This window comes from Phaethon aethereus, assembly GCF_964289735.1.
Source record: "Phaethon aethereus genome assembly, chromosome: Z".
In the NCBI taxonomy this organism is placed as follows: domain Eukaryota; kingdom Metazoa; phylum Chordata; class Aves; order Phaethontiformes; family Phaethontidae; genus Phaethon; species Phaethon aethereus.
The window spans coordinates 57,892,615-58,017,181 of NC_138577.1; the positions used below are offsets into that span (position 1 = coordinate 57,892,615).

The 124,567-nt window shown below is 43.8% G+C and overlaps 5 protein-coding genes across 6 annotated transcripts; 2 read left to right on the forward strand and 3 right to left on the reverse strand.

Moving 5' to 3' along the window:
• Positions 1–1,381: 1,381 nt before the first annotated feature.
• On the forward strand, positions 1,382–13,160 carry CHRNB3 (cholinergic receptor nicotinic beta 3 subunit; the record flags this gene model as incomplete). 2 transcript variants are annotated; one of them, XM_082013013.1, is made up of 6 exons in its annotated part: positions 1,382–1,424; positions 4,301–4,452; positions 5,530–5,574; positions 10,482–10,591; positions 10,823–11,705; positions 13,026–13,160. In XM_082013013.1, 6 exons carry the CDS (start codon positions 1,382–1,384, stop codon positions 13,158–13,160), a joined length of 1,368 nt encoding a protein of 455 aa, XP_081869139.1. The 2 variants fall into 2 exon arrangements, with proteins under 2 accessions (XP_081869139.1, XP_081869140.1); XM_082013014.1 differs by lacking the exon at positions 1,382–1,424 and adding an exon at positions 2,305–2,338.
• Positions 13,161–18,812: 5,652 nt separating this feature from the next.
• Positions 18,813–28,543, reverse strand: CHRNA6 (cholinergic receptor nicotinic alpha 6 subunit; the record flags this gene model as incomplete). Its single annotated transcript, XM_082013098.1, has 6 exons — positions 18,813–18,935; positions 21,793–22,768; positions 22,887–22,996; positions 24,112–24,156; positions 25,988–26,127; positions 28,465–28,543. The coding sequence occupies 6 exons, from the start codon at positions 28,541–28,543 to the stop codon at positions 18,813–18,815; spliced, it is 1,473 nt and encodes a 490-aa protein (XP_081869224.1).
• A 23,115-nt stretch (positions 28,544–51,658) lies between these two features.
• IDUA (alpha-L-iduronidase) lies at positions 51,659–96,829 on the forward strand (the record flags this gene model as incomplete). Its single annotated transcript, XM_082013707.1, has 14 exons — positions 51,659–51,780; positions 54,945–55,085; positions 84,759–84,841; positions 85,793–85,900; positions 86,559–86,654; positions 87,224–87,426; positions 87,852–88,031; positions 89,793–90,009; positions 90,607–90,822; positions 91,440–91,561; positions 92,889–93,014; positions 93,615–93,691; positions 94,473–94,573; positions 96,729–96,829. The coding sequence occupies 14 exons, from the start codon at positions 51,659–51,661 to the stop codon at positions 96,827–96,829; spliced, it is 1,893 nt and encodes a 630-aa protein (XP_081869833.1).
• SLC26A1 (solute carrier family 26 member 1) lies at positions 61,656–71,748 on the reverse strand (the record flags this gene model as incomplete). Its single annotated transcript, XM_082013724.1, is given in 4 exon segments — positions 61,656–63,176; positions 64,514–65,164; positions 71,660–71,685; positions 71,688–71,748. Coding segments are annotated over 4 exon segments (2,259 nt in total).
• A 7,940-nt stretch (positions 96,830–104,769) lies between the features above and the next one.
• LOC309415711 (purpurin) lies at positions 104,770–109,588 on the reverse strand (the record flags this gene model as incomplete). The annotated part of the gene is made up of 4 exons (XM_082013314.1): positions 104,770–105,032; positions 106,115–106,227; positions 107,843–107,979; positions 109,472–109,588. 4 exons carry the CDS (start codon positions 109,586–109,588, stop codon positions 104,770–104,772), a joined length of 630 nt encoding a protein of 209 aa, XP_081869440.1.
• Between the last annotated feature and the right edge of the window lie 14,979 nt (positions 109,589–124,567).

Genomic DNA, 124,567 nt, shown 5'->3' on the forward strand with positions numbered 1-124,567 from the left:
CATCTTCTTCATCACAGGACGTGGAATAATCTGATAAGGTTACACCTGCCGGTTATCAGTCCTCTGTGAGGACCTTAGATAAGGTAAATCTGAACCACATCGCTTATGACTGTACCAAAATCTGGGCCACTGCAAGAAATGGGCCCAACTGTTGCTAAAAAAACAGGCTCCCCATATAAAAGTCAGAAAGCAATTAAATTCCTCACAAATGTGTATCAGTGGATGAAGAAAAACTCTGAGGATATGCAAATAGCCATGAACAGTTTTGTTTGCAGCAAATGTGTGGGATTATTCTGTCAGCACAGAGACAGAAAGAATAGCCAAAAATAATAAATCAAAGCAGGAACAGTTTTAGGTCTGGGTGCAAACTGAAAGAATTTTGCACCACTCTTCCTTGAACAGGAAAAGTTCAGGGGAAAAGCTGCGCTTTGGAGAGAGATGGCAAAGTGACTTTCATTTGGGAAGAAACCCGAGAAGATCCTGAGATCCCTTGGCAGAGGAGTGGCAGGGCGACAGGAAAAGAGGAACCTGCATCCCTTTTGATATCGGCAGTTTCTGGTGGCTTCTGAAAGGACCCCTGTCCAAGGGGTCACCGGGGAGGAGCAACAACTGCAGAGGAACTGGATAAATAATTAAAGGCCCCATCACTCTCGTTGCTAAACACAAGGCCCTGGGGCACCATGCCCCGTTAAGCTGTGCCAATAGACAGTACTGTGCAAGCATTTCTGTGCTATTGTCTGTGATGTTTTGTGTGTGAGTGACGAGATATAAATTTAGAAATCGGCCCCGTTTTCCCACCCATATCTTACCATTTTTTTCCTCCCAAAATCCATCTTACAGCTGTAAAACAGCAAGTGTAGTATGAAAAATGAATGAGCTAAGTAAGGTCTGTAGGGAGGCTGCCTCTTTTATTAGACCAACCGATACAGCTGCAGCAAACAGGCAATCTTTCAGGCGTGTAATCTATCTTTGGTCTGATCTGCCGCCTGTTTTTTGTTTTTTGGTTTTTTTTTCCCCCCAGCTCTAACTGGCAGCATAATAAAAGACATTTCTCCTCCTTAAAAACCTTGCCTCACTTCTACTCCTAGACCACAGTGGCTATAGCCACCCAAATACCGCCACAAACAAATCAGTCAGAGTTTAGGACCCAGAGCCCTGTTTTAGGCTTATGGGATGTGACAGCTGACTGAAAATCAATGAAGTGTGATTTACAGAGCATCATAATGAGGCAAGATAAGACTCGAAAGGTGCTGTCTTCCCTTGCAGACTCAATTGTCTGCCTTGATTTTTAACTAGATTGTTTTAGTCCTCCACTAGGATGAGACCAATTTGCTTATGAAAACAAACGATCAGATTTAAAGGAAGAGCCACCGTGGTGCCCATGCTTTGCCTAGTGCTCTTTGCGCTGTGTCTGAGCCACTCAGGTAAGTGCGATTTCTTCTTCTTCCAACCAGAGCTGCAGATGTCCAAGATTTTTTTTCTGCTGGACAGGTAGCTGCTGCTTGCTGGGACGAGGTAGATGCTGGCTTCTCTTGGTCCTCTTCTTAACACTGTCTGACCAGCCAAAAAGGGTTGCATCAGCTGCTGCCTTTGTATTGCAACCACAGCCAGTGTGGCTACAGGGTTTTCATAACTGGGGTGATCGCTGGGTAGAAGTTAACAGAAAAATCCTAAGCTCGACTCTCACTGCTGAAGGGAGTTATGGCAGAATCTCCATCTCCAGGAGGAAAACGAATGCCTCAGGCAAGCTGATGAAAGGCTAAGTGACCTGTCTGTATTTCTCGGGGTGTTTTGCACGTTTGTTTAGCAGACTCCCTGCCGCAGCACCGGTGGGGAACTGCTCCTGGCACAGACAGCAGAGAGAAACGGGAACCTGGGGGAGAGGGGAGATGGCAGACAGTGCTCACTTGCTTGTACCTGTGGTAACCCGCTGGGGAGCTCCCAAACTTTTGCCTTCTCTGTGCGCCGTGTGGTAAATTCAGGGATGCATCTGTCCTATGGCTGCTTCTCTGTTTTTTGAAAGGCTTTTTCAACTACTTTGTTCAGTGTCTTCTCCATGGCTTTATCTAACTTAAACATCAGATGGGGCTTGATCAAAGGAGCTGTTAGGCTGCTTTTTCTGCTTGGTATGTCTTCCTTCTCATTAAAAACTTCTGCTATTAAGCTGTCCCCCTGCAAGTGCTGAGGCTGTCTTATAAGGGCACCAATCTTACTCCTTCTGGCTTGCTTTGTGAGACTTCTCAAGTTTTCACTCTTTTTTGTGGCTTCCCCAGAATTGACACATACAGCCCCAAAATCAGCTTTACCACCTCTCTGCTATACCCTCTTGGAGCCACTGGGGCCCTTGGACTTCACATGGGATATGGGCTGTGAAATGGCACTGTTTTCCTGTGAGGGAGATCATACACAGCCACAGACACCGTGCCCGTGGGGTATGTGGTTGTGTATGTGTGTGCAGGGAGTCACACACGAGTAAAATCAGAGCAATGTATTCCAGCATTAAGACAAAGGTGGTTTTGATCCTGCATGTTTTGGGGTTGTGTATTTTTTCTATTCTATGTCTTTCCCATTGTCTTTCCTGTGTTTAGCAACCACAGACCTAAAGGGAAAGCAAAAGGGCTGGGAGCCGGGGTCTCTGCAGAGACTTGTATGTGTCGGGGACTGGGCTACTGAGGTTGTGGGTAGTGAGGGGGGAAGAAATACCTTCTTTCTCTTGCTTTGGTTGTGGATGCAATGCCTGTCTGGCATGTTTGGGCAGGCAATCCAGTTTCCTAGGATGGACCCCAGACTCTCTCCCCGATTTGGAGCTAGGGATAGCCCTGGCTATGAGAATAAACACTGGAGCAAGCAGAAGGGGCATTTGTGGTTTCCCAGTTGGTAACAGCAGACCTCAAAGGATTGTGACAAAATGGCAAGACACAAGGTGGCCACAGAGGCTGCTATGAACAGTATTGAGAGCTGCATGAGCCCATGCCTGGCTGTGGTGCAGAGCAGGTGGAAAGGCATGTGAAAGCTCCCTCTGACCAGCTGGCCTCCACCTCCCCAGCATTAGGTAACTCCACCACAGCTGCATGTCCAACAACGGAGGACAAGCACAGCCTGTGCCAGATGTTCTATCTCACAGTAAAGTAATTGTTACCCCATGAGTGGCAATCATTAGGCTTCAGAGTTTACAGCTTCTCAAAGAGGAATGGGCATTTTCTGTGGCTGGAAGTGAGGGATGACCTTGTGCCATCCTGAGAGAATCCAGGCTGCATTAGTCGTGTCAGGTCCTCAGCAACACAGAGAGTGGGGCTGGCGTTTGGGAGAGGATCGAGGGTCTAAACTGCCCTTTGCCTTTCATGGTAGCAGAGGGGAGAGGGGGAGCATGGTGGCAGGGACCAGGGCAGTCCCACCTCTTGCAGGTACGGACCATGATGGCTCCGTGCTTTGTTGCAGGCAGACCTGGCCCTGACTGCATCATCCAGCTCCTCCTGCTGCCAGATGAGGTCCTTTTGCTTTTTGCTCCACCGATGCTGTTGCCCACCTAACCCACTCCTTGACGGGGAGAATTCATGTTTCTCAATGATTTGCTGCTATGCCCTGGTTAACCCCAGGAGGAGGATTCATTTGCAAGTGCTGCATGCTCCCTCAGATCTGGCTTACAGCTCCCTCAGCTTCCAGTGAGGAAATCCCACCACCCCGATCCTTGTGCTGGGCAGCCTCCATCTCAGAGAGGCTGTAGAAACCAAGCAAGTGAAATCCCTGGGCCCTGAAACGCCCAGAGTGTATTGCTGCTCTTTCTAGCTGCAAGCCAGCCAGCCAGGGATTGCCCCACAGTGACCAGATTTCCCCCATGGCCCCAGCTCTCTGTGGTACACCACAGGTGTGTGAAAAAACAGAACTCTTTCTTGGGATGTCATTTATCAGGCTGGGTATTTACTACTCAAGAGTGAAAGACAGCACTTGATGGTCTGAGCCTGTGGGTCTTCTAAAGAATAATAAATAAGAAAGACTGGGTAAGTACGTTGACTCAAGACAAAAAGGCCACAGAAAACAAGAAACCTAGTACAAAGTCATCACTTCTCTAGTCTTATGATTTTTGTGTGTGTGTGAATTGGGCTTGGGCTCTCTTGCCTGCCCCTCCCCTCACCCTGGCTCTGCAGAGAGTCTGTGCATCTGAATTCCTACAGATTTTACTGACAGGAGCTGCCCAGAGGTGAATTTGTCTCACATCATCGCTCTGCCTCACTTCTTCAGGTTGTGCCATTCTCCACGTCTGCCTTCTGGCACGTCCCCACTCTCTGTTGCTCTCTTCCAGATGTGTCTGCCTTCAGTTCAATTGCTGAAAATGAGGATGCGCTCCTCAAGCACTTATTTCAAGGCTATCAGAAATGGGTCCGCCCCGTGGAAAACTCCAATGACACTATCAAAGTCCTTTTTGGATTAAAGATATCACAGCTTGTGGATGTGGTAAGTGTTGTGCTGGATTTGGTAAAACACCCCTTCTGTTATAGACCATCGTGCATCCACCTGGGAGGGCTGGTGATGCCGTTGGCTTTTGCCTCCTGACACGTGAAGTGCAAAGTGATGGCGTTTGGCCTGATTTTCATTCAGGCAATGAAACGTTGAGTGTGACGCGGTGCTGGTGATGTGACCTCTGGCCCCACGCACAGCACAGGCCGTAAGACTCGTTTGTCTTGTGGCAAACCTGAAGGTCCTTTTTCACCTGCTGTTCTCGGTGAATAAGGCCTCATCACATCAGGTACTGACCAAACAGTCCACGCCAGACAGCCCCTGGCACATATGTTTGCAATTTAATGACAAGGCAGCTACAGGATAGGGGTGAGGAAGGGTGGAGCTGGTTGGACATTGTTCACTCTAAGCAAAGCTTGTATTTGGGCCCAAGAGAACTCCTATCTTAACCCAGCTGGCCACTCAGATCAGACACTAGAGGCAAAACAGACAAGCCCGTGTTTTTGCCCATGTGGAAGGTTTCCCTTGCCGTTCCCCTCCATCACTGCAATGAACAGTGGAATTTGCACAGGGCCCAGAGGTATCCACACAACAGTGTGCTCCTCACATCCCCTGGCCCTTGGCAGCATCCCCTTGTGCTGTGGAAGCCAGACTCTAATTTTCTGCTCGGTTTACATATTGAGGACAATGTTTCAGCTTTTATCTTCCCAAGCTCACTCCAGGCTGAGCAGCGTGGGGAGATGAGCCACCCTGTGAGCCCACAACCACGTGAGTCCTGACCCCACTTGCTGGCTGAGACCTGCTGCCTTCCTGCGCATTGGCATCTGATTCCTTTGGGCTTCTGTGAAATGCCTGACCTCCGTTTTCCAGCCTCACGAGCTCCCAGCAAGAGCAAGGACAGCACCTAAGACGTCAGTTCACTTCCCCCAACAGTGGCTGAAGAGCCCAGGCCCATGGGGAAACAGGACCATAGGGATCTCCCCTGCTCAGCATAGGGTTGACTCAGCAGGCATAGGGTCTGTTTCTGCTGGCTTATTTTGATGTTGCAATCCTCTTTACCTTCTGTCACCCCAGGATGAGAAGAATCAGCTGATGACAACCAACGTGTGGCTGAAGCAGGTAAATTAGACCAAATAAGACCTCCCCTCTGAGTGTGGGCTGCTGACCTGAGCAGCCCTCCCAGCCGGCTGCCCACCACGCTGTCCACCCCCTTCCGCGGCACCGAGTGGCCAGACAAAAGCAGCACCGTGTCCCCTTGCCTGAAGTTTTTACTTTTCTCCTCTCACTTCAGCAAATGCAAAAAGGGGCAGAAAGGCAGGCAGGGGGGCCTTCAGGAAAAAGTTACCCTCTTCTCCTGGCCTGCACCCCAGACGTACGCTCAAGCCAGCTGTATTTCAGGGACGCAACGTCTCCTGACACGGCAGCGGCTATCCCTGCGATGCTGCGTGTGCCCTGAGGGACTATCCCATCTCAGACATAGAGGTCACGCAAGTACTGTCTTCCTTGCCTGAGATGAGTGGTGCCTCAGATAGGTTTCTTCTTCAGCATAAGTAAAGAGAAAGAAAAGGTCAGCATGTTACCCCCCAAAATTAAAATCCGTGGCAAATTAATCAGATCTCTCTTAACATATTTGCTTCTGAAAGTGGCAATAATTTATGCAAGTGGTGGTGATTTGCAAGTTGAACTGTTAGGTCTCCTTTCTTCTTCACTCCTGAAGAACACTGCATTTGGTTTAGATTACATTGCACCAGTTTATTGACCATGTGATGATTATTTTAAGTCTCTCGACCATGTGAGTATCTACAAACATGTCAGCGGATCCTAGGCAAAGGACGCAAAACCCAAGCTGTACTTGAAACGATGCCATGGGCAGTGGTTCCCAGGAGCCGCTGGGCTGGCAAAGAAGAATTGCGTCCTGTTCTTGTTCTCAATCTGGTACCTGTAGTGCTGCAGTGTGTGAGCTTCTGGGTGGAGCAGAACCCCTAAAGGCCACATGGACATTACATGCAAAGATGGTCTCTCCCTTGAAGAGGGAGATGCTTAGACTTCCCCTGCCTACAGGGAGGACAGGAATTTCCCCTTTTGCTGGGGAAATTTGCCGCTGATCCGCATCCAGCTGCTGAGAGCCTGCCCTGACAGGGCTGCGATGTTACATTTTCCCCTCCTTCAGCAGCAATGAATAAATTCTGCAACGCAGAGCCCCTCAGGTGCAGAGGGCCAGATCCTGGCTTCCTTGCTTTGTCTGGGCAGCCTCTTGGGTAGCCAGCAGAGCCATCCTACAAAAGTAGCCCCTCGCCTCCCACCTGCCCTCTCCCCATTCCCACCCTCTCTCCTTGCTGGCTGCGGCACCCACTTCCCCCTGCGGGTCCGAGCCCTGCAGTCTGCAGGTGTGAAATCAACCCACTTCACACTCCTCATTGTCTCTGCTCCTGCAAGTGTCCCCAGAAAGATTTTACAGCCTTTTTCAGCCTTTGACAGAATATTCCTGGGGCTGACGGTCTCCTTAGGGAAGGCTTGGCTGCTTGCTCCATCCAGGACAGCAGAGTCTCCTATGCCCTTGGGGCAGCCTTCATCCCTCTGGCTGGATGACATCTTCACCCAGGTTACAGTGACTGCAGAAGAGAGGGACCTGAAGTTTTGGCTCACATTAGCGGGCCAAATACAAGTCGAGGCTGCCCTGGGGCATCAGGCCTGAGATGCTAATGCAGACAGACACCAACTGATCCTCTCTCCATTGCTGCGTGAACCTCTGTGGGGACATTTCAGGTTAGCCCACCCACGCTGAGCACCTGGTTTGTATCGCAGCATGGACCTCCCCAGAGTCATAGCCTGGAGCCTATATTTGCCACTCCTGCTGTGGCAGATCAGGTTCTGCTGCAAGTTACTCCAAACATGCTGCAGGAGGTAGGGACATGCCACCATCCACACATTGCCTCTTGGGTGTGGGGGAGGATGAGGATGAGGGGGAAACCACTTTATCTGATCCTTCTGCCTCATGTTGTGGCTGAAAGAAGGAGGCTGGACTGTAGACATGCTGATTTCTCTGGAAGCCTTTGGAGACTGTGCTCAGATTTTAGCCAGGGCAGCTCCCTCGGGTAACTCAGCAATGTGATTTTCGGGATTACTGACCTGGGCTCTCACAAGCTGTTACCATTTCTAATACCGCTTCTTTGCCTGAGGGGCTGAGAACCTCAAGGCCAAAATGAAATGCAAAGAGAACAGAAAATAAGTGAGACACAGGCTCTAATTTTCACACATGCAGATGTCCCCAGGAGGTCAGGCAGAGCACTGAATACCTGTGGCCTCACCCAGGTGTCCTGCTTTGGGAGTCATGCGTTCCCACAGGCTTGGTGTGAACTGGTCCCACGTGCAGTCCAGCGCTTGGGGGATTATTAGAGTGCATAAGCACAACAGCTGGGAAAAGGTCCTTAAAACTTAAGCAGAATTAAAATCAGGTTTTCCTTCGGGTAGGAAAAAGTGAAAAACAAACAGGCTGAGGGGCTGCTCCAGTTCAACTCTGGAGGGATGATTATGTCTCCAGGTGGCTCGCAGGGTATTTGCTTCTGCTGTGTTAGTGCAGGCTATGAGCTGCACAAACAAACAGAACTCTCTAATGACACAGACCCTGTCCTTCTACAGGAGCTGGGGAGGTCACGGGCGTCTAGTTTTCGCCCTTGGTCTGTGAGGTTTAGGGAAAATCACAGTCATAATTTCTCTGCAAAGAATCTGGCTTTTCTTAAGTAAGCAACGCTTAAATCCAAGGGTTTTCTTTTTTTTTTTTTTACCTCAAAAATCCAGTTCCTCAGGATGGTGGGACTTAATGTGCATGCAGGCAGACACAGAAGATGCAAAGATGCTTTTAGTGGTTGCTGAGAAAGTATTTGGGTTTGGGCAAACTATGGAGTCTACTAAGCAAGGGTCAAGAGCGTGGGTCCAGCGTTTCCTGGTCCACTTGCTGCGGGTTAAGCACCTGAGTGACAGCCCAGACACAGGTGTTTGGCAGAACTGGAGGAAGGGGAGAGCAACAGGAGGGTCTGGAGCAGCTTGGAAGAAAGGGAGAAGAGAGGAAAGGGCCCTTCGCATCTGCTGCTACAGTTGGTGTCAGCATAGCCCATAGCGAGATTCCTGTTTTAAACTGCTCATCCTCAAAGTCTGCACACAATCTATTTTCTGCTCTAGTAAGAAGACACGCAACCACTTGCCTCGCAGACATGAAAGAGCACTTTAGCTGGGAGAGAAATCCATGCAGGGCAGGGGGGAGGCAGGAGCATTGCAGATGCAGCAAATAACCCGGGCCGAGGGGCTGCTCCAGTTCAACTCCAGAGGGATGATTATGTCTCCAGGTGGCTCGCAGGGCATTTGCTTTTGCTGTGTTAGTGCAGGCTATGAGCTGGCTGTGTTGGCCACTGCCATCGGTCCAGACTATCCCCTGGGCTAACAGGTATGTTTCCAGCCTAAGCCCCCTCGCACCTATTACAGGAGGCGTCCAGAACACACGTGAGTCCGTGCTCATCTATCAGCCCAGGCTGCTGGAAACGACGGGTAGGTACCCATCCACAGAGAAAGGTTCACACTACAAGTAGTCTGCTCTGTCCCTCCTACTGAGGCTAAGAGCAGCAATGACCCCTCCTCTCTTTCCACACCTGAACAGTTCCCATCCCTCCTTCAGCAGCAGGAACGTGGAGAGTTGGGCCTGATAGCTGACATCAGCCATTTGGGCAGCTCAGAGAGTAGGTTCATATCTCTTCTGGTGCAGGTAGCGGGGCCATTAATCCTGCCATGGTAACACTGGCAACTGCCTCTGTCACTTGTGCCTTGGGCCAGATTTTAGGGGGGGTCTACCAGCCACCTGCCCATGACCTTGGGCCCCATCCCTTCCCTGCACCAGAGGAAGACACTTGTTCTCACTGTCTGTGTTTAGGTCTCCACTGAGGCTCTGGATTGCCGTCACACTATAAAGGACTGCAATAACAAGTGTCTGTATGTATAGCTGTGAAAACACGTGGAACCAAAGAAGTAAGAGGGTAACAATATGGTGGGAGAAGCAGAGAATATCGCTTTTCGGTTCATCCTTAAGTCACAGAGAAAAGTGCCCACATCCCTGGGGAACTCTTAGTGCTGGAGCTTAATGGAAAGTGGTTCATCTTCTGCTTCTTGGTATTGACCACAGTCTACAGCTCTTGCTTCCTCTTGCTGCTATTCCTGTGGGCAAGTGAAAACCCACATCAATAATGAATAGGGATCAGAGAGCTGCTTTTCCGTTCCATCTCTGTGAAAATCTCCAGGTTGCTAAAGCCACTTTGCTAGAATCTCCCCACCTGAAAAATACAAAGAGGAGAGAAAAATTATTCTGGAGTTCAGCATGATGAAAATGGAGAGGACTCCCCCTGCTTTTGCTTTTTATAGCGTTATCTCTTCAGGATTGTAACCAAATGCTTTACAATAGTGTCATATTACTTTTCCTGCAATAGTGCACAGGCCTTTCTGATGAAAGAAAAATTATTTGGTTTTCAAGAGCAGTGTATAGATACTAGGTGTTGTATTCTGTTCACTGAAAAAAGCCAGGTCTCCACCAAAAAATTGAAGGCCACCTCTCTGTCACTTGGGTAGTAGTAGCCATGCCATCTGGCTCTTCTGTGGGGTCAGTGCTAGCCAAAAACACTGTGGGCTCATTCTCAGAGGAAGAAGAGGTGCCATAACCAAGCGAAGTGGCTCCTTCCTTCTGGACTACCCTCAGGTGGGCTGGGTAGGGTGGTGAGTGTAGTGAGAGACGGTGCTCTTCGGGAGTGCCTGCCTTGAGGTTGCCTGCAAAGGGATGGGTTGATGGGGTTCACCTGTGGCCACAGGGGCAGTGCTTGTGGGAATTAACATCTCCCAGCCATACCTGCCTAGCACCCTCTCTGCAGCTGAGTAGTCTTACACCAAGCTCTGCCCATTGTGCTGTTCGATGCAGTTCCTCTGGGGCAGGTGGTGGGGATGAGGTTGTTGTGTATGAGTGGGCAGAGGACTCTGCTGGCTTGTTACAGGAATGGATCGACCACAAGCTCTCCTGGAATCCAGAAGAATATGGTGGGATCACTGCCATCCGTGTCCCATCAGAGACCCTGTGGCTTCCTGACATTGTTCTGTTTGAAAAGTGAGTAGCATAGCTCCTTGGTCTGGGCTTAGGCCAGAGCCTGGGCACAGCATGTCAGCCACCGTGAAGCTTGTGTGTGCTGTCAGAAGGCTGCTTCTTTAGGCAGTATGAATGTTGACTTCTCTTGTGCTCCAGGTGATGGGTAGAAAGCAGAGTTGTGAGGGTATTGTGGGAATTGTGGGGAAAATGGAGTCTTGAACTTGGTACTGTTTCTTTCTGTCCAACTCCCAGTGCTGACGGACGTTTTGAAGGATCCCTGATGACCAAAGTCATAGTGAAGTACAATGGAGTGGTGACCTGGACGCCACCGGCCAGTTATAAGAGCTCCTGCACGATGGATGTGACCTTCTTCCCCTTTGACAGGCAGAACTGCTCCATGAAGTTTGGGTCGTGGACGTATGATGGCAGTATGGTGGACTTGATTTTAGTGGATGAAAATGTAGACAGGAAAGACTTCTTTGATAATGGGGAGTGGGAGATCTTAAATGCCAAAGGTATGAAAGGCAACAGGAAGGATGGGCTGTACTCCTACCCGTTTGTCACTTACTCCTTTGTGTTGAGGCGCCTTCCGCTGTTTTATACTCTTTTCTTAATAATCCCTTGCCTGGAATTGTCATTTCTGACTGTCCTGGTGTTTTACCTCCCTTCAGATGAAGGAGAAAAGCTCTCATTGTCTACATCAGTTCTAGTCTCCCTCACTGTTTTCCTTTTAGTGATTGAGGAAATAATTCCTTCTTCTTCCAAAGTCATCCCTCTGATCGGTGAGTATCTGCTGTTCATCATGATTTTTGTGACCCTCTCTATCATCGTGACGGTGTTTGTTATCAACGTCCACCACCGCTCCTCAGCAACTTACCATCCCATGGCTCCCTGGGTTAAAAGGCTCTTCCTCCAGAAGTTGCCTCGGCTGCTCTGCATGAAGGGCCATGTAGACCGTTACTCCTTCTCAGACACTGAAGAAAAGGAAACTATCTTGAAATCAAAGTTCCTGGGGAAGCAGAAACATAAGCAAGCAAAAGACGGAGAGAAAATTGTCATTGCCTTTCTGGAAAAGGCAGCCGACTCCATTCGGTACATTTCCAGGCATGTTAAAAAGGAGCATTTCATCAGACAGGTAGGTGAAGGGAGGGCAAGGAGGGATCACAGTTTCCTTGACAGCAATGGCTTCCAAGCTCTTACCTTTTCTGCCTGCTTTTCCCTCTGCCTCTTCCTCCTGCTCTCATCTCAGACATGTCCTGGGAGTTTCCCTTGCTTGATAAAGAATATGGTTTCTGGGAAAACACATTGCTTCAAGGAGAACTGTACTGTGCTGTGAGAGTCCCCGCTCTGCACAGGTGCAAGAGGCCACAGCAGCCTCTCCTGGAGAAAGTCCTGTTTTGGGATTATTTGAGTAACTTTGTCCTGCTTCAGCTGGGGAGAGACATGAATCTGGAAAACCTCTGAATTGTCACATGCTCTGAAAGTGTATCTTTCACAACAGCTATAGGCAGGCTCTGCAGCAGTTGCTAGGTCTCAGTCCTGGCCTCCCAGCGGCTATACACAGTGTAGCTGCCCTGTTTTGAGTGGAGGTTTTCTAGATTTTCACCAATTTTCAGATTAGTCCCTAAATACCACCTTTCTCTTCCTCCCAACGATCCACCTGGCTGTTAGAGTGGCAAATTACTGTGTGCATAAACAATGCATCTCATGTGAGGGTCGGAGAGCAGGGCAATGCACCTAGCAACACAGGGAAAAGAGAAAAACTTCCACTAGCACCCTCCCAGCAAAGGCCAAGGCTTTGTTCGAACTGTGCGGAGGAATTCAGCAGAAAGATGAACAGTAAATCAAACATAAAGTATGTGAGCATACAGTGTCCATGACTGAAGCCTTCTGTTTGAAGGTGAAATAATAATAATAATAAAAAAGTCCCTTGAATTGCTTTTATAAATAGCTCTTTTGTGTGTGCAGGGTTGTGCTGGTACTCACAATGCAAAATCCCCCTCCTGAGTGCAGACAATCTGAGCCAGCAGAGCACTTAAGCAAACACAAGCAAATGGGACCACTCGTCCTGGAAGCAACATCTGCGTCAAAGTGCTTTGCTAGAGATAAGTCCTAGTACTTCAAGGGAAATGCAGTTCTGTGAAAAGAAACCCAGTTCATTATAAAGCCATCTTCAAGCTTGAGTCTGTAAACTTGCACATATGCACTTCGCTAAAAGCTTTTGCACGGGCTGAAAGAAGTCTGACTACCATGTGCGTAAAACTATGGAATCGTTCTGGTGTTTTCAGTGACCTGCAGCTATGGGAGCCGAAAAGGTGATCCACGTCAGTTTTAGGATACAGCACACCACAAAATTCTAATTTAAAAACCAGATTTTTGGAGCTGAAATATATATGCAGCTGTATCAATGAAGTACTGGGCTCATTACTGTTTGTTCTCCCTATCTCCTTCCCAGGTTGTCCAAGACTGGAAATTTGTAGCTCAAGTCCTGGATCGGATCTTCCTGTGGTTATTTCTGGTGGTATCAGTGACGGGTTCAGTTCTCATCTTTACCCCTGCGTTACGGATGTGGCTGAACAGCACTTTGTAGAAAATGCTCCCACAGTAGCATACAACAAGTACAAAGCCAAGGGATGGTGACGCCTTCAAGCTTGGTCTCTGTTGTACAGGATGGGAAGCAACAGCAAGAACAAGGGAAGGTGACGGGTAGCAGCAGGCATTGACTAGTGCTTTCTATTTTCATACAACTCTACCAGTTACAGATTTGGCTGAGATCAGAGAAGGGCTTGGTGTGCAGTTGAGTCCTAAAGTGAACTGGGGTTGCACAGCTGGGATATAAGTAATTGGGTATTTTACTATTAGCCTGGTTACATTACAATAAAAGCCGAGAGTACTAATTAAAATTGGAAAAAGTACTCCTGGAACAGTGATTATACTTAAAAGGCAGACTGGTCAATTAATGTGCTGCTTGATAAAAGAAGTTATAGTAGGAACACAAATCAGTACTCAGTTACACTTCCAAGCAAAACCCACAAAGTCTGTACAGATCACTTTGCACGTGCCAGAACTGGCCACAGCACAGCATGTGCATCAGAAAAAGTACAAATACCTTTTAGATGGGGTGTTCGAAACATTGACACTATGGCCTCACCTTGCTCAGGATCAGCTCAACAGTGGCAGAACTTGCCCCTCTGCCCACCTGCTACCAGCCTTTATGGCATGCACACTTCGTCCCTCCTCTTGGCCCTCAGGAACCTGCAAGGTGTTACCAAATTTTCAGTATTATTTGAAATTTTGCTTGCTGCTCTGTAATATACCAAAAGGCCAAACAAGTACCGACTTTTTTCCCCCATGCTTTGCATTTAGAAACTATGATTCCTGCACCTGCTTGTTCACAACACTAGAAGTGGAAGATCACCTGAAGCATATCACATGGAGAAAGGTAGCTGTGCTACTCCATAAGGCAACTGATCTTTCTAAATAGTTCTGTTGGAGGGAAGCTGCAGACATTGTTTTTGGCAAATGAAACTTGTGGTTGGTGCAGAAGTGGAGTTTTTCCTGAGTTGTGGGGAGGGCTGTCTACCGGGAAGATACATCTTTGGGTGCTGGCTTGTTCATGTTTCCCAGGCAATTCAGAATTTCATTCCTTTGATTCATTTAAATGGGATCCTTCTGCATGACTAGAAATGGTTCTTAAAAGTGTAAATGAGACCTGATAGAAAACACACAGATGAAGCTCTCACCAATTTTGCTGGGGCAGTGTTTTGCCAACATGGAATCCTTTTAGAAAATCCCGTTCAGAACTTGCAGAGGTTTTCAAGGCTCACAAGGGATTTGGAGATGCAATTTTCGACAACCTAAATGTGAACCTGGTGTTAAAGCTTTAGCTATCCTTGAAGCTTTCTCCCTAGGGATGGAGGTTAGGAGGTCTTAAAAATACACAGGGGTATTCTTGCGCTTGGATTATGTGTACACACCAGACCTCTGTGAGTTAATATCATCCCATCTTGTTGTGTCATTGCAGAAAGTTCTGTTCACTTGTGCAATCATTATTAATAAAGAGGTATTTAGTAAGTGATTCCTGGCGTGAGAGTGCTCATATGCACCTTGTTGTTTTTTTTGTCAACAAAGTCTAAATTGTAGCCCATTTAAAAAGCCTTGTCTCCAATCTATTCAGAGAGGTTTTCACATTCTTGGAAAGTCCTCATAACTTTTTAGCTCTGTGTGTGAGTTTGAGGAGGAAGCATTCAGATCTGGTTATATTGCAGGAACCTAGAACAGACCCATTTAGTTCAGCATATACAGACAGATGTCTTAACATAAGACACTGGTATAAAAATCTTACACATTGACTACCAGCTGCTCCTCTCTTCTTGCATTGTTTAAGTCAAGAAGCTCTTCTTTTCAGCATTTACAGACTCTTGAAAACAATGAGTGATACGTTTTCCCTCTCAGCACTGCTGCCAGGGCTGCCTGTTAGCCATGACAGATGACGAAGTCCTCTCCTGGGCAAGTGCTTCAGGTGCTCAGCTGGCAGATAGTCCTGTCCTCACCTTGTGACATGTTGGTTGCCCACCTGCAGGCTACACATGTCTATGTCTCATGTGGCTGTGTCTGATGCCAAGCTGCTGCTTCTGGCTTATGCTGGTAACAGTCAGCAGGGCTCAGGTCTTGGAGTGGGAGATGTATGAACACTGCACAGGTATGGCTCTTGGCCTCTTGGTCTTCCTAGCGTTGCATCTGGGGTTGCTACCTCTGCAGCCTCCCTGCTCATTATTTCCTTGTGCTGACTGTTTCTAAGCTTCCCTGCCGCTGGCCCGCAAATGCATTCAACACGTCCCACAGCCTGGTGGGCCACTAAAAAACACAACTAGGGAGGACATTTGGGCAGACAGTCCTCTGATGGACTCCTCTGCTCCATGTGCTCTGCCTGTGGATGATAACATTTCAAAGTTCAAATCTTAAATAAAACCCAGAAACCTTCTGCCCTACTACTGCCTTAACATGTGCTGCCCTGATTTCTGGACACTGGTTTGCCGGGGATGCACACTTGGCACTGCTTGGCAGGATCATGTGTATCATTCATTCACTAAGAGACAAATATGACAAACTCCTCTGGGCCTTTTAGCAGGGGGAAAGTGGAAAGATGGTCTACCTTGGGAAGAGAACGTAATGAACTGGTTGAGCTGTCGAACTGTTTCTGTTCTTTTAAAATTAATTCATAGATGCCATTACTCTCAAGGAAAGGAGACCTCTGGCTGCCAGTGCTACATTTATCACTGGGACATATAATCAGGGGCATTGCTGATGTGGCTTTGGAGCCGATGGGATGAGAACAGACACACCACTCCGTGTGCCCTGCAACGAACATGGATACTTTTTCTGTGGCTGTGCGCAGTGTGTGACCCAACTCGGTGTCTGGGATGGGACCTCCTCTGGGTGAAATTTTTCTTGGTATTTCAGTTAGAACGTCCCACCAACAAGAGTTGGGACAAGCAAAAATGTCACTTTTGTTGGGGTTCTTCAACGCCTGCTCAGAGGTGGAACCCTATTGCGCTTTTTCCAAGGTGAGATGCTTATTGTGCCCATCAGCCCTGCTCTCCCAAATCAGCCAACCAGTTTCACAAAGCTGACAGGAGTATGTGAGGCGCTCAGTCTTAAATGTGCCTGAAAATGGGGAAAAAAAGAATTCAAAAGTTATTGGGTTGGGGGAAGGAATGGGAAAAGTACACTTGGAAGGAATCAAAACATGACTTTGTATCTTACTTCCTTAGGATACAAAGCTGATGAGCTGAACTGTCCAGGCCTTGTGTTTGAGGTCCAGAGGCAAGACAGAGAGATAAGTAGCAGTGTAAATGACAAAGACGGGGAGCTGGTGCTGGGGCACGGAGGCCTCCTAACTGGAGATGAGGAACTGTACAGTTGTGAAAACTTTGACAAAAAGCCAGGGATTTTGCTACAGTCAGCTTACTGGCTGTGGGGTAGTAGCTGACAGGCCTAAGACACCAATGCAGTACACCTTGAGCCACAGTATTTTCATTGTTTCTATGGCCATAGACTGCAACAGCGGACTTCCTTGTAGAAATGAAGCTTTCGGGCTCAGAATGCAGCTCTCGTCTTCAAATTCCCATTCTTTCCCCTCCCCTGCTTTCTGATTAAAGAGCCAGCATAGCAAATGTCATTTAGTAGCATCTCTAAACAGCAGGGAGTTTAAAAAAAACCCAACAAATTCTTCAAGAAAGATATCCCAGGAGTGATCTTTAATTGACAGGCTGACAAAATAAACCATGCTTGTTCACACATCTGTCTGTCAGTCACTACATAATTACGCAACATTCAGGAGGATTACAAAAAACATGGGTTTTTTTTAGAAAATCGTGACTTTACATATTTCAACTACTGGATTAAGTAAGTCAGTCAGTTATATTCTTGTCATTCCACTTTTATCTCTGACATTCAGTCCTATTCTTTTTATAATGGACCATCAGAGAAGAGTAAAAGGCCAGTCAGGGACTTCAGAAACAGGGAGTCATACTTTCCAAGGATTAGTGATGTTCAAAGCAGAGACTGACACACAGCAGACACTGAAAACACTGCACTGACACTCTACAGTTAAATTTAGAGCCTCCTGTAGGAGAGAAGGACTTTTTACTCTTGAAACCATTGGCTTTAATTGGAATGGTGCCTTTTAGAGAAGAATCCTTTAGCACAAAACCAGCAGGAATCTAAACAGACAAGGGACCTGAGGGTAAACTGTCCACAAAGTACAGAAACCACAGCAGGTGCACATCTGCAAAGTGTTTCGGGATTAAGCACACTAGGCTTGGGAACCTGGATACATAGCAGCAACGTCAGCCCCACGGGAAGTGTCTCTACAGTTACAGCTTTGCACACACAGTGCTGATCCATGAGGAGCCGGCAAATGGAAAATCGCTGCAGAGCTGTTTGGACCAAGGTGCCCAGCTTTGCATAGGATTCGTGAGAGCCAGCCTTTTCCTGCTGGGATGGGTGTAATCCAAGTCAGTCTTGGGTTTTTTAAAAACACAGGAAAACTCAGATCGATCCAATGCTGTCAAGCCAATTCTGTCTGTGATGAGTAGCTATGCAAGGAACAAACCTTTTCCTGTCGGGCTTATGCCCGAGCCTGAGCAAGCAAGAGTTTTCAGAGTGGACTGGGACCACTGTTAACCTGATGGAGAAATGTGGCTCGGAAATCCTGCTGGAGCTCACTGAGGTCTTGGTAATCAGTACCGCGAAGTAAAGGGGACTTTCATCACACTTAAAGTTAAGTGGCAGATGAACTAGTTTTTAAAGGTCTTAGAAGCATGTAGATTTCAAATGCCTTACGTGGTAACCACAGATAGTTCAGGTCTTTTCCGGTTTTCCATAGTGTATCCAGGTTATTCCTCTTCGGTGACTCTAGGATGCTTCAAATGATGTCAGCAAGGCCACATGCAGTGCAAAATATTAAGCAGGTTTGTCTTCAACTACAATTAAGTGCTTAAGACCTGTCTGACTTCAAGCATAACTGTAAACATGTGCTTTGTTGATCTGGGACCCTCATTTGTGTACATACATTGCAGAAGATGGAGACCCCTTATTTTAGATTGTATTGAAAATGTTACAGGGCCAAGGAATAGGTTTGATTGTACTTTTATTTCGATTATTGGCTGCCCTGACACAAGAACACGATGAAGAGCATTGGTCCAGTCAGTAGGACTGTGGTACCTCATCTAAGTGCCATACCAGTTGTTATACAAGGGGAGAAATAAAGAGGAAACAGAAATTAACTCAAAGCTGAGGAAAAGTTATGATGGGGAGAGAAAAACAAAGCCAGGAAGAGTCCTTTTTGGGCAATGCACTCAGAATTGCCTGAACTGTCCTAATAGCCCCCTGCACTGAAGCCAAGGGAAAAGCTCAATAATTACAATCTGCTCCTGTGCTCCTCAGCATGATTGTTACTGCAGATCTCACTGAAGGAAAGAAGACAAGCAGGCACTCTAAAAATCCCAGGTGTTCTGCCATAGAAAGACCATATGCTCACTCCCATTTTCAGTCCTCTCCTCATTCTGCTTTGGCTTGTTTGTTTTTCCAGAGAACCCTTCCCTCTCCTTCTCCTGTCCTCTGTGGCTGGGTGCTGAGGAGCTGATGAGCAGAGGGGTTATGTAAGGGAGAAATATAGGGGACACTTCCGAACCAAAAATGAAACAAGAACAAAAGTGCATAGAAACAGTGGACTGAGTTATGTATCTGCTATTAGTGGCTGGATAAAGAGCCCTGCAGTCCCAAACACACAAAGGATTATAAATACCCAGAGAAATACTCTGTCTATCACCATAGCTACATATTTCCAATCATCTTCCACCTGCAAGAGAAAAAAAAAAGGATAAACTACATGTAGTGTAACACGCTATTGCTAGTTGACATTACGTAGTAGAAATGTCCCTTGTGCTTTTGAATGTGAAGAACACATATGCAGTCAATAATGCTGTTTGTCGTGCTTGTAGTGGCTGCAGTTTTCAAGTGCCTTTAAAGGGGGCTGATTTTCTCATAGTATTTATCATTTTTGGCTGACAACATCCAACATTGTCCTAGACGGCTGAATTTTTCTGGATATTCCAGTCTGCTGTCAAGCTATGGCTGTGATGCTGACATTAACAAATAGGACCCGGTCACGTGGTGAGTTCAGAGTCGGGTAGTGTAACAGCAGGCAGAATCACCATCGCTGCACATCACTAGACCCTGTCAAAAGATTTATCCTGACAGCCCACAGAAGAGACAGTTTGCTATTCTGGCCTGGTTTGCCACACTGTCATTCCAATCAAGTGCCACTGATTTCAGCAAACTGAACAGCAGGACACATGGTCTATAGCAAAGCAAGGGCCCTGACTAAGCAAACCATGGTGTGATGTCCTAAGGAGACCAGAGTGGATTTCATATGTCTGAGTGATGTACCTTAGAACCACATGCAATGAAATTGCTGGCCTTTAAACTGTACCTACATACAAGGACCATTGCATGAGAAAAACATTCACTCCTATAAAACTAGTGACTGGTTACGAGCTGTCTGCTGAGGGATCTTGCACTTGTTTTCCCAATTTCTTGATGTTTTCCTCCAAGAGGCTGTTGCTGTACTTCTTGTGAAAGAAAATGCAGCAAGAACTCCAGCTGCTGTAAATGTTACCACAATTTTTAAAGGGCTTTTATTTATACAGGACTAGCGCATGATCATCACCCACATGGGTAAGTATGTCTGGCTGAAGCAGAAGCAGCCTGCAGAATCATTTCCTCAGTGCTTGCCTGACAACAAACCTCCTTTTTTCCACAACGAGAGGATTTTTCCCCCCAAAAAATCCTGTTTCCCATCCTTATTATGTTTTGAAAGGTAAAATACAGAGCTGCTGACGCACACACCAGACTAAGAATACTATTTCACGTGGCAGGAGAGATTTGCAAAATGCAAATCAGCAAACTGGCAATGGGAGACTTAAACATGAGCTATATAATCAAGGTGGCATGTTATTCGGGCGGCTTCATGCAAAGCCTCTTCTTTTTTGAAGTGCATTGGAGAAATCAGCTGAATATGGTAAATGGATATAGTTTACGCAGCTGGTGTGACAGTGAGACCAGGGCTAAAAAGTTGGCAAAACAAGGGCATAGGTACAAAGCAAGGCTCAGCTCAATGCCCACCCTCCTCTCTGCTGATGGATTTCTGTCTTTTGCTTTGAGCTGGCATGTATTACCCACTCATCCTATGACTTCAGTCACCAGGCCTTAACTGTAGCCCTTTATTCAGAAAGTTATGAACTTTGTTTTCAGGTGAAACTTCTTCTGTGGGACATAAAAAAGGAAAAAAAAAAAGTAATTTTGGGGTTGCACAGAAGTTGCATGAATTTGTGCTGATTTCAACAAAATATTTGGATGGAAAAAGAATACCTTTCAGTATTTCCCTCACAAAGTATTTGTGTTTTTCAAAACAAATACAGCAGTATTTAATTTTGAAATGGATTTTGCCATCATAGAGCATCTAAAAAGCTTCAAAACCAAAAGCAAACATTTCATGACAGAACAAAGATAAATGTTGCAATGGGTTCTAAACACTTTTAAAAAACATCTTGAAGTGTCAGAGAATTCCTATTCTTTGTGAGGCCTAGGTGTGTGGGGATGTCAGATAATCTTTCTGGCAGCTGCTTTTAATTCCTTGTGTTTACACCTAAGGATGTGGCCCCAGAATTCTCTAAATTTCAGTGTGCATAATTTTCTATGACAGTAATCTCAGTTAGGATGAAAGATGTATAACCTCATGCAAACAAATCCATTAGTTCAAATGCCAAGTCTTATTTTTTAAACCTCCCTCTCTCTCTTTTTTTAATCTGTGGTCTGTTTTTATTCAGCTGTCATCCACCAAAACTCAACTTTTATTTCAACATATGTTTGTCATGGCTGAAAATACTGTATTGCTGAAGCCACGATTAGTCAAATCACTGTAAAAAAATCAGAACACACCAGTCTGAAACAAAGTACAGACAAGAGCATTCTGAAAGGAATATCTTTGCCAGATTTATCACTGGCTGAGAATAGTTCTTCTCTAGATCAACTACTGAGCTGCTAGACAAGGCCTGTTCTTTAAAAAGCAGTTCCCAAATTTGTGTGTTCCATTACTAACACAGCAAAGCACCCTGCTTGGCAAATTGCACACTTAGCATTGAGATGTCACTGCTTACCAGGGCTGAGCAGTTGGTGAGCAGTGGAAGAGGGTTCCTTCTGAGGATCAGCAGAAGTAGGGTTGGAAGAGACCTTGAAAGGTCCCATCTAGTCTATCCCCTGCCTCATGGCAGGATCAACTCTGCCTGAACCACTGCTGATCAAAGTTCATTCCTCATGGTCGCAACAGGCTGATGCTCCTCTTCTTTTCCTTTCAAGGGTGAGCCTCATGTCTAAAACTGTCTAATCTAAAACTGTCTTGCTGCTTAAAATTATCCACTGGGTATAGATGAAGAACAGGTGAGATTACTTTCTTGTTCCATCCCCAATGGATAATCATAATTCATCCCTTTTTGTAGGAAATTTTGATGCATTCACAGATCTCAAAATTTTCTTCTCTAGACCCAACAACTCCAGTTCCTCTGGGCTGCCCTCCTAGATCATGTTTTCACTTGCTGTTTTCTTGTGGTGTGGTGGAAGTGTGGCCCCGTGCCCAGCTGGGTGGTTACCTCCCTTACCTCTTTAGTTTCATTTTGAGACCTCATGTTCTCTGCGATGAACTGAACGCTGCTAATGACATCCTTCACTTCTGGGGAGTACTCCATGTGCTCTGCCACCCATTTCAGTGACTGATGGCTCAGTCGTTGTCTTTTGATGGTAGTGAGTTCGGTTGCCTTATCACAGTGACTGCACCACTGCTCCTTGGGTAGTTTGGTATCCTTGTGTTTGCTGTGCTTTGACTTGCCTAATACTTTCTTGTTTTTTCTGGAGATGTTTTTCTTCTGCTGTTCTAATGGCCTCTGCATCAGCAGGACTTTGGGGAGCAGGCTAAGAAAGACGGTTTTTACCCATTTGGGCATTGTGTGTGTGGTTGGAGTCCTGTAATGTATATTCAGGACAAACACCGTGATGACAATTGACAGAGTCACAAATATCATTGTGAAGAGTAAATATTCACCTACGAGGGGAATTACTAAAGAGGTGGATGGGATTGTTTCTGTGATCACCAGTAAAAATACAGTCAAAGAAAGCAGCACAGAGATGCAAAGGGTCACTTTCTCACCACAGTCAGATGGCAAGTAAAAAACTAACACAGTCAGGAATGAGATAAAGAGACAGGGAATGATCAGATTTATGGTGTAAAACATTGGCAATCTTCGAATATAAAAAGAATATGTTATGTCTGTGTAGATCTCTTCACAGCAGTTATATTTGATGTCATGTTTGTAGCCAGAAGCATCAACTATTTCCCATTCACTATTTTCCCAAAAGTCATTCATATCTACTTTGGATCCAATGATCAGAAGATCAATTTTGGCTTTGTCATAGGTCCATGAGCCAAACTTCAGTGAACAATTCTGATGATCAAATGGGAAAAAGGTAATATCCATAGGACAGGAGCTTTTAAAAATAGCTGGTGGGGTCCAGGTGATCATTCCATCGTAGCGAAGCAGGGCTTTGGTCTTGCCTTCAACTTGAAAATCTCCCACAGCACTAGAAAGACAAATGAAGCAAAGAAAAGAAAATTACCATGAAAGTAAAATGTCTTTCACGGACGCTGCAAGAAGATACTTTTGATAGAAAGGGTAATATGGGAAATTGTTCATCATACTTATTATACAAGACAATATCTGGTTTCCAAATTTTATCTGCTGGTACCCGAACAAATTCAATGCCATCGTAGTCTCTGGGATCCCATCGTAATTTGTAGTCATTCCAAATCTGAAAGAAGAATGGACAAGGATTTTAAGACCTTGTATTATCAGCAAATATCTACTTCTCAGATCTTCCTGTAAAATGGCAGGCTATGATAAAGACTGAAAGTGCAGCACGTGTAGAAGGGGATAATGGTCCGAAAGACAACAAGGCCATGACCTGGAGAAACACTGGACATACATGAATACTGCTCATATTGATTTGCTAATCCCTCCTCTGTGAGTGGATGGGATGGCAATTGTTATCCATTGCTGACATGCTGAGATCTCTGCTCTGTCTTGCTGCATCAGTACGGACCCTTACCTGGGCAAGGTAACCTCCCCACTGCAGAGAGGAGCTACAGGTCTTGCTGCTGCTGTTGTGAGAGTGCACCCAGCAGGCTAAAGGAGGCCAGCCGAAAGGACCAGCATCCTCATGAGAGAGGGGGCACCTGTGCTCACTAACAGGCAGTTGCTGCCAGGGGACAGGTAGTGCCTGGTTCCACAGAAGCAGCGAAGTACCAAGTCAGGGGCAGCGAGGGATGCCCAGCAGCTCTCTTGCATTATTGTCTAGTGCCCTATCATGGGGCCATGCTCCATGCTCTCACAGCCTACCCTGAAAGTCCTGGTCATAAGTACAGTATCTTTTACAGAAAGCTTTGTGTGGACCAGAGTCAGTGCCTGAAGGAGGCTTGTTTTGGTGGAACTTGGCTTGTTTTTCTCAGCTGTTTAGGTCCTCTAAGGTCTTTGTCTATGTATAAATGCTAAAATCATGTACATTCCTTTTGCTGATAAATGTTTTGATTGGAATCTTCAATATGGAGATGACCTAGGACTGCACAGCTGCATATTTAATCACTTTTTAATGGGTACATTCAGCTAGATTTACCAGATAAACCAGTGATCATGAAGTTGGAGGAGAATATAGCACACAGGAAAGATGGGAGATGTACCTTCTTGGGAATAAGAATTAAAGAAATTACTTTTTCAAATGTGGCTTTGGTTAACATAGCTTCTCCTTATTCAAGTCTTTAAAATCCTTGTTACAAAACAAGCACTTATTCTATAGATGTAGCATACAAGGTAACACAGATTTCATCAGATCAACACAAAATGCACGAGAAATGCAACGCAGTCACTTACGTGTCTTAGCCACAAATTTGTTTCCATAATCTGATTGACTTCATCCTAGAAAGAAACACAGGCATGCACATCTTCACTCCATAAATCAGTTACAGTACCCTAAGATGGTCATGAACTTATTCTGATAAAAATGGAAACTAGAATTCCACATTGACTTATAATAGATTTTTTTTCTGGATATTTTCAGGAAGCTTACATATTGTGCACAGTCATGTGCAGCTCTACTGAAAAATTTTTAAAGCTCTGCTGAAAAAATATGCCCCACAAATATCAGACAGACAAAGAACTGCACTATTGTGCCTGGGGCCTGAGTACCTAGAGAACACAAAACTTAAAATTGCTCTGGCCAGTACCAGACGAATAAAATTCTGCTGGTGGCTATGTGTTTTGTTGGATTCAGTGTTTAAAAAGCTCTGTTTACATGGTACAGTACTGGTCAAGATTCAAGGAAATTGGTACTTGTACCACAGTGTTCTCACATTTCTGCGCAAACCTCTAGAGCAGCTGCACTAAACCAGCACTAAATTAGTTCACTGTAGTACTGAGACCTTCTTTTTACAGTCAATTATTGCTGTTGCCCATCAGCAATGAATCAGGAAAGTGCTGCAAGAGACACAAAACCAAAAGATTGGATAGTGTTCTGGTGAGACGTCAACCTAAAAGTATTTGGAAAGACATATATTTATGAATGCAGACTGACACTCACATTGAAAATATCTGCAAGAATATTGCTTTGAGTAGTTCTCAGTTTTTAGGCATGTGGACTCAAAAAATTTAAGATGTTTACAAGCCAAAGGTAGAAAATGTAGGCAAATTTTCAACATTGCGTACTGAAGATTAAGCACAACCATAATTTTGAAAGGCCTGCAGAGTGCCTGTCTATAGGTTAAACTATCTAACTTCTTGTAAAAATCATGGCTCTTTCTTGAGAAAATCCAACTGATTTACTTATGATGTTCCTTTTTTTCTCCAAAGACAGCACTTAGAACGAGGGGCTGCAATGTGAGACAGAACTGCTGAAACCTGCCAAGCTACCTGTAACATGGAAACAAAATACTTTGACAAAGGAACTCCAAAAGCTGACAACTGCTTTCACCATGGGGACTTACAATGCCTTCATTTATGCTCTCAGACAACTCAGCTCCCTGGCTGCTGTTGAATGTTTCTCCTCACTGTTTGCCTGTCACTTCATTATGGATTCAACTAGGTACCTCAGAATCAAAACTCAAACTCTGTTCTGCAGTTATTTGCTTCACAGAGCAGACTTCATCAAGGGTTAAGGTCAGGTTTTGCTTCTTCCAGGTCCCTCTGCCCTGCCCAGCTTGTCTGCCACCTCAGACACCCTCACCCCTGTGCACCTCATGGGGTGCATAGAGTGCACCCCAGAACATACAACATTCATCGCCAGCTCCATGCTTTAAAACACCACTCTGCAGGCTGCATGTCTCTCATGTTATTTTTAAACAGACAGACTGAAAAAGCATGCAAAAAAAAGAAAAAAAAAATTATCTCTCAGGACACACAGGCTACAGACTGTGGACACACAACCAGGTGTCTCTGGAGTGAGCTAGCCCTGTGGAGAGAAGACTTGAACATTTGGTACTGCTGCTCTGGGTGCCAGAGGCTGCTGCCCGGAGCAGAGGGATTTGATGCTGCAGAGTAAGCAAATGAATCTGTATAGTTCGAATGGCTCATTTGAGCAACTGGAGCAACTCGGCTGGCAGAAAGAACAGCAAAGGTCTCAGCATGGACACATACGCACAATGTCAGCTATGAATGCTGTAGGTGCAACCATCACAATTACATCTGCTGTTTTAGCAATTTGCGTGAGTTTGCAACCATCCCCAAACCCCAGCAGTAGTCTGTAGTGTCTTACCACATTTGTAAGCTGGGTAATGGCCACTTCAAAATAGACTGTGACAGGATCAGACACATTTTCCACTGGCCTGATGAACTGGTTGTACTGGGAGAAGAGTTTGTGAAATAACCGTTCCTCTGATTCACAGGCTTTGGCATCTGTGTTGGTAAAGATAAAGACCAGCTTTCTCAGAGGTAAGGAAGAGGGACAGATGTATGATGGCTAACATACTATGTCCATGCTATGTTTCTGGATCCTGTGCTTGCGACCATGTAGGAGGACATGGGAGCACAGAGAGAAGAGAGTCGCCAGTATCCTGTCAGTTGAAAGCATTCTCCTGCAGGACCTTGCCCACTACTCCCTGTCTCCTCAAAGGTAATGGCCTGAACGGAAATGTCTCCTAAGCTGGGCCTAGCCTATGGACCTTCATTTGGTCCACCCTGATACCAGTAGAATAAGGTGGTGTGAAGCAGAAAATGCATAAACGTGGTGGATTTCATCTTTGGGAGTTTTTGTGGTAAAACTGAGAGTTTCTGAAAAGCATAGCTACTTACTCAGAAATTAAAAGCTTGAGTCTGCAACTACGGGCTAAAACTCCATGTCAGGGACTCTGATCAGGTCATTATAATGATGCCTCTTAGTCTTAAAAACTATGACTACATGTTATCCTCATGTTTGCTACTTCAGCTCTCTGGATAGCAGAATTTTTGCTCTGAAGGAACCTCATTTATTAAATTCCATGAGAAAAAAAAAGTGGCAATATTAACATTTCTTATAGAAGAGCATGCATCTTTGTAATACAGAGCCATTCTCTGGGAACAAGCAGATCATAGCTGTAAACCCCAAGACAGTGCAGGACAGAGCAGATGACTTAGCAGGACTAAGGTATATGCCAGGCTCTGAGCTGCCTCACTGCAGAGTCAAAAATTAATTAATGTGTTACATACAGCCCAAACTTGAAATAGTTATTTTCACAGTGCTAAAGGCTACAGACTTTGATTTCAAAAGCAAAGATTAAATCATGTGGACTGTGGCGACATCAGCTCAGAAAAATACTTTTCTTGAATGACTTTGCTGTTTCAATGCACTACTATAATTCAGCACATAAATTCAAAATAATTTATATGGCAATGATTTAGAACTTACTCCTCATATTGAGCACAGCTGTGTTATCAAAGGTATATAATGATGCCAAAGCTATTACTGATATAACTGAACAAAAATCAGTTTTCCAGATACATGGTCATAGGTTTTTGTGTTAGCCCCAGACTGTACTAGAACACTTCAGGACAGCAATCATGACAAGCCTGTATGACTGCAAAAATTTTAAACATAGGAGGGGTTCGTGTCAGGCAGCGTGGTCTCTGGCACAGCACAGGACATAAGTTTGCAGTTTACAAGGGCCTGTGGTTGCACAAATGTCCTACAGGGAGATGCTTAGTCTCAGCATATAGCCCTGTTTTTACACTGAGGCCATCCTTCCCCTGTTTCTGCCTCTATTATGCTACAAAACATGCTCACATTCAGGGGATTATCACACTTAAAAGCTGAAATGTTGGTTACTGGTGACTTACATGTATGGAAAGAAAACTCTAGTAAAGCTTCCATGGCTTGATGTTTTGTTTCATCCTTTCGGCATCACTCAGAGAAGATACATGAATGTCTGCAAAGTTTGGGTGCTTGTATTGCACCATTCAAAAAGGAAACTGCAATTTACTTTTCAGATTTCCTCATCATCATCCATCCCACCGTCAGTAGAAGTACCCTACTGTGGGAGCATGAGTTTCTTACCAAAGTCTCCTGACTAAAGCTGGTAAGTCTAAAAACATGTTTCATTTGGAATTTTCATACTAGCTTCTTAACAGACACATGCTTTAAAATAAAGTAAGAGGAACAGACAAGTATTTAGGCAGGCCTTTCATTTTTATACTTCAGTTACAGATTCTGATCCCACTGGTGCTCCTTTAAGACTGCCTTATGCCTTGCTAACACAAGCACTGTAATTCATACTTGTCTTGGTCATCAGCAGAAGTGGGACTTTCAGAAAAGATGTAGGGACTTCAAAGCAGAAATCCTGCTGAACCTCAGTGAGACTTGTGCATAGAAATAATTCCAGCATACTTAGAGGTAGACCACAAACAACAGTGAACAAAAATGTATTGGGTTCACACTTTTGAAGGTGTGAGTACTGAACGTGCACATCTTTAGCTTGCATTATTTAAACAATTGCAAAATTCAAGTACCAAACGAAATTCGTAGAACTCCTATTTCATTTTCATTCTTTGCTAGAAAACAGTTCCTTGATTAGTTATGAAACCAAAATCACATTTGTGAAAACTAGTACTGCTTTAGCTCTCTTAAAATACTGTTGAAATGTTAGAGATTTCAGGTTAGAAATAGCTGGTAGAAGCTTTACATTGAATTAATTCCAGGAAAACAGAAGCAGAGACAGTGACTAGAAAATACTTTAGAGACTAGTATCAAAGAGAGCCTACCTTTAGTCAAGGATGTGAACACGAATGCCCACACACAGAAAGCAGGGCAACACCAACAGAGCCACCTGTCCGGATGCATTGCTAGCAGCAGAATAGAGCTTCCTTTTGAAAAGAGAGGTTTGGGGAAAGAAACGGAAGGCAAGAACACATACAAGCCCGCTGGACGGTAAGTTGGCGGTACAAAGATGGATTTCAGTTTTGCATTAGCAGCAAACTCTGCAGCCTGCTGAGCAGAGCAAAGCCTTGCAGAGTTGCTTCCACTGTCACCAGGCGAGGAGAGCTTTCGCTGTGCAGAGAGGAGGGAGTCGGGCAGCATCCTATCAGGTGACTTTCCACATTTCCAGTCACCCACACCCTTGCCGCTGGGGGAATGTGTAAGAGTGCAGGAGAGAGAGGGAAGGCAAGACACACGGCGGCCAGCGTGGAGCGGGGGGAGGAATTCACTCAGCCCTCCACCCACGGGTTAAAGAACACTCACCCGAGAGGAGCTGCTTTCGCTATTTCCTGGAGCTCACCTGAGCGAGTTCGTCAGAATACGCAGGGATGAAACAACTTCAGTTTCTTGGCTAAGGACTAATTCTGCAGCCGGAGAAATGGATGCCTCGTGGTCTTAACCCCTCTACCAGAAACCATCTGAACCTTGAAATAAGCACAGCATCATGTGATAGAATTGCTTGACAGTATTCTGGGTGAATAAATCTAAGGCAAGTAGATTTATTATTGCCATCTGACAGGAACAACTAAGTTCTTCCCTGACAGACAAGTCAGCTCACAACATCAACTTTTCTATCACCTTTTTTTTTGTGTGCAGTGATTCCTGTGCCAGTATCCTGCTAGTGTGGAAAAGGAGCAGTAGAATAAAAGAAAAAACATCAGGCACTGTGACAGAAGTACCTAACAGGCCAAGCTCGCTGGGACAGGGTATTACTCTTAATCACAGAAGTTAAAAAACTCATCCTGTAGAGGTACATGCATGTTCACTCCTCAGGCGTTCAGTACGCATGTCCTTGCAACAGGAACGCCTGAAAAGAGTCTGTAGGCAAAGGGTCTGAGAAACTGAGGGCCCTGCTTAACTGCAGATGAATGGAAGGAACCACGGGTTACTTGGTGCCATCCAGCCTCCCAGAAAGCAGCTCGGACGGGGAATCTGCTTTATGTGTGCTCAATCCAGCATGAACAAGTCTGAGTGACAGGATGAATGATTTGATCAAAACAGAAATGCTGCTGATTTCCAGGCAGTTACATTGTTGTGTAAGTGTGGGGACAAGACAAAAGCCATGAAGAGAAAAAGGATGCCCTTCATACTGGCAGAACACAGAGGCAATGCTGCAGCTCAGGATGAGAAAGCGATTTATCTTCCACAAAAGTTGTTAAAATACAGGTAGAAGGGAAGAAAGAGACTTAGGAATGAGTTCTCTGCATAGAGAAGACATTTGAAGTGGACAAAGTTCCTCATGGCAAGAGGGTTGGAAAGGCAGTCCTGGAAGATTACTAACAGTAACCTAACCCTAACTAACCCTAACCTTAACCTAGCAGAGGCCCTACTCCAGTGCTCACTGGAGTCAGGAAACCTTGAGCAGAGAGAGGAGAAAACAAAAAAATCAAACCACAAGAGTGTTTGGGGGACTGGGAGTCATCTTGCACTCTCAAAAACAGCAGCAGATTAAGTGTAAGTGAAGTAGAGGCCACAAGGCATGCTATGAGGCATTTCCAAGCTGAATTTAGATATAAATTCTCATTACAAATGATTTTAAGATGAACACGTGTGTTTCGGCATAATGACTTTTCTTGTAAATTTCCATTTTGCCAACATTTTCCAAAGGAAAAAAGTAAAAAAACATGAAAACCATTTTGCTTTGTGTCTGGTTTTCCCAAGTTGCAGTGTTTGTTAGAACGATATTAACAGTCCGGGTCCATAACCTTGCAGTTCCCTCACCTAATCCAATGAAGCTCACACTTCCTCCTTCAATTTGCACTGCCCGTGGTGCACTGTGGCTAATGGAATCATGCAGCCATGCGGCACCACAGTATGCCTGTGGCTGGCTGTAGTCATGGCATATGCGCTCCCCTTAAAGTCCAGTGCTTGTAGAAAGATGACATTTGGCGACAGAGTCAGATGCAATCTGAAAACAAACTGACCCCACATTAAAATGTTCTGACATTTCCAAACTTCATGTTCTTCCAAAAAACTGACAGTCTAGGGAATGGAGTGTGAGAAGTTAACATACCTGCAAACACATATCTGGGTTAAACTGAGAGATCTTCAGTTATAAGTAATAAGTGTGTCTGCCTTCCGGAGAGGAGGAGAACAATGGCAGGCCAGCTGGCAAGGGGGTCCCTACTGCCACACTGGAGGTAAAGAGCTGCTTTGTTGTGGGGAGGAGGGCACTGGGGCAGCAGGCTGAGTTAGGAGGCCATAACAATCGTCTTGTGAGCAGATGGCAGGAGGGACTGTGCCACAGCTGCCCCGCTGGCAGGGCCCTCGTCAGCTTCCAGCTGATGAGGAAGGCAGAGGTCAAACTGGGCCGTGACAAGTGGCTGAGGAGGCATCCAGGTGGAGAGGCCAGAGAGACCAGCTGAGGTATTGCCTCAGTGACAAGGAAGCCAGCTGGAAGTGGAGCAAAAAGCTTGTGAATTGCTGGTGCTAGGGAAGGTACTTAGTTGAACCTAATGTGAACTGGCCAAAGAAGGTGTCAACACACCTGAGGGACAGGGTGCCATCCACAGGGACCTCGACAAGCTCGAGGCATGGGTCCATGTGAACCTCATGAGGTTCAACAAGGCCAACTGCAGGGTCCTGCACCTGGGTTGGGGTGCAGTACAGGCTGGGGGATGAGAGCAGCCCCACCAAGAAGGACTTGGGGGTACTGGTGGATGAAAAGCTGGGCATGAGCCAGCAATGTGCACTCGCAGCCCAGAAGGCCAACCCTATCCTGGGCTGCATCAAAAGATGGCCGGCAGGTCGAGGGAGGTGATTCTGCCCCTCTGCTCTGCACTGGTGACACCTCACCTGCAGTACAGCATCCAGCTCTGGAGCCCTCAGCACAGGATAGACATAGATGTGCTGGAGTGGGTCCAGAGGAGGGCCACAAAAATGCTCAGAGGGATGGAGCACCTCTCCTCTGAGGACAGGCTGAGAGAGTTGGGGTTGTTCAGCCTGGAGAAGAGAAAGCTCTGGGGAGACCTTATTGCAGCCTTCCAGTGATTAAAGAGGGCTTATAAGAAAGATGGGGACAGACTTTTTAGCAGGCCCTGTAGCAATAGGACAAGGGATAATGGTTTTAAACTAAAAGGGTAGATTTTGCCTAGATCTAAGGAATAAATTTTTCCCAGTGTGGGTGGTGAAACACTGGCACAAGTTGCCCAGAGGGGTGGTAGATACCCCATCCCTGGAAACATTCCAGGTCAGGTTGGACGGGGCTCTGAGCAACCTGATCTAGTTGAAGATGTCCCTGCTTACTCCAGGGGGGTTGGACTACATGACCTTTAAAGGTCCCTTCCAGCCAAAACTATGCTATGCTATTTCAGCATAGATCAGCAGATCACTCCTATCTGGGTATTCACACACAGCACTTCCCTGGGCATGGGACACCTACTGCTAATAAAGATGATGCCAAAGGAAGGAAACTGTAATGGGATAATGAAAGTATCAGTCAAATCCCACCATCTTATTGACAGTTCTGTAGTCAACCTTGGATAGTTTGTGCATTAGCTAAGTTAAGGTAAAGAGGGAACTTGGGAAAGCTCACAGGCAGAGGGGAGATTTCTGAGAGTGGGAGATGCTTTAATTGAGCAGGCAAATGAAGGACAAGGTCTAAAGGCTGGGAAGTGAAGCTGCATTGCAGGCTATCAGTGACGAAGGAATAATTTAGCTTGCAGAGGTTGTTGGGACTAGTGCTTTTTCCATGTCTGTGTTGCATGGACAACTCAGCTGTTTGTGAACATGGACATTTTACCTTAAAATGCTCTGTTTGGATTCATGGCAGTTGGAGACTGTCACCTTCTAGGTCTTTTGAGCTAGGCTGCCATCCCTTGTACCGCATAACTCCAGTTGACAGTAGAAACAAAACAGGCTTTTTAACCATTCAAGGCGTTGGAGACCTGAGGCAAGGAGGCAGAGGCCGTCTCTGCGACAACTCTCTGAGAGAAGTGCTCTATCTCAGCAAGCACTGGGCTCAAAGTGCAAATCACCGAGACATTTTTCACACAAGTAGCTGGGCGAAATGGTCACACAGATTTATATTTTCTGGAGGCAAAACTTCAGAATCTATTAATTGCGTTGTCAGAGTTATCCTTCACTAACAGATGTTCATCTATTACTAAGGCAGAGCAAATCATTGCTCCCTACCTTCTCCCTTCTAACATCATGCAGGAGGTGTTTTGTGTCAGCTGTTTTTCTTGGTTACTCCTGCTGTTTGTTTCTGAACTGCATTTCCCCAGCCCTACTCTCTCTCCCCCAGTTCAGTAGCAAATGCTTGTCTGATGGGCTTTAGCTCTCATTTCCACCTCTCACCTTCCCCACCTTTAAGTCCATTTAGTGTTCTTCTCATTCTACGCTTCCATCACTTCACCATGGCACTGTTCTAATCTCCTGTGTCATCCCTCAGTGATCTAGCCTCTGCCTGCCCCCTTGCACCTACTTTCTTTTCTTCCCTCTCCCCTTCTCCATACATCTGCCCGTGTTGAAAACACTCCAGTGACCACAAATCCTTCCACTCTCAACCTGCTGGTCTCCTCCAAACCTGTTTCCTTTGGTCTTTTTTCTTTCCTCTTATTTTTTTCCCTCCTCTCTTCTCTATCTATCCACCTTCCTGCCTCTTTTCCTCTTGCTGACAAAGCACCAGGGGATCAAGAGGTCATGAGAAACACAGGGGAGGGACAGAAGAGTGGTAAGTTTTCTCCCCCTTCTCTTACTCGTTTTCATTCCTGTTACTAGCTCTTATTCTTTTTGCTCCCTTTATGCCTGCTATAACCTGTCTTTCTAGTCCTCTCTCTTTTTCCTCTTTACCTGAGTATCTGAGATTGCTTTGTCTCTGTCTCTCTGTGCTCCCCTTTCTCTTCCTCCACTAATGTTTTGTCCTCTGAACGCTGCCCTGCCTGCCATAGCGTAGTGTTGCCACCAAAATGCACAACACAAACACTCATCGGTGCCGAAGCAGCACCTCCCATGCTCACACTGAGACACGTGCACGAACATCCTCACTCTCAGACACCTCTGAATACGTTATGTTGTCCTCTCTCCTGTACATGCATAGAAGTGCAGAGGCACACACTTCCACTTGCGTGACATCTGGCATATCTCCTCCATAAATGCTCGACATGGAAACCCAGCGGGTGACACCAGCCTGCCAATCCCTAAATTCCTTAAGAGACCCAGTAAAATTTCCTACAGTTACATAGAGGCAATCCCAACAGCAGCACTTCTCCACTCCATTTTTTTTCTTCTTCTGTGGAATGACAGCCGTGTGGCAGTGGAGAAACACAGCTCTTCCCAGGGCACTGGAGAACAAAGCCTTGTATCGCTGTTTGCCCTGACCTTTCATGTGCTGTACCTGCCCTGTCTGTGCCGGCTACAGTCTCACCAGGGCAGAAGTTTTCTATTAACCTGTGTTAGTGCTGAGTGCAGTTAGGATCCCATGTTTTGTTTGACTCCTGGATATCACTACAACAAACCAGGCTAACAAAGACTTTACCAGAAGAATATTAGGAATCCAGCTTTCACTGCCTTGTTGGCAGACATTCAACTATCGCACGAGCACTTCCAGGTCATTACCCTTTGTTTAAGTGTTAGTACAGTCCAGCTTGTCAAGTCTCACACCCTGAGCAGTGCATTCACACAGCTGGTTCATCTCCTGCACTCCCTGCAGCAAAGCCTGGATCTCACCCCTGTGCAAGCCCTGGGCTTTGGCCTCTCTCCAGCTCTGGGATGTCATGGGCCAACAGCCTTTGCTCTCCGATCCACTAGGCACTGACCAGCGGCTTCTAGTGTGCAGGAGACATGAAGCATGAGTGAGGATGGAACTTGAAGAGCTAATATGTGAAAATGTGCACAGTAATGTGCTCATGCTTTAGGACCATTTATATGAAGCCATTTTTTGTTAGATTTTAAATGATGGCTGGGAAGAGGCCTTGCAGCGTGCATTGATTAGGGCATTTCCACATATTAAGCATACAGTTTCTTCAGTTCAGAAGCTTCCTCTGTGATACAGTCCTTTCTTCCTTTTTCTTTTGTTTTAAAGAGATTGAACCACAATAACTCTGTCAGACTCCCCCTGCTGCCCCAGCTGTAAAGTCTGATAAGTCAGGCAGTCATTACACAATGAGTAGCCAAGCAGATTAATGAGGATGCCTATTTCCGTGATGCTGCCTGCTAAGCAGCTGCAGTACCCATAGTACAGCACAAGGATCCATCTTTTACAAGCTAAAGCATCACTGATGGCAACATCCTCAAAGCGCCTTCCATTGTATGTATGGGGTCAAATAGCATCACCTTTTTAAGCTTCAGTGACCTCCAGCTTGGACCAACTTGATGGAGAATTACCTAAGTTGATAAAGTCTGATCTGTTTCAAGGAACTAAACCCCAAACCAATCATCTCTGTTTGGCTTTTCTAGCAGTCTTACTAAAGCAAAAAGTCCTGGGCATGTTTTCAACATGTAAAATACATGTTTCCACACTCCACTAATGTAAATACCTTGCTTTGGTGCAAATATACTTTTACGTTGTAGCGAGGGGTGGAATGGATGTTTCTATACCTTCTTTTGACCCCTTTGCCACAGATGCCATTTCTCCTTAAACCCAAAATGAAAATCCAGGCATATTTTGAAGCAACTCTGAAGGGATATAATGGAGATAGACCAGCAGATAATCTCTGTTTATGTACATATTTGTGATAACATAAATAACCTAAAGACCACACAAGCCTGAGTAGCATCTCTTGGAAGCCACCTAATTCTACACTGACATGTGCAGTGCCTCCAGGGACGCTAGTATAGCCAACATTTTACTTCTAAGAAATTTAGCATCTCATAACTTGGGAAAAAAACAAATCAAGCGGAAGTGTAAATGCAAATGCTTAAAGGGATGTTATGGCATAATATCCTGAAACAATGGATTGCTGCATTCAGTGAGTGTAGGGGGCTCTCCTAAACATCCTCTTCATGTATTGAGGACAATGGGTATAGTAGCAATGTGGTTAGGGAAAACGCAACAGCAATGCATATGATGACTGGAAAAGGTAGGCATCTTGGAACGAAGGGTACAGGGTCAGACTAAGCAAGAGAGTGATGGGAATATGACTACAGTAAAGAGCCCCAGGCTGAAGGTCTGAAACTTCTTAGCCTAAAAGGGATGAAGGAAAAGAAGAATATTAGAGGATTTAGCACAACAGGGAATGTTGCTTGGAACTAGGGAGGAGTATGATGGCCCAGAATTATTGGGGGACAATGTGGCTTTGTCTGTGTACAGGCATCAAGCCAGATTTCCTCTTCATCCACATCTCTTTCTTTGAAGAATGACCTGAAGTTTAGGCTGCTCAAAATGACAAATACCCAGTTTTAGCCCTTAAGAGTTCATTAAGTAATAGACCATTGCAAGGAGCAGGCAACTCAAGCACCTTGTGAACAGAGCCACACAGAGGACGCACACCAAACAGTGCTCTTGCTGATCTGACAATTCATTAATAAATTGGCTGAATAACTTCTCTGAGGCCGTATTCTAGTGGACTGAGATTTCAAACGTAAATGTTTTTGCAAATTCATGGGTGTATTCCAACAGAAATAATAAAATCCATGGGGAACTTCATGGCTGGAAACTGAAAAACAAAACAAAATAAAACAAAACCCTTAAACTAATTAGTGTGAAAAAATATTAATAATTTTAAAAAATTATCAGAGTTATGATGAGGGAAATGGGTTGGTCAGTGAGCTGGAGGACTAATGAAACCTTATTTCTTGTGCATGCATCTTTTGTCTGTAAACTTTCCATACTTCAACAGCTTTAAGCACTGCTCCTGCTCCCTTTTATACCCCTAAGGGGTACAAAACAGCATGTACAGAAGCTAAAGAGGAGTTATGTGTATGCTCAGTGGACTAATGTGTATGTGCTGGTTGGCCATGTGGCTACTTCCAAATGAGCTATATAGTCTGTCTCCTGCTCCTTCAGATGGGGTAAAGTGGAAATCTCATTTGGAACCTTCCCTTTGTGCAGTTTTTGATTCACACCAAGTTTACAGAAACTTTATTACCTTTAAATTTCATTATAAATTCGCCTTTGGAGGGGTCAGTGAGTAGACAGAAAAAAATGTGATGACATAAATATTGTTTGACTAGGTTTGAAATAAAGAACAGTTTTTCTATTCCTGCTTTAATCATTAACAACATATATAGAAAATAAAATCCTCAGACAGGAGGTAAATAAAATATAGTACCTCTCATGATTTTTATCCCAAAATCTGGAGTAGGAACAGATTTTGGGATAAAACTTGGACAAGCAGAAGAGAGGGATGCAGGATAAATCTTCTTAACATAGGTGTATTTCCCAGAAGCTTCCTGCCCACCACATGTCCAAGTGCAGCAGAGATAACAAACACTTCACTACACAGTGATAAACACTGTATATCCATTCATGTCTCATTACATGTCAGATTCCACCTGGGATAGAAACCTCAGAAATGCACCACATCTAGACCGGGCAGCTTGCCATTCTGCTGTCACTAATTTTCTGTCAGAGGACAGAAACTGAGGAGACGCTAAGTGAGGGAAAAGTTTTTGTCAGATTGGACACCTAAGTAAACCCTTGTACCTTGCTGATGTTAAAGGAAAGCCTTAACAATGCACTGGGTACTCTCAAAGCCTAGCCCAGAGCTGGCACCCCAGCCAATACCAAAAAAAAAGTCATTTGAGAGAACATGTAAATGCATGAGGTGAAAAATCCATGTCAGCAGGAATTCTGACATTCCCTTCTCAGATTTTCCCTGTAATAAAACTAAACCAATGCCCCTTTAAAAATACCTATGATGTCTCTGCCTGAAATCTGAAACACTTTCCCAAGTGATGAAAATGTTGAAGGACATAGCTTCTCCACTGATCATGAAGAGGCCATAAGCTTTGTTTGAAAGTTTGCAAGACTTCAGTCCTTACTCCTTATTCTGGAACACTGGAATGATTTACAAATGTTTCTCGTAAAAATTCTTCATGCCTAGCCCCCCAACATCTGCCAGGGCATCACAGTATTTTTACGGACACTGCAAGGGTGTTTGCACATGGTAAAGGAGACTTTTGAAGACAAAAAAGGATACCTTTCTGGAAGCAAGATAGGTGCTGCAGTATAAGTGCTCAATATATTTAAGACATACCTTTAAAAGTTTGTGTGGGAATTTCCATTCATTCGCAAATGAACGGAAAATAGCTGAGCAAAAATATAAAAAATTTATTAACTCCACTCTCCCATCTTTGTTAAAACAAGCCAGGGAGCTGGGAAGGTTAAGTAATCCTGTTTGTTTCAGAATCTCTGAGATGCTCTCATCCTCCATGTCCTGTGGCTTTTGAAGAAACTATCTATCTCATTTGTGATTATCTGTGCTCAGTTATGTGAGTAGTTTCGATCCCGTCTGATTAGTAAGTATTAATATTACTTTTTTAATCTGGCTTATTCCCCTTCATCCTCTCTCTGGAATAACAAAAGTAGTAATAAAAATGTTTGGGTCTGAGAGAACCCAGTATTTCTCTCCCCACCTATTTTCCCAATCCGTCACTAAAGGTTTCCAGAGTTTCTCAAAGCCAGTGGGCAGTGAAGATGCAGGCCTGTAATGCAGGGCAGCCAAATATTCCAGTGTCAAAAAGATGGGACTTTGCATGAGCTCTGCACAAACACACTGCGAGACAGCCCATCTTCAAAGGAGTCAATATCTAAATTGGCATAGGGGACAAGGCACAGAGGAAAAAAAAATCTTAGTGGTCACACAGAATCATAGAATCTTTAAGGTTGGAAAAGACCTTTAAGATCATCAAGTCCAACCATCAACCTGACATCATCAAGCCCAATAAACCATATCCTGAAGTGCCACGCATACATGTTTTTTTAACACCTCCAGTGTTGGTGACTCTACCACCTCCCTGGGCAGCCTGTTCCAATGCTTGACCACTCTTTCAGTAAAGAAATTTTTCCTAATATCCAACCTAAACCTCCCCTGGTGCAACGTGAGGCCATTTCCTCTCACCCTATCTCTAGTTACTTGGAAGAAGAGAGAAAGAAAAGAGACCAACATTTACCTCACTACAACCTCCTTTCAGGTAGTTGTAGAGAGCGGTAAGGTCTCCCCTCAGCCTCCTCTTCTCCAGACTGAACAACCCCAGTTCCCTCAGACGCTCCTCATAAGACTTCTTCTCCACATCCCTCACCAGCTTCGCTGCCCTTCTCTGGACACGCTCCAGCACCTCAACATCCTTCTTGTAGTGAGGGGCCCAAAACTGAACACAGGATTCAAGGTGCGGCCTCACCAGTGCCGAGTACAGGGGCACAATCACTTCCCTACTCCTGCTGGCCACACTATTTCTGATACAGGCCAGGACACTGTTGGCCTTCTTGGCCACCTGGGCACACTGACGGCTCATATTCAGCTGGCTGTCAATCAGCACCCCCAGGTCCTTTTCCGCCAGGCAGCTCTCCAGCCACTCCTCCCCAAGCCTGTAGCATTGCATGGGGTTGTTGTGACCCAAGTGCAGGACCTGGCACTTGGCCTTATTAAACCTCATACAGTTGGCCTCTGCCCATCGATCCAGCCTGTCCAGATCCCTCTGCAGAGCCCTCCTACCCTCCAGCAGACCAACACTCCCACACAACTTGGTGTCACCTGCAAACTTAGTGAGGGTCCACTCGATCCCCTCATCCAGATCATCAATAAAGATGTTAAACAAGACTGGCACTGAAACTGAGCCCTGGGGAACACTGCTTGTGACCGACCACCAACTGGATTTAACTCCATCCATCACAACTGTCTGGGTTTGGCCATCCAGCCAGTTTTTTACCCAGCAAAGAGTATGCCTGTCTAAGCCATGAGCCACCAGTTTCTCCAGGAGAATGCTGTGGGAGGCGATGTCAAAGGTTTTACTAAAGTCCAGGTAGGCAACATCCACAGCCTTTCCCTCATCCACTAGGCAGGTTACCTAGTCATAGAAGGAGATCAGGTTGGTCAAGAAGAACCTGCCTTTCATGAAACCATGCTGGCTGGGCCTGATCCTTTTGTTGTCCTGCATATGCCCTGTGAGCGTCCTCAAGATGAACCACTCCATAATCTTCCCCAGTACCGAGGTCAGACTGGCAGGCAACATGAACACCCAGAAGAGCCAAAGCACTGAGCAATTGCAGGAGTCAACAAAAATTGAACAGGAAAATGTAGACTTCAGGGCACTAACCACGAAGGGATACTTTCTGGACAATCAACCAGGCATATTCACAATCATAATTTCATTTGAAACTAAGCCCCTTTTTTATTTTTCATCAGATTTCACTGGAAATTGGTCATAGAAGCTCTCCTGGCAAAAACTAAAGACACAAGATCTTGAGAAATTTCGGAGTCAAATGCATGATAGAAACAGGCAGGAATTTAGTCAGTCAGACCTCAGTAGTCCTGTTAAAATTCCACACGGAACTGAGAAATTGTGTAAATGTTTTTCTTTTGACTCCACGAAAACCTATCAAAGTATGCAAGTTTAGAGCAGCACTGATGTCAGGCCATTGCCATGCAATAAAGCACATTAAGTGAGCTTGGATTTCCTACCAGCTGAGAACTTTGGCCAGAATTCTCAGGGGACATTTTTCTTCTCCAGAAGGAACTAGTGCAAGTCTCTGCTGAATTCCCTCCTCTTTGAAAGAGAAAATTGTTATCTGAGTGCTAAAACTGAGACTGCACTGTGCCACAGAACTTGTACTCAGATTGTGCGAACATGTCTTAGCAGTGTTGTTTTAAATAGCCTAGAGCTATTTTTTTGAGCCATTTTTACAGTTTGTCAGAAAATCATGCACATTTTCACAAGACATTTTAATTTCCTTTTACGTAAAAAATGAAAAATGACGAAAAGTATTTGGCCAAACCTAAACTCCCTGACAGAGCTCCTGGTGAGGAGAAAAGGAGTATGTATGTAGTGACATACAGAAGAGCAAGCAGCCAAGTGACATATCCCATGAAATCTCATGATGACATGCCTCCTATGTGAAGTATTTCCATTTTCTGTTCATTTATATGAAAGGCAGAACTCTTTTACCCTTAGAAAATGGTACCATCCTTCTGCAAACAGAACGTTTTAGACAAAAATTAGACTTCAGATAAAAATATTTTTAATCTAATCTACTTTATTCATTACTTAATTGCTTGCTCTCAAACACAATGTACTGAGAAAGACAGCTGTGGGACTGACAGAATTTAAATCAATGACCATCTGCAGAGGTGCGAAGAACAAAGACGCTGCAGCATAAGTGACCAAAGCTCCAATGGTCCTGAAACATGTTACTTTGGGATGCCTGTGTTATGATTTTTTTAAACTTTTGGGTCTGGTCTAAGTTTGCATCTGGAAGAACAGCACTTCAAGGCTGCCAAAGGAGACTAGCTGCCCATTAGCATTTAAATGGATGATGAATTAAAGATCCAAATCTTGTGGTAATTCAGAAATAAGTAAAAAAGAAAAATCTATCCTCTGCTATGTGAGAAGCAATCCTATTAAGAAAACAGTAACTCTGTAACTGAAAGCAGAAATGGGTGCATTCAGGTTAGCAGGAGCCAAGTGGCAGGATCTTGCTTTTGGTAGACTGGTGGACTTGTCCCTCTCTCCCATGGACACCTTTGTATCAGGGAGGGAGGCACGGAGGCCATCAGCAAAGTTGTTTGACTTTCTTCTTTATGTAGCAATGCTTTATTTTTGTTAAAAGACTGTCTGACGGCTACAAAGATCTGTACACTTCATTTAATGCACGGTTTTGTGAACCTTATGAGTTCAGACGTTTCTAGGACAGGCTGAGCCATCACTACTTCTTGTGCCTCTGGCCAAAAAGTGTAAGGAGAAAACCTGATGTCATTATGGTCAGAAACCATCTTTTTTGTTGTGCTCTGAAAGAGCACTTGGAACGAAGAAAGGAGAGTAACAGCAACCTCATAATGAGCATTGTGACTGAGAATGGGAGGAAATGGAAAAATTAATTAAAAACATCATCTGGTTTAGTTACGCAAGTATTTCCACTGACTATTAACTATGACCACGGCAATGTCTGAAGGGGACAAGCTTCAAGTTTTGTGCATCGGCTTGGGATTACACAGGAATGTTTGGTCATCAGTTGCCATGCCAGTCTTTGTGATGTGGTCTTAGGTTCAGGCAGAGCCAAGATGTTCCTATCTTTGCTTCAGGCAGAAGTAGATAAACTGCTTAATGGGGGATTAATTCCATCTAACTCTAGCTATCCATAAATGTGGTGTCCACCTCAAGGCTTTCTCTGTCATCAGTGGAAGATTTGCTGCTGCTGACTTAGAACAAGGACATCTCAGAGTCTGTTCTGCAGAGAGTAGGTAACGCTGCCTTCTGTGTGGCTTAGGCAAACCAGACAGATCCCACCCTTATTCCTCCCCTTGTTTCATCTGGAACAACAGGATAACAGTGCTTTGCCTCCTAGATTTTCTCTAGACCCTGAGAGTGGCATAGACTCTCCATTTGCTGTACGTACCACCTGACACCTCCTGAAATTTGCAAGGGGGGCAGTAACAAGGAAGGTGTTCAGATGGATAATAATTAGGGCAGACTTACATGAACGATGAGTAGAATTTTCTTCTCTTTAAGAAAACTGGGTGACAGAAGTGAGGAGAAACATGACAATACCTTCACAGGCCTCCAGAGGCTGTGCAGCAGGTCCTATTTTAGCTTTCTCGGCTATGTGCCTTAAGGCATTGTAACTATAATGTTATATATATATTGTATTTGAGCTCATGACTCATCTATATGAATATCTAATGAAGCAAAAATTGGTGCAAAACATATGATAGTAATCAGCAATACAGTTGGGCAGCAAAGTGTGGTAACTAACTATTGTGATTTTCTTTTTGGCAGAGCATCCAGTAGCACATTATTAAGAGCATCTTAAATCAGTCTGCATTACGTGCATAAGGGGGAATGTAACTATGCAGTCACAACCGAGGCTGAAGAATGTGTTGAACCGAAATGTGCAGAGCAGGCCAGACAGATTTCAACTGTCACTCATGCATACTACAAAAGATGCAGCCATTTTGAATCAAAAGTGGTGAAGAAGATAAATATAAATTGGCAGGACACCTCTTGGCTTCAGGGGTGCAAACTCAGCTGTAAAGTTCCAGGGCCACAAATGCAAACGTTCAAGGGAAAGCATGAGGAAGAGCAAGAAGTGACAGAAAGTGGCAACTGTGATCACAGCAAGTTGGTGCCATGTCAAACAGCAGCAGCCAGGCAGGCAAGAGCGTGTCAGTGCTTGTCTAACATATTTACATTGTCAATGAACTGCGGCTTGACAAGGAAGAGCAAAGGGTGAAATTCCCTGAGCAGGCCCACAAAGAGTGAGCAGCAATGACAGTTAGCATCTGCTGGAACTAAAACATTGCTGGCTCAGCCAACAGGACCCCATAGCTTGGAGGTGGCTAGAAGCCTTGCAATTCAGGCAATGCCAGAGTTTGAAAGAAGGCAAAAACGGAAAGGAGACACACATTTTTTGCAAAGACACCTCATTTTCCTCAGCTACTTCTATGGCCAGTAGAAAATTTTCAAGTATCCTAATTTGTGTTTTTCAAAGTGATTAACCTTGAAAAGAAAATGGTTAATTTTCTGAAGGGAAAAAAATTAAAATTTAAAGCCAGTATGACAAATATCCCCAGACTTTACTGCATTGGTAGCCTGTACCCACAGAATACTTTATTATTTGTCACATAAAAAGCTATCAAAGAGATTACTGAGTTCTATCTTGTTTCTGTCATTTCTATAGTTTGTTTCATCCTTCCCCCTTCAACGCAAAATTCCAATGACTGAGGAAATTCTTATCAGTGTGGCTGAAGTTTGCAAAATGCAAGCCAAAGAAGAGGATATGGTTTGGAAAGTATTGCTTCCAGTGCTGCTCCTTTGCATCCCCTTTCCCACAAAAAGTCATCCTTTCTCACCCATTTGGTCAGATAGAAACTGTGAGGAGTAACATGGAAATCTGGGAGCAGCAAACTATGCTCTATGAAGAAGAATGAAGCCACTGTGAAGCAAAATTATAATACATTTTGTCATCACTCCAAGAAGACCTGTTTGCAGGCAGCAACCTCTGATTGACAAGAAATTGAGACTTGACTCTCTTGAAAAGGGGAATATGTGTCTGTGCATTTGGGTGCATGCATATAAATTTTTATTTATTTTGTTGATATATTGGGAAGTCTCTAAGAGTGCCAGGTATACTTGAAACTGATGCAATGTGCTAATCTAAACCCTCTGTTGATCCTGTCCTATCCAGATAAGGCTGCATCACAGCATGTAACAGTACAGAAGCATATGCCCATAAAATCCCAAATGAGTGTGCAACACTCCATCACTGTGCAAATGGGAAAACCTTGCCTGAGAAGTTTTCCCACAAATTATCTACCCACAAGTATAACCTACACCTTCTCCTTGGACTGAAACCTGTGGGCAAGTACAGCAACAATCTTTCAAGCTAATTGATGGACTTCAACAAGTCCATGTTGCTTTAGCCTGGGTACCACTACGCACACATACTTTTCAGGACTTGTTCCTCTCATTCTTTATCAGGCTAAGCATGAATACAAGTCTGAGGTGCAAACCCCAAGCTTTTCTTTTCACATGAGTGCACTCTGTGTTTTAACAGCCTCCTCCTCCATTACAAAAAGCCTCTGGAGAGCACTGTATAAAATGGTGGAGCAGCTGGCAAGAGGCTGTTGGCCTGGGATTGACCATTGCTCTTTTAGAAGAAGGATGGGCTTCCTGGGGAAGCTGTATACAATGCTGGCATGAATATCCCACACTATAATTTGAAACGGCAATGAAATAGGACGGTTATCACAAACTGTCACCATTTATTTATGGCTTGTGTACAACTGTGACCACAGGTATATCTGGCAAGATACAAGGTCCGTTGTGAGTCTAAGCCAGGTAGTGCAGGGGAGAGGATATTCCTGATAATTGTATGTACGTACCTGAAGAGACCTTTGGGGAGCAGAGAGGAGAGGCACAGCCATTTCACAGACAGCTAGAGATTGTCCAACCCCGGAGGGGTATGGGCACAGACTTGTTCCTGTTTTGCAAGGCAATGCGCCTGCAGAGCTGCCCAGCAGCTGAAATGTTGACATCGCTTCCCTTCTCTCCTGCAGTTACCCTACCAGATGATGCCCACACACACCAGCCTGCCACAGTGCACTGTCAAGCCCCCACTAAGACAGCACAGGTGTTTGTCATCCTCTACCCACCTTCAGAGAAGTGACAGGGCCACTGCTTGATGGGGAAAACTGTGTAAACCCATGACACAAAAATGTTGCAAATCCTGCACTGCTGAAGAGATGTTTCTGAAGCACAGCTCCTCTTCTAATGCACTAGCATTAAGCCTTTGCAAAACAAAGTAAAACAAATTAATAAACCATTATTCCTCCAGTTTCCAACTATCACTTAGTGGCCTGTTATTCTGCTCTGTTCCACAGTTCATGACTAAAATAGAAAGGCTGCAAAGCTGCGGGGAAGATAATGATGGACAGCTCTGCAAATTGTTCCAACTGAACCATAAAACTGTCAAACAAATGATACATGTTAGTTGTGATGGCCCTATGCCTCCCAGAAATAAAATGAATCCCTAAAGGAAGACTTCAGTAAGGAATTAAACATTAATTAGGGGTTATACAAGATGGATGTAAAAGGGATTAGAAACAAACCATAGGTTTGCTGGAGCAATGGTAGCATGAAAGCCAGAGTATTTATTTCTGAACTTTGGTTTCTTAACTGATTATGAACAATACAGACCTACAGCTGAGATCATATGGCAGAGGAAAACATCTTTATGCCTTCTTTTGAAAGGGGTAGTGGCCCAATGCCCTTAGTTTTCTTTACCTACTTCACAAGCACAGCACTGGCAGAGTACTTATGTTCTCAATTATTGACACGGTTCCTAACTGGAAGAGCTTCTAATGGGTTGCCTCATGAGCTCATGTGATGGCCACGGGTGGTCTAATATGGAAATTAATGCTATATTTGGTGTCAAAGTTGCAAAAAGCTTTGTAACAGAAATATAATTTTAATTGAGTACACTTGGGTTGACTTGTTTAGATAAAACGAGCCAATGAAAGCTTTTCAAAGGACTCAAAGAGCAGCTGTTCTAATTTTTCTACAGGACTTTGTGATTTGTTATTATTTTTGCCTCTGCCTCTCCACAGCCCACACAAAACGTCAGTTATGATCCACGTTCTGTGGAACAAACAAGTGAGAATGTGTAAATCCTGTGCCTTTTCATTTTTGAGGCAGGCTTCCAAACTTGTATTAATAAATATGTTTACTAGCATCTAACCTGAACTTAAAGTTCAAACCATGAGCCATAATTGATATTAATGCAACCAGCATAATAGATTTCCAAAACTTGCTGTCAGACTGAATACAGACAATTTTAATTCTAATTCACGAAACAAATGTGTCTGTTGGATTCTCTTTACCAAGCATTATGACAAATGATAAGTTAACTGACCCATTAAGAACAGATATATAAATAATAAATATTCCCTCCTGGATCAGCTGCAAAACACGAGCTGACACAAATCTTGTAGCAACTGGGAGCCTCTGGAAACCATAGCCATAGCTCAAGAACTTGCTCTTGCCCAGCTACAGGTGACTCGACTCAACCTCCACTTGCACTACCATGAAGTGCAACTCAGTGCTGTGAAAGGTCCACTGGTTAACATTCTTTGAATGCTAGCACACGGTACTACTACTGTTGGACCATAGAATTCAAAAGTTTCCCTTCTGGTCTTTAGCTATTGCCACTCATACAGAAGAAAGCTGCTGAGAGAGGATAAAACAGATTCACTACCCTGTTCAGACCCAGTGCCCATAAGGAATCAGAGTGTTGCAGACAGTGTGGTTTCCTTCTACAAAGAGACCCAAAACTTCTGAGGCCATGCAGCTTCTGCTGCTGCTGCACTGCTACCAAAATTACCCTGTTCCCTAGCACAAGGTCTCCAATGAAAGCTAACTAAACAGGGTTCTGCCTGGTCCTTACAGAGGCATGAATCCCTTCTCTTCCATGCTGGTAGGCATGTTTTTCTCCCCATATTCAGAACTGAGCTCCTGACAGCTGTGCTCTTCTGAAGCCACATGGCCCTCTATCTGCTTTTGGACATTCACATTTTTGCCCATCCAAAGGCATTGGGTGATGGTGAGAAAGAGTTGTGGTTTTCCATTTCTAACTTCAAGGCTACTCTGCATGAACATTACAAAGGCTTTGTGCATAAGTCCAGAATAAGCTTTGCTGAGCAGAGAAGAAAAGTGAAGTAAAAAGAATAGGCCAGAGCCCTGTTTCAGCTGCCTCTTTGTGACACCCTGCAGAGGCAGTTTTGAAGAAGACCATGTTGGCCATAAGGCTTCCCAGAAAATTGTCATGTCTGACATGGGAGGGAACGATCTACACGTGTTCACAAGCTGCCTGAGGTGTGCTAGACAATCACAAATTTAAGGAACAGCCTTGTAGCAGCTCCCAGACAAGAAGAACGTGAGTAAGAAACAGGAGCTGAGACTGAATATGGTCTTCTAAGGAAGGCCTGGAGAAGAACCTTGAAGAAGTTCACTAAGCACTCTTACAATGTTTCAGCTCTTTTTGTATGCTCTTGGCAGAGAGTGCTGTGGAAATCAACTCCCCATCCCCTATCCACCCTGTGTGCTGATGCCAGTTCTAGGAGCAATGATAATACCGAAGACTGTCTGAGGTTTGAGGGATGAATCTGTTCTTTCCCCCACACTCAGCCTCCCTTCCTCAAAGCAAGAGGTGGAACATGCTCTTACCATAGGTAAATACATGTGTGGAATGAGGGTTTCATTGAGTTGAAAAGGAGTTGAAAGAGAACTGACTGATGTGGGGTGCCACACAAATAAGTAGTAAGTTTTGCCCTGAGCAGCCAAAGAGAAAACTGAGGAGATAAGGTGGCTTGTGAGAAGGATGCAAGTACATCATCCTCAGCTAGCCAACACAGTGCTGTCTCTCCTGTACACGACCACAGTTGTAATAAATGTATAGAAGATGACTTCTATGTAACAGTAATGACATCCTTTCTGGTACCTCAGTGTCCTCTGGCTGGGAATGTCAGCTCTGAGAAACCTCCACTGTAAAAAGCTCCACAGAAAACCTCCTGCTGGGGACTTCTCAGCCCTTGGATGAGCAAAAAGTCAACAGCAATACTGGAGCTTCCTCTTGCCCAAGGTCTTTATCAGGGTTCTGCCTGACAGTCTCTAAAACTATGCTCATAGCAAGCTAGATATAGGTGTTTATCTGTGAATTAAACTTTTACACCTGGGAAACTGCTTGCTGGAGGTCGTCTGTGGTAACCCTGGCATTTGCCCTGCCCCTGGGAGAAGAGAGTTGCAGAGCAGGCCACTGGGTTTCACTGGTGTAGCCTGGCATTTGGCATACAAATGGCTCCAGGAACATGCTGGTCCAGTTGGCTACCTTGGTTAGGAAAAAGCGAACCATTTGACTCCAGCTGCTTACCCTGCAGCATCCTTGCAGATGTTTTGGGAACAAAGGCATATCAGGCTCCTTCACAGGGAGCAAGTAACTCTTTCTGCTGCATTTTATTCCTCTGGCAGGAGGCACCAGAGCAGCTATGGTGAGCAGGAAAGATTTTCTGCTGGCAATTGCAGTTCAGAAGAAGAAGTAACTTGAAAAACCTTGTTAGCTACTTTCTCAGACACAGGAAGAGAAACCTGAGGGTGATGCAGAGATGCCTCCAGTTCTTGTCATTCCTCTGACCAGGGTTTTGTCTTATCATCTGTCTCCCAAATTCTGGTCTGATGTGGTTGATGTGCTAGATGTAGCACTTGCCCATGCCTTGGGGGCAGTTGTACAAAACAAGGGAGACAGTCTCTTTAGACACTACCCCAGTATCTGAGAAGGACCTTCTTGGAAATGCTCTGGAGATTATGGTCTTGTCAGATTCCCGCGGAAGTCTTTCCCTGAGCTCTGACAGACAATTTGGCCAACAGAGTGCCATCTGCATCCATGGCTCTGTTGTGTTTCAGGACTTTCTACAACAGGTCTGATATTGTGTCTGAAAAGGGTCAAGGTTCCTGGCCAAATGGACATAGTTTTGGTTTGACAACTTGTCTTCCAGATGTGACTCTGAAATCAGCCAAGCTGTAATGCAGCAGCTCTGTTTTGGCAGTCTCTGAGGGAAAGTCAGGGTGGTGTCCAGGGCTCAACCCTTCCTGATGTCAATAGGAACAATCTGTGGTACAAAACCATGGGGTTCATGGGGTTTCTCCCTTATACATATCTTTTTGCTGATATTTACTGGTAGGTCTTTGGTTGGGGGCTGAGCTTTTGACTTCTTTACAAGGGAGAGCTTCCACATCCATTGCAGCTGGGTGCTGGAGGTGCTAGTATCTGTGCCTGCCCCACAATAAACCCTCCACACTTAAAGGCAGTGAGTGCAGGGTTGCTGTTAATAAGCAACAAACCACAGTATGACATTTGGTAGTCAGGTTTGCACCTCCTCCAGCCTATCCCTCTGGAGGGGAAGTCAACAAGAGAGGCAACATCAGTGAGGTCCTTCCCCCCGTGCATCACCCTTTCCAGCTGGCAAAATGCCTGCAGCCCTCACTGAAGCCCAGGCAGCTGCACTCACCCCAAAGGCGGTTGTTGCCTCAGCTCAGAGTGCAGCTAGAAGCACAGGGCTGACTTGCCTGCTTTTTGGGCCCTGGGTTGTCAGATCCCACTTGAGTTTGCACTTCCACTGCCTCTTTAATACCTTCCTTAGGTCTTCTCGGAAAACAGAGTTTGGAGGAGACAAGTATCCCCCTACAGAAGCCCTAGCAGACAAACTGGCATTTCCTGTACGGATTATAGAATCATAGAATAGTTTGGGTTGGAAGGAACCTTTAAAGGTCATCTAGTCCAACCCCCCTGCAGTGAGCAGGGACATCTTCAACTAGATCAGGTTCCTCAGAGCCCTGTCCAACCTGAACTGGAATGTTTCCAGGGATGGGGCATTTACCACCTCTCTGGGCAACCTGTGCCAGTGTTTCACCACCCACACTGGGAAAAATTTCTTCTTTAGATCTAGTCAAAACCTACCCTCTTCCAGCTTAAAACCATTACCCCTTGTCCTATTGCTACAGGGCCTGCTAAAAAGTCTGTCCCCATCTTTCTTATAAGCCCTCTTTAATCACTGGAAGGCTGCAATAAGGTCTCCCCAGAGCTTTCTCTTCTCCAGGCTGAACAACCCCAACTCTCTCAGCCTGTCCTCAGAGGAGAGGTGCTCCATCCCTCTGAGCATTTTTGTGGCCGTCCTCTGGACCCACTCCAGCACGTCTATGTCTTTCCTGTGCTGAGGGGTCCGGAGCTGGACACAGTACTCCAGGTGGGGTGTCACCAGTGCAGAGCAGAGGGGCAGAATAACCTTCCTCAACCTGCCGGCCATGCTTCTTTTGATGCAGCCCAGGATAGGTTTGGCCTTCTGGCCTGCGAGTGCACATTGCTGGCTCATGCCCAGCTTTTCATCCACCAGCACCCCTGTAAAAGAAATCTCTTAAATATCGTGCATGGTAACCTCACTAGAGTTCAGCTTTGGGCCTTGCTGCTATTCCAAGGCACTGGAGCTGAGCCACAGTATGAGAAACACTGGGGAATTTAGGGAAGTGCCCCTTGCCAGAGTCAAGTCACAATGCCAGATCACCATTCCTGCCTGAGACTCCGGGATGTAATGCTGTTGCCTGAATTTTGGTTGTCAGCCTTGTAAACTCACAAGAAGTCCCACAGGGACTGAAGGCCTCAAGAGGTAGATGAAGCTGCAAACAGAGGAATAACATGTCAGTGATCAGAACCATGCCACTTTGCAGCTTTTTAGAGATGGGTCCCTGTTTGCCACTTCTTTGAGACAGGGAATGTCCTGGCTCAAGCAGGATTAAACATGGCATAAATTTACTTGTGCAGAGTCTTCTCCTGGTTGCAACATTCTCGAGCTGAGGAGTAAATGTCTGTCTGACTTCTCCTCTGCTACCTCTGGCACAACTGCTTGAGAAAGAGCTCTGGTGAAAGGGGCTGAAATACCAGAGCTTTTGGGGTGTTAGATTTTGGTTGCTCCAAACAGGAGCAACCTCCAATAGTAGGACCGATAGCCTTGATCTCCATGGACGCAATTGTCACTTTGTTCTCCTGTTGGAGATGCCCTGCAGCCGAGCTCTTTGCCTGGCAGCTCCCTGCAGTTTCCCTGGTGTGGGCACCGTTACAGGGGCCCATGATTTCCCCTGCTAAATCCAAAGCCTCCATGGGAAATCAGACTGGAGTACCCCAATTCATCAGAACTAACGAACACGGAATGAGATGCTAACACAGCGTTTGGGGGTGTGGAAGGGAGGCCCAATCCCCACATTTTTCTTCCAGTTGGCACGGCTTGATGAGATTCCCGAAAGCAGTACAATACATAAGAGAGAAGGATCCTAAGGAGGAGGGTCCCACCCCCATGGAAAACCCAGTCCTCAGATACACGTCATAAGAAAAGAGCATTTAGAAAGTCAACCTACAGCCTCTCTGTTATAAAGTGCATTTAAAGCTCTTTGCCGTATTGAGATTAAATATCTCTAGAGTGAAAAAACCGGGCATAGTGTCAATTCTGCTACTACGCTCTTTCGGGGAAGGCTGTTTTGATCACCTGCGCTACTACGCAATACTACTCTTTCCTACAGGTTTGTCAACACAGAGCACGAGGACGTAACAATAGCGTAAGAGTATACTTCCCTCACGTGGTACGTAAGAGAAATGCAACAACAAGCACCCCAAGCCGTGCAGCAGATTCGGGACGTTCAGGGGGCGGCACCCGGTAGCCCCGTCGCCCCGTGGGCGGGCGCCTGACGTCGCGTCCGTGGTGCGTCGGGAAGCGGGCGCCGGTGTCGCTCGGGCTGGGCTCGGCTCGGGCTGGGCTCGGCTCGGGCTCGGCTCCTCGTGCCGCCATGGGGCCGCTGCTGTGGCTGGTTGTGCAGCTGGGCGCGGGCTCCGCGGCGTACGTGGTGTACGTGGACGTCCGGCGAGCCGAGCGGCCCTTACAGCACTTTTGGAGGAGCACCGGTTTCTGGTAAGCGTGCAGAGCCCGGCGGCCGGCAGCAGGCCACGCACCGCTGGCGAGAAGCAGCCGGGGTGAGAGCCGGCTGCCTCAAGCCCTCCTCGGGCAAAGGATCCGCTGGGCGTGAGGACGCGGCATCCCTGGAGGAGCCCAGGCTTTTCCGGGCCTGCTGCCGTGGGGTCAGAGGACCCGGCACCTGGCTGCCTTTTGCTGCTTAAGCCTGTTGCGTGTTACCTGCGTGGAGCTGATCGTGGAATGTGGCCAACTAATGTAAACAAAGCGGATCACAAGATAGGGCCAAGTCGACACCCCATGCCTCCAGGGCCTTCAAACATGTGCAGTCCTTCCTCTTCCTCAGCACCACACGCCTGTTGGTACTTGGAACTCATTCCCTTTCCTTTTCAGTGTCTCCATTGTCACAGTCCCTAAATCGGCCCAGGCAAAGCTTCCCTGCCTGTTAGTTCTAGGAGTTTGTTGTTCCTGCAAGACACTCAACACGCAGCATGTTCCTGATGTGGCCGGTGAGGCCAGCTGATCTAAATCAGGGGGTCGGGTGGGAGCATGCACAAATCCCAGCTCCACCACTTCACAACCTGGTAGTACTCTGCTTCTCAGAGAGGCTTGCTGAGCTAACTGGGGTTGAACAGCCGTCAATTTTTGGGAGATAACGTGAAGGTTTCTAGCAGGCTCAAAACCGGGAGACACTGCATTCCTTGGCCATGTTTGTATCTTACGCTGAACTGATTATGACCCTTTCATTTAGACATACGGTGGATTAAATAACAGTTGTAGGAAGAAGAGTTGCAACAGGGTGGAATCAGCAGCATGTGCTTTGGACAAAAAGGAATTTGTGCATGTTTTTGTATAATGTGCAATGGTAGTCTAAGACATAACTTGAAAAATTTTCCATTAGTTTTCCATGTTGGTTTGAAAACAGAACAGAACCTAAAATACATTCTAATTAAGAGAAATGTCTGGGCTTTCTGGATTTTTTAATTTCTTTTGCTGTTTCATTTTTTGCTTTAATTTTTGCTTGCAATGTTAGGAAACAGTAATGAAAAACTGCCTTAAAAATAGTATGCTATTTAAACTGCAGGCCAAGAAACACCCATGATTTTAATTCTATGAAAGAAACTTTGGAAAGCTGCAAACATGAAAAGCATATGAGGGGAAGGCAGAGGAGGAGAGGCTCTCCATGAGTCAGCAACTCCTCAATTACAACACCTGGGCAACGCTGGTATTTCTTAAGCTGTAGGATCCCAGCTCCCTTGAAAGCAGACAAAAAAACTTGTGACAGAACTGGGTTCTAATTAAAGCTGCTTTTCTACATCACAGCTTCAGACAGTTGGGCAAATGCGTAGCTGTGGATTAGCAGTTGATAAAGCCTGGGAGGCTGCAAGGCTTGATGTTCTCTTGGGTCGGCACTTTTCTGCTCAGAAGAGGAAAGGACTGATACTACCACTAACAAACCCCACTGTTCTGTCATCTTTTTTTTTAATGTTGTCATGGTTTCTGCTAGATTTCTCTCTAGCAGAGTGTGATTTCAGAGTGTTTATTCAGTGTGGACTAAGCAAAAACACGTGAATGCTTTAGGCCTAGACTTTCATCTTTGCCACTGCTTGAACTGAAGAAGGTTTGAATCTCAGAGTAGAAGTAAAGCACTCCTTCAAAAACTGGCAGTTAATATTGTGCATATCCACTGAAACAACTGAAAAGAACCAAATGCTGATACATTTTTAGTAAGAGTGGAATTTGTAACTTCTCAGTCTCACTTGTGTGACTTGAAGCAATCTCAGGGGGACGATTTTTAAGTGCCTTGTGTGCTGCTGAAGTTGCACAGAAGGGGCTCACACGTGTTGGCTGATTTGTATAAAGCACTACAAGGATGTAATCTGTGTCAAGACTTGGCACTTTCAGGTAAGGATGCAGGAGATGAGCTAATAGGCAACGTCTTAGCTAGAACAAAAGTTGCGTCAAGTCGTTGTCCAGGTGGGATCAGGCTTTTCCACCTTCGTGCACAGATGGTTCTACAGTAGCAGGTTCATTCACTGGGGTCCTTGGAGGTGGGATGAATATGTGGAGGGGTACAGAGGAGGAGGGGGTGACTCTTCCCAGCATAGTTACGGTCAGCACAGAGCTGATCCACCTATCAGGGGAGACAGACTACAGTAGGCAAAACATAAACTATATTAGTTTTTCACTTACATAGTTAATATACAGTCTGTAGGTAGAGCACAAGTCATCTTTCTTTGCAATGTGAAGATACGTGGAAGTATTTTACCAAACCTTGCAGACAGTACTGTTTTATCTTCTTGTAATACAATTGCTTTAACGCTCAGAATTTGCACATTACCAGGAGGCTTAATGAGAGTCTCTAAGGATGCCCAAACCCAGGATGAACTGGGTAGTGTTCTAAGTTTCTGACTTGTGGAGAGTCGGGGTGAGGTCTCCCTCTATCTTGCAGCTATTTACCTGTGGAGATAGAGGCATCAGAAATTTGCCCCATTGTTAAGTTAATTTTGGTGGAATAAGTAGACACCAAAGTCTTGCTAACATGATCATTGCTGTATAGCTGTAAGCAGATTAAACTGCTTGCAGCATCAAGCACAGAAACCTCCAGCCACATACTCCTGTGCTTCCTTATGCGTAGGGGTCAGTTGAACATGGCCAAAGAATGTGGAGGCTCTGAGGGCCTAATTCTCCTTCTAGGAAATGTAGCTTCCAAAGCAGAGCAAGAGTTGATGTCATTGTGTGGACTTCAGCAAGAAGATCAAGCCCAGACCTCAGCAAATCTGATTTCCACTCAAAAGCTAAAAAGACTCTGAGCTCCCTTATCGGTAGTTACGCAGAGACAAGTTGACTGCCATTTTATGGCTTCTTCAGGCCACTGCTGCCTGAGGTTGCTATTAGTGCAGCAATGACTGCTTGTAATGCTTTTCTTTGAGCATGGCAGTGAGATGCACCCAAGTTGTGTTCTGCTTTGCCAAACTACATGTGTCGCCCCAGATAACTTGCAACTCCATTTTGCTTTCATTTCATGTTAGGCAGTGGTCCTCATGCCAGGGAGGATCTTGCAGGCAGTATAAGGACTTAGCACAGAGATCTTTGGATATCCAATGGAGCTGATAGTTAATGTTGCAATGAGTTATTTCTTTTCTGTCCCTCCTTTCCTGAAGCCCTCCTTTACCTCATGGCCATGCTGACCTATTTGACCTGAGCAAAGACCAAGAGCTGAACCTTGCCTACATTTCTTCTGTTCCACATGGTGGCATTGAACAAGTTCGAATTCACTGGTTACTGGAATTAGTTGCTCTCAGGTAAGCAACACCTCAAGTCAAAAATTGGGAAAAGTGTAACAGATCAAAGTGTCCAGCAGGTGCTCACTTTGACATTTATCTTAGTGTAATTGCAATCTGGGCATGTCTTTGCTTCCTTGGAAGCCAGAGGAGGGGAATCAATTTGGGGGTGTATGAGATTACAAAAGAGAGAGCTTGTATTGAGAAAGATGGGGCTAAGCTGTATGCATTACATCCTGACAACAGGTTAAGGAGCAGCTTAAAGTTTCCTTTCATGTGAAGAGTCTTGTGGATGTGCTGGTCAAATTTTACCAAGACCATCTCGGGAGATACACTGCAGTCATTCCATGTGTCCCATGCTGCCGTATCCAGGCCTCAGCATCTTGATTCCCAGTTGAGGCCTCAAGGCTAGCAGAAATGGATTTCATGGACCATTGCATGTACAAGGTTCTAGTGCAACTTTTTTTACCTGGGTGCATCCTTTCTAAAATACTGCTTGGCACAACCTTGAAAAGAGAGTTCTAGAGGAGTCTCCAGTCGTTCTTTAAGCAAGGAAGGGTTCTGCTTTGCTGTCAGGGCATCTACACCCAGTATTATGGAGTGAGCTCTCAACTGGATTCCAGGCAATGGTCTCATACTGGGTGTTTCCAAGACACATACTGGGTGTCATCATTGCTGTTCCTTCAAGTCCAGCAGAGTGTGGTCTTAGTGCAGTAACACCAGCAACTACAAAGTACTGAGAAGAACTGCTGGGAGAAGCCAGACTTGGAGGGTTCTGGTCCTGGACACAACCCGGCTGTCCATATGTGTACCTAGAGCTCCCCTTGGCTGTAGGTCCGCCTTTAATATTCAGGTCACAGTGTTCTGCTTCCTTTACAGGTTAGATGAGTCTTTGGTTAAAGCTAGGAATGGGATGGAATAGGGTCATAGGCATTAATTCAATCCATTCCTTACCAAAGCATTTCGGGTGGCAATACTGTGCCAAACAAGACTTCTCATCCATTCTGTTTTGTGCTTTGCTAACCATTAGCCATTCTAAGAACAGTGATGAAGGACTAGAAAGATGGCTTACTTCTCTGTCCTTTAATTTAGGAGACATGGTACAGCAAAAAAAGTCCCACGAAGATTAGAACAAACCTGACTTACTGAGAGGTCCAAATGAAAGCTGCCACTATTTTATTACTACTTCTATCTTACTTCCACTTAACTTAGGAGTTTCTTTTTGCATCCTGAACACACCTGTGCACTGCATCAAGTGACAGGTATCAGTTAATATTCTCTTCCAAAAGGATTCATACGCATAATAGCATTTCTAGTTCTAGGGAGATACATGTCAGACTTTAGGAGGACAACGCTGGAATTCCTTGCCTTTCAAGTTCCATTTAACTCAGCTTAAAGGGTATGAAGATTGAAAAACACCCAGTGGAAAGAACCAAATACAGATGCCTAGAACAGAAAAGTGAGGAAAAACAGACCATAAAAACTCCATCAAAAGTTGTAATAACTCTTAAAGTTCTGCCTGGCTCAGGCTGTTGCTGAGCTGAGCATATTTACAATCCACATCATTAGTGCATCTGCTGTCCCAGACACAGGTGAATGGGAATTTACCAGTTGTAAGTTTGGGGAAACAACATGGGGAAGGAGAGCTCAGAATCTGGAAAGAGGATGTGAGCAGATGAGGAGTGGGTTTCAGAGTGTACATTAGAAACAGGAGAAGTTTTCTTCCTAGGTATTAGGGTGTGCTTGTGTTTGTAGGTTTGTTTGGGAAGATGTTCGGAGGTCCTGCACGCAGATGAGTATTGCATCTGTACCCCAGAGCTGCCTCTGTACGTTAGTCCATCTGTGAATATAGGAAGTAACACAGCTCCTCCCTCCAATCTTTCCCTGTGGAAGTTTCCCAGTAAACACCCTTTCCTGTATTGTGTCTCCTTCTCTTACTGGGCTGTGGGTTTTGTACTCACTCTGGCAGTGATCCAGCTTCATTAGAGCCAAGGACAACTGTCACTGCTCACCACCTCCAGAGTCCCTGTCTTAGATCTCACAGGTTCCTCCTGAGAGGTGGCTTGGGTCTTTCATGTTTCTGTAACCAACTGACTTACAGAAAAATCAGTGAGTACCTTTGAAAAGAAAGTAGCCACAGCTACACTCAGCAGCCAAAATCCCTCCTGGCATCCTGTCTCAGCTGTGCCACATGTTGAATTGAGCTTTCCAAATGATTGAGGGAAAGGAATGCATCTGTCATGGATTTTGCTCGGCCTTTGTAGAGAGTGAGGCTCTAAGTCCTTCAAAGTGGGACACAATCCTTGACACAATCAAAATACTAGGAGCATGGAAACTTAGCAGTCAAGGAAGACACCCCAGAAAAGTTGGAGTGCCTCAAGGGTAGGATTCTAACCCACTAGCCTCAATATTTAGCCTTGCTTTGACATGTAGAAATCAGAAACTTAGCCACTGTTTAGAACCAAGCTAAAACTGTTCATTTTGCAAAAATAAAAATGTGCATTTGTCAAAAGACAAAAAGACATTTAAGTTCTGGAAGGACAATCAGTGGACTGAGTGGCAGCTCTGGTCTGGAAAGGGAGAGAGTGTGGAGCCTGCAGACAAACACTGGGATTGAAAAAAGCAACAGGGGCAGTAATGTAAGTCCAAAGGAGGAGCTCAGTGCTGATGCTGAATTCTGTGCATGTGCAATTCTCTTCCTGAACCAGTCATTTCCAGAAGGATGGAAAGAGATTTTGAGCAAGAACCCTGTAACAGCAAAACTGTGTTATGTCATGGGGTTGGTGAGTAGAGAAGACTTCCTGGAAGGTGAAGTAGGTACTTGACTGAAGAAGAGCACTTACAGAAAACAGCGGACTAGGAGATACCACCACTGTAGAAGGCTAACAGATACAGGCGTTGCTTTTCCTCGTAGTTGTGCCATCTGTAAAAAGGTGCCATAAATGTTCCTCCGAACAAGCAGGTCTGCTCAAATAAAAGACTGACACCTTCACCTTCTCACTTCTGTAATGGTCTTTCTCACTATGTCTTCTAATCCCCCAATGCCGAGTGCATCCCTGTGGACAGCAAGCCCACCTCATCTTTTTCTATATTCCAAGTTATACTGTTATTTCACCACTTGTGAAAGGATACCATGAGGCAAACTCTTTTCAAAGAACTGCTAGTTTTATTGTCCAACCAAAAGCACACATTTGTCTCCAGGTCATGTGACACAGGAATATTCATGGTTACAGGGCAACCCAAGGTGTCTTTCATGGACTGGACAGTTCCCTTGTTGTTAGTTACCAGTGCCAATAAATACAGCCATTTTGACACCTAGACCATGCATTCTCACCATGCTGCCCTAGTCAACAGGAGAATTTGAGGTGAAGATTCCCAACTCTTTGCACAACTCCATGGGACCCACACAACCTGCAAGTTAAGAACCCTTTCCTATTCTTACGTAGCAGTACTAAAATTTGTTGGATACATGATTTATACAAGGCACCACAGTGAACAAAAATATAGTCAATCTACATGATGGATATAAGATTTCCTAAAAAGCATATAATGATTTTATTTCAACATTAGTAATAACCTAGTTGGAATTACAAGCCTATCCCCAGCTCCTCTCCAATTCACAGTACCTTAATAGGAGAGAAGAGAATTGGCAGTTTCTAACATTTTCAATCTTCATACCCTTAATCTTGGTATAATGCAGTATAGAAGACATAAACGTGCCCAAAATATGCTTGCTTTTTTAGTTACCTTTTACATACTCCTTAGAAATGATTTACAGTCTCCCAGCATCCCTACATCATAGCACTGAAAGCTGTTTTCCTGCGGTGTTCGACATTGGCTAACACAACAACTTGATTGTGAGCCAGCTCTGCCAATGAAACTGAAACAGAAAATTGTTCTTGTCATTTCTTCTGGTCAATAGTTTCTTCCTAGTAAAAGTCTTAATGCTTACACCCCCTTCTATGCATAGCAAATTTCTTTGCTTGGATATCCTTTGGTGCCATTCTGACAATAAATATGATGAAGAGGATACTTCTGACTGTTAATTTCTCAGGATAGAGATGATGGATATCCATCTCACATGGATAAGAGAAGGGCAGCCTCTCTTCATTCTTCTCCAGAGACTGTTGCAGGGATACACCTTCCATTTGAATATCTCTTTTTTTTTTTTTTCTCTTTTAAAAAGACATTCATCTAGAGTTAAGGGTATTATTGCATGTTTTCCTTTATGCTCTAGGCTGGCAGCTTGACCCATAAAGATAAGTCTAGATTGCTAGGATGTGTGTTCTTTTGTACTGAAATATTTTTATTTGACTTCCAACAACAGCTTGCTTTGGCACAACAGCCTAGGAGTGTCTATATTGATATTGTGTGGCAGTAACTCCTGTAAACCCACTTCCTCATGCTAGGCCATGGCAGGACCTTAAAAGAGATAGTCCCTGATCAAAGAATGATTACAAACAAAAGCAGACACAAAGCAATACTTTGTCCTTGGGCTCTGCCCATTTGATTGTATGGCAGAAAGAAGCAAGTCATACCAAGTCAACAATTTACAGAATAATGTGATTAAATTGTTTTACGGCAGGAAAATGCTGCCAGGTCAATCCTTTAATCTGTTCACAGACATTCCTGTTAGGTTTTACTGCACTGGTAGTACTAGCAGTGTGCACTGATATGCTTTTTTATAATGAGTGCATGAAAATGGCAGCATTGAATCCCCTAATATTGTGCTATTCTCAATTACTGTGAAAACATTTTAAATTTTGCCTTTTGGGAATGCACTGCTTTTTCTTTAACAAAGTATTTGTTCTTCAGAGTGAGACAGGCTCTGGGGCACCTGGAGAACCTCAGTTTGAGTGTTCTTTCACTCAGTGACCTAAGAAGTTGAAGTAAGCAAATCACATGATGTGTTGAGCTGATGATTTTTTTAAATGGCACAGCAGAGAAATGGCTTCTGCATACATGGAACCTATTTCTAGAGTCTGCTAATTGTAAGAGGCACAGCTGTGATAGAATTTTCTTCCATGCTTGGTGCTGTGTGTGAACCAGCCATGAATAAGGAGCGAAAGATAGGGCAGCTGTCCTACCTTTTGTGCAGGTCATGATAAACTTGAGTATGAGAGAGGATAATCTGCCAGTGCCATGAGCCAGAACACTGACTAACTGTGTTAGAATCAAAACCTAAACCTATGCTTATTTTTAAAGAGACAACATGCATATATAACAACACAACTGACCCTGGGGTTGTCATCTGACACAAAGCAGAATGAACAGCAGTTAATGCAAATTATTATAGAAAGTAACCCAGCCCTGGAAAATGTGGTTTAGTGGACCTCAAATCAAGGAATAATGTGATAGGGAAATAAAAAAACAAACCAAAATGTCTGTAGTATGTACAAACAGTAGTGGAATTTTTCCAGCATATGGGGATACACAACTTACAAAGCATTGCTCCCTTTACCATACCCTTGGCCCAGGTATACTACTCTAAAGCTTTGTTAGCATTGCATCAGAGAAGACCAGCCAGGCAGTTCTGACTGATACATCACTCCTCTTCTAGGCAGATCACAGATTTACTTTCCCATGCTACCCTCTTCTCTCCTATTTCTTTTTTGCACCCAGGCAGGTAGTTGTAGAAAGAACATGCTGTGCTGCATCACAGTTCTGAGGTTTTATGTTTGATGGTCCTTCTGGGTCCCTGAATTGGATTTGCATCTGCCTACCAGAGGCAACTTATTTTTACAGGATGGTACAGCTGCCTGGGTAACTGTCGCACAGTTACCCAGGCAGTTGAAAGCCATTAATTTTTCTTAATCTGTTTATCCTCTTACTAGTTAACAAAATTGTGCATCAGTCATACTTCTTCCAGCATCTTAAGGGTATCACAACCTTCAGTAAGTAATTACCACAGATTGAAGCCGATAACACAGGTGACCCCAGCAGTAGTTTTTGGAAATGATGGTTTTGAGAGGAACCTGTGATGGCTCGTAATTTCTTCTCCTGTGGCAGGTTGTGTCATTAAGTCTATGTAATCAAGGTGGAGAGACATGCTACATTCCACGATATTTTATACATTTTATTTGTATGCAAATAGTGGGAGTTGTTTAGGAGCACACCTAGAATGATGAAAGGGACAGGGCTTTACAAGCCATAATTTAAACCATTATGTTACCAAGATACTAGATTGATTGCATTTTCATGGAGATGGCTTAGCCCACTTAACACAAACCAGCCATTAAACCACTGGGAGAGTCAGCTGACACTGGGCAGACCTTCCAGCACAACAGTCTTATGATATATATGTTATGATCATGGCACAAGGGAGAAGTCAATCCCAAACTGCCCATGCACATCACCTGCATTTTAAAGTGAAGGTGCAGGTAATAATCCAAACTGTTCCATCCTGGGCCTGGACTGCATCCCCAGTGGCTGTTCTTTGTGGCATCTGACAAACAGCAGAGCTCTTCAGGGGAGAACAGTTTGTAGGGCCATTGCTGTACACAGCCAACAGTGTGTCTGATGATTTAATTGTTGCAAACTGCCCCTCCCCATCTGTCACTTCTGTAGTGAATTGTCAAGGGAGACACAGGATTAAAGTGAGCAATCTGCTGGAAGCTTTTGGTCTTTTGCAAACTGCACAGCGTTATGTATACTGTAGAATAGCATTTCCTGCATATTTGCAAAATCTTTCCCAAAGTAACCTCCTCTTTTCAGAGAGTCTATCACTGAGGGATTGCAGCATGCTAGGAGAACAGAAATGTTTAAGTCCTTGTAGTCTTTCAGGATTTCCTTTAGAGTGTTAACTCCAGTGGTGTCCAAAAATGAGATGGAAGAGCAATCTACAACAAGGGCTTGAAAATCAATTTGCTTAGGAACTAGTTGCAGAGTGGTTCCTCCAATGCCCAGTCCATTAGCAGTTGTGTGATCTCCCTTTTTCAGATGCTGCTTTTCCTTCTTCTCATATTTTTTCCTTCTAGCAGCTTCTAGGTTAGGATCTAAGTTAGTCAATCTGTACAGAGACTTTAGGAAGTAGTTTCTATTTGCATAGTAAAGTGGAGCCTCAAAACGGAATATTTTGACCTTTGGAACAGAAGAGAGATTTTCATATTCTAAGTCATCCTCATAAAAGCTGGTGTCTCGGATCTGACCAAGCAGGGCTGTCCGTGGCCGCTGTGTCCGAACAATGATGCATAAGATGGAGAAAACAATACCAACCAATAGCCCTATTTCTGTGCTGATTAAGGCAGAGGCAGACATGGTAACGACCCAAACAAGTGTGTCCACCTTATTTACATGGTACCGTGCTGGCACATCTCGGAACTTCTTCAGGGCTCCTCGGAGGCTGACAATGATGATACAAGCCAGGACACACTTCTGCAAGGAGTAGAAGAGAGGTGCCAAGAAGAGCAGCACCAGCAAAACCACCATTGCACTAATTACTCCAGAGACTTGAGTCTGGCAGCCTGTAGATGTTTTGACGAGTGTTTTTGCCAGAGCTGCACTGGTTGCAAAAGAATGGAAGAAAGAAGGAATGATGTTGCAGAACCCCACAGCAAACATTTCCTGATTGGCTCGGATGGTGTAAGCATATTTCTTTGCACACATTTCAGAAAGGGATACAGTGAAGACAAAGCTGACTATGGCAAGAGGCAAAGCATCTATAGCAACTCGGAGCATTAAGTTGACATGTGGTACCTTGGGGGGAATAAATCCTGTTGGAATAGCTCCAGAAACACTGGATGCATACACTTTATTTAACTTCCCATAGTGTGACACCAGTGTTGCCACAACAATAACTACCAGCTCTGTGGGAAGAGGAAATTTCAGCTTATGCTTATACCGATCTCCCAGTTCCTTAGCAGTGACCAGCACTATGATACAAATGGCACTTGTGATGACATCACAAAGGTTAGCCTGAGAAATGTTCCGGAAAATATTAATCCAGGTGATAACAAGCATCCCATGCCCTTGGCTACGTGGGATTTTTATTCCAATCAGATACTTCACTTGAGCTGTTAAAATGGTTAAGGAAGCACCAGTTGCAAAGCCATCTAGTACAGATTCAGATAGGTACATAGATACGAATCCCAGACGAAAGATTCCCATTAGAACCTGAGGAGACACAGAAAAAAAAAAAAGAAAAAAAAGATGAACCTTAAATGGTGCTGCAAATAGTGAAGTACAGAAGGGAGAGAACTAGCTGGAGGCAGATAGCATTGGGTATTTGAATCTTAAAACAGGAATTATCCTTTGATGTTTCCAGTCTGCTGTTAAAACGTTATTTTTTTTACTGTTGTGGGATACTACAAACCCAAGAGGTGAATGAGGAGGTTGAGACATAGTAAATCAAACATTGGTCTGAAGTGACCCTATGGAAGTCGGTTGTCTGAACTTTATTTCCCATGAAGTGGATCCAAAAATGCTTGGTTGTACCAAAGCCAATTTTTTTTTCCTGTCTTAAAGTGAATGAAGTTAAAAATTACAGCCATTGCTTTGTAAACAGAACTTGAATGACACAGCTAACTCCTTGCTTTAGTGGTACTGTTATATTAAACAGCTTTTAATTTAGCCCTGTGAATGGAAGGGAAAGTGGAGCACAGATGGCCTTTGTGGCATGCCTAAGGTCAGAAGTGGCAGAAGAGCTCATAAACTTTCGCAAATCCCAGGGTACTGTCCTTAACTACTTGCTTCCCCTGCCTGTTATGGCTTTGGAAAATAGAGCTTCACAAGGGCATTTTGTTGTTCATAAATGTGACCTTGAAATTTTGAAGTAAAGAGGAAAATAGCTAGCTGTTTCTTAATTCATGTATATATATATATACACACACACAATTAATAGGTAAGTTCATTGTGCTTCCCTCTGTGTTCTCTTGATATTCTTGTGATGGGCAGCACATTGGTAAGTCTGAAAGACTCCAGCACAGCCATTGTCTGAAAAATAGGTTAGTCAATCTATTTGCCCTCTTGTGCTTTCTGCTTCTGAATTATCTTTGGACAGCGGTTTGATAGAATATAGTACCCACTTGCAAAACACTGAGCAGCACATTCTGAACCTGTGTAGAAGTAGGTGAGTGCGTCTGCAACTCTATTAGTATCTAGGGAAACAGAATTATTTCGTCATTGTTGAAGTATGCAGCTACCTGGGAATTTCCCTCATGGTAAGATCTGTATTTGATTCATGGTCGCAAGGCAGTAGAGTATCAAAACAATGTTGGCGGTCTTGCAGAAGACTCTTGTTTTACATGTACTTGCTGGTAGCTGAAAAAACTGCCTACCTCATGGTTTCTCTTAGTTGGCTACTGTTAGGCTTCCTGGAGAAGACAGTCTAAGGTCATTCAAGTGAACTGATGATGTATCTCTCATTGAAAGAGAGTCAAACCAAAACTTAGGTCATGCAAAGAAGCTTTAGGAACTTCATAGCTTGCATTTGGATGTCAGTAACCACTTACCTGATACACTCCAGCCACAAATGTTAAGGCTGTAGCAATGCCAATAGCGTAGCATTCTTTCCCACACTCAGCATTCATCCCTGCAATTGTAAGGTTGAAGGCAGTTGTGTTGGAATGGCTGTCATTCTGCAGAGAGCCATCACCCAGGGCTGGTGGGGCATCATCATTCAAGTCAAACCCAGCCAAGAGAAGTTCTCTGTCCACAACTTGTCCTACCATTAAGCTTATCAAGCTGAAAATGCCAACTGAGACATGACGAGATGTGCCCATTAAGAAATAGATGATGTTGGCAAAGAATGATGTGTAAAGACTATAAATGGGCTTCAGACCTGCCAGCAGTGAGTATGCAATTGCTTGGGGCACCAAAATGATCCCGATCACTAACCCAGACATAACATCTCCCCAAATGTACTCTTTGCACTGGTACTTAGGAAGCCATTGCAAAACAGGAAGGAAGTCCATGACAAAGTTCTTCAGCTTCTTTGGGGTGCAAGAGCAGCTCTTCCTCAGCTTAGCTAGCATGATTTCTTTCCTATTAATCTTGACACGAGTCTTTCTTTCCATGAGAAAGCCGGAAGAGGTGCTGTTTTCCATCCTGGTAGCCTCAAGTGGTCTTTCCATTGTCCCAGTGTTTACTTCACATATGTGTTCCTGAAATACAAAGAAAATGGCTGTTAGGTTGTAGTTCATGATTTTTTTTTTTAGCACAGATGCTTAATGCTAAAAATTTGTCACCTGATTGTGCAAGGAAGCATCATCCCAACAAGAACACCACCACAGTGCTCCAGTAAAACGTAACACTAAGAAATAAATCTGCAGATTGAGCCCTTTCTTGCAGACATTTAGAGTGCATTCGATTGAATCCAGTTTGTTTTACTAAGGAAAAATTGAGTTAAATTAGCAATTTCTTTGCATGGCAAATATTTCCATAAGCTCTTCCAAATGCTCTATCGTAGAGGTCTCTGTGATCAGAGGCAGCACTTGACGGTGTGAAATAAACTTATACCAGTGAGGTAGGCTATCATCTTTCTAAGAGTGCATCTTGTCATTGTTTTGGAACTCACATGTGGTATAGTGATCTGTCACTGCAGCTGTCTTCAATGTACAGGCGAAAAATTTTGCTAGTAGAACCTGTAAAGCAGAGTTTTCTGGAGAGTAAGCATTTATGCAAAAATTTGTACACAAACCATCGATGGACTCTTAGAAGCTGCTACATAATATGAACCTGTTGAATTATACATTGTTTTGTTGTGCAGCTTCCATTAATTAATAAGCATCTCCTCACAAATACCACTTTGGCAACACATGGACCATGCACCATGATGGAATCTGTTACCACGTCTGGAGAGTGCTACATGTTAGTATTTTCAGGCTTAAACTCATAGTTAACCCTAGCTTTGCTCTCCAGGGAATAAGATATAACAAATAGTTCTGTGGGCAGCAGAAAAAACACAGTGGCGTTTCCTATGGTTCTCCTATGTGTCAGTTTTCTGATACATAAGAACTGGGAAAATTTGTGTTGTCCAGATGGAGGTGCTTTTGGTGTCTTTTGCCTCCATGAACACAGCTGTTTTCACCAAACTCAATCTCTGCATTTTTGCTCAATTGTCAAATGAAGCTGAAGCTAGCTTAGTGCATTCATAAATTGTTTGGGAGTAGGTGGGGACATGGCTGAGAGGCAAAAGAGTGTAACATGCAAATGCCCTACCTTAAACAGTTTAAAAATAAAAGTGGAGCAGGACAGTGGAAAATGTTAAACAGACTATGCCAAGTGGCAAATCCTGTCTTCTGGTTTGCAGTGGAAAGAAAGAAGAGCCTTCCAAGAGTGGATGCCCATGTATAAGTACTGGGAGATAAGGAATGACTCATATTGACCTAGAAGAAGAGAGTATGTGCTAGTACAACAGTATGTAGGCTCTCTAGCATAAAGACAAACTTCTTAAGCCCAGAGTCTTCTAGTGTCGTAAACAGCCAGGATAAACAAAGCTTTTTGGTGCCAGGTGTGACATTGCAATATGTCAAAGCTCCTCTTCACTTACAAGTAAAAGCTGTTTCTTTCTTCTTTAAGTATCTGGAGACAGAAGCCATACCCATCAGGTTCCTAAAAGTAAGTTTAGACTAGAGTGCCAGAAGTCAGCATTCTCTGTGTAAATTTCATACTTTTTTTTGGTTAAGATTACGTCGATTTGTTAATGTTTGGTAACACCCAGTTGAAGTGTAGAATTCCAAGCTGAGAAAAAACAAAGGGCTTATGAGACCAACTGGAAGCATGATTGATAAGCAAAAGAATAGATACCAACAGCCTGTAAGCTTTCAATTTGTAGTACTCCAAATAGAGAGTGGCTTATTATAAAGTCTTCTGTCTATCATGCTTAGAAATTTTTGCAAGATTTTAACAAATACCTTTTGCCAGCAAACGAAAAACAATAAGAAGATACGAATCTGTAACTAGTGAAAAAGTCTTAAACAAGTTCCCAGGTATTATTTTAAATGACACAGCGTGATTTCTAAGGCCGTGCAAAGTGTAACCACAACTTGGAACAGGATGTTTGTGTGTTACAGGTATGTAATTCATAATTTGGTAAAAGGCAGAAAAGAGATTCTTGATTGTCCAAGTTGAAAATGACCTGCATAGTAGTCTAAATATATTTTAAAAATCAGTAGATTTCTATCCATCCCAATTATATTAAATAGTTTTTAGCTCCCACTGTGTAAGTTTCTTTGTAAGTAAAGTTTATTTCCATCATAAGGGAAAACTAGTTACAGTTTAATGTAATTATTTAGAAAGATTATGGCTGTTTTTTATCAGTAATGCCAAATTTACTTTAGACTCTAATGTACTCCGTGGTTAAGCTAGACAAGATCTTCTTTGACGGGAAATAGGTTGGATTTAGTTTTTGTTGGAAAGCAAGGTGAGAGAAAAGATGAAAGCAGTTACAACACCAAGAGAAATACATAAGACCATATAATTAAAGTTTATCAAATACAGAATGCTAGCAACTGTTATAAAGATACTCCTTTTTAAGAGGCAAAAAAATAACACTTCCTATCTTACCTAAATTAGTTTGGCAAATGAGAGGCTTGTGTGTGAAGACAGCAAGTCCTATTCGAGTGCCACCCACTTCTTACAGCCAAGTGAATTCAGACAGCCAAGAAATAAATACAGTTCCCTTGTTCTACGTCCTTAAAAGCTAGTGGGCAGTTCAATATCCAATGAGTGCTTTTGATAGGCTACATAATAAAGGTTGTATCGGCTTCTGTACGCTAGGCTTATATGTTTTAGTTGTAAAGTTGCTGACTGCCTCTCTCTAAACTCACACAATTTATTTGCAAGTAAATTTATATTTTAAAAAAAAGCATTAAAATTCACACGTAGGCATTGTTTGTGTAGCTTTCTGAGGGATGATAATAGTTTTTAATACATAAGATTATTGCAATGTAATTTCTCTGGAAATCTGTTAAGAGATCTTCTGTATGAATGATAATTTAGTAATATATTTCAGCTGTATTGCTTACTGGATAATCAGAATAGTACCTTTTTGTAAAAGACAACAACAACAAAAAAAAGTGAGTATGATAAAGCATGTATCTCTTCAGCCCTTTTGATGCATTTTAGACAAAGGTCAACAAAACCTTCCTGGTGGAATAAATATGTTCAGGCTAAAACACAGCCAGACACTGACAGAAGATAATTTTCTTCAGCTCTTTTTTCTCCTGAAAATAAGGGTTTCCTTCCTGTAGATAACCATTTATTCGGCTAGATAAATTTTCAGAATCTATGTCATATGAACATACTAGCTGTAAAACACTCAGCTCTAAAATGAGATGTTACTGGTTTCCAGAAACTGTTAATGTTTAGAGGTTATTTGTTGCTTTTTCAGCACAGTAAAGCCACACCAAATAATGGAAGGGATATTGTTACCAGCAAAACGTTTTTCATCTGTGTAACCCAAGAATTCTCAGGCTCTGATGCCAGTAGCTCAGTAATGACTTAGTTGCTTCACCTGGAGAAAATGGGATTCCATCGTGGCTGTGTGCTATCCCCTGCACATTTGTGCAGCCTAGCAGAGAGCTGGGAGCTTCCAATGCTTTTGGCATCTCCAAAGACAGGAGGGTGGACAGCAGATCTGTCTACTCCTGTGCACATGAGTAGACTCCAGCCTTCTGATTCTGGCACTGAGATACTTGAGCAATATTCAGGAGCCCTTGGGATGTCAATAAATATATTCCTCTAATGGTTCACCAAACTGACCCATTTTCATCTCAGCCCATACAAAGTGGTTTATAAAAAAAGGGACAACCCCTATTTCAGGCTCCCCTTCACCCCCCCAAGAGTTTCATAGAACATAATGTTTGCATTTTATTCAAGTGAAGGCTTCCTATCACTTGCTGAAAGAGCTGTTCTTAGCAGGGATGTGCAGGTGAAGCAGCATACAGCATAGAACATGTCTATCCATTGCATTTGACTTTGGTATGGGAACATTCTCAACTGTTTAATACAAGTGAAAGTTAACTTGCGTGCACATTCATATACGTATGTGTCATGCATGTTATTATAACAAAAAGTAGTCTTGGTTATTTTAAATTGTATTTTGGAATCTTCACAGTTAATTTTTTTCAAGTTGCCCTCGACCATATCAGCTGGAGCAAAAAGTTTGGGGTTTTTTTCCTGCTTGAGCAGAACCACTGTCTGAACCAGTCATTCTTTCAGGTTAAATGCAGTGACTCAATTTATCTGGTGAAAAAGAGAAACAAAGCAAAGAACCATTCAAGCCAAACAAACTACCAACTTTCCAACTGGCCTTCGTCCCATCTTTCTTTCTGTCTTTTCACCATGCCACTGACCTGACAAAATGTCTCTACAGGGGAGGAAACATTCATCACAGCATGTTCAGTGGGATTTCTCTTTGCAGATTCCTTGGCAAGCAGGTTCTGCTGGTACACATAGAACCATTCTGGCTGGATGAGGTGTTCTTTGTGAAACAACACAACCCCAAAAAACTTTATTCTGATGCAGCCTTTTGTGTCCCCATCCTAATTGTCCACCAGAAAATCTGAAGCTGCATCTCTAGAAAGCCCAAGAAGGAGTAGGCAGAGTGGGCCTGCCTCTCTCTGATAAGGAGATCTCTTAAATTCTGGCTGTATTTGGGACAGAAGTCAGACAATGTATGACAACTGTATACTAGAATTGCTCACTTTTGCTGAAATAGTGATTCCAAGTGTCAGTTAGGATGGAGACCTTTATATAGTTTCAGCCAAGTGATGCTTGCAGTTTTCTCTATGTTTGAACTATGAAGAATCAGCTAAAAATTGATGTGGGTAGAGCAGGTTTTGTATTTATCATTTGAAGCTTCATTGTATTTTTGTTGCATAAATCCCAGAAAAATGAGAGACTTCAGTTTATCTAAGCATTTGACTGAAAACACTTATAGGTGTTTAGTTAAACTGTTCATGTTACCCATATTTCATATAAGCAACTTTTCTGCCTGTAAGAAACCTCTTTTCATCTCTAATGGATATGACTGCATTACTGTTCTGGTTTTGAGCATTAACACAGTTTTGAAAAAAGTCCCTGATTACCCTCATTTATGGTACAGAAGCGTGTTATGCTTGCAAACCACTTTTTTCAGAGGAAAGTGCCCAGAAGCAACACCCCAGTGTAGTCTGACCCTTTATGGTGGCATAAAAACCTGAGCCAGCAATTGGTTCTTTGGACACATTTGAACACTGACCTAGCAACCTTTCAGGATATAAGCAAAGAGCATCACAGTACTTTTTAGAAAAATCATGTGAAACTTGGTGGGCTCAGTTAGTTTTTTACTATATCTGGGCAAAATATGATGGCTTCAAAGCATTTTCCTGTTGAGGTTCAACGTTACGCTAATACAAAAGTGAAAGAGGAAAAAATATTACAGTTTGTTGGTCTCTATGAGTCAGGAAAGCCATAACATAGTAGTCTGTTGCTACATAAGTCCACTACAAATTAACACTCCTATTATATGGAGTTATTCTGGGAGTCAAGCCATCTTCTAGATGTATAAATTTTTAATTAAAATCTCCAATTCAGAACTTCTACTTCTAGCTATGAATGATCAATTTAGGATTTCCAAGGCAAGTTAGGGTCTTTTTCAAATGCCTGCATTCACCAGCAGCTGTGATTCAATTCATATTTTCCCAAGTATTTTCAGTCCAGTGTCCCAGTGAGTAAGATGACAGCCACTGATATTTAACAATCCCAGAGGTGATGAGCAGGCTATCACAGAACACAGCCAGCCAGCAGCTGTTGTTAAGGCTGGCCCATTAGACCATCCTTGGGAATGATCAGACCTTGGAAATAAATGATTAAGTAGTTTCACTGGTTCTCCAGGGACTGGTTTGGTTCAGGGGTTTCAGAATGTGCTGGTCAAAATATTCATTTGCACTTGGAGGCAAGACAGCATTATCCTTCCGGAGAGTACTAGGGCATGACCACTGAAAATACATTTTCCATGGGGTCAAAGAATGTTTCTAAAAATCAGACTTCTTGCCTTTGGAAAGGTAGCTGGTTCAAAGTGAAAGTCTGTTTTTAAAAAAAATCTTTCCAGACAGCTTTCCAAGGCTTTGGTCATCAGTCACAAACCTAAATACTAAGCTCTGTTTTCTGCGCTGTGGTTTTGCTGGTCTTTGTTTAGTCAGTCACATTAAGCTGTTGTACAGAAAAACAAATCGATATCCCATTCTGCTATTTTACCTGTTGCCCTCCCTGGTATCTTGGGTTTACTACAAGCAGTAAGGACAGTATTTTGGAAACCTTCTTTTGTATTTAATTGCTAAGAAAACGCTCTGTTTTAATAATAATTTAATACTTTGAGAACCAGAATAGCTTCATCTAGGCCACTTTTCTTAAGTACAAATAATAACTAGCCAAATGGCTGGTCACAAAGTCTTAGACCAGGGTTTGCAGGAAAGATTACTTCCATCCCAATTGCAGCTGACTGCATGTTTTACAAACCTTTGCCCAATATCTACCTTACAAGCAATATTTATGAAGAACAGGGTAATGAAGCAACACCAGTGTGCAAAATAACTAAAAAGAGGCAGTTTTGCACCTTTGAAAACAGGCAAAGAACAAATAAAACCTGAGTTCAGAGGTGTGGTATCTCTTACCTGGATAGCTTTTTGACAGGAATGTTCAGCTCTGTTTTTGCACGTTGGAATGAATGAAAGTCTTCAGTCAGGCATTGCTTTATTTGCATAAAGGATAATTATTAGCTAAATATTCCTCAAAGGAAGAAAGGGTAGTTATAGAATCTTGAGCTTGCTGCTTGGTAGTGTATTGTCACTTGTACCACTCTGAAAACTTGGATATATACGCAGCACTCACTGAGGGTTTGAGTTTAAATGATGCGTAAGATTATTAATTAACTAATGCTGATCCAGAAATTATGCTGAGTTCAGGCCAGCACATCTCTGACCTTTGAAGCTGCTTCTCATCTGAGATTTGATCTCGTTTGTGCATCCCCATACAGCATTAACTTTTGATTTTACATATTCAAGGTGTAAGAATAGAACTGCGGTCTTGCCTGAGATTTGTGTTTTTTGCAGGTTGGGATAACTACTATTCTGCTCAGTGCACAGGACGGGACTGCTGGAGGTCAGAGTTCCATTCCTATACGTCAGTGCATTGAGATCACAAGATCTCTGTTGCTTCTGTGTAAACTGAAGACTGTAAAATGTAGGCAGGACAAAGACTGACTTTCTATTCATTCATTGTGAGGTATATAAATGACCAAGTCCCCTTTCTGTTACTTTAGCTCTTTGGATAGGTGCAGACCTATCCAAATGACAATCATCCATGTCCTCCTCTTGACAAAGGTGATTGATAGGTAATGTTTTATGATTACTTAGCAGTGTAGATTAACAGATTGGGCACAAAGCCAGGATTCACAAGAACTGCATTCAGTTGACCTACAAGCTAAAGGATGAGCAGATGTGTACGTTGCTCAGCCAAGGAAGAACACGAACATGCATGGAAGAATAATCTGAGATGGGAGGTGCGAGCCTTGAAAAAGGCTGTGTTGCTGTATAGACAAAGATGGGTCCTCCTTTCCTGCCAGCAGCAGTGCTTGCAGGGGGGTGCAGTGCACAAGCATGTCTACGGAGGGCCAGTTTCCAACGTCATCTTTTATTCCAGTGCAAAAAGTTTTGCTGCTCTTTAAAAGTTAAAAGAAAACATGAAAATTATGGAGATGAAAAGTCAAAATGCCAACATGAAGGTGGAACAGAAAGGGAGGCACGTCTCACCTCTGTGATACTAAACTAGTCATGGATTCTCAAAAGTACTGGCTGTTACCAAGAGCTCAAACTTGGTGACAGTAGTTGTGACATTCTAATCCCAAACACTAAAGAAGGTCATTTAAGTCTTACTAAAATCCTCTTTCTTGCCCCTTTCCTGTAGAAGCATTCCTGTCCCTTTGCCGTTCCCAAAGTAGCTCTTAGAATAAAAGGGAAGCAGTAGTGCCCTTAATCTGCATAATGAATTTTGCACACTGGTGGCAGTGAGATAGTGTGTCTCTTTGGTCTTGTGCACCACAGAATAGAAAATGGCTTTATGGCTTCTGTTAATTTCTTTTCAGGCCTGCAGTATGTCTTGCTTGAAGGTAAAAAGTCTTAAACCCAGTCTCTCAAATTTGTGCTTGCATCCATTTTACTACCTAATTCTTAGAACCAAGAGTCATCAATGTGCATGCCATCTGCTTCAGGACCAAAGTAAGCTTGCCTACTCCGTTCTCCTTTACAACATGTTTCCAGTATTTGGACCTGCAATCCTGGAATTATTTGCAATTCTGGAATTTGCAGAATAATTGGGTTTTGCCCCACCTAACATTTTTTTGAAAGAGACCTCTCTGCACTTCTCTCCCAACAGCACTTTTCCCATTATCAGGCTCCTAAGACCACTACAGGATGTTTGGATTATCATTTGACCCCTACATATAGAGTCGGTTGTAACTTTGCTTTGTCTCAAGCTAGCCTAAAAACAACACTTTCTGAAATTTTAAAATAAAGAAATTTCAGATTATAATTTTGAAATATGTGAACACTATTTAGGCACAGCACCATTCAAGTCAGGATAAATATCTCTGGACAGGACAATTCCATGTGGGGAAAAAAGTGACAAAATGAAGCAGTCTCTTATTCTGCCTCTAGGAGTTGTGAAAATAATCTAGTTTTGAATAAACTACATTTTATGATGAACAAGCTTTACCTAACATACAGAAGTACTGATAGCAGAAGGTTCATCAGTGCTTTAGTTATGGAAATGCTAGTTCACACTCCATAGCATGAAGCTATTCATCAAGGCTTTGGTCCAACAATAGTTTCTGACTGGGCAGCTCCTAGTGTCCTGGTTGAGTTCCATGGACACTAACAAAGCAGGACTAAGTTCTAAAAGGACTGCCTTTCCACGTCAGTGCTCAATTATGTATTTAAGAAACAATGGTAATTGGCCAAAATAACCAAAAGACATGCTACAATGAAACACCTATCTTAAGAATAGAAAATACATTAAAAAACACATGACCATTGACAAGTAATTAAAAGTCTACAGATGATTTTCCTTTGTGTGACTTACTATTTATCCTTGTGAACAGATGCCTAATATTAACTGGATTAAGAACTGCAAAAGGTTAAAAGTGAGAGCTACCTGAGGGTATTTATGAAATAAATGCTGTAAAATATATTTGGCTTTGTTCACACATTTACTGAGGATTTCAGAATAATTCACAGCATTACTACATACAATTCATATGTGATAACCTAATTATATACTTAAAAAATAATGCTAAATTAGTCATACAGGGAAGGTTAAAAGTGTTTGTTTACTGGGCTACAATCAATAATATGAAATCTTCAAAAGTACATAGTGCAAATGTAATAATCTTGTTCTTCCTTCTGTGCAAGTGTTTGAAGTTCATAAATTCACTGAATTATAAAAAACATTTAAGCCTAATGTTTGCATTAGTTAAAATGCCCTCAAGCCTCAATTAGTCTACAGTTACCTCTGTACCATAGCAACCAGGTGATGTGCCTAAAGAGCTCACATTTGGTTGCTATTTAACAGGAAAGATGGAAGCACTAAAAATAAGCATCCACTCTTCTAAAAGTCCCTATGTGCTATCCCTAACATTCCTTCTGTAGCTGTGGCAAGTATCCAGTGCAGCTGAAAATGATCTGTATATGGGAGGGGAGAGACATTATTGATTAGCTCTAAAAAAAAAAAAATCTTCTGTAGTTCCTGCTGCAGGAGAAACTCTGAGATCTATTCAAAACTGAGTAAGACCGTCCTTTACTATGCATCCCTCTTTCTGTTTCCCACTACAAACATATAACCAATTGATTAGCACTTACCAAAGGCACAAAGTAGCTGCAGTAGTTCCACAACAGATTTCTTATCAGCACACAGTAGCACAGTTCCTCAGGAACACAGCTTTCTACAAGAGTAGATTAGAAATTCTGTTGTGATATAGTTTGGGTCTGTCCAATGATATTACCCCAATGGTGTTTACAGCGAGATAACATAAAAAAATAGTAGCACTGGAAAAAGTCTTTGTCCTGTAGAGTGTAATCACAGGCAGAAGATAAACTTAAAATCATTACATTACAGGGGCTGGTAATCTCTGCCTTCTTACTCATCCCTGCTATTCAGTTTTAATTGAGCCAGTTGCACTATGTGGAGATCAAACAGAAGGGCAGTCCTGACATAGCTTTAACAGCTTCAGGGTTTTCTGTATTTACTTTAATTAGACAAAAAAATACTCTAATGTGTTAAATGGGACTAGGATAGGCAGTGTGTGGAACTGTCCTTACAGTGTTGAGCTGTCCATGGTCATTAATGGAATTATGTCCTTTGAAAAAGGATTTTTATTAAAATACATGATAAATCTTATGTCTAGGAAGACTTTACATACCTTCAGCTGCCATTGAGTGTAAAATGTCTGAACTTGTCTGCCTTGTAAACAAAACAGCCTGTTGCTTCATCCTTAAACAGCCAGAACTGTGGAACCAAAGCCTGCTTATTGATTGGTTTAGGATGAATGTTTCTACTGATATTTGTAAATCTTAGAGGCAAATTTACTGTAGCAAGGATAGTCTCTCAGGAATACTGAAGCTTCTTCACCCATTCCTTGCATTCATGTGTAATCTTAACTGGATATTCAAAACTCATTTCTGTGTGCAAAGAAAATAGAGGATTTCTTACTGCATTGTGAAGTAAATTTTCATGTTTTATAAGCACAGAATACAATGCATTTTTATACTGAAAAGGGAGGTATTTTTTTATATTAGTGAAAGTTGTTTGGGATGGGGGAAGAAAGAAGAAAAAAGGATTATACATGAACATGAAGACCATGGAGTGGAACAGCTATCACTGCCATGTTTAATAATATATCAGTAGCCTAAATGGTACTGCCAAAACTAGGTTCAGAATAGAATTATCAGCTCTCAGTTTGGAGAGACGTGTAGGTTTGCATCTCATTGAAAACTGTGTGTAAATGCAGTTGGTTAGTTTTACCTCCTTAAATGTAAGAGGTTTTGCTATATTTTACATTCAAGAGGCAAGAGCAGACACTGGGATGCCATTTAAAGAGCTGCTGTTTCCAAATTGGGTTATAATGCTCATCTGTCAGTTCTGAAGTATTCAGAAGCCACTCATCATAAAAATTCTGTAAGATTAAGAGCAAAACAGTGGATGACACATTCATTGTGCATTTTCACCATCATAAGTTATTAAACATCAGTAAATTAGGAAATTAACTCGGTATCATTTAGTGAAGACCTCTTCTATTTTTCATTTTGCAAATAAGTGATATATTAAAGTTAGATATACCATCTAACTTGCCTGTGGGCAGGCAAGGATTGATATAGAAGGACACACCTGGAAGTACATCTGCCATGCAAATAGATCCAGGAGCAGCTGGACTTCATCAGACACCATGTGCTATCTGTATTTTAGACATTAGAGAAGTATATCAGCTGAGAAGTCTCGCTGCAAATCTTCACACTTGCAGTACTTAGCTCCATGTTTTTCTTTTCTTAGACTGCTTGTTAGTTGTCCCATTACATGGTCCTCAATACAGATCTCACCAAGTGGAAACAAGTTGTGAGAACCGTAAGATGGAAAAAGTTAAACACCTGATAAAAGTAGCACACTGCATTAATGCAAAATTTCATTTCCAGTTACAGCCTGTGAGTGGAACCTATGAGCACCTGGAGTCCTTGCAAGATACAGAGCAGACTAAGTAGAACATTGTTGAATTTGATTCTCATTGCATATTTGGCAGCAGGGAGGGCAATCTTTTCAACTCCTTATGATATTACACAACAGTAAATAAACTATGTCTTGTGCTATAGTTGGATGCAGATACTTTTGGACTATATTTCCACATGCAGCTAACAGTCAAAAGAATTGAAGAAGCATAAACAGAGAATAAAGATGTGAAAATGAAGGTATGACAATAACAGTACTGTGAAATGAAACCAGTAAGTCAAATGTATACCATGGAGACTCGTTACTAAATGTACAGTATTAGGTTGGGTGCTTGAATTAGAATGCTGGATGCATACAGAAACAGTTCTGCTGCTGCTTGGAAAGAAAAGTTCAGTGACAGATTTCCCAGGCAGTGCCAAAAGGAGTTATGTGCTTGAATCAAGCACATGGTCATCATTCCTTCTCCTTGTGCATCTGAAAAATAACCCTTTAATCTTCATTATGGTTTTAGTCTCCTTATCTCCTCTTTCCAAAACTTTTGCTTATAGATGACATTATTTGGAGTTCCATCATCAAGGACAGCATGAAATGAAAATGAACATTTTACTTTTAGCCATGTGTTATGCATGAGGAAATCACTTCCATACCTCAGACTCAGTCAGAAAGAAAGATACCATCTAGTAGCCCAGCTCACATACAGTGACTAAGCCTAGATTTCATTCGCTGACTAAGCCTTTAAATTTGTAGTGAAGAATCTGTCAAAAAGCATTTCCTGCTACTGGACACGCCTCATCATTATTTGATTACTTTCCTTCATAAATGGATGTAGACACAACAGATCTCAACAAGGGATCACAACAAGATCTCACAACAGTCTAAATTATCCATGTCTAAATGATCTGATTGGATATGTTTACATGTCTCGAGAGGCCAGATACTAAAATACCGTATGCCTTTGCCTAAATTGCTCTGTTTTCGTAGCCTGTTTCCCCTTTTACATTTTGAATTTCTTTTTAAGGGAGGGGAGGCACAACAGTCTAAAAATATTTTCCTAGCAAGCTAACTCACCTTGGCACAGGAAGCTGTGGATGCTTTGTCTGCCTCTCTCTCTCTTCCCCCCACACACAGCATGCTCATGGCTGAAAGAAGGACCGAGACTGTGCTCACAAAAGCAGGCTGAGTAAGAAATGGAAAATCATAGGCCGTGATTAGCATCAGCTTGAAAGCATTCATTGTTTGCTTGCGCTTCTGTGCATGTGAGTTTTAGCCAGATCACAACAAGGATTCTGTGAATTGCTTTGCAAGGTAAAGGTCAAATAATGCTGATTTCAAAGAGGAAAGAAGCTAATTAAGATGCTGTATAAATCAAAGTAAATTCTATTTTTATGTATTTAAAAAAAATAAAAAGATCCAGCTGAATGCACAGCCTCCTGGTTGGCTTGTAGAAGAGGCAGTGATTTCCAATAAATAACAGATGTTGTATTTTGCATTTTTGAAGCCAGTTTGTTGCTAAACCACGAAGATTCATACCCGTCCTTCTTTTTGCGCATGTATCATGCTGGGTGGTTGTGTGTGTGGATTAACTGTGACAAGCTGTGACATCAGCAAGGGCTGGATGCTGCCTGTGTGGTTTTGTAATGCATCCTCCCATTATTGCTGGGCTGACTCATTCACACTATAGGGTGAGTGAATTATGCGTAGTATGGGCCCAGCATGCACTGAGGTGTTTGCCATTGTGCCTCTGTGCAGAAGCTGTGCCATAAATGTAAAGCAAGCAGATTTTCAGTCCCTGCTTACCCAGATGATAAAGCTGAGAAGCAGATGCAGAGAAGTATTGATGCTAATAAATAAACCCAGAAGTGGTAAAATATGCCAGTTCTTCAGCATGGGGTGCGGTAGTCTTTGGCCTTGCAACTTTGAGAACACCGCTGGAAGAGGTTTTGGGTCTGCAAAGCATATGTGAAAAGCACAGGCTGTGTTTGCCTGGGGACTACTGGAGAGGAAGAATCGGTGTTCATGAACCTGCAACAGGTCAAGTGATCATGGTTATTTTGGGATATGGGGATTTCATGGAAGGGAGCCGATTTACCATACCTGTCATGATCATAGGAAGCGAGAGCAAGTGGAGCAAGCACATGGTAGAAGCAGTTCTGGTGTGAATGAGTACTGTATTGTCAGCTTCCACTGAATTCAGAAGGGGAAAGTGTTGTTTATCAATAACCCAGGAGCCTCATGATTTCTTAGTTATTCATTAATGATCTTTTGTTTAAACCTGAAGTACCAATCTAGTAGCGTTTTTTTGGTTGACGTTGACAAAACCTGGAGCAATAACTGCTGAGAAGGCAGCCTCTGGAAAGGTGAATGCTAATGAGAGCTGTTCTGCCCTTCATATACTCTGAGGTATCATTTCCACAGTGCTTACAGTCCCTTAGGACTTGCTTTTCAGGTCCGGAGGTTTTTGAAGTGCTCAGCAGAACAAGAAGCTTATGTAGACAACTGATGGTTTTAGAGCAAACAAGGTCTTTGTAGCAGCCTGAACTTTAAACTGTCTTCATTTCATTCCTCATAGCTGCAAAAGTAAGTAAAAAACAAAGACGCAGGATCCTTTTGTGTTATAAGACGGACTTGAAGGGCAACAACTTGCCCTCTTGGAAAAGTTAAACTTGCTGACATTTCATATCCAGAGCTTTTGACCTTTGTTTTGAAGATGCTGTGCTTACAGCTTACATGCTTCACTATCGCTTCAACAGCCTGCTCTCCTGGCTAAAGAAGTAAGACAGTTTCTTCTAAAGACAGTTCCTTCTGGAGGACTTGGTAGCAACAAGAGTTTGAACTGGCATGGTTTACTGGTGTTTGTTCCTACATCTTTGCAGTGACCATCTAGGCTTTGGACTTTGAGCTCCTCTCCAGGTTAGATGAGCACTTGTGTCTGTTCTGGACTTTTATGATCCCTAAAGTGGCATCACAGACTCTAGAAAGGCAGTAAGCAATTCCTTGGGACACTGTATTTAAGGATGCTCCTGATAATAGTCACCTACTGCAACTACTGTTTACTCTTGCTTTACTCTTGAGGGGGGAAATTTATGCATATTCACACCCATCAGAACAACAGTGACTGTGTTACCATTGGTCCACATCCTGGCACCATGGCCAAGGGAGCGTATGCTTGCAGGAACCGGCTTACAAGGCTGGACAAAGATGGTGTGGCACACCACTGAGCATCTCTATCAAATAAATAGTGATATTTAATATGATCATTATCTCAGCAGACTCTGTAGTAGGGTAGTATCTTAGACTGCACCTTCACTTCTCCTTAAGACTGTAATACAGAAAACCTCCCATGGAGCCTGGTCTTTTTTAGGTGGCTCCCTCATGGAGTGCACCTTTCAAGTCTGAGGTCAGCCAATACCCTGCTGAAAAATTTTCTTTACTGTTAAAGTGCCATTTGCACCTCTCCTCTGCAGACGCCTTGTGCCAGTTTTCCGTCCCTATTTCCTGGCTGCATTTGCCACTAGGCAAGCAGTCATTCCCAGCAGAAACTCCCAGTGAGGATGTAAGGATACTTTGGTGCCTTGCAAGTGGTGTTAGCCAACCACTATGGCCAATCTAGCAGAAAAGAGGCTGTTCTCGGACGTTGGTGAAAGCAAGCTGGATTATGTTAGCCTCTGATGTGTATGGTAACTGTGTCCACCAGAAATGCAAAGGGAGGCCACACCAACTGAGAATGTCAGGATGAGAAAGGCACTACTCTTGTATATAGATATTTCCTGATCATATCAATCCTAGGCCAGACAAAGCTCTCTTCAACAGAATAGCTCAGAGGATGGTTACCCTGCATGTTACCTTTGAGTTCCTAAGTGGGCTGTGACCTACTGACAGGGGTCAGCCACAAGGCTTCCTATCCCAGGAAATTTTGTTCAGTATATTATGATAAAGTTTGATAAAGTTAGCTTGACATCTTATTGGAAATTCAATACTTGACTGAAGACTATCCAGAATGGAAACACTCCCTGCCTGTGTTTTTCTTGCCCTCTTCTCTGTAGACAAGATATTTGGTCCAATGTCTGTGTGTGCACTTCCTTTCCAGGATGTGTGACTATATGCCTGGACAGGATCAACCCAGGCAGAAGAGAAGCAGCAGATGCTGGGCACTGGAGGAAAGCTGTAGCTATAGGCTAAGGAGCAGTATCCACAGCTGTGCTAACTGGAGCAGATCTGTCTGTGAGGCAGGGTGTTGACAGCCAAAACTAGCTTACCCCTGCCTTCCCAAGAGATTAAGTTTATGGATGGGGTAGGCTGAAAGTGGCATGGGTAAGAACCACAACATGATTATCTTACAACACTTTCACAAGCTAGTTGCCTATGCACCTGAAAAGAATTTCCCTCCGTACTGGAAAAACCTTACTCCAGTAAAGGGAGGCAGTGGAAAGCTGTTAACATGGGCCTGTAACCTTTTACCCAGAAAAGCCTTTCCAAGGAAGAAAGCAATAAGATTTTGTGACAGCCAGCAGAGTCCCCTCCATACTTATCACTGCTCTTTGTGTTCATAGCACAGTTATTGCTCTCACGAGGGAGCTTGTACAAATTAGTCTGGAACTGAGACCATGACAAAGACTGGAGACACACCACACCAGCAGGCAGCAGTCTCTGGAGTATAGCAGTCTCAGGCCTTGGACTTAAAAGGGTATTGGTGCTAGGATGCCAGCAAACCTGCTTTATTGTAGTTGCTTGTTATGACTGGAGATGAGGAAGGTCTTATCTAGCAAGTCTCCCAGAAAAAGCTCAGCTGAGGAACATTTGAAGGCCAGGCACAGACAGGACAGTGGTCACTGCTCCACATCAGAAATGCCCAACAGCAAACGATGAACAATCCCCATCTGGCAAGCCCTCAAATGAAATGACAAGGACATAGCCCTCTGTGTGTTCAAAAATCAAGACAGTGGTGTCTCAAAACCATGACTTAAGGGCAGAGAGATCAGAGGAGGAGCAGGCAAAAAAAAGACTGAAGACTGTAAAAATCTGTGAGATTGCTACCAAGGGCCCAGTTGTAGGTACGTGATACTGCACCAGCAGGACCTAGGTCAGATGTACAAACCTGTTTTGAACAACTTTGACAATGTCAAGTGAATTTATCCTGGGTCACTGATTTACCTTGTCACATGCCTGTAATTTTTCATCTGGTCCTCAGTGTCCTAAAATTATATTTATAGCACTCCTGATAGCAGCCTGACAGTTGTCCCAGTCTTCCTCATGCAGAATGTTTGTAAATAATACCAGCTTGTGAGGTTCCTGCTGTGTCTCACGTGCAGCAGTCAGCATGGCTTCCAGACACCACGTGGCATGCAACCCTGCAACCCAAATTCTAGTGATAGGTTATAAAAAAAGCATCAATTTCAGATCAGAAAAGTAGTACGGGTAAGGACAAGATCAAGATCTGAGGAAGTGGGGATCCTATCAGTCAAATAATCATTTTATTAATAGGAGCATACTGCCTAATCCATTTGCAAGCAAGTAAAGATTCTCATAAAGTGACAGATCAGCCAAAGGACATATGAAGTGCTTCTGCACTTATAAATGTAACACAGGATCTCATGTACCGTCACTTCAGTCATGGCTAGCAATGTCATTCTGTTTTAAAGGTTTCGCTTAATTGATACAGGAAGAAAAATGTAGATGTGCTGGGATCTTAAGTGTACACGCATCAGACAGAATGCCTTATCTACCCTTAAGTACTGTGTAGACCTTCGACTGGAGTCAGGGAGAGACCAGTTCTTTTACTATTATGTAAGTGGTGTTACTAAGTTTTTACAAGGCAGTAGAGTTAATCATTCTTAACGCTCGCAGACCGCAAGTGTGCATGTAAGCAAATATTTCAATAGGACACAGGGTACAACTGGAAATAGTTAATGTGTCTGAGGGAGCAGAGCTACCTTTTACAACAAAATATTTTTCTTTGAACTTTGGAATAGGACTGTCAGACTTATTTTTTAACTTCTGTCTAAGCCAGCCCACCCCAGCTCCCAGTTCCAAATGGCCATTCTTTAGTTCAACAGTAACTTCTAAAATGCTTTTATGGATACTAAAGTAAAAAAATATCTTTTGGTATTTGCTTCTTTCACAGATGCACCATTTGACTCTAGCAAGAACTGCAAGCCCATCAGTGGCTGCAGACTTAATTTCTGTCATGGTGGTAGGACATACTTTAAAAGAAGAAAGCCAGCTTCAGGTCTTTGGTGAAAGATTGTGATCATGCTGGGCCTAAGATTGTGCTGAGTCTTGGTTACATCACAGGTGGAGCTGGTACAGTGGATATGGTGTACGTTGCGTTTGTTTTGCCTGTCCTGTTTTCCTGTTCTAGATCATAGTCAGAGATGCTTATGGCACTTTGTCCTCTTCAGGTTGCACGGTTCCCTTCTTTATTCAGTAGGCAATTCTGTCAGCCCTTCTTTAATTCTCTGAGAACTTTGGGATTGCTATTACAGGTTCTTCACTGAAACCTTCCCTTGGCAAGAAAGCACAGAGGAAGAGCCTCGATCTAAGAGGCTCAGAAAGAAGCAAGTTGTGAATCTCAGCACAGAGCCCAGCATTGATTTAAGAGATCTGCCAACTGCCCCATTCTCACTTTTTATCCTGTGTGCCCAGCATGCCTTGCTAGCACTGATCGGTTACAGGAACTGTAAGTGATTGTCTCTCCCCTTCCATCATACCTAGGTCATTGCATCTGCAGTTCACTTGTACAGCTTTCCACCCAAGCAGAGGCAAGGTACATAGGAAAGAGTAGGCAAGACAGCAGAGGCAGAGGCTGCACTGTACCAGAAAAATCAGGTGTAGTGCTCTGGAATCAGCTTTAAGAGGTGCTGGCAAGACCCTGATCAGCCCTCCTATATGACTGGGACTGGACTTATCTCAAGGGTGCTTACAAAGCCTTTTGCTCAGAGCATACAGAGGTCAGAATTTGGGCACCAGGCCAAGGCTGTGGCTTGGGCCAAATGGCAGTAAGTCACACTATCAGAATATTGTCAACTGAAGTTTTTTTAATTCCTATTTGGCAGTTCATACTGGCAAAACTTCTCCTGCCCCTGTCAGATTTCAGTTAAATCACGCCACAAGTTCAGAAGTTACGGGAAGTTATACACTGACCCACATATTGCATTGTATTTCTTTTTACTAGATGGCAGGCAGGAAGAGCCTTTCAGGAATTTAAAGCGTGTCTTCAAATTTAGCATAGGTAAATTGCAAATGCCAGTTTTCATCCCCTGGGTAAAAGAACTCCAGTGTTCCCATGCAGGTACATGCCCAGATTTTACTGTGCTCTTGAAAGATGCACTGACACAAAGGGATGCAACCATGGGGCTATTCCTAAGTCTTTGAACACATGTATTCAAAGCTGGGTAAAAGGATTGCATCTACAGGACAAATAGTAAGCAAATGCTAACAATGAAGTAAAAATTACAGACATTATGCACACAATTATGCATAAATGCAGCATTCTTTGAAAAATACAAAGTTATTTCTCAGCTGGACATAAACTGGTAAGAAGCACTACTAAAAAAGCTATATTTTATATTGCAAATGAAGAGAACATTTAGAAAGACTGCATATGAGACAAGGTGGAAGCCAGCTGGCCTAGCAGTATGTAATCAAATGGAAACTGAAAAAACAGCTTAGCCAAAAAAAGTCTAGGTAAATTTCACTTCAGCAAAGAGTTAGAAATCTTAATATCTTGTTAAAAACTCAAAATCCAGCAAGCAAGTTCATTATATTGGTCTGTTGCTGCTGCTGGAATAAGATAAGGGCATGGACTGGACAAGAAACATGACTTGCTTATGGTGAACAGTTGTTACTTTGGAGAAAGGAATTCTGTGTACAATTTCAAGAACCTTGGTTACATGTAAATTTTGAGAGCCCAAAGAAGGCATCCATCTCACCCATGATCTGCAACCAAGTGCTACATTTGCTGTAACATTTACTTTTGTACTTTTTATTACCTGTATTCTTCAGAGTGATGAATGGGAAACTTCACTACAATTTTACTGCCTTGGATAACCTTATGGATCGCCTATGGGAAAATAAGCTAATTCCAGGTAAGGGCAGCTCCCTACCCACAGCTTGCTACATCTGTTTGCTCATATTGCGCCATCATCAGAAAATTCTTAGAGAGCTTTGTCAAAGCTGATTTTGATAAAAATACATTCTTTTCCTACTTACCTTTGCCTCATATCCATGTAAATGTAAACAGCATGAGCAAAACACTATTAGGGCAATTAAGACAACACAATGGTTTTCACAGAATCACAGAATCACTAGGTTGGAAAGGACCTTCAAGATCATCAAGTCCAACCATTAATCCAGCACCACCATGTTCCCTAAACCATGTCTTGAAGCACCAGATCCACATGTTTTTTGAACGCTTCCAGAGATGGCGACTCCACCACCTCCCTGGGCAGCCTGTTCCAATGCCTGACCACCCTCTCAGTGAAGAAATTTTTCCTAATATCCAATCTAAACCTCCCCTGGTGCAACTTGAGGCCATTTCCTCTCGTCCTATCGCTGATTACTTGGGAGAAGAGACCAGCACCTTCGTCGCCACAACCCCCTTTCAGGTAGTTGTAGAGAGAATTGTTTTACATTGCTTTCAACAACAGTTTGAGATGTATAAATTGGGAATGAAATCTCTTGAAGAGGAGAAAGCTTTGTACCATTAACATGTGTTTAAAAGGGACAGAGAAGCAGATACTCAAGGTATAGCTTCCCTTGAATTTCTGCAAACATCCAACATTTAAAGTTCCCTCTGAGCCCTGAATTTATGATGGTAAGTATTAGTATTGATTACTATAGTCATTGACAAGTAACAAGTATGAGCAACCTCAAATCTGAAGTATTCCTGGTAGGGACATGTAGAAACAGGAAAGAAGGCCCATTTAATGATACTTCTTCATTAACAAGTTTGTTTCAGATAATGCAATAACCCCTTCATTAATCAAAAGGTGATAGCTTTCAGAAAAAAGGAGACCAATCTTTTGTGTCTTTTTTAGGGTTTGAATTGATGGGGAATCCATCAGGATATTTTTTAGATTTTGAAGATAAAGAACAGGTGGTAAGATGGAGAAACTTAATTACACTTCTGGCCAGCAGATACATAGGTAAGTTCCAAAAAAACCAAAATATAAAGCCATGTTACTTACTCTGTTATAATCACTTATACCTACCTCAGAAAGTTTTCTGTATTGCAATCAATTTCAAGACCCCGGATTTCAGCACAGAACAGGAAAAAAAAAAATGCCGGAACAGACAATGGGATAATAGCCCCTTTTTTTGCTGATCCATGACCAACATCCTGAATGAGTAGTGTATTCTGGGTAGCACATTTGGCCTGCCTCTGAGGACTGACATTTAACTTTGTTATGTTGTTGTGGTTGTAAACCACCAGCTTGCACTAGGATGTGATAACCTGAACACTTCCCACGTGTCAGCTTCAAATACCTCTAATGAGACAAAAGCCTCAACTTCAGTTGAGGCTGCTTGTGTGCCCTAACCACAAAGCTGTAATTCACATCACCTACCTCTCACCTTTCATCTTTTTCAAATATTGCTGCATTTTATCAAAAATGAGAGCTCATTTTGAGACTACCAAAATCACATTTCCTTCATTATTAAAAATGGATAGTATTTATACCTTGTTGTAGCTCTGGTTGCTGAACCTCACCTCCAGCCCTAATTGATAGGATGGTCTGGATCAATGACTAATTGATAGCATTGTCTGAATATGCAGCTTACTGATAAATGGGGCCTCTCCTACAGACAGGTATGGACTGGAGCATGTTGCTAAATGGAATTTTGAAACATGGAATGAACCAGACCACCATGACTTTGACAATGTGTCTATGACAGTGAAAGGTAAGCATGTTTTGGAGCACCTACTAGTGCAGTAAAGTGAGACAGGTTTGTGGGGTGCTTGGAGGAGTGAGAGTGAGAAAGGAGAGATGCTGGCAAAGAAATAAGGTAGATAGCAGAGAGAAGGAATGTGAAAGGTATGCCTAATCTGTTTTGCTAAGGTCATGTTACTGACTATACTTTGTTCCCTGCTTGGACATCAGTGTAAGTATAGAGATAGTAGAACAGGGAAAACAGAAGTTAAACGAAGAAGACACAGTTCATTATTTGGATATAAAGTAAGGTTACTGGGGGTAAGAAGATGAAGAGTGGAGTAAAAGGAAAACTGTTCGCTGACAGGTGCATGCTTTGGGAACCTGTCCTCGCAAGACCTTTGGAAGAACCTTGTCAATGCAGCTGAGATTTTGATGTCTTCTCATGTTGTCAGTGCATAGGAAAGAGTGGCCCTGATTTGTGAGGTCCTGCCAATAGATGCAATAATAGAGTTATAACATGTCCCTGTAGTTTTAGATCAAGATTCTGTTTTGAGTTATCATCTTTGATATATGATATATCATCTGCTTGGACTTCAGGGTTTCTCAACTATTACGATGCTTGCTCAGAAGGATTAAGAGCAGCCAGTCCTCTACTAAAATTTGGAGGGCCTGGGGATTCCTTCCACCCCTTACCCAAGTCACCCATATGCTGGAGTCTTCTGTGTCATTGCTACAATGGAACCAACTTCTTCACAGGGGAGACTGGTGTAAGGCTGGACTACATCTCTCTCCATAAGAAGGTCAGTCGAAGATTTCAGTTTAAGGCTATTTTTTTAATTGTTTCAGTCCATGTTCCATTTTATTCTGATTTACGAAGTTGATTTCCAAGTGAGTGTCCAGCCTATAGCAGGAAGCATGGCTGCCTATTCTAACAAAACTTTGAAGATGTTCAGTTGCAAGACTTTAACTCAAAGCAAATTTGCCTTTGCCTAGTTCCCAGGGGGAAATGACGACTCTACCTCTTTTCCATTTTATATTCTAGGAGGAGGTCATGTAAACAGCACATGCTGTAATGGATTAGTTAAAAATGCTAATACTGTCTGGCCCACAGCTCCTCAGGACTCCAGGAACATGTTTTCAGAATATGTTTTTGTCTTTATGTTATGTCTGTGTGTTTACTACTGTTCACTCACTTTCACTAAGCAAATACAAAATATTGTTGCAGGGAGGTGGGAGTTCTCTTTACATCTTGCAACAAGAAGTAGAAGCGGTTGAACAAATTCAGAAGCTGTTTCCAAATTTTGCTTCTGTTGCCATATACAATGATGAAGCAGATCCACTGGTTGGATGGTCCATTCCACAACTGTGGCGAGCTGATGTGACCTATGCAGCGATGGTTGCAAAGGTAACTGAGTTCATTAGTAGTCTTGTCACAGTGAGGTTTCCTGATGCGTTAATGCAGTTGCAAAAGTAGATTTACAGTCAATTTTTAAACATCTACTCAGAGTAATAAATCCAACACAAGGAGAACTCCCTATTGATACAGCTGGGGTTTCCCTGAATAGTCTGTTTTCAGTAGCTTTATTTAGTTTGTGTTAGTTTTCTTCATCTTCCCTTCACAAAAAAACACAACTGAGAACTAGCCTTCCATGTGTTGGAAAATATATTGTATACAGCCCCCCGGTTAGATCCACCTGATAAGACTATACCCACACATCCTCTCTCCATGTAATACTACTGTTATCATCTCACTACTGCTAGCATCACCTCACTTATGTGAGACATTTCCCAGCTCCTTCACAAGTTTACCTCAGCAAAAGACATCAGGTATAATTAAGAAGTCCCTTGAGACCATTCTTTGGTTTTGGAAAATGACTGTACATGTCGTCTTATTAATGACTGCTAGTAATTACTGCTGTTGATCAAAAAAGCAGAAGGAGAAAAGAATGCTCAGCATTCCTGCCCCTGCAGGAATTGCAGCCTGGCCTCAGAGCAAGCTCAGGTCTTGCCCCTGCATAGCAATAGTTCCCACTGCAAGCCTTTGCTTTGTGAGCCACTACCTTACGCAGCATCCAGAGTCCAAGCGCTCCTGTGCAGAGTAGTAATTCCCAAACCTGGGACCAGGTATGTCACCTGGAAACAAGATACGTCTTATCAGCTGCTCCTGTGGAGACAAAGGCTCTCGCCTCCTTTAGGCTGTGTACAGAGGCAGTTTTCTCCAAAGTAACAAGTCACTGACTGCATTGCAGGGAGTTTGTGAGAGCAAACAACAGTGTTTATAATGACATGGTGATAGGAAGGGAGGAAAAAAGGCACATCCAACAGAAAATTAACACTTGGGTGGATAGGAGATGGAGCCCTGTGTTGCTTCAGGGACACAATTATGAGACCTTTTCAGTTGTCAGCCTTCTGAAGTTCTGTTTGATTCTGATACTTAGGCACAATCTAGTAAACAGCTTGGGAGCTCTGACATTTTGCAGGAAAGCAGCACAGCAACCAGTGAAATACTGGGAGAAGTAATGCCATGTTAGCGCCAAGTGGGTAAAACGACTCACTGAGGAACAGAATCCAGGAACAGCTCCCAGACACTCATATGAATTAAAAGAACTTGGAGAACATCATCTGAATGTACAACAGTGTTTGTGATGGTGACTGTTGCCAATGGGATGCTGAAGATCATTGGCTAAATTAGTTACCTCTAGTTGTGGACCTTACTTGTCCTAGGAGTTGAGAAGCACATCTGTCTTCCTCATTGATGGATACGAAGTAACTCCAGAATTGGAAAACCATTTAGGCTTAATTCAGATAGTAAATTCAGATTACTAACTTAATACTCAAGTCAGAGGAGCATCATTTGTAGTACTGTAGCCAAGGAAATATAATTTATGCAGAGCACTAGTAATAGCTATTTCAGAGACTTTTTACTGGCAAAAAGTATTTATTTTGCAAAAAGTATGCAGATACTTCAGATTTTGCAATGGTTAATGTATCACCTAAAGAATAGTTTCTCCAAGAGTTGTGAGGAACAGTTTAGTTCTTCAAACTTTTCTAAGTGTCAAAGTGACAGCTCTTTTCATATGCTGTAAAAATTTTTAAAAAACACAGACATTGTATGTTTTTTGGATTTTCTCTAGCATGAAGTTCCATCTTCTCTATGACTTTGCAGGTAATCATCCAGCATCAAAACCTACTCATTTCCAAAGCCAACAACACCATCAACTACACACTGCTGAGTAATGACAATGCCTTCTTGAGCTACTACCCTCATTACTTCACACAGCGGACTCTGACAGCACGTTTTCAGATGAACAATACAAAGCCACCTCACGTCCAGATGGTGCGGAAACCAGTGCTGACTGTCATGGGCTTGCTGGCACTGCTAGGTATAGTAACCTCTGGTTAAAGAGCACATCAATAACCTCTTCTGCCTAGAAGCTTCCTGCCTAAGAGAGATTATTCTAGCCATCTCACTGATAAAAGCAGGATTTCTCCTACCCTCTGTTTACCAGCTGTGTTAAGAGAACGAAACTTCATTTCCTCTGAGAACTTAATAGCTCAGGAGATGTTCCTGACACTCTTTTATCCTTTTGATTTAGTTTACTGCTTTGTTCATACCCTCTGTATATGAGCCATTCCTTTTTTGCTGACTGGTAACTTCCTTCTTGTGCCATCACATCAGGCTGCAGATGTCTTTAAGAAATCCCCACAGCTTGAAGACCATGCAGCACACTAAAGGAAGATCCTAATTCACTGTTACATACTTAGATGTGGCTAGCTGAACTGCTCAGCATAAGAGCTACTGTAGTATGTGCATGCATGCTCTGCTGTCGTAAAATAAGCCTGACTGAATACTTTACCTAGCAAAATAAGCTAGAACATAGCTCAACGTATAGATCCCCATGTTTTGACCTTTCCTGTATCAGAAGCTGATACAGGACTGACTAGCAGTGATGCTTACAGAGTTGTCACATTTTTTAAAGGAGAAAAGCAGATTTTTGCAGAAGTGAACAGCAGTGAAGGTGAAAGCACTCAAAACAGCACAATTGGTGTCCTGGCATCTGTGCACACCCCAAGTGAGATGCAACCCTCAGACAGTTGGCAAGCTACTCTACTGATGTATTCAAGTGAGGATAACAGGACTTCATCGAATATCAGCACCATCACAGTGAATGCCACCCACTTCCCCAAACTTAGAGGTAAACAAATACCATGTAGGCAGCTCACATAATTGATCTTTAGGATAGAACATCTGCTGAAACACTACTGCCAAGTTGCCTTTCATTGCAAGAGTGAGCTTCGTTTGCTAACTTTCTCTCTCATCTTTTGGGCACTCCCAGATTTTCTCAGATATGATGGTGCTCTTCTAGGAAAGTTTCTTTCCTAATGCCTGCACTTTCACCCTGCCTTTAATAGCAACTGCAAGTGCTATATTTTTGGAAAGCTACTAATCTCAGTGTCTTTGGCTGGATATTGCCAGGCAACAATTCACTTACTGGGATGACTCCAAGCCAACCAACAAGACCACATGATTACACAGTTTTTGCAGTTGTCCAACTAATGAGTGCAGCACGTGTGCAAAAAATAAGAGGGTTTCAATTCTGGTTATGGCAGTAACAGCTTGAAATGTAAACTTGGCAAATATAAATTGTAGAGCCTTGTAAGAGGGCTAGCCTCGTGATTTTCCAGTGAATGCCAGGCTCCAAAGTGCTGAAATTACTTTCGAGAAGTAGACTTAAACACCTTCTGCTGAAGTTATTTTTGTTAATCTTTAAATCCAAGTAAAGAGTTTACTCTTTCATTTGTGTTCCTTAAGAGCTGGTGTATGTGACATATTACCTGGATAACAACCAAACCAATCCCTACCTGAAGTGGAAAAAGCTAGGAAGCCCTGACTTTCCTTCTCTGGAACAGTTCCAGCAACTAAGGGATGCTGAGGTATGACCCTGTGTTTGCTTGAAGTGTTGTGTGGGTGAAGTGCTGGTGAATTGATTAACTACAGTTAAAGAGACAAGAAATCAGCTCAAGTAGTTGAAATTTCCGTAGCCCACAGTCATGCACATCTCGTATACGAAAGAAAATGCACTTGCAGTCACACAGAGAAAATGCGGCTGATACATACTGCTTTTATGTTATACAAGAGACTAAATGTAGATGACCAACTTCTTTGCCTCTGGCCTACCCTTAACCAAGGAGGCAGAGTTCCTCCAGAGTAAGTTCCACCTTCCCTCTCAAACTTCAATAAGCTTTGAGCCCGTTTCTGTTCTCTCTCCCCAAATAAGTCACATGGCCCTGTGTATATTACAGAAGGACCAGGTTGCTGCATTAGAGACTTGAAATGAACCCCTCTCAATAACAGAAATCAAACAGCTGCCTGAAGTGGAAACTACCCAGTGCAAGTTCGGAAGACACCTGGCATCTCTCAGGGGCTCACAGGGAGGTCTGCAGTTTCCCCTCATCCTCACCAGTTCTGAATGCACTCCAGCAGGTACTGAGGAGTAAGTCCCCTCTGAGGACTCCTTTCCTCCCTGCTGAAAAAAGCCATGCCCATATTACTTAGTGTATGTGAGAATATGTGAGCAGTCTGTTACTTTAGCTCCCTCTCCTGTAGTTTCCCTATGCATTCAAACCCACAGGTTAAAATAAAGGAGGCCACCTTTATCCCCTTTGGGGGCCCATAGACAGTAATTGCCATCTGACATTGGTGTACAGTACTAGGTCTTATTTTCCCAGTCACCATAACCCATTATTGCTAAGGCCCGTGGGATTCTATAGGAGCCATCCAATCTTCCTTCAACGGAGCAGCAGAAAGGTTTTAGATATTCTTGGCCATCTGCTGAAACCTCATCCTCAGAAGCCAGCTGAGTGGCTGTTGCAGCAATAGCTTTCACTGCATGCTGGGAATCCATAGCTAAGAGACAGGGATGTCATTTGTAAAGACCACTACCCTGAAAGACATCCTTGGGAACTTACTAAAAGTGATAGATCGTGCCTAAAATGCATTTGTGATCAAAAGGGCATTTGTGATCAACCCGGTTTTGTGAGATGGACAAACACTCTGTTTCCTGAAGAGCTGGAAAACAGGTGAGAGAGAAAAGTCTCCCAGCTTGAAAAACTTTGATGCTGTAAGTCACATACCAGCACCAACTCTATTGGAAATTTACAGTCCCAGAGTAAATACATGGTCACTTTACACTGATGTAATAGTTGGCCTTTAGGTGCTGTAATGAAAGGTTAGCCACAACACTTCTCTTTGGCTCCACAGGACCCAGTGGCAACAGGCCCATTCCCATTTCCTGAAGGTGGTATCCTGACACTGAAGCAAGACTTTCCTGTTCCCTCAGTCTTTCTCATCCACATCTGTGCAAGACCCAGATCTGTTCCTGATCAAGTATGTGTTGTATTCTACTGTCAGACTCAGCAAATTAGAAACTGCTTCTTGCTTTAAGTCACACTAAGAAGAGCTGGACTAGCATTTGGGTCTATTATTTGTTTAAAGTAAGACTTAGTAAACAAACACTTCTCTCTGATTAGAAGTCTTTCCAGGGCACAATTCAAGATAAAGCATTCCACAGCAAGTGATGGGAGCCACCATTGAGATAAATGCAAGTTTAAGTTAAAATAATAATGCCGTACTGGAAAGTGCAGTATCTTTTTTAAAATCACAACATGTGCTACCAGGCTTGACAACAGCTCTCCAGTTAATAATTGATAAGTAAAAATAAAATGGAATCATGGCTGTTGTAGATTAGACATCTATATCTGATCATTCAGTCCCACCCATGTTCATAGTGGTGCCCAGAGCCTCTGAAGGTCCTCTGCAAGGTTGACAGGTTGGAGACATAGGCTACAAAGCCACAGAGCCAGGAATTTTGTTTTTTTCCTCAGTCTCAATGGAAAAAGTCAAATAATTAGGAATGATGAGCACAGAAATCTGACCTGCCTGATTGTTTTGTACAGTTTTCTTATATGGATATGTGTCTTTGGACAGGTGACTGGTGTTCGTTTGATCCCTCTCACAAAGGGGCAGGTCATTGTGTTGTGGGACGATGGCTGTGTAAATACAAAGTAAGTAGCTTTTAAAGTAAAATGGATATAGCCGAGTTACCAGCACATTACTTCCTAAGTTGCCACCAGTCCTACAAAGTTCACAAATTAATGACTACTTGCCCCTTGAGAGGTGCTACACTGCATTTGTCTGACAAAATGAACTGTAGGACCTACATGCAGTAACTATGGAGAGCAACCCTGGCTAATCTGCCATCTGAGCAAGGGAACCTGCTTGTTGCTCACCAGCATCCAATGGCATTTTTGAGGGACTTGCCTTCAGCATAGCAGACAGGAAGATCCGTGATAAAAGTTCTATTAGCAGCAGGTGCCTAAGTGGGATCTTGCAAGTCCTCGTAAGAGATGTGAGCTGGAAGAGAAAAAACTCAGTTCCTTGCTCCAGCAAGCTGTACTAGACTGGAAACCCTCTGGAGGTGAACTGTCAGAGGCAATCCAAGGTACATCCAGACTTCCTCTGGAAGCACTGACTTAGCTCCTTTCCAAGCCAGTCTCTGTAAACTCTTCAGCCTTGATAGCCCTGGTATGGGAGTAAAAGATGCTTAACAGTTTGTGGTGCTGCAAGTACCCAATATAGCAAGTCAGTCTTGGTGTTCTGTGGGCTGTTGGAGCCATGGTTCTTCCTAGTACTGACAATTCATTCCATCTCACATTTGGTAGAAATGAGTCAGCTGAATATTTCTTATTTTTTTGTTTTCTGTGTTGAAATGGCCCTGAGATTAGGATTTGATTGCTCATCACATTATCAGTTGTATTTACTGAGCTGTCTGGTTTTCTTTTCTAGATGTATAAAGACGTTTGAAGTGGAGTTCTCACCAGATGGAAAAGCATACCAGCGGATTAACGCCAAAGACACAATATTCACTCTCTGGGTCTACAGTCCAGGTAAGGCAGGAAGACACATATTATTTAATCTGTCTTGTTAATAGTGCGACTCATGAGTGTGTGAAACATCGTTTAGTAACTATTGAAGGTATGTAGCTTGCTAGTGACGTTCAATCACAAATAAGAGTATGTCCCTTCCTTTAGCACCACATTCTCAGTGAAAGCCTTATTCTCAAGCCCAAGCACTAATTGACAAATAGTTATGAGGACATTATTAGGAGTATTGTCATGTGTAAATTCCTGTCACAGAACCCAAAGTCACTCAACTGCGAGCCTGGCAAGCTCCCTGAGAGGCAAGGCAGCACTTCTGTCTCTATTTGTAGCTGGTGTAGAAGCATGCAAAAATGAGGAAAAAAAAATTGCTCCACGTGACCAGACCTTGGTATTGTGCCCTTGATAGTAGACTCACAGCAAGGCAAGTCTGAGTTTTGGTCTCAGTCCCACAGATATTGGCCACGCCTTTGCCTAAATTTGTACAGTGCTCTTTGGGTAGGGCATTAGGAGCAAACTGCCTCGATAACACTTGTTCTGTACCACAGAGTCCTGAGGTGTTAGATTGCCTTACAGATATGGCATCAACACACAAATAAGTAGAAGGTCACGTCCACCTTTCACGGAGGGGTTGACTGTCTTATATTTGTCATGTTCTGACCTGCTGCAGGGGAAGATCACAGTTCTGCTCTCATTGTGGCCACCTGTCCCTGTTCCGTTTTATGCCTTTGCAATCTTAAGCTATTCAGATTCTCCCTTGTAAGAACAGAAGAGGTCCTCTAGGGCAGTTTGTTCTGGCTGACTAAACACCTAGCCAAGGAGAGACACATTCCTTTGCTGTTTCCTAGAACTTCCTCTGCTAGTCAGGCTAACCCTGACTAGCTGCCTAAGTTTTAGATGGCAGCGAGTTTCATCTTTGTCAACAGGAAAAGCTTCTCCCAGAGCCTGTGGTCATTTGTCCTCAAATACAGCCTAGGTGCAATAGAAATATACCTAGATCAAAAAAAAAGCTGAAAGAGGTAGTGATGTTTTCTTTGGGGTTTTTTTGTTGTTATTGTTTTGGGGGCTTTTTTCACCAAATATAGTCGAATAAGCAATGTCACTATCCAGCAAGTATTACTAGATTACTAGTAAGCACTGATCAGAGCTGTGTAAAACAGCTAGATAGACCTTGCCTCAAAGTGATGGTAATAAAGACCAGTTCAGAGAGATTTTTGCCAGAAACACAAGTTCATCTTAGCCTGAGAAAGGCTTAGCATCATCAGTGGGTGCATAATAAAGTTCAGAGCTATTATCGCAATGTAAAGGCTACACAGGTAAGCCAAGGTGCAAATCATGGCTAAGGCAAATCTCTGAAATTAGGATTCATTATCATCTAGTGGTGCATATCTGGGGAACCTATCATATTTAATTGTTTGTTTCAAAAACAAAAAAGAAAGGACTGCTTGAAAAAATCTCACATCCCAGCAGCCTTTATTGCTAAGTACTTGCTTCTCACTCATTATTTCTAGCATTCTTTTTCTTCTAGGAAGAAAAAATGAAATACTAAATCGTACGTAAAAATCAAGTAAATAGATGAGAAAAAAACATTTATATTGCTTGTGAGGTTAAATACTCTGCTAGTGAAGGCTCTTCCAACTGGATCAAGAATGAAAATGAGCGAGAGCCACAGATCAACTCATACCTTTGGAGCAAGTGATGCTGCTTCCTGAGTTGAGCAGAGGATTTTCAGTCAGCCTGCATGCTTCTTGTTCTCCTTCTTTGTTGATCCTGTCCCCACATAACCTGTTCCAAAGGCACAATTCAGGCAGAAAAGTAAGTCAGAAAAAAGGAAATTACTAGTTGTGGGTTGCAGAAGATGCCACAGCTTTCTTCCAAAGGGACTGCTGTTCTGCAGTCTGTACTACTTCTGTAGCTGTACTTAGCAAATCCTAATGAGGAGAGAGGAGGTCCGTGGTGTAACAAAGAAAAAGAGCCAGTACTTGGCCATGAAGAAATCTAGACAGGCACAGACACACTTACATAGGGTGCAGAACTGATTTCACAACTTCCCCAGCCCGTTCCACAAACCTACATTTTATAGGAGTAGTGCCTGCTCCTCATCCTCCAAGCACCACAGGTGTCAGCCTTTCACAGTGACCATTTCTAACCTTTTCATTTGCAGGAAGCTCTGTATCCGGCTTTTACAGAGTGCGTGCCATTGACTACTGGGGGAAAGCAGGCCTGTCCTCTGTTCCTGTGGAGTATGTTGAAGCTTTCAAGTGACTCTGAAGAGTGGTGCCTGGCTTGGTGTCTGAGTGGTGTATACTCCCTGCAAATGACAACTCCCCAGAAAAATAAACTCCTCCCAAGCTGAGGAGGGAGTATCAAAAGGACCTGATGAAGCAAGTTAGGAATGCAAGTTAGAAGCAACTGCCCCTCTTAACTCTTCAGAGCTCAAAAGGCAGCATTATCAAACAGCCGCAGCTGACAACCCAACTGGTACAATTCTAAGATGCAGCCATAAGACTGTGATTCAGCTTGGTAACTAGGACATATGGGATAAATATTTATTATTCCCTCTTTTACACTGAGCTAATGGCCAGGACAACTTACAGAGGTCCCAAACTGTGGTAGGAAAAGGACCATCACCTCACACTATGAGTGAGGATGGCAGCAAAGGCACAACGAGGACCTGTCTGAGAGTGAACTGCCTGCCGCAACTGCCAGGCTGTCTTGACATAATAGTTTGATGGAAAAGCGCACAGCAACCACACACGTACAGATTGTTAAGTGAGGGATTCCTGATTCCCTGCTGGTTAGTCACACATGCTCCAGCGGGTTATTTCAGAGACTTGCCGTATCTTCAGATGTATGAGGTTCTTCACCTTCTCACAGAGGAGTTTCTACCCAGCGCTATCTGCATTTGCGGCTGTTATTTGGATGCCAGAGCTATTCCCCTCACACAGGCAGAGGGAGGGGTAGCAGCTCATCCTCAAAGACTAAGAAGGCGTAGGAAGCTCTATCCTCCAACTTCCCTGCCTTTTCTGCTTTCTGCTTTTGCCCATGTTACCTGTTTGCACTGTGACCGTAAGCTGCTGCCTGTTTGGGGTGGAGGCTCTAACCCTGAAACCCCTTCTTTCTCTCCATTGCTGTCACCCAGCCTGGCCTTCTGCAAACCTTACAGCTAAGGTCTCTCCCCAACATGCCTCCCCTCTCAGACTGTAAGTGACCTGAGGCTTGGCTTTGGGTGACCGGGAGAAAGCTGAAATGCTGATTAGAGCCTTTTGTGTTTTCATATTACAGGAGAGCACACTCTTGAATGTAACAGAGCTGCTACTGACAACCAGTTAGGAAATTAACCAAGAACAGTTTGAGCTTCTGTGCTTTGCAAAGCATGAGCACAAGCTTGTGATAGCCACAGATCATGGGCTACAGAACACCTCTGGCTGTCCTTGCAGCTGCCAAACACTTTATGTAACAGCAAAGTTCCCTGAAATTGCAGGGGTGTTTTTTTACTCTCCCCTTTTCACAATTGGCACAGTTTGAACTGTGCCTTTAAAATGCTTGTAGAGGGAAGGATAATGCCAGTGAAAACAGCTGGAGTGTTTTCCATAAGAGGAGCAACTTTGTCACACAAACAAATCCCCTACTGCTCTTTCTGCTGACATCAGCCACCTCACCAACATAACAACAAAGACTGCATATTTGATGAAACATTCAGGTCTCAGACAGAAAAAAACAAGTTTGCACAGTAGGAGAGAGCTGAGCTACCTCAAATGGCCTCACTTTCACAGCACAGAAAAGAAACATACACAAAAAGTTGGTATGTATGAGATGAGACCTTGTATTGCCTCACCTTCTGGTTACTTGCCCATTTGCTTAAGCTGAAAGTTAGCCTTAAAAGATTAATTTTGTCGCAGAATTCGTAAGAAATATTTCTTGCCTCACATAAGTTTGAATAAGGAGCGCTTGTCACATCCTAATCTGCCAATTCCTTGCCCATAAAGGCTTGTGCAGAACAGGAAAGGACCATTGGAGCCTACTTAATTGATAACTTTCTCAGTTTCAAAAAAGTTAGTGAGAAGTTCTGCTTGGATGGAGATAGTAAATATACATTTCAAAGTTATTATAATGTGAAGAATTCTATGTGAAGAGTCAGAATATGCAGTTAAATAAAATCTAACAGTTAAGACATATTGTTTTGCCAATATGAAGTTGAACCACAGAAAAAATTACTTTTAGAAATATTAAGGTATAGGTCCTTTAGAGATTTCAGTGTGTCTGAAGCAGGCGAAGATACAGGAGCTTGAGAGGACAGTTTACCCTGTTAGGATGTCCTATCTGAGTAGCTTTCTGCTTTAAAATTTTCGCACACTGGCAATCACAATATCGCAGTCTTTATCAAATGAAGGACCATGCACTAGTTATGGGTGTTTGGAAGAAAAAATGAAGCAGCTCTTGTGAAGTGTATTAATCTTGCTGTGCAGGAATGAAGTAGAAAATATATAAGTGTGCAGATCATGAAAAATAGAAGATCAAAAATCATTGCCCTGCTTTATTTAGCAGACAAACTTAATTTATACAGAATCACAGAATCATTAAGATTGGAAAAGACCTCTAAGATCATCAAGTCCAACCGTCAACCCAACACCATCATGCCCCCTAAACCATGTCCCGAAGTGCCACGTCCACACGTGTTTTGAATACTTCCAGTGATGGTGACTCCACCACCTCCCTGGGCAGCCTGTTCCAAAAAAAAAACCTCACAAGACAAGTGAGGTCAGTAATAGCATATGTAAGGCAAATGATGCAGAGCTGGTGGGTCCTGGTGGAATGCTTAGCTTTTGCAAAGGTGCAGAACAGAGAATGGCTATTCACTTACTCTTTCACCGTATTGAAGTCTGTCCCTATGGCAAGTGATTTCCTTTAGGGGAAGTTATTATCTTTTAGAAAATTTTAGGCTGGGAGTTCTGCTGGCCCAGGATTTCTGCTTCACAGCAGTGACAGACTTGAGGTGTGCAGCTGCCTCTTTGAAGTGGTTTGTAATTCTCATGCTTACCTTTTTTGTCGTGTTAAAAAGCAAAGTAAGAGTGCTGTTTTCTCTAAATCAAAGCCACAAAAAAGCATAAATTTTATTTGCAAGGGCAGAGCTTAACACGTTGTAGATGCAAATAAAATCCAGTTTCTTAGGGTCAAGTCTAACCAATTCAAAAATCTGTCACTAGGTCCCTCTTTTAGGACTTTTAAATCAGATATTATCCAAAGTATGGGAGGCAGTGCTTTTTCAGGTATTTTCCTGGTAGTGGCAAATATGCATGGAAAGCAGAGCTGGCTAAAAATGGTGCACTGTCTGTTCAGAAACCAGTTTTGAATATTCAGGAAGATTTTTTTGTTCTTTGCTGCTTTGGTATAAACTTAATCCTTTAAGAAATGAGCAAGTCTAAACAATTGCAGCAGAGAAGAGAATTTGATATTTCCAGGCTTGAATTTATTTCCAACAAAGTACAGAAGTTTTGGGCTGCCCTTATCCTTTTATAATTTAATGTCTACAGAAAAATGTTATTTAGTACTTGAAACTTGGGTTTTCTGTAACCATCTGTCACTGTTTCTGTCTGCTAGGGCTTCCAGAATTGCATGTTTAATTCTACCATCTCCTCCGTTACCAGGCAGTGATCAGCCCTCCCGAAAAGTTTCAGTTTTCAGAAGTGCCAGACAGCATAGCGCTAAGTGGGAGTAGCAGGTGCTTAGTAGTTCTGTAGCATCAGAATCACAGCAAGACTGCAGACCACTCAGGTATGTCTCTTGCTGTCCATAAATCCAAATAGGAAAAATCTAACCACAACTGCAAGGTGGCATTGTTTGCCTGCTCTTCAAGCAAACCCTTCTGAGACTTTGTACCAGTTTTACAACTGTTTGTTAAAATGAATGCTAGAGAAAAACCTTTCAAAGGAGTGTTTTATATTGTCTAATTGCGTCTGTACTGTTGTCATCATGGTATCATTTGTTACCATCCTCTGTGCTACCCAAGAAAACAGTTTTTAATCTTCGCATGAACCCTGTAAAAACAGGATCTGATCATTGTGTTCTGGAAACTGCTCAGAAGTCTTGTGTAAACAACTTGCTATTGGGAAGTAAAGCCTGTTCTCTAGTTGTAAAAGACAGCTTGATAAGTGCAAGTTCCAACATTACTTAAAAATGAAGCGTGAAGGGAATGTGACCATAAGAAATTTCAAGGCTGAAGTAGGAACTTAAATGTGTAGATTGCCTCAGTTGCCACAGCCCACAGAAAACTGGTCTAACACAACATGATATCGTAGCGTCAGATCTCAGGACTTGCAGTGTCCTTGCTGGGAGGAGGTTCACTGGCCTGTGAAGGGCAATATCCTTGCAGGGTTCCTCCTGCTGTTGCACAGTCGTAGCCTTTCTGCCAGCACTAAAGGACCTTCTGAGGACAAAACAACACTCCTTTTCATTTGTAAACATCTTTTTCTTTTGTCTTGGTAGTGGAAAGTTTGTGCAGGACAGAAATGACCTGGGACCTATACACACACTTAAAACGAGGAGTAATAGACTGGTTCTTATCATCCAGCTCAAACAGCAGACAGAAGTGTGTCTGCCTCTAGACATACCCTAGATGTTTTATGTTGAACTCAATGGAATAACAAGAGAAGTGTAAATCAGATGAGAATACACTCATAGCTGCCTGCCCTACCCAACCTTGTTCACATTTCCTGCAGTCAATGGAGAGAAATGGGTATGAGCTAACTCCCATCTGCTTATTAACTCACCAGATCATATGATGAGGGCCTGCATGCGGTCCTGATGGGAACATGTTCCCCTAGTTCCTTCAAGAACAAGACAGATTCCTGGGACATGTATAACTTCATGGTGTATTCTCCCAGAATCACCACTATGCTCCTACAAACCTGGAGGCACAACCTTGTGTGGCTGAGGAGGGATTTCACTGCCTAACTCCTCTGGACAGACTATACCAAGCACAATAAGGATACACTTGTTCCTGTATATAGATCCTTCTTGCTAGAACTCTCATCTGCTCTGGTCATACAGTTACTATAACCATTAAAAATCCCACTTCTCTAGGACTGGTATTATTGGTCTGAATGTCCTTCAGCTAAGGGTTAGTATTGTCTAATCACTTGTGATACAAGTCCAAAGTTCACGGATCTCCACCCCAATACTTCCTCATGGGAAGGGGGACAAATGGTGAATATTCAGTCAATGCCCTGACCTTGCACTTGGTCTAGCACAAAAGGCTGGTATTTTTTCAAAACTCAGTAATCTCTGTGTGATTTTTTGTTTGCATTGCCTGCTGCTGCTGTTCCATTTCTGTCCTTTAGGTGGTAATTCACCATCTTGTTCCCCATCAAGGTAGCTTTCCCTAGACCAGAAGAGCAAGGAACACCTTCATTCAATGCGGGCTGAGAGCCTTAGGAGTCCTGCCTGGAAATCCTGGGAAATGGAGGCTTGAGAAACTTCCCTGTGCATCCCTGGGATAATGTTTCTGGCCTTGGAGAGGATTCTTTAGTCAGTGTTTTTTATGTTCCTTCCAACAGGTGCAGTAGATAATCATTGGATACTGTAGATAAGATTGTGCAGGCATCTTGCAGAAACTGTTTTATAGTGTAGTGCTCTGAAGGCCTTCACTCAATAGCAACCTTGTGCCATATACATTTTGAAAACCTCAGGACACGGGACTGTTCAGCTTGGTCTTCCCTCTATTCTTTGTAAAAATGACTGTGTTGCTGACAAACTGCAGGGTTCAGCAGGGTGCTGGGGGTATTCTGGCATGGTAGTTTTATTCGTAGAAAACAACAAAGTGAGTGTGATTTTACTAAGAGCCATGGAAACCATATGTCAGAAATGCTCCCTTTTTCTACATGGAGTTGTCTAGATACTATTCGTTTGGTTCCCACTATGAAATTCTTGGCCACAAAACCTATTGGTTCTATGTCTTTCAGTTCTATATCTCTCAGATACTGGAGGTTGGATTATAAGGCAGTGGGGAGTAAATTACTGCTTATGCCATTGGAAATGCAAGTAACTGCTGATTTAAAGCAATCCCCCAGTGTTATTGAAAGGAACATCTGCTTGATTGCATTTGTAATTCAGAGGCTAGTTAGAAATACTCTGTGCAGACGTTTAAGTAAGACGTACCAGAAATAACCATAAGATATTAACAGGCAGCAAGGATCACACTATCAGCCTCATCTCAGACCTGTTGTTCAAGAGTATTTCTTATTTCTTCAGAATTTAAATAGAAAATGTTGGTGGGAAAGGTACATTGTGTGTGCCAGGGCCCTGCAGGGACCCACAAGACTTTGTTGCTTTGTGCAGCCTCACCTGGGACCTCGATATATACCTTGCCCATGGTTCACAAACCCTCTTCAGCTCAGCCCAGGCCCATGCCCCCTTGGGAGCCTTGCTGCAGGTAACTCTGCCTCTGACCACCTCTCCAGTCCTGTTTCTGGCGGGAGCCACCTCGAAGGCATGTTAGTGCCCTGCCTTGTGCCTTGCTGTCCTCGCGCGCTGGCTGGATTTCCCAGGTGGACCCCACACCTGCCCTGTTACCGTGCATTTGTCTGATGTTCAGCACTGTCAGGGGACCTGTCCCTGTCACCACCCCTGCCCTGCTCCCCCTGCTTGGTGCTGGGGAGGACACTGCCCTGCCTGTGCTGGGGCTACCCTTAGCTGCCGTCTCACCTCCCCTCGGCCAGCAGCCCCGCTCTTCTGGCTCCCCAACAGGACAGCAGGTAATGAAAAGCAGTTCCAGAGGTGTTTTTTTTAAAAACATTTATTGACAAATGCTACATTAGTTATCCCCTTGAAAATTCACATATCAGTACTGTATTGCACAGTTTACAAAAACCCAAACATCTTCATGTGTTTTTCAGGAAAAACACGCTAGTCCATACTATGATTTTCTTTTTTTATTAGCTGAGTGGCAACTTCAAGACCAAGAGGTCTGGTTTCTGTGCTTAAGGGTAGGATCAAAGTGTACTTTTTAGCAGGCCCCTGGAAAGAAAGAAAAGTAAACTTTAGTCCTTGTAAGTAAATTTGCAAAGTGCTTTAACAGCCTTTTAGCCTTCAGTGAAGCCGTGGCTACAGCCTTCCTGGGGTACTTCTGAATCACAGGACAAGATTAGGATGGGCAGGTGAGAAAGCTGCTGTTTGCATTGCTGTGTGTCTGGTGGCACAGCACTTGTGCAGCCTTTGCTAGTCCCAGCTAGCCGTAAGTTTCTAGCTTACGTGAGCACCTAGGCACGGGCCCACAAACCAACTACCCTCCCTCCGCTACATGCGATGCGGGGGGCATGGGGCAGGGACGCCCACAGCAGTCCCATAACCTTGGATGATGCCAGCACCTGCTCTGTAGCGGAGGACTGGCTCGCACAACGCTGTGCCATTCAGAAGGTTTTAACTGCTGTTTCGTGCCCAGAAGTGCAGAACACATGTGTTACTGTGGCAATCCCCCAGTCCTTGTCCTCAGGCCTGGCTTAGTAAAGCGCTAGTCTCCAGGCAAGGCAGTGTCCGTGTGAAGGGTGTGGGCACTGAGCTGCCAACAAAGAGGAATTTTCACCTCCAGCATAGCTCTAAAAAATTATCTCCCTCTCTCATGGATAGCATATAAGTTAGAAGATCAGCTTCTGTGCCTCCAGAAAAATGTTCTCTCAAAATGGGCTTTAGACATGCTCTGTTGGCATGTGTGTGGTGCAACTGATGACTCCCATGGCCAGCAGACAAGAGTCAGAAGTGCTGCTCAGAGCCCCTCGTCTCTGCCACTCAGGCTGCCCAGGACACAAATCATGGTGGAGCTGAGAAGAGTGAGGGTGCTCCTTCCTGGAGGCAGCTTCTCCTCCTCTCCTGGAGGACAGTGCACAGACTTAAGGCGAGATGCTGTTATCCAGGTGGCCAAGACAAGCATTTCCAAGTGCAGAAACACCAGGTTGTTACACCCATCCCCATCCTACCTATTGGAGGAACAAAGCTGATCTTCCTTTGGTAGTGTGCCAGTTTCAGCACACAGGATTGCAAAGGGCAAACTTCAGGCTGCAGAACCACTCTGTAACAGGCTCTCTCCCTTGCATGCACTTCCCTTTGCGGCTGTTTTCTTATCAGATATAACATTAAAAAAAAGTTGCTGAAAGAGTACAACTTATTTTGCTACAGTTCTGTCACATTTACAGCAAATGTGATCCCCTACGCTACTTGTGGAGTAGCCGTTTCAGCGAGTTTGCTAAGTAGCCTGAAGTACCTGACTGAAGCACGGGCTGGAACTGGCCAGACATGCAGATTTCTTCCTGCTTCTGACGCACAATGCGCTGAATGGCTGGGGGGAGGCCACGGGGGTTGCGTGAGAAGATCAGGGAGTAACCATCATCACAGGAGCCGTCCTCCTTTAGACTGCGGCAGGCATAGGTAATGGCATAGTTATCATAGTCGGTGTCAATCACCCAGTAGTTGTCCCCTGAAACACCAGAATGCACGTGTTTGTCACGGTGGGCAAAACAGAGCAGGGGTGGACCTAGTCCACCTAGTCCACCTCTCTGCAGGGAGACACCTTACTTCACATGACAAGGATTCAGCACTTCCCAAAGGATCTGAAGTCACATCCTATATCCATCTTCTCTCTACACCATGAAGTGAAGAATGGGGACAAGCACAGGGCATCTTGAGACTATGCTGTTCCCCATGATGCTCAGTGCATTTTCACTTTTTGTTTCATAGGCCAGAAGTATTAGGAGATCTAGGACTTTCCAGGTTTTCAATGACAAAAAATGGCTTTACGTTTCTCGCTTAAGCAGGGGGTGCAGGGCATACAGATTAAATTGTGGCCATACAGATTACATTTCCTATACAAGAAGCCTCAGCAAAAACATGCTTCATTTTCCAGCCTTGCTCAGCTAAGTGCATTTTGGTGTGCCGTATCTGCCAGTGCTAACCGAATGTACTTCTTTCTTAAGCATTAGCAGGCCAAGTCCTGCCCAACTTCCTCAGCTGGAGTCCCACAGCTACGGGAGACTTGGGCACAAAGTATGGGGTGTGCAGGGTGCATAAATGCGGTTCAGCATGAGCAGTTTCTGCAAGGGGGACTTCAGCTGACAACTCCATTTTGTTGAGTCCAGCTGTGTCTGTCAGAGGAGAACTGTGCCTTGCTGCTGGAGTGCAGATGTGGGTCCACATGTCACCCCCCATTAAAGACGACGGACACTCAGCACCTTTATAATGCCCACTGCAGGGCCCAGGAAATATTGCTTCCCTATGTTCAGCACTCCATTTGGCTGCACCAAATCTATGCATGTGGCCCACTGCCTCTAAGCTGCATCTTCCCTGTTAATACATGTGGTGTACAGGTGGGGTCTCTGGGGAGCATCTGGATCCTGCCCCTTCTGTGGAGATAAAAAGCACTGCTTGGATAAAGCATCCCCCAAAAAAGGATGCTTTGTCTCCACTTGGAGCAATCTGAGCTCAACTGTTTTTCCTGTTCATATACTGAAACACACAAATCCGCTATTGAACAGCACTGGGGGGCTGGAGAAGCTCACTCACCACCGCTGGAGAGGTAGCTGGCCAGGCCCTGGTAGGTCATGTACATTTTTGCTGGAGTGGTTGGGTCAGGCACTGTGTACTGAGCAGCCATGTCAGCACAGATCACCCAGAACCTGCAACGAGATCCACAAGACTGAAGGTAAAACCCTGCGGCATGTGAGCTTCAAATGGGTGTCCCTCACTCAGGAGTTGGGCAAGAACCGGGCTGTGGTTCAGCACAACTGCCTCAGGCGTGGGTATGGCCTTTAAGTGAAGTGAAGGCCATAAGTGAAAAGTCACTGTTTGTCATTAAGTAATGCAAATCTGTGACACCCCCCCATCACTGACAGTGCATTGCTGCTGTTTGGTCCCCCCTTCTACTGTGCAACTATGCGGTGGCTGGGGCAGTGTCCTGACCCTCCTTCAGCTCAGCAGGCTTCTTACCACCTGTTTCTGTACAAGCAGGCAGCCACCAAGCAAAATGACGGATGTAATTTCTTTGCTCCCTGATAGCAGTTTGCAGAGTGAGATGACCTGCATTTGGGCTCATTTTGGCTCATTTGCTCTGTCCCTGGGCAGAGGCAGGGAGTTGGCTCTTGTCTCTCTAGCCCTTCCTAGCTCTGTTGGCACAGGGATGTCTGTTACAAGCACAGAAATAATTACAGTCACTTTGCTGTCCAAGCTAGTTAAAGGCCTTCACACAGGCTGTGGGAACCCTGTAGGTGCCTGAACAGCCTATTCATCGTCCATTTCTTCTAATGCCCTTCTCTGGTTGGCATCTGTTTGCTTTGAATACCACCTGTGTCTTAGTACAGTTTGTCAAGCATTACCTGGATTTGTCAAGCATTGTCAAGCAATAATGTCAAGTATTACAAGCATTTGTGAAACTGTGGAAGGTCTTCATTCCATTCCTTGCTCAGGCTGCGCTTCCCCTTTACCCTGCCATTGCAGAAATAAATTCCCGGCAGCCTTGAGAAGCCCACTTGGTTTCTGAAGAATCCTTTCAGGAATCTTCCCAGCCACACTGTATGGCATGCCTGCAAAGCTTTGTTTGTCCCATCCCAAAATACCTTGGAGTGCTGTGCTGTTAAGACTTGTAAGGTTCATAGCCACTTGCTCTATTATTGATGAAGTTAGACAGTTTTTGGTGGTTAATGCACAACACAACTAGTGCTAGCCTACTGGAAGCCCCAGATTTTCTTTTCTAACACCCACAAAACTATTTAATCCCTTTACATGCTGTAATTCCTTAGATTAACCATGACCAACAGGCAAAACTCTTAAGCTTCTTTCCATCCATCCATTCAGGCATCGCAGTGGCATCCAAGAGTTTACCATGTGTTTTCCTCGGAAGACCAACCAACTCTATATTCAAAGATCTGTGAAAGTAATGCTCACTAACACTCTTCCTCTGAACCTCTCAGTGAAATGAGAGCTGTCCTGCCCTCACAGCCCAACAGGCTTCACTAGCTTCTCTCATTTACCTAACCACCCCATCATTCAAGATTCTACTTTATAATTGACTTCATGCAGTAGTTTTGTGGTGGACCCAGACCAAAGCCAGGATGAGAAGTTACCTAGGAGTCAAAAGTGCCTAACTTCTGGCTTCTAATATGTTACCTTGATTGAGCTTCCCTTTTTGATGAAGAAAACCTGGTTGTGTTGTGTGCTCAGGATAGATCACCACCCATGTCCCCCTCCTCTAGTACCTCATAGCAGCAGCTGGAGCTGAAAGCCAAGAGAACTCACCCAAAAAGCTTCACTCGGCCTTTGGAAGACGCTGTCATTGTGCCATCTTCCTCCACGGTATATTCAGCAGAGATATTGTCCTGAAGGAAAAGGCCTTCTGGATCCTTCTTGGCCAGGGCATACCATTTCCCTGCATACTAACATGGAAGACTATTAATATCTGAGTTAACCACCATGGCAAGATTAGCACAAAAGCATTTTTGTAAACATAGTGCCCTTCTAACTACCTATTGCCTGGTCTATGGAGGAAGTCTGAGTTTGGGTGCACATGTATTACACAGGTCCTGCTACGCCATCTGATGATACAGGGAGGAGCGGGTTGAGCAGCTCTGCACTTCTGTGTGCATGTACTAGTCATGTGAGACGTTCTTGTCACAGTGACCCCACACTGAAAGCTTCTCCCATCCCAAGATGCCTGCTGGGAGTCAGGCTAGTTCTTCCCTGTTCCCATTAAGGCCCCTGCTTTTCCATGGAAGATGCTATCAACGAAATCAAATTGCAGCCACAAAAACCTTAGCAAGCTGGCCGGAGGGGCTGTTGTGACTGCTGGGGGACAGAGTTGGTCTTAGAGATCAAGCCGGTGGCAAGGGTCTACCCAGTGAAGCAGAAAGCAATGCCTCTGTGCACTGTGAAGGGGAAAGCATGTGTTGGGGAGACTAGCAACAGGGGGAAATGAAATGAGATTAAGGGGAAGAAAATTTCAAGGAAAAAATGGGTCCTCGAAGATGTACTAGAAATGTTTATTTCTAGTAAAATGAAAACAAGATCTAAACAGGTGGTTGACAGACAGGAAGGCCCTCAAAAGTTAACATTATTAGAAATATTGAGGAAAGCAGAACTTAGCTTTGTTGAACTTGATTCTTCAGTGAAGCAAATGAGATCTGTTTGGCAAGTTACATGCTTAAGCCTGAAACAGTCTGTAGTTCCCAAATACAGGATCCTGAGAAGAACTTTGACTTTTTAAAACTGGGATGTTCCCAAAGCTCATGTTCCCCAGACATGGGTTTGGTTCCAGCAAAGCCAGCCTTGTATAGAGGAAGTGTTGGCCTCACCCCAGCTGTAGCTGGAAGTGATATTTGCTGAGGGGAAATTGAAACAGGTACTGGCATACCTGTCTGGACCTTTCCAACACCAAATTAGCCCTAATTTCCCCCTCAGAGGCAGGCAGATTAAATGCTGTGTTTCAACAAGAGTCAGTCTGTAGTCAGGATACCCAGCTAGATACATTTTCAGTTTGCTATGAATCCCAAGAATGGCTGGTGGTGGATGCAAGTCCTCCAGGGCATGTGTTTGGGCTTTCTCTCCGATGGGCATCTGAATTGTTTCATTCACACCACCACTCAAAGCTGAGACCACTCAAAGCTGAGATCTGTACCGAGCTTCAAGCTAACAGAAGATGATATCTAACAGAATAACATCCCTGACTTTCAAGGCTGGTTTTACCCTAGTACTTAGAAGGTTAAACAGCAGTGAGAAAAGCAAACTACAGGAGCAGCATCTGAGAAACAGCATATGAAAGAAGTTAACTTCTTCGTGAGGAACCCCTTTAGATTAACGCAAACCATAACCTGGAAAAACAGTTTATATATGAAGCTTCTTCACATATACTGTCGAAGTAACCATAATTACCCTTTTTGGATCAAAATTGTCTTTCACAGAGAAAGACTCCACTGCACAGGTCTGAGCTAGGCTATATTCAACAGTGGAGAAGATCGAGGCCAGGAAAACATACTGTGAGTATTTCATTCTGCAAGACAAAAGCAAATGTGGAGTTTTATTGCATGCAGTAGATGTGAGTAGCTAGTGCTGTGCCTACAGATACATTCCCCTCATTTTAAAACTAGCTTCTTTCCATGCTGATTAGATTCCTTCACTGAGAAACCCCTGGGTCATTGTGGTGCCAAAATCCATCAAAAACTGAGCATCAATGGCAATTACTTTGCAAGAATATTTTGCTTGCATGTATTGCAGTTCATGACATTTTTACATCATAAATCAAGCCAGACTCTGGATAAGATTGGTAAGAATTGTAAAAATTTAAATTTTTTAAAATTTTTGTTTTCACAAGAATGATGTTCTGATGAGCTCTGGTAAAGTACTGTAGGTTGTAAGCATGTTGTTTCTACTTCTTTCATGGTGAGTGTCCATTTTGCTTTCAAACCAGCAAAGCTGTGTTCTTCATGACCAGTTCTCATCACCAAAACAGGCTCTTCCTAGCTGCCTACTCTAATGACAAAATACGTCAGTATTGTCTGCTCTCAGACCATTCCCTCTACAAACATGACAAATAATACTCAATTTCTAGAGGCTTGATCTGCCACTGCAGCACAGCCATAAGGTGGCCATGACTTTATTTGTCTCCTCAGGTATCCCAGCTCATCCATACCCCAGCATATTTCTTTCTCATGCTTTAAGAAGAGAGCACCTGCACATACATTCTTGCTGAGTATTTGACCCTGAATACATGTTCATGCCAAGGTGAAATACATTTACCTGAAACTTGCCTGCAGCACCCAAGCTGATCTACCAATCCAGGACTTCCAAACACCCAAGCAACTACTCTGTTCTCAGCTGCTGAAGAGAGACCTACCTGTTGGGGTAGAGTTGTTGGAGATCCCTGAGACTACTCTGCTTCAGTCTTTGGGCTGCAGTCAGCTGGAGAGTTTTGTGTCAATTGCCCTCCAGCTGCCTTTAAATAATGAATCTGCAAAGTCACTAATTGGTTATTTTTGCTCGTGTGCCTGAATAAAACGCTTAATCTTGGATAATCCATTATGTAAAAACCAACTGTAATCCTCACACTGGTAGGTCTGACTGCTATACTAATACAAACACAGCTTTTACATAATGGAAAAAGCTGCCTAGAAAGCTAATAAGTCTGCTGATGTGATCGTACCACACCTTTGTCTCACTGAAGTCTTTCTGCTTCTAACACGTGTTAGGAGAATAAGCACAGAGCTTTAACCAGGGAAACTCATGGACTGTACGTACTCGTCTGCATAGGCACGTGTTCATATTTGACAACTTGCATGGGGTAGATGTATAATTAACTCTTCCAATATCTGCATCATCTAATTAAGGTGATCCTTGCAAGACTAGAAAGATGTTATGCCTTATCTACTGGGGGAGAAAAAAAAGAGATTTTGCTTTCATGTTCACATCAAAATCTTGGAGTCCCCAGTTTTCCTGTGCACTGAAACGTCTTTATACACCTTCTTGTCAGCTCATCTTGTCAGTATTTCCAGTTACGTAACTATAGCTGTCTCCTTCCCCAAATGTTCTTCCTAGAAGACTTCCATGGGGATACAATAAAGCAAAAAAGATGAGAGGGCAGAAATGGCTAGAAAAACATTTTTGGTAGCAAACTGTGCCTGCCATTCTCACAGGTTCCCCAAGTGTCCAAAGAATTTCCCCAACTGCAAAGGCTGCCCATGTACTCTGTCTACCCAGGCTCACCTGGGAGATTTTAAAGACTTCAGACACTTGTCTAGGAGTTGCCAGAACTAGCAGTTACTTCTCCCACGGGCTGCTGGCTGCTGGGGACCCTGGGACATACGCATTAGGAATGGCTCTAGAGTTCCTACGGGGTAAACCCAGGGAGTTCTGAACCTCCTAGTACTGATCCAACAATCTGGACATTCAGAGTAAGGCTAAACCCTTCTGGACGTGTTTGTTGACTTGCTGCAGAAATCACTTACAGCTGCTTGCCCAGGAATTCCTGAACAGAAGCACGCAATCTTGCCCTGTAGCTAGTGTGGCTTTCCAGGCAACTTGTTTAGGGTTGCCCATTGTCTGGGAAAGACAGTCCTTGCTTACTGCCAGAGGAAGCTTTGATTTGGCGTCTGTGCAGCTTCCACTTACAATTTAGAGGGAGGCAATGATACTGGGCCTGCGCATGACTTGTGGAGGGACTGTTCACACTATCTGCGTGGCTTCAAAGGCAACCTGGCCAAGTTCACAGGGGAGTGACCTGCTGGTAACTGGAACAGGAAGGTGAGAGCACCCATCCCAGGCCGGAGGTAACCCGGAGCAAGTGCCACAGCATGCCCCTGCTCCGCCTGATGGCTGGGTGCAGCTTCCATTCCCTCCCCAGCCATGGTGGAGCCATGCCATCACACACCATGCTCTTGGCTCTGTGTGTGGGGCAAGTGAAGCACTTGGGGGCTGGCCAGTGTTATGCACAATGGTGCCTTCTTCTCCCTGGGCATTTTGGCTGGGTTTATCCAGGGACACCAAAACCCGGAGGTGTGGGGAGACGGCACGCACCCCGCTGCTGCGACAAGGTACCGGCTGCTTTGTGTCATGGGCAATGTGGATCTACCTCGTCCTGCCTGGACCCCTCGGCCTGATATTCTAGAAAGATGCCAAACAACCATTTGCTGAACTAATCCTTCAGCTACAGCTGTCTGCTCACCATATGTACCGTGCTCCAGGGATGAGCAGCGTCCCTGAAAGGATTGCACAGGGCTGGCAGCCTCCAGCACCAACTGTGAAGATAACCTGCTCTGTTAATTCAGGCACAACTCGTTACCTATGGCCTTATGCACACACTGTGCTGCCTACCTTCGTCTCCCCTGGCACACACACCTTGTACTTGCGTTGTCTTCAGCAGCAGTATTTACTTTGTTTAGAAGTGAAAGGAAAAATCAACAGAAAGCCTATTTAATTTCTTTAAAATGCTTGGCCACTTACATAATGACATAAAAAGTAACTTCTTAAACTGCTTTTTGAGGGCTAGATGCCCACTAGATTTCAAAGGACTTTCTCCTGATGCTGAATCCAAGTGCAGAAGTGTGCTTTTCCACCCTGACATGGGGCTTTGAGGGACAACAAACTGCAGTGTTTTCTGTAAATTAGAAGCACTTCAAAACACTTATCACTTCATCTGTTTCCAACAAAACAGATTAGTTTATGTCCATGTGAGACATAGGTGACACTTGAAGCCATGCTTAGGTGACCACTTAATCCCCGGGGGATTAGAGACATGCTAATAATAGCTAATCACAGCCCAAGATTTTGGTTGGTGACCATAACATCTGTCACTGCACTATTTGCTGTTTGGAGCAAGAAGAAAATAAAATCAAACTAACCTTAATTTTCACAGTATTATGGTAGTTTGTGCTGGGCATAGAAGTAAAAAAGGAGGCATCAAAGCACGAAGCATACTCCTGGGCCTGTCAAATTTGATGTAACATGAAACGGATCTTATTGAAACAAAGGTGCGCTGCACGGTCTGGTTGTCAAAGAAGATATCCAAGGGCCTGTTCCTGACCTGCTCATCAAAACCAGCTGGTTTTTAATAGAAGACCTGGCTTGACCAAATAAAACTTATATCTAGTGTACTGGAATCAGCACAAGAGTAACTGGCAGTTTTAATGGCCTGTAGTAAAAAAGGAATGCAGATGAGATGATTAATCTTATCTTCTGCCCTATCCTATGAAATACAGCAGCAGCAGTTTTGGATTTCCTACCCCTAGCAGCCCCCCTCCTTCTGCCTTATTATTGGAATAAGCATTGGGTAAACTGCCCCGGGAATTACTGCAACTGCACTGCCAGCTCAGATTTAGCAACATGTGCTAGCTCAGCAGCCGATGGCACAGCATGAGATCTCTAAATAGCCTCCTGCATCAGGCATTAAGTTCCCTGCTGTCCAGCAGGCAATCAGGTTGTGGGCTTGTTTACCAGGGTGCTGGAGAACAACTACATGTAGATGCATTTTGAGTCACCCTTGACAGCTATTGTAGTGGTTACTGCACCGTAAGTTGAGAGGATTTCGTGCTCTAGCTTTCGTTCTAATTCACACTGCTGAGGAGGCAGGGCTTCCTTCTGGGGTGCCACACACACGTGCCTGCATTGCTGGAAGACCTGTGTCACCGTCCCAGGTCTGCCAAGGACTGAGAGGACAGTGATAGCCTGCTCTATTCCCTCACCGGGGTGGGAGGCAGGAGAAATAAGGCTTTCCCATAGTGGCACACCACATGGAGGCTGCTGGCTAAGAAGTTCTTGGCTTCTGTGACTTGCTCAGAAATGCTGATGTTTCCCAATGAAGAGATGAAACACAGATTACGAGGAAATCATTTGAAGTTTGTTCCTCTGTGGTTCAAGCGTAAGGTTCTTGAGTGTATTACATCATCACATAAAAAAGCATCATAAATCACTGCCTTATGACTTTCAAGGTGCCATTCAAATACCTCGCAGCTTTAAATTCATAAACTGAAAGGCACCTTTCCCTTCTGAAGTATGATAGTGTCATTCTTGCTGAACATATTCACTGACAATTGGTAGAGCAGGGGCTCACATGCTCCTGCCCACACAGACAGACACACATGTACCCCCTAGTTGGCAAGCCAAAACAGGAGGTTGGTCAAAGCATGGAGGGGTTGAGGAGCCTCCACTCCTCTGCTGTGATGGGTAGCCATCCCAGGGTGAATGGTTTTCTCAGGGCCATTGTCAAGGTCTTGGCAGCAAAATTAAGTTACAGCCTCTCTCCCGAACCCTTCAGCATCTTGCTGCCTTGGCAGCACAGAGTGAATGCAGACCTGGCTAAAATCTCTACTGAAGTGGGATTTTAACATACAGGGATCCACCAGACAAAGATGCAGATCGGGTTTTGTGCCATCTCCAGGTCTCTGCACATCTGTATGGACGATGGTTGCAGCTTGGTCAGTGAGCTGCTGGATTTCAATCTCCAAGCCATGACAGTTTCCCTAATGGCCTGTTACTACTCCGTACCAAAAGGCCATCCAGGTGAAACATGATGAAAAAGGGGCCTTTTTTGACCATCAAATGAAAAGGTGGACAATTTTGTTGTTGTTTTCTAGTATTTACTCCTAGACATACTGTTGACATATCTATATACATATCTAGTACTTACTACAACTGAACTGGTCCATTTCCAGAAGTTGGTAGGTTTATTCATTTTAGTTGCAACATTTTTTTAAAGATACAATATCCTGGAGGGCAGAGATCAGCCCTTTTGGCACAGGAAGCCTGGAGAGCCTTTTTCAAGGCTTGCCTTGCCTTTTCAAAGTGAGCAAGGAGGGTGGCGTCTGCAAACGTGAGGGGAGTTCAGCTGTCAGAGGCTAAGGTCCTTGTACTTGAAGACCGCTGTGGTGTATCTCCATGGCCTGATTCTATTCTTCTCCAAGGGGAAGGCAGGAGGAAGGGGGTTGTTCCCTTGAGGCAGCCAGTACCTCCTGCCCCATTTTGCAGTGAAGTAAGAGACCAGAGCTTATTTAATTCCCGGTGCTATTCCCAGCATGCCTTCCAAAAACAAGAGGCACAGAGGGTATGTGAATATCCCTGAAGGTGTAAATCAGGCGTGTAATGTTCTAAGTCTGGTTCCTTCTCTGTTCATGCAAGAGAAGCATCTTAACACCAAAGACACAGGAAAAAATCTATGGGCTCTAAGTTGTTGCAAAGCACGACGTAATGGCAGAACATGTGTCCTCCATTACACATTGCAGACATAAGTGCTGCCTCCAGGTTATTGCTCCAGATTACTCCAACGGGATATTTACAGCTCCTTAAATGGCATGCATCTCAAGGTGCTTTACAAAAGTGATACCACTGGCACAGCGCTTGAGTAGTTCTGGATAAGCCAGGATGTCCATGCCAGCCCTGATGATGGATTTAAAAGCTAAAACCAGAAGCACAAATTACCAAAGCCAGGGGAATCTCTATGTGTGTGCAGCCAAAGGCCATTAGCCAGGCACCTGGCTGTAGTGAGCATTAGAGGACACAGTTTCCATCCGCAACAGGAGGTGGAAACAGACTAAGGAGGCAAGGCTTAGGTCAGAGCACCCCTCTGCACTCCAAGGAGAGGGCAGTTGTGAACGTGAGATTGATTTTTGAGTCACAGACCTAGAGAATAAGCCAAAGGCTTTCACATACAACTGCATTTCAGCTTTCTATCTCTGCTTCCTCTGTGGAAGAAAAGGATGGACTTCATTACATGGCTTTGGAAAAGGGAAAGAACTGTGAGTTTTTTTCTAAGCTATCAAAGATGATCAAATTATTATTGTTTTTTTCATGGAGGATTTTGTTTGTTTGTTTTATGCTTTAAACACCTGATTTTCAGGTCTGCAGGACCTGAGATAAGGTAAATCATGGATAGGAAAGTTCACCGTTTTTACCATGGCATGCCTCTTGTCAGCTGAGGACATTTACATAACAAAGCAATTTATTTTACTGAGGGGCCCAGAGGTTCCAGTCAACTCTCAGGATCCAAAGTGTTACCACCTCTGTAAACTCTGTAAAGCCCAAAGACCAAGCTTACATCCACTTCAGACTGAGCAACAAGCTGGAAACACTGAAAATTGCAGCGTTGCCTCTAAGAGATAGTTATTAATGCCCACTAAAAATACCATTGCTGCAGCAGCCTCTGCTGCAGGAAATGGACATTAGGCATCATCCCTCTGCCCGCAAGGAAAGAAGGAGGAGGAGACAGGCTACTGTGTGCCTGCCTACCGTCAAAACCTCTGCAGGACTTACTGTAGTCCTGTGCCTGCAGCCACACCGTGGGGAGCTACAGACACTCCTGTTATAAGCTGTAGAACACCTGTATGGCCAACCCCATTGTTGGCCTCTGGAATGTGAGTGCTCACCTACTCTTCACTGCAGCCTTCTACCTGCCAGTGTTGCACCCCTCTTCACACTGCTCTGCTGTGTGCACTGAGGGTACACAGTCTCCCCCAGCTTCTTTCCATGACTTCTTGGCTTGACCTCTTCTTATCCGTGGTGGCTATGCTCAGTCCCACACTTCTGGTTCCCCAGTTTTTCATAGTAGTCTTTCCTTTGAGTTAAAGCCACGTTCTGTGACTGCATCCCTCTGCCCAGCACTGTCACCTCATCCTGGCAAGGCCTATCTCTGTGCCACCTCTGTGTGCCATCAGCCTCTTTCTAAACTCACCTGAACATGTATTTCTCTGAGCATCTTCCCAGCCCGGTTTAGTTGTCCTGGAGCAGTTGTGTTGAGAATCAGTCTGCATCACCTGTGCCTATCTCAGTGGCCAAAAGCAAACTCTGAAACACTCCCTGTGAGACCCTTTCAGCCTTGATTTCCCCTTAACCAACAGCCCCTCTAGCTTGCAGAAATGCTTCTGTCCCCCTGATGAGAGGCCCAAGGCTTTTCCTCAATAACCAATTCCAGAAGCATGGATGGGCATTTTCTGTTGGCTTTGCCCCATGTCCCTCCTGGCTCATCACCACTCTTTTTAATCTCTGCAATCTCCATGCTCTCCATATTCCTTCCCAGATTTCAGTCCTTGGCTGTTTCCACAGCTTCTTATGGACTCAGTAGCCCTTTTCTTCTTCGTCTCTTTATCATCTTTTTTGCTTTTTCTTTACTCTTGAAATTAAAGTCAGTTTCTCTGCTCCACTTCTTTTCTGCCAAACAATCCTATTCTCTGCCTTATTTTTTTGCCCATTGTGGCCTTGTTTCCCACAAATCACTGCACTCACCTGGGATGCTGCCACCTTGTTCTGCACACATCTGAAAATCTTTTCTTCTCTCCTCTTCTCTCCTCTTCATCATTTCCCCCTGATACTCCATGAGCAAACCTACTTCTGAGTAGATCTGAGCACCTGTATTGTGTTATTAGTGTTCCTTATTAAAGTTTCGTATGTCCTACCATTGTGTTTTCCTTAATTCCATGCCCAGAGTATTTGGGGAAGATGGTTGCATAAGGAGTGCACGTGGTAGAGTTTGAGAAGAGTTTAATGATCTTTTTTGTTCTTCAGCTTCACCGGACATTTGACCAACTAAGTAATCTTCTTATTCGAGGTTCAGTGATTTGTGCTAAGAGCCTTGGATACAATCTGTCAATTGAAAGACAATAAACTCATGTAGTCTTATTGCAGAAATCACTATTGCTACTGTATTGCAGTATTTTTTTTTAAGCGAGCCATCTCTCCATAAAATTAAGAGGAAGATAATCTGTGCATGTTTACAATGTATGCAAGGAGGATGAAGGCAAGAGGTCTGGTGGACTTATTCAAGGCTCGGGTACATTTCTAGTCTTCTGGCATGGCAAAGATACCTTTCTTCTGCACTGGGCAGTGCAGGGTCCGGCCTCTTTCTTACATATTACCATTGCCTTGACTGAAGTAGCTCCAGAAAAGCAGGTGCTCTTATACCTCCTCTAAACACCAGGCAATTACTAAAAACAAAACAAAACAAAAAACCCACACAAACAACAACAAAAACAAAACACCCAACCCCTCCAAAACTGGCATTTATTTTAAAAGTTTGCAAGATTCATCATTTAGAGAGAAGGGTTTTTTCAGAAAGAAAATAAAACATTTAACTGCGGACTAGCCTCACGTTAACCTGAAGAGGTGCTTTCTGTGTCTTACCAATTTTAGAGCTTAGAAGCATTTTGGCAAGCTAACCCAGCATGGCTATTGGTTGTTGCTTACTCAGAACAGGCTACTATAAAGTAAAACTTTGTACTTATGTGTGTGTCCATAGCACCACCTCCTTCCTGCAAGAACCATTCAGATTCAAATCTCTCACTGTTTCTTGCAATTCACCAAGGCAATACTTAAATTAGTATGCTAATTTTAAAGCAATTCTGCAAAATAATTAGTAAGGGGGGCTGCTGATGTTCCCTGGTCATGACAAGATGGAGCCAACATTCTGGCCAAAATGCAAGCAAAATTTTCTGAGGGGTGTCTAGGCACTAATTTTGAGTCTAAAACTCATTGTTCACCTTTTCCAATTGAACTGCCAGCACCACACTTCTCCTTGTCCATACTAGCGCATGGGATTTGTACTTCATTATAAACATTTAATGATCCTGCTACAATTCAGGTATCGCCTATCCAGCCAGAAAAAACAGAGCTGTAGCATAACCCGCTACCACTCAAGCTGCTCAAGCTGCATTTTCTGCAGAGCAAGGATCGTCACTAAGCCGTGCTCCCGTACTCCACGGCTATATTTCTGTGCAACAGCTGGATTCCATTAAAACAAGTGTGCGGCTCAGGCTGTGCCCGTTGCTGCCATCCTGCACCTCTGTTGGGCTCTTGCCAGCCGGGGGTTGTACCAAGTTCCTGGTGCCCGTTTCTCCAGCCCCTGAAGTCCCCCTGAGTGGAAGCCCTGCCCTCTGCTCCCCCGGCTTGGTACCATCCCCAAACTTGCCTGAGTGTCCTCTGCCCCTTGCCCAGTTCCAGTGGCCTTGCCCACGGGTGCCCCCAGGGAGGCCACGGCAGTTTCCCACCCACTGGTGGATCCACTAGCTGGGGCTGCGGGTGGGGATGGGGCCCCGGCAGTGCCTGGCGCGGGGGCGAGGTGAAGGTCCCCGGCCAGCCGCAGAGGCAAAGGAAAGGCCAGGGGAGGGTGCTGAGCAGGAGCCTTGAGGTTTTGCATGCTAGCCCACTGTGCGGTTGGAGGAGCGGGCCATACTTTGGGCACAGAAGAAGACCCTGGCCCAGGAGAGGTGAGGGACACACAGCTCTGATCCTCGCTGGGCACCCATGGCTCCAGGCAGGAAAGCTTATTCTTGGATACAAGCAGGTGGCATGAGAATATTACTTGGTAAATCAGTTAAGCTGCAATCTCGTTATGCCAACAGATGAGCGGGCCAGAATGGTTTGAATGTAGCTGTCAATACAGCATCCTGTAAGGATAATGTCTAATCAAATTAGTCACTTGCAGCTCCACATACCCCCCCCCCCCCCCAATGTCTTGGTTAGGAGGAAAACATTGTTCCCATGAAGGAGGGGCAAAAGCATCTTCAGACCTAGCATCTCCAACACTTGCCATCACCCTTTCTGCCTTGCAGGTAGTGTCTGCACCATTGGCTTTGGACATAGTCCCATAAATAGCTCTAACAGTACTGCTTCTCTCGGGCAGTATGTCTCGCACCACTTCAGCTGGATGATTTTACTTCACAATTGGAGTTTTTAGTAGTGTCCATCCTAGGACTGGGGAGAGACTGTGATATGAGTTCTTGGGAGGGGGGGGAATTTTATTCCCAGAGACTCCAGCTCATTTTCCCAGCCGCCAGCCGAGCCTTCAGGACAGGTTAAGCATTTGAGGCTTCCATTTGAAACACTGCTTAGAGGACATCCACCAACAGGTAGAGGTCTTATGCTAACTCTGCAATTCAGTTTTAAAGCTGTTAAAAACAAGTATGTGCCACCACACGTGCTCAGACATTATTATGCTGTGTGACAGCCTGGTGCAAAGTTTCCTAAAATAGCAGCCTTGTCTTCCTCCAAAATCCTCCATTGTCTGCCTAAGTCCGATCAAACAGCATTATCCTGTTGCAAGCTTAGGCTGTATCCACCTCAGTTATCATTGGCATGCCAGCAATGGCTTTCATGGTGCCACCTAAGTTTCTCTGAAGGCCTAGGGAACACCTGCCACCTTTGCACCACACTTTAAATTCTGGACACATCAGCCTACCACCCTTCTCCAGGGGGCTTGCTCTGGCACTGCTGGCTCCCTTTGCACAAGTCATTTAGACTTCCACCTGCCACTCCTACGTGGTTTCAGTTGCACTGCAGTTATACAGCCCTGGCTTGGCTTAACCTAGATTGCCTCAGTTTCTCCACTTCTGCAGCTACAAACTTCAGTGCTTGAGCATTTATTCTTTCCCCTTGTTAAGGGGAGATCTTCTTGCTAAGTTTCAAATCCTGTGTGCAGAGGAAGGAACTGAGCTTGGATCTTTCATATTTTGACCCTGGAGTGTCACTGTTGGATACTGCTTGTTTTTCTTACAAATGTTTCAAAACAAAAACATTTATCTTGGACTGAACAGAACGTTTCATACCAAACAAAGTGTGAATATCTGGGAGGTTTGGATTCAGAAGAGTGCCAGCTTCTATTCAATATGAATAGTTCACCCATTTGCAGTTTTTCAGCTTCCAAACTACAACCCAAAAGTGTGTACAGTGATCTGCATACCCCTTAATACAGCCACCAAACCTGTTTATGTCAGCTTATACATGAAGGGTGAAGCCATACAGCCTAGAAAACACCATATGTTACCAAGCCCAAAGGGCCTTCTGTTCAGACATAGGGCATCCTGAGTACATCCTCTGACTGTGTATCTCTGTGCTGCAATATCCGTTTCATACACAGCCTGATTCCTGAACATTGAAACAATTCAGGGAAGTGGCTATGAGCTTTCAGGAGACCTTCTCTCCTTCCACAAATCTGACCTGGCACAAGGAAAGTCCACTAGATCAGAAAAAATGCCAGGGCACAGTGTGCTAGATGGTAAGAGGAGCTACACTTTACTTCAGACCTTCTTCAAAGTCCAGGTGATAGGAAACTTCATTCCTTTGGGATAGCAGAATCCAAAATGCGTTAGTCCCCCTGGCAGGTTTTTTAACTGGTTTTACTTTGCCCAGTCCTTTTTCCTCCCCATCGTTGTGGGGTGAAACAAGGCTTGTACTTACAGCACACTGTAAGGACCCACGTTGATATTGGGGTGGATGCCTTGGAAGGCAGAAGGATGCCTCCGGCTTTCATTGTGCATTAGTCATCAATAAAATTGCTCCCATCTGGCAGGTTTGGGACTGCTGCAAATGAAGTTTTTCCTGGTGTCCAAGCAATGGTTTCCTCATACGTAACTGGCCTGAGAGTCCATGGACTGTGGGAGGTTGGACCCACAGAAAAATGGTTTTCCTTCCAGCTATAAGAATTTGTTTGTCCATACCACTTCCAGCAGCCTGGTGTCATTACATGTACATCACTTCTGACAAGAGGTGTTCACTGGGGAAAAGGATGGCGTCTCTGTTTCTAGGGGTATCTAAGATAAGGTGAGAGCCATCTCTTCCCACTGTTGTGGAAGACCTCTCAGTGCAGATCTGAAATCTCCTGTCCTACATGACTATGGAGAACAGACTGTTCCCTTTTTCTTAGCAGTAGCCTTTCATACAATTGGGGACTGTTTTGTTTAGAAAAGAGATGACTCAAAGGAGACATGACAAATCTCAGCCTTTCCTCAGAGGTCACATTTTCCCACTGTCTTTCAGGTGACATATCTGTTTAGTACAACTTTCTGTTATACAATAGAAGGTTCATCCTAACGGATGTACACCTCCTTCTGCCTGGTAGTGTTGACAGATGTTCAGCCTGTGGTAAGCCCAGATAGTGACTCATGCCCATGAATTCACCAGGTGACTGTTCTCCATATAAGTATGACTTTCCACGCACGCTTTGTGAGTTCCAGGCCTTTTCTCCTGTATACACCTGTCTGCAATTTACTTTTAAGATGGTGCTCAAACACATTGACAGACACCTGACTGCAGCTCATGTGCTGTCTTAATATGCATTTTTCCACCCATCAGTGGAAATACTGAGATGCTCAACATCTAAGACAGCCTCCGCAGAAAATCCTACTCAAGAAGTTCTTACATTTCATTAGTGAGCTACTAACAATGACTCTTAATCTTCCCAATAGATTTGTCACCACCTTTCAACTACTTCATCTAAGCCCTCACCTTAAGAGACAGAATATATTGTGTGTCATTTCCTCATGAGTCAAGAGCTGTGACAGTTGTTATTTTCCTTCTGTCCACAGACTTCATACTCTGCCACAGAGGAAATTATGTCAGCATGACATAGTCTGCTCTTGACAAAACCTCACACACTGGCTGTTACTTATGTCCTCTAGTTATTTACAGAAACATATTTGTTCCTGCATTTTCTTAGAAGTTAGATGTAAAGCGGTCTGTTGTGGAATTCTTCAGTTGTTTTTTCCTGTTTTGCTGAAAGAATCATTACATCTACCACTTCCCAGCATTTCAGAACCTCAGAAAATCCTGTTAATTGTCAGAAAAAGCCATTAACAGCTTAGAGGCTACTTCACACAGCCCTCTAAGCACTCCAGTCTTTCAGTACTTTCCTTGATATTCCTACCCTTCCCAATCTCATAACAGAAAATGTTCATTGCCCTTCATGTTCCTAATTTAATCTCATTTTGGATCTTGACCTTTCTGACTTTCCATTTTTACTTGTTCATGGTATTTTTATACTCACTTTCAATAATTTCACCATGCTTACACACTTTCTGTCTGTTTTTCTCTTGCTTAAGATCAACAAGAGGACATAATTTAGAAAATGGCCTGTTTTTTCAAGTTTCAAACTCTCATTTCATGGTCTCATTCACCTAAACTGTCTCCCACCTTCAAGTTCTCAGCTAGCTCTTTCCCTCGCCTCCAGTCAAAACAAAAGAAATTTTTCTCTTGCTGTTTCTGCCACCCTTTTTACCCAGAAAACTGCTGCGACTTGCAAGACCTTGCTGAGCAGCCTGCAACCTGAAGTGCTGCCAACCCTACAGATGTCAGGCAATGAAAATTCCCCACTGCCACCAACTCTTGTGCTTGTGATGGTCCTACTTGTTACTTACAAAAAGGCTTCATCCACCCCCATTCTGGAGACCTGGAGCAGACCCCCACCATGCTCGTGCTGAGCAGGTCCTTGTCCCTCCATTAGAATATGGGTGTTGGAGGCAGTGTATGCCTCTGTCAGTAGATCACCTCCTCCAAGTCTTCTTGAACAATAATTCTATTTTAATATGCTGGCTACAAGAATCAACAGAGCAAGTCTCTGCCACACTAGCATAAAGACATCTAAGACATTCAACCAGGTGATCCAACAACTTACCTACTTTTCTCCAGTGATCCAGGGAACTGAAAGAGGGACTAGGAGAAAATTTAATTATAAATAATAAGTTTGTAGATTTTTGCCTTTGTTTCCACTGTTTTACCTGCAATCTTCTGAAAGGACTTCTTTCTTAACTCCTTTCCCATACGTTTGTGTGAGGGTATTCACCTCCTGTTTCATGGGTGGTCAGGGATGGACCAGCAGCTATCTGTTCTGTCCTCCTTGCTGATGGAAGCCAAGGTCTCTAAGCTCCAGACCCACCTGCATAAGCATTTCTAACACTGCCACCACAGCTCCTTCTCTTGCCACCCACCTCCCAGGCACCCACATTCACATTTGGGCTGGTTTGCACCACTCCTGGCAGTAGGGAAAATGCTCACAGGAATGAGCAGCCTGGAACATTACTGGTGAGCTTTGGTTATCTTCCAGCAATGCAGTGGATGGGACTTACCCTTGTCCCCACTGATGAAAACCATTGAGTATTGTTTAATTCCCCTGAAGAGCAGTGGCCTGTGTGGCATTTTGCCTCCCAGCATGACGCTGACCCTCACCTGCTGTTTGCACAGCCTGGTGGCTTCACTGATGTGAAACAACCTCTCTCCCTCACAGCCATAATTCCCACCCTTTCTCCACTGATAATGATGAGGGAATTTTTTCTACTTTCCTGAGTGTTTGGGGTTTTTTTGTCTGCAGGGCTTCCCATGATTCCTCAGTGTGTTTCAACGCAGTCACCCCAACCTGAAGCTCTCCAGATTCCTTCCAAAAGGGATGCCACTAAGAGGCATGTTTTCCTCTCCTGGTTCTTACTAGCAAGAAGAAACAGCCACAGATCTTGCAAATACATTTCAAATCCTGGACTAAAGCATTCAGAATTGGTGCCTCTGAGAACAGCTCTTACAGCAACAGATAAAGAATGATGCAGTAGTAGAGGGAGCCCTGAAAGAGCAGCATTACCTCACTATTTTTGTTCTGACCACTGTGCTCTTTTGTGAAGGATGCAATTCCTACTACTGCAGGGAGATGGGAGAGCAGAAATAATAAGATGCTCACCTTGTTAGCCAAGGATTAGGCCCAAGCAGTATTTATTTAATTAGACTTTAAAGAGC